We start from the raw sequence: 141826 nt of genomic DNA, 5'->3' as shown, positions 1-141826 counted from the left end.
TCCCGGGAGAAAATGTAATGAGGGAGCTCTGGAGCTGAACGTTTTTGTCACTGCAATGAAACATTCTGGTTGCATGAAAGGAGCCCTGCTCAAAAGTTGCACACTGTTTGTTCTACACATCTCACATACATGCAACTGACAACTCTGGGTGTGTGTTATCTTCAGGACCAGAGATTTTGAAATGAGCGCATAGCAACTGGCCCAGCTTTCATTTTTTCCTGCTCAATGGAAAAGTAGGCACCCAACAGGCTAACAATGCCAAATGTAGAGCGGTTTTTTGGGTAGTGGCTGTGTTTGCAAAACACTTTAGCCAGATTTGGTGATCTGTAACGACCCAAGATGGTGATCTTGGTTAGGATTCATTTGGGTTCGTGTTTTTTTGCAGGGAACCACGTTGTGCAAACCCACCACTTGGTTAGTTTTTGGCTCGGTGTCCTGGGCGAGCCCAGAAAGTGAGCTGATCCAGCAACCAGGCCCAGCATGTGTGAATGCAAGCAGCGTGGCACGTAGCTGGTTTCGACACCGATGCCAGCCCAGGGGAAAACCTCACAGAAATAAGAGTTGTCCGTGCTTTCATTTGCGCAATCCCAAAACAAGATGATTACACAGGTCACAGAGCCCCCCCCCCATCAACTTTTCAAGGAATCAGTAATAAAGAAATTAACTTTTTTATGTTTAGCCAGCTGGAAGGCCTGAAGGACCAGGTTATAGGATTAGATCTCATGGAGAAAATGAATCTTCATGTGATCGTTAGGAGTCGAAAACGACTTAATGGCACAGAATCAACGCGTCTCGTGGGATTTATAGACCAACACAAGGGGGGACTGCCATCAATATTTTTATTTTATTTAAATGATGGATATGGCCACCCCTTTCACAGTAGTAACTTTGGTGGTGCACAAAGTTAAAACCATCAATTATAGCAATCCCAATAAGAAACCCCTGAGGTCACAAACAGCAAATTTCACCTTAAAATGAAAACAACATCACCCAGAAGAGCTTACTTATAACCCCCATTTTTTTTCTTTTCTTTTTCGTTATTTCTTTAAAGGAAAAGAGGAAAGAGATTGCAACAAAGAATGATCAGAGGAGCATAAAAACCCACCTACTTTCTTCACCCTTCTCAGTCTTTTCCTTTCCTTTCCTTTCCTTTCCTTTCCTTTCCTTTCCTTTCCTTTCTTTTCTTTTCTTTTTTGCTCCAAGCCTCATTTTGATGTATTATTTCTTAAATGATTGGCTGATTTGCATCAGGTCAGAAAAATAGCTCCTAACTTCATTGTTCAGACGGGGAGGGGGGGAGACAAATTCCCCACTCTGGTACGGGGGGGGGGTCGTAAAGAGAGCAGCGAGATCCAGTTTGTCCCGTAACTTCATGGCTTTACATAATCAACCACCCCCTGCAAGTAGAAATCAATCACAGAAAGGAAAAAAATGTCTCTTAGCTTCCTCCTTGCATTGCCATTTTTTCCCCTCGACCTGGGAGTGCAGGTTGGATTAATTTTATTTGCAGCAGCATTCTGTCTTCTCAAAATTCGGCCCTTCCTTTCCCGCCTCCCTCTACAGCAGTGGAGCCTCCCTTCCTTCCTAAAATCATCCCTTTCAGAGGCTTAAAAGGGAGGGAGAAGCAGCTTCTTTCACTGATCCACAAAGTGCGAAGGCCATTGAGCCAAACCATCATGTGCTGTTTGGTTTAGGGATAAGGTAGGTGAATCCAGACGTTGTTTGCAAGGCGAGGTTTAGGGCTTACCTTTATGTGTGGATTCAGTAAGCATATAAGCTGAATGACCTTAGCTGGAGGCAGGAAAGAGCAGATCAAGTCTCGCATAGCCTTTTTTTCTAGAACTAAATGCAAATTAATCATCATCATAACAACAAAGTAGGCCTCTCTTAGCAAAGTCCAGGGCAGTGACTGCTCTCCAAGCAAATAAGCCCTTCTAGTTCTTTCTGGTCTATTAGGAAATAATGTTGAGTTGTTAAAAGATTCATCTTCCCTGTAAGGATGGTTTTCAGCTGATTTGTAGCCATTAGCAAATGATAAAGATCCCCCCCCAAAAGCATCCGCCAAGTGATAATGCTTTCTTTTCATGCTGTGAAAATCCTGCATACCAGCCCCTGTTTAAAGCGTGTTGCATAATAAGCTGCTAATGATGGTTGCATCCTTCTTTGCTGGCCCTTATGGTTGCTTGAATTACAGTTCGTTTCCGTAGGAATTTGCTGCCTGTCCTTGCAACCCAGATAGCTAGGAAATCTAGACACAGCTTGGATGGCGGTGTCTGTGGGAGAACGACCGACCACCCCAGGACATCTTTACAGGAATACAGACTTCAGAGGATAGAATCTAGCGCGTCTTTAAAAAGAATTTCAGTGTAACACTGCAGTAAATAAAGGTTTTCTTAGTGGAGCGGGTAAAACAAAAGCAAGTTTCACTTGGGGTTTGGGATGCAGCTGTGTTAGTCTGAAATTTTGCATAAAGAATATTTAAAATACAGAGGGAATTACTCCCCGTTGAAATGACCACAAAAGAATGTGTTTGTTGAGGGGAGGGGGAATTGTTTGTTTATTTGTGGGATTTATTTATTTATTTTTAATCCGTTCGATTGTGTCCAATTCTTGGAGACTGCCTGGATGAGTCCCTGAAGTTTTCTTGGCAAGGTTTTTCAGAAGTGGTTTGCCCTTGCCTCCTTCCTGGGGCTGAGAGAGAGTGACTGGACCAAGGTCATCCAGTTGGCTTTGTGCCTAGGTGGGACTAGAACTCATGGTCTCCTGGTTTCTAACCTGGTGCCTTCTCCACTAGACCAAACTCACTCTCTCTCTCTCTCTCTCTCTCTCTCTCTCTCTCTCAGATTTATAGGCTGCCCATATCTATAGGGCAGCCTATAAATCCTAGAAGCTGAGATTGCAAGAGATTTCAACAAAAGTGCTGGACCCCAGGTGCAGAAACCTGAGACAATCAGTAGATGGCACCAGAGAGATATGGCATGATATAACCCTTTGCTGCCATCTAGTGCTCCTCTGGAATTTGCAAGCCATGGACAATAGCCCTAGGTTCCAACCATAACTTCAAGTCCATCCTAAGAAACGTTCAGATCCACCAGGGTAAAGAAGGCTCAGGTGCCTAGTACTAAAAGTGACCATTAGCTGGCCATCACTATTCACTAAGAAGTAGAAAAGAGGCTGATGTAGAGAACCCACTGATAACATGCTGAATTTTCTGAGGAGGGAGGGACTTGGTTTCATCTACATCTTTTAGAATTATTATCTCTGGGATCCAGCTGTTTGCTCTTGAAATTTAAAAAATGACTGCGGGTCTGGATCTTTTAATAAATAAGGCAAAAGGACTCTAGGTTCATGAAATTTGATCTCCAATGTGTAGGTAGAAAATGCAATAGTAGACACTGTTCCAGCACATCCAGAATAAGCTATAGTGGGGAAGAGTGCAATAAGGCGGTGGGAGGCTGGGGTGCAAAAATAAAAGCAGTGGAAGCTCATGTATGTGATTCGGGGTTTCTTGATGGAAGGGTAGAATAAAAGTGTTCAATAAATAAAGGGCAAATGTTTTAGGAGAGTGCTATACAAAACATACACCTGTACATGCCTCAGAAAAGTGTTAAAGCCTTATATGAAGGTTGGATCCTCCATAAAGGAAAATGTCCCATCAACTGTATTTAGCCCTCTTTCTCATGAGCCGCTGCAGCTAATTTGCTTTCCGTAGTCTCCTTTATTCTGCAAAATTCATTGGGCTTCAACGTTTGTGCCAAGTTCCTCTTTTGTATGTTGGCCATTTTAATTCATGAAAACAGTATGATTGAAAAACAGTGTCGCATTTGCTTTGAAATAATATTGATGCTTCTGTTGGATTCAAATTGTCACTGATTTTAAAAATTCTGTTCTATGTACAATAACATCATTTGTGTATATGTGTGTTATAAAAATGTTTCATAAATACATAGTTCTTATAGACCCCTTCAATTCATAAAGAAGCATTATAAAACAATGAACCATGCCATGTTTTATAAATTGCACTACGCGTTGGCAGAGAATTTGCATTTTCCTTGCCCGTTAAAATTCAAGATTTTCCAAGTGTGAGTTCTTCCCACGTTAAGATTAAATATGAAGTTTGTGACTATAAGAAATTCATACAAATTTGAAACTTGTAACAATTTGCTTTTGTGTGTATATATTGAGAGGTGAATTGAATACAGTATGTTTGTAAACCAATTATAGTCCTTTTGAACACATCTTTCTTCCATATGTATTTGATATACAAATTTGTAAGTATTAACATTTAAAAATATATACATTAAGATGGTATACATTCAAATGGCAGTAACTTAGCTGTTCATGACCCAAGCTGTTCTTAAAAATGCAATTTATCCTTCTATCTGTAGATTAGAAGAAGACATATTGATCTGGTTCACACAACATGTTAAGTCACATGTTAAGTGCTTGGGGTGGGGAGGTTTTACATATTGTGGTTTGTAAACTATGATTTTTGATTTAGCATTATTATGATATTGTGCCTAATTCATTCAATCATAGTTAAAATAAGCCACGGCTTAACATAGCCTGTGGATATAACCAGTATCGCCTCATTTTTAACAACCCATTCTTTAGGGGTTACCCATTAAAACCAAATGTGGGAATCTTCTGGACAAATAAAAGGAAAACTTCCATATACAACACATAATTAAGATGGAATTCACTGCCATCAGATGAGATGACGGCCACTATGTTAGATGATTTTAAAGGGGAATTGAACCAATTCGTGGAAAATATCAGAGGCTGCTAAGCTTGACAGCTGTTTGATACCTCCAAAATACCAGCTGCAAGGGAGCAACATGGAAGAGAACTATTGTCCTTCGGTCCATATTTGTGTGATTCCCAAATGCATCTGCATTTCTTGGCCATCACGTAACACAGAAGGTTCAGCTAGCAGAGCCGTTGGCCAGATTTGGCAGGACTCTTCTTAAGTCTGTATATGTTGCAATCTCCTGAACAATACGGACCAAAAATGTTGAACAAGGTGAGCACAGAGGAAGCTAAGCTTGAAACTATTTATTTATTTGTGTTTCCTAAGGCTTTTATAATGCTACATTCCCATAGGACCTAACTGGTTTCCAGAATGCCACAACAAGGGTTAAAAATTAAGAATAAAAAATCCAATACGTAAACATCCCCCCCAGCATGACAAGAAACAGTCGAGTTTAATTAAACATGTGTTTGCCCAGATTAGAGTCTGCATAAGATTTATCCCAATTTCCTATACCATCTTTGCCACATTTAGAAGAAAAATCAGGTCAAAATGTATGTTAATAGAGCTGTGCATGTAAATGATGTACTTCCCCTATTTAACTGAGAATTCTGTAAATGTTCATTAACATTACACTGCAAGATAAAGTAATTTTTCAGTATATATGAAGTGAGCCATCAATTATTGGGGAAGTAAAAAATTGTGCTGTCGCTAATTGTTCAGTTGCTCTCCAGATCTTCCTTCTGCATTAGTGTTTCTCTGTTTCAAGCTAAATTGCTTCTAGTAGTCCTCTCAGCCAACTGCATCCTAAGATGTAATTCAAAATGCACATCGCGATTTACCCCCAAATGTGTTTGATTTAGGTCAGAGTCATGTGTTGGTGTTGGAACTCACAGCCAGACTTGATGTTTCAGAGGACTTACAAGCTAACATATGGGTATCTGTTTCCTCTGTAAGAGAAGGTGGTCCAGTCACTTCTAAAGCAGCACATGGAGGAGAAGGAGAAGAATCAAATGCAAAAATAAAGAGGGAATTTAGACAGTAGTTTCACCTGAGCAATTGACAATTGTAGCCGCCTCCAACTTGACGCGTTCTTCAGATGTTTTGGAACTGCAATTCTTAGAAATCCCAGATTTTCATATCTATGGTTTTTTTACCCTTTCCAAAAGAATCGAATGTAATTCCAAAATTACCAGATGCAGAGGGAAATTTGAAAAACCATATTTCTGCTTTTTAAGAAAATACACTCTAGCGTGCCATAAGCCTTACCTCCCAGCAGATGTCACCGTTCAAGAACTTCCTTCTGCAAGGACAGCCGCCTCATCTGGAAGACAGGCAGAGCTCATGGTCCTCCTTTAGAGAGGATAATGTAAACACTTTGCTTTACATCAGTGACCTTGTATGTTTCTGTGGCAGGTATTCATATCTCCTGGAGAGGTAGAAATCCAAATGGCCTTATGGTATTCTCCTATTGGGTGAAAAAGTTTTGTCTGTTGAATTTATGACTGTTAGGAGGCTCTCAAGGCCACAGAGCAAAGGCAAAACTTTGGATGTTAGCTCCCACAGTCTCTTACTTGTGGCTGTGCTGGGTAGAGATGATGTGCAACAAAAGAAAATTATTAGTTAAATTATTTTTTCAGGATATTTCTGAGGATTGAGATAGAGTCCAATGGGATTATTTTTTTATTAATGTGTATCATCACCTTAATATTTTCTTGTCATTTTTAAAGTGGACTTTGAAGTCAGGCACTATTCTATAATTTTCTCTACGGAGTCACAAAGATATTTACTTACTAGTATTACCATCATGGTGCATATTTGCTTTTGTAATGAAGACACTTGCAAAATCTTAAAGATTAAGGTTTCTGTTCACCTTATCAGATGTATAGGGTATGATCCTAAAAAAGGAATATTAGTGATATAAAGAGTTGTGTTTAATAAGAGAAACAGGAAAGAACAGGAAAATCACGAGACAGAACTCTCTATAGAACTGATCATTAGCAAAGCAGTAGTGGAATGTAAAACAGATATTCAGATATTAAACTTGGTCTGTTTAAGCTGTGAGAAATGTTGTTCAGTCTTTTGATCAGTTCTAACTCAATGGTTCCCAGTTTCTGGTTCATAGATCAGTGATGATCTGCTGGAGTACTGGAGATTCGCTTCTCAGATATACTTGTGTAAATATAGCATGTTCTGAATTTAAACAGTGAAGCATTTCTGTGACATCATATTAAAAGAGCAATATGTTCGCCTTTGAGCATAATGCATTATTAGAAATAAATGCATTTAATAACCCTTGGTATATGAAAACAATGTCCTAATTAGCTGACATCAGCATGAATCTGTTAAGCAGCTCTTGACAATGTAATGTGGCTTTGTTGTTGTTGTTCAATAACTTCTTTAGTAGATTCTGGGTATGCTGAGGTTGTAATATATCCTAATATCGGGAAAACTTTTAACAAAGTTTCCTATGACATGATTAGCAAGCAAGTTAAGTATGGTCTCATTAGAATGATAATAAAATGGATACATATCTGGCTTGAAAATCATGTTCAATGTTAATCAGCAGTTGCTCATCAAACTAAAGGGAGGTATTGAGTGGTGTGCCACAAGGTTACATCTTTGAGCCTGCACTTTCAATATATTTATTAATGACTTGGATGAAAAGCTAGAAGGGATGCTAATCAGAATTGCAGCTGACAAAAAACTGGGTGGGATAGCTAATACTCAAGAAGACAAACCACAATGTTCTTCACTTAGGAAAAAGAAATGAATGTAGAGATATAGGTTAAGAAATACAGTAGTACATATGAAAAGAATCTTGTAACTGATCAAAAATAGCAATGTGAGTTAGCACTGTGATATAGTTGCTAAAAATACAATGTTAGACTGGAATTTCTATGCATCAATAGAATTATCATTTCCAAACCTACAATAGTTTTATTTATTTATTTATTTATTTATTTATTTATTTATTTATTACATTTTTCAACCACCCATCTTCCCCCAATGGGGGAACTCTGGGTGATTCACAACAAACATTAAAAACATAAATATATATGCATACATAAAACATTAATTAAAAACATTACTAAAAAGGAGGAGAGTCCAAGAGGATGAAAAATCTGAGGCTGAAGGCAGAAGGCCTCTATGGGGCTAGCCATCCCCATGCTTGAAGTATTCCCACCCCACCCCAGGCCAGGTGGCAGAACTAGGTCTTCAAAGCCTTACGGAAGGCCAAGAGTGAGGGGGCCAATCGCACCTCTGGGGGCAGAATGTTCCAAAGAGCAGGGGCTACCACAGAGAAGGCCCACCTTCTGGGCCCCACCAGTTGAAGTTCTTTCACTGAGGGGGTCCGAAGCATGCCCCCTCTGTGTGACTGGGTGGGACGGGTTGAAGTCATAGGGGAGAGGTGGTCCCTTAGATAACCTGGTCCCATGCCATGTAGGGCTTTAAAGGGGATAACCAACACCTTGAATTGGACCCGGAAGCAAACTGGCACCCAATGCAGCTTGCAGAGCAGTGGCATTACATGGGCCCTCCTTGGGGCTCCAACAATAGCCCTATATTGTACATTGGTCAATTGTAGTTCATCCGGCTCGTGATGAAACTGATTGTCATAATTCCTTTTCTTAAAGTCTCTTAGAAGAGACCAAAGATGTTTGTTTCATTTCTTGTTCTGCTCTTCAGCCTTCAGGAAAGGGTGCCTCTGGTTGACAGTTGAATTAATAATAATTAACCTTTGCATCATCAAAGTATATTGCCCTTGATCAAGGAACAAGAAAGCAAACAAGCTCATGCTAGAGCTAGAGACCGTACAATCGCTTCATAAGGATGAAGGTAGGATGGTGAAGGCAGAGATAGGATAGCTTGTCCATTTTACATTCTGGGGCTAAGTATACTTAACTATGGCTTGCTTGAACAAAGGTGTTTCAGATGGGAGTGGGGAATATTTTTATTGTTATTTATTTATATTTCGAATTTAGACACCGCCCATCTCATGAGGAAGTGACTAATTTAAAACATAATGGGCAGACTCCTCCCGAGGCTTCCCCAGTGAAATATTATGATAGGCTACCACCAGTCAGGTTAAATCCTCTAATATATTTTAGTGTCCAGTTGGGCAATAATGGGTCATTATACCCAGAACTTCTCCTTTCAGTCCAGTCTTAAGAGAATTACAAAGGGAATAGCACTGGGTCTTCTTTCCAAAATCCAGAAAAGTAGTACTTAACAAAACGTGTACCAATCCTGAAATGCAAGAACATTGCATCTCGGCAATCTTGCCCATGGGGAATGTTGTAATGAGAAATTTCCTTACTAAACCAGTGAAGCCAAATTGCTAGATTTAAAAAGGAAGGTGTTGGAAAAGGTGAAATTCAAGTTAAATCTAGGGAAGACAACAATCCAGTATTCCAAATAAAATCAGTACAATTAATTTAGCTAAACAACTTACTTATTACTTTTGGATTCCAGCATATGTTTGGAATTCTCTGCAGGGAGAATGCTTGGAGAGAAATTATCTCAGTGTCCTGCTTGGATGTTGTTAGGCAGCTTTATCCTATCCATCCTTCTCTTCCTCCTCCTCCTGTGCTAACATTAGTTTTACAAATTGAGAAGAGTAATTGAAAGATGGCTTCTTTGGGAAGAATGACTATTGCTTTGCCCAATCAAGCAAAATGCTTCATCTCTGAAGTCATAGCTCTGTCCAGCAAATCAGCGTTAATGGTTATGTCAATCTTCCTAAATGGCAGCATGGTTGAATAAGGAAGATGCTCAGTAGTTTTCACCAGCTGTGCCACTGTATAGAAAAGATTACATGGGAGATCTTTGGTTGAAATAAAAGATAGATTATGTTTATTCAGCATGGGGACAATTTACCAGATCCTTTAAGAATCACTATTGTGCAATACCAAAACTAGGGTTTTTGTCATACCAATAGAAGAGAATATATGTAGCTCAGGGTTGAACTGTGGAGTCCTTGGGGTCCTCTGAGCTTGGTTGTTTTCTTGCAAACATTTCATTACCCGGCTAGGTAACATCTTCAGTGTACGAAGTAACGAAACGTTTGCAAGAAAACAACCAAGCTCAGAGAACCCCAAGGACTCCACGTTTTTTGTCATGCATGGTTTGTTGAAAAAGTGATGGTTGAGATCACAAATCAAGGTAAACCATAAACTAGAGTGTATTAAAGAAGTTGATGGATAGTTTGACTATATCTACTATCTACTTTATGACATAGCATGGTATGTGAAGAGAATTATCATCCTCAGTTTCATTTCAGAATTGTGCAAGGAATGGGAAAGCAATAGAAAAGTTGTCATCTTCATGCTCATCACTGCTGCAATAGTCCTCTCCTCCCCTTGATTTCTATCATTTTATTTCTTTTAATGTCACAACCGTGGAATCGGTCTGGATTGCCTATATTAGAACTTCTGGGCGGCAAAAACCAGGATGTTCTCTAGATGTTTTCCACATCTCTCTCCTGCCACCTGGTGATCCTCTTGATTTTTTTCAGCCTAGATCTGGTAGCCCTAGCCTATCTATTACCTTTAGAACCCCCTATTCCTTTACTCCTGCACCCTATTAAAGCATAATCCTTGATACTCCTATGTTCAATATTACTTACTCCCAGATAAGGGGGCTACAGATTTCAGCTTTAAGGGTGCTAGATGGAGCTGAGGTTCACATATGAAGCTCAGTTGTTAACGGGGGGCTTTGTGTATGTTCAGAAGCATCCTCCTCCTTCTGGGATTCAACTTTAATTCAGCTTTTCAGCAGGATTTTCTTTTTAATGGTAATGCTGCATATAACCCTCTATTTCCCCTCTACTTATGAGGAGACACTGCTTAGTTTATGATGCATTTTAGAATGTATCACTAAATTGAATCATAGTTTGAAAACTCAATTTTAGAGTTCTTTCCCTTCCGTGCTGAATGGGTGTTTTCAATAAAAGTCTTCTAACTTAATCACCATCAGATGGGAAGTATTTCTTCTTGCTTGCTTGCTTCTCCCCTTTATACTGACAATTGCATCCTGCAACTTTGTAATGTTATGTATTTTTCTTTTTCTAACAAAATTCCCTTTCTTAAGATCAGGGGACTATATTCATCTGTTATAAAGACAACAGTCATGGAAAACCTGAAGATTGATACATGTATTATAGCATAACTGAGATGTTCCCCATCTGATGACCCCCGGGTAGAAATCTTCAAGAAAAGATTGGATAGTTTATTGAGGACGAGCTTAATTTGGGGGTGCTTTAATCTGAAATGTTGCACTGGCTCGCCATTATGAAAAGCAAAGACTGTGACCTCATCTAATAGGGCTATTCATATTCTTGTACAGCCATATCCTATAGTGAAAAATGAAATGCGTGAGGTATAGGCAGGGATGTTCACCTTACTAATAGTAGTTATTAACAAAAAGATTGCTGAATGCATGTAGCATGATTTAAAAGCCATAGGACAGGTTTCCTCAACCTTGGCAACTTTAAAACGTGTGGACTTCAACTCCCAGAATTGCCCCAGCCAGCATCCATGCGTCTTAAAGTTGCCAAGGTTGAGAAACCCTGCCATAGGAAATTAAGCCAAACCTTTTGACAAATTGCAGCTGATCCGTTTCCTAATGAAATGTAATAGTTACATTATTCCAAAATAGTCATCTTAAGATCAGTGACAAGGTATTCTGGAATGATGAACTGATTTATGGTCATTTTCATTCCTTCCATACCAGTTTTTCATGAAATTTGCATATCTTTCTAGCAGAATAGCTGAACCCATAGGGTGAAAAGAAGGAGGTTTCAGATGTCTTCCCCCAGAAGCACACTGGGTCCATACACCTTGGCCTATTCTCCTGCTCTGCTGTCACAATTTGTCTTCCAGGGGGCACCTCCCTTGGTTTCCCCCCTAGCCCTAGTCTGTGAGAGAGATAGGCAGCACAATTTGTGCTGTTGTTCTGCTAAAATGATAAAAATTCAATAATTTCTATAATGCAGCCTCCTAGCGTGGAGCTATGTGCCTGGTGGTTTCATCCCTTTCTTCCCACTTTGGAATATAAATCAATCTTGTAAGAGATAAACAAAATCAAAATTTATTAGAAAAAAAACAACTCAAAAGATATGATATATCTATCTCAAATTGCAAAAACTACATGCAGTATTCTTGACAGGTCATAAGATGGTGCTAGTCCACTATAAGCAGTGAACTAGTTCATGTGAAGTGAATACAGCAAAGATAGATTTTCTGGAAACCAGCCTGAAACTACATAGAAGGCCCTATTTGTGTAGAGAAATGAGAACAAGAGGCAGTGAGACATAACTAACACAGAGATAAAAGGAGTTAAAACTTAATGCAGGTTCTGACTAAAACAATAGTTTATTACAGAGAGAGAACCATGGACTCTGAAGCAATGTCTTCTGCTTGTTTTCCCTGGACCTACCCTAACTTCTTGGGGTAATTACAGCCATTTATCAGAGATGTTGGGGAGATGATACACCACGCTAGTTTTCCTACTGCAGCTACAGCGGCTTCTTGCCCTATTTCCTTGAAGATCTGATTTTGCTTTTTAAAGGAACAAGCATCTTCCTCTCTCTCAAGAGAGGAGTGGAGGGAATTTCTTGGGAGGAGGTGCGGAACCTCATGAATAAGTATGTGCACTATTCAAATTCAGATGCAGCCTGGCGATGAGACTGGCAGGGAGACTGCAATATCTTTCATGCTGACCGGCTAATCACAGCATCCTTGTATGATCTAAACCAGTGTTTCTCAACCTTAGCAACTCTAAGATGGGTGGACTTCAACTCCCAGAATTCCCCAGCCAGCTGAAGTCCACGCATCTTGGAGTTGCCAAAGTTGAGAATCACTGATCTAAACAAATGAAGGAGAAAAATCTGCAGAGTTTTTATTATATTTATATCATATATATGTGGCAGATAAACAATTAGTGCAAAATGTTTGCACGGGCCATTTAAGATTCTGAACACATTGAAGCAATAGTGCTTCTCTACCCTTTGCACATACACGCACACACGCACACTGAATGTATTCAGACAGGTTTAACAGTTCAGATTAAAACATAGCAGTTGCATTTCTACAGTAGGCAAGGATTGGTTGAACTTTGGTTAGTTTTCCTGCAGCTTTTGTGTGTTGTGTGAACCCAGCTAGCTGTGTGTGTTTGTTTGTTGCATGGCAGATTGTGGGAATCCAGTCTCTTTGATTAGTGTGGGGCACAATGTACTATGCAGATTCAGATGAATTTCTGTACCAAACTATTTCTCTCTTTCTACCGTAAAGGCTGGTCAAAGATCGTAATAAAGGAATTGGCTCATGGGGTAATTGATTCTACCCCCCCATCACCTTGAATGTTTTTACTCGTTTTATGTACAGTGGAACCTCGGGTTACGAACTTAATTCATTCCGTGACTCTGGTCGCACCCCGAATTGGTCGCAACCCGAAGGAAATTTCTCCATAAGATTCAATATAATTACCGTTAATCCGTTCTGGCGTGGAGGACAGGGAGGCGGCTACTGCTTGGAGGGAGAGTCCCCCTCCCTACGACCACGTGTCGGGCGGAAAATGGCCGCGGACCACGTGTCAGGGGCGGAAAAATGGCCGCGGACCACGTGTCAGGGGCGGAAAAATGGCCGCGGACCACGTGTCAGGGGCGGAAAAATGGCCGCGGACCACGTGTCAGGGGCGGAAAAAGGCCGCGGACCACATGTCAGGGGCGGGAAAATGGCTGCGGACCACGTGTCAGGGGCGGAAAAATTGCCGCGGACCACGTGTCAGGGGCGGGAAAAGACCACGGACCACGTGTCAGGGGCTGAAAAATGGCCACGGACCACGTGTCAGGGGCAGAAAATGGCCGTGGACCACGTGTAAGGGGCGGAAAAATGGCCATGGACCACGTGTCAGGGGCAGAAAAATGGCCGCGGACCGTGTCACGGGAGGGAAAATGGCCAAGTATCCTGTTCGTACCCCGAGGCGGAGTTCGCAAACCGAGGTAAATTTTTGCAGCCGGAGCTGGTCGTAACCCGAAAAGTTCGTTAACAGAGGCGTTCGTAAGCCGAGGTACCACTGTATATGGTTTGTTGGTTTGTTTGTTTTTTGGTTTGACTTTTTAACTAAATTCTATGTATATGTTTTTTTTAATATCTATAGTTGGACTTTTTAACTAAATTAATGTGGATGTTTATATTTTTAACTGTTTTGGGGTTTTATTTTAATTGTGAGCCACCCAGAGTCACCCTCTGGGGGAGATGGGCAGCATATAAATTTAAATAAATAAATGAATAAATGAATAAATGAATGAATGAATTTGATTTGATGCAGATCCGGAACAAGCATAGGTGTCCATTGCAAGCCATGATTACATCAGAATGATGGCATGCACTTCATGACATCATTGCTGAAACAATGCAAGTTTGTAATTTGCATCAGTCTCACCATGACATCTAAGGCAAGTACATATGTCCTATCATTTGTGTGATAATGTCACGTTGCATGGTTTGGCATTTGTCCACTCCCTCCTCTCGTCTCTCCTGTACAGTAGATAATCACAAAAATGGATTAACCGAAGAATCAGATTGTGTTTGCCATTTTCTTCTCTCTGCAATTTATGCCAATGTATCTTCTCCTCCGTTCTTGTTTCCAGCCCTTGAACTCAATGGCACAGTAGGCAGGAGTCTCCTGGGAGACCCAAAGCACTAACATTAGCCAGTTAAAATATAATCCCAGAGGTTATTTCAGTAGTAATGAAGAGCGATCGGGGATCTATCCAATCCTTTCAATGGCCAAACTGAACCCTGGATGCTCCTCCCTTTCAGGTGTGAGGTCTGAGCAATTGCATCTCCCCAAACTTTGGGCAAAGAACGTTTGACAGCTGATGCTCAGCTTTTATTATCTGAGGATATGTCCCTTTTAGTCGATATGGAAAAATAAGCAAAATGATGCTATCTTACTTTCTTTAAAAAATTAGTATACTTTCTAAAATTATCTCAGCAATTTCTTTTGAAGTATAAAAACCAACAAGAAATTTGCCCCTCCTTTTGTCCTCCATCGACTAGGGAACCTTTGCTCCAGATGGGAACAATTCCTAGAAACAAATACAGCTAATTTATAGTTTCAGCAATGGGACGCTAATTACTCTTGGCTTTATGCTTCCTCCAAAAGTCTTGCAAGAATTGTTGTTCTGGGTGCCAGTTGGTTAAACCTTAATGAGGCAACTGAGACCATCTCTTGTGAGATTATTGGGGACGCGTTTGAGTTTGAAGTCCTGAGGAAGTTGGCAAGATTCTCTGAATCATCAGCTGTGCCACCTCTTGCCTGGATCCTTGCCCTTCCTGGCTGGTGAGGCCTCCAGGGAGATGACTAGGCCCTGGGTCAGTGCAATGTAACTGCATCCTTGAGAGAAAGGGTGATCCACCTGCCTTGAAGGAGGCAGTGGTAACTTCCGTCTTCAAGATACCATTGCTCAACCCAGAAATTATGGATAATTATCAACCAATCTCCAAGTTTCTCTTTCTGGAAAAGGTTCTTGAGAAGGAGGTAGGGCTGCAGTTTCAGAGAGCCCTGGCAGAAACAGACTATCTGGATCTGTTCCAGTCTGTATTCAGTCTGGGTATGGCACCAAAGCTATATTGACTGCATTTGTGAAATTAGAATAGGGAAGTGAGACACCCCCCTCACCCACCCATTGTTGCTTGATCTCTCAATAACATTTAGCACCATTCCACATGGTATTCTTTTGAACTGTCTCTAAAGATTGGGAGTGGGGGGCACCCTTTTGCAGTGGTCTCCTTCCTAAAGGGGTACTTCCAGTTAGTGGAGAATGGGGAAAACCCCAGGTCCCTCCAGTGTGGAATGGTGTGGGTGTAGAAGCTATATGATTCCATTGGGTGTGGATGGGGTCATGCTTCCCCATACAAAACTAACTCATAATTTGGGGATCCTTCTTGATTCCAGCTCCTGATTGATGAGCAAGGGGTACCTGTAGCTAGGACCTTCATACAGCTTTGTCTTCTTAGCCAGTTGTGATCCCTTCCTGCAGCAAGATGCTGTCCTCACAGTCATCCATGTCTTAGTTATCTTTTGCTTGAACTATTGGAATGCACTCTACATGGAGTTGCCCCTGAAGAACATTTGGAAGCTGTAGCTGGTCCAGAATGCAACGGCTCAAGTACTCACAGGCCCATCTTGATTTGCCCATACAAGACCACTACTTCAAGAGCTGCATTATTTGGCAGTTGGCTTCCAGATGCAAATCAAGGTGCTGGTAATCACTTTTAAAGCCTTACATACTTTAAACATGAGTATCTTCAGGGCTGCCTACTCCTAACTGTATCTACTTACCCTATAAGTTCTGGTAATATTGGTTCTTCTCTCAGGGGATCTCATCAACAGGCATCACAGAAACAACCCTTTCCAATTGCTACTCCCATCTCTGGAGTAACATCCTCCCAGAAATCTGAATGACCCCTGCCCTGTTGGATTTTAGGAAGGCCGTTAAAACTTGCCTGCTCCAACAGTCCTTGGAGGTTGGGACATTTGAATGTTGTTGCCTGGCTTTGAAATATTTGTCTAATGTCTTTGACGTTCCTGGTGTTTATAGATGTACTTTGATTTTTGTGTTGTAATTTTATTTTTTAAAATCTGGTTTATGAATGTTCGATATGGATGCCGCTCGGGGTCATCAGCAATTGGAGCCACATATAACTCCTGTAAATAAATAAGTAAAATGGATATATTCCAAAATCCTCGTAGTATCTGGTGGAACCTAGTACCCTCATGCTGAGGGGATGATGGAATCTTAATCCAACATATTTGGAGGCTACTGGAGTAAGGATTACTAAGTGCTACAAAGAAGATACCAACATCCAAGTGACTGTTAGGAGATGCATATTGCAATTTTAGTTTATTTTGCCAACCCCAAGTTATTTGGTATTATCAGCCACGTTGGCTATCTCACCTCCCCTGATTCAAATCAACCTCTATTCCGTTTTTGTCCTGCACCCAACACTTGACCTTGGGGCCTTTCTGAAGTTGAGTTTTCCCAACCTAAAACTCATGAGATGAGGCAAGAAGGAGGGGTCAGTGTTGGATTGCCTTTCTGCTTCCAACATCAGAGGGGAGAGTCACAGAATTCTCCTACATGCTTGTAATGTTCTTGTAGAAACCATAGAGTCACACATTAAACCAGTGTTGTGCAAACTTGGCCATCTTAAAGTGGCCAAGTTTGGACAACACTGCATTAAACCATCTAGAGCCAGTCTCAACTAGAAGCTGCACCAACCCAGGCCAATAAGGAAGAGAAATATGTCTTTCTATGTGGGTGATCCTTCCATTCTCAAATCCCCGTCTCTTTTTGACTGGGGCACATATAGTGAAGTTTCAAGCTGGGCTCATAGTATATGTATTGATGGCTTATTTGGGGATTAAAGTTGAAATTGGGGAGTCCTTGGTGCTCTCTGAGCTTGGTTGTTTGCTTGAGATACATATATTCTCTTCTACTGAAAGTTGAAACTGCCCAAGCCTTAAAAGCCACTCATAATGGGCTTAGTCACGCATATCTCTGGAGCATTTATCGCTCATTTACGTACTTCACTTTACTTACTTACTTCTGCTATTGTCTTCTTGCACAATGCCATCCGCTCTTCCAGTCATTTCCTGCCAGGCATGCAAATAATTTTCTTTTCTTCCATCTAAACCAGCTACTTCCCCCCCCCCTTATTCCACCAAACAGTTGTTTTACCTTTTCAAATACGTGAAAACATTATCCTAATAAACACAAGATACCTTGTTCGTCATGTCTGTTTACCTGGACCCCCTTGGACTGGATGGAATCATAGAAGATCTAAAGGAGAGGGGAAAGGAAGTGCAAATGGAAGGTAGCTTATCACGCTTGGTGTGTTCAGCAGATTTTCAGGACAAGAAGATTTTGAAAGGAGTGGCTCTGTTTTTTCAATTGTGGCATTGAAAAAAAAGTCTTGCGGCATCGGGAGATTGACACATCAGTTTTCGCTTAGGTTTTCTGGGATCAAGGGCATCAGGTTATGTAGGCTATGATCCAAGGAAGTTACTGTGAGAATTCCGGTATTGGTTTTTAAGATAGCCAAGAATGTTCTGGATTTTTTTTTAATGACAGTATGCTCTACTTTTGATTTACAACAGGGGAGGGAAAGGGAACAGACTGAACCTTGAGAAAAGTGCATCTTGAAATACCTGAAAGGATCTCAAAGCTCAGAAGATTAAGACCTTTTCTCTCTTGTTCTGGAATGCAGGAAATGGAAAAATGGAGTTAGGAAGGCAGATTCTGATTGATTTGAGGGAGGGAGGGGGAGAGAGATAACTGTTTTATAGTGGCACCAGTTATACAGAGAACTGGTGGGTTCCCTTCTACTTGATATGTTCAGACAGAAGCTGGACAACCTTCTGTGGGGAATGCTTCATTCCTGCAGGGAACCACACTTAGATTTAATGGCTTAAAGAACCTGTGGCAATGTCAGGATTCTTTGTGAACATGGAGCTGATCTACAAGTAAGTAGCATGATTGTTCTCTCAACATTGCACGATTTCTCCTTTTACTATCTTTGCTTCTTTCTTACTTCTCCAGCAAAGTACCTCAGCCATCTCTGAAAAATAGTTCACAGACGCTTATGCTGTCGTACCTTTGCTAGTTTTTAACAGTACCACACGAGACAGACTCCAGTATTCCAGCATTTCATATGCAGGATTCTGAGTGCACCTCCTCCCACGTGGTTACTTATTGAGTACCATTCGTCACTTTTAGGTCTATATAGCTCTGGAGTGTCCATTTCAAAAGGAACTTCTTGAATGTAGCTAGTGAATTGGCCCATTTTCTGGGTTTCCACAATGCACTGAGTCATAAGCTAGCCAAGCAGGCACCAAGCGTGATCTAACTAATGTTCTACGGAGGCTGCACATTCTGAACAGGACTGGTTAACAAGCACATTCCAGTGCAGCTGGTGGGAGTTACTTCTGAGTAAACATGCTCATAATTAGGTGTCACCAAGCTAGATGCAAAAGGCTGCTTGCAGGCATCAGTAAAACTACTGGAAACAAGCAGTTTGATTCCCTTCAATTACTACATCTAGGTTCAAATTGGCCCTAGATAATTTGAGATCTGGGCTCAAAAACTCAGATGACAGCAAAGAGACAGAGAAAAGGAGATCCTAACTGTGCTACCATCTAGTGATCATCCAAATTCTACCCCAGATCTGACAGCCCTAGACAAAGGTAAAGGCAATTTGCTAAGTCATAATGAATAGATTTGGCAATATGAATTTGGCAAATACTTTTTCTTTAGTGGAGTCCTTGGTGCTCTCTGAGCTTGGTTGTTTGCTTGCAGACTTTTCATTGCCCAACTAGGTAACATCATCAGTACTGGTGAGAATGGGGTTTGCTCCCTATTTATATACAGTAGCTTGCCCTGCCAGTGTTGGTGGGGGTAGGGGTGGGGGTTTTCTCCTTGCTTACAATATAAAGACTTAACAGCCACTATGTAGGATGGACAGGCAGAAGACTAGCAAAGCACATCCATGAACACCAACTAACAATCAGAAGACACAATGAAAACTCCCTAATCTCACAACACATGGATAGACTCAACCATAGTTCCAACTGGGAAACTCTGAGCACCCTAGACCAAGCTAAATCCAAAAACGCACAGGAATTCCTGGGAGCTTGGCATTCAGACAAATCAGCCATCAATAGACACATTGAGATAAACTGCATTTACACACCATCAAAAAGAGACAATAAAAAAGCTAAGAAGGAAACCAAAAGACCAGAACACATCCTTTCTGGCAACCAACACCCAGATAAGCAGGGATTAACACCAGACAAACAAGCAGAAAACAATACCCTAATCAAGGAACTACCAAGGAGAAAACCCCACCAACACTGGCAGGGTGAGCTGTAGTATATAAACAGGGGGCAAACCCCACTCTCACCAGCACTGATGATGTTATGTAGTTGGGTAATGAAATGTTTGCAAGCAAACAACCAAGCTCAGAGAGCATCAAGGACTCCACAGTTCAACCCTGAGCTACATATATTCTCTTCTGTTGGAACCACATTTTTTTTACTAAGCCACCCTTCTTTAAAGTCACATCAAAGGTACATTTAAGAAAGAAACATTGGTTCAGTCCAAACATCCTGATTTCTTTCTAGCTTCTATAATCAGCCTGGGAATTCTAGAAATCCACTTCTTCTGTGTTGATTTTACTGCCTGGCAGGGAAATTCTCTTGCATCTTTTAAAATGCATTTGCATTTAATCTGCTGAAAAGAATTCGCTTTAAACTTACTTCCCGAGAAGATACCAATTTTGGCAATGTTACCGTGGATGAAATTTAGTGTTTTTGCATGAGATGGCCATGAACTGAGTATGCAGATGTCCTATCTTTCATTTATGCCAGTGTTTTTCAAACTTGGCAACCTTAAGATGTGTGGACTTCAGCTCCCAGAATTCCCCAGCTTTTGCACAACTATTGGGAAGACTCTCCTTCCCCTGGAGAAATTCAGACAAAAATATCCACCCAATATTTCTGTCTACAAATTTGAGAATATTTCAAAAGGCTATTTGGACCCTACATTTGTATGCTGATTATTTGTTCAATCTCCCTGTTCTCTGCTTCCCTCTACAGGATACATCCATACCTAATATATTTATGGAAGCATATTCAGTACATTTCTGTTAGGAAATTTGGGATTAGCAATTCCTGGGAAGGGGAAAGGATTTTGGCAGATGGACAGAAGTGAATCTAAGTCAAGAGAATGGGTCAGACTATCAGCAATACCAATTCTGGGTAACCCATGATCCTCAGCACCCTATTTGTATTCTCAGAGCCCTCCAGGATGGGCAAAACCAAAGATTTGGACCAGTTTTGCAAAATCTCTTAAACCTTGCAGAGTCTTCAGGCATCCACTGAATTCCTTAAAAAATTGAACCCCCTCCCAGCAAAATTGGGCCAATATTCCTATTTTTAGAGGGGGAGTAAAGTGGGAAAATGGGTGCCCTAAGTGTCTGCAAAGTTTAAGGCATCTATTTTATCTCCTAACCCCCCAAACAAGGGCTGATATGAACCATGCTCTCGGCCTCCTCCCTCCCTTCAGGAAACCAAGTTGGCTCCCCAGGGCAAAAATATTGCCCTCTTCTGCATTAACCACTTCCAAAAATTGTGGTCAAATTGTAATTGTTCATATGCTGGAAGGGGGAAATTATTAAATATGTGACTGGAACATAGTCACATGAATGGTAATTAATCTCAATTAAGTTTACATTCAATGAAATCAATTACATTTTTTTTCTTGGCCTTGCTCACTATTTTTGGAATACCCGTCTTCATCTTGAAAAAGTTGCACATCCTAAGAGTTGCAAACATTGCCAAAAGCTTACACTCCCTTGCTTGGGAGAGGATCTCACTGAACTCCATAGGGTTGACTTCTGAGCAGACGTGTACAAGATTGGTCTGTTGGATCATTCTTCACGAATGACAAAATGGAAGCAAAGATTTCATTGAGAAATAAGCTAACATTACAGAGTGAGCTCAGCCTGTGACCAGATCTAAGCCCACGCTTTTAATGGTGAATGTTCCTGCTCTAATTCCTCCAATTTAAAAAAAACACTGAAGATGTTACCTAGCCGGGTAATGAAACATTTGCAAGAAAAGAACCAAGCTCAGAGAACCCCAAGGACTCCACAGTTAAAACACACACACACACACAAACTCAGTTAGCAAAGCTTTGAAAAGTCCTTCCCCAGCCTTAGACTTAGGAGAAGGACCCCATGATGACATCCAGCTAGGGATGGCCATAATCCAAGCATATAAAGCAGCCTCCTATGTTCAGGATAAACACTCAACAATTTGCCTATGATTTTAGCCTTCCAGTGCCACTCTTTGGCCATTAGGTCAGCAAAAGAGCAGTACAAGTGATTGTGGAAAAGATAAGGAAAGGCAGACAGTGCCACTTTCCCCAGCTAAGGTGGACTTCAGTTCCCGTCAACTCCATGGATCATGCAGGATGAAGATGAGAATGGATGGCCACCGCCCTCAGCAGGGAGTGGCAACTGAATGACTTGGTCCGGGCTCAGAAGTTAAGCAGGACTGCTTAGTATTTGGAAGTGTGGCCAATAGGGCTGGAAAATCAAAACACTTCCTGAAAGGAAGCACATCTCTTCCCTACTGTTTATTTTTTTATTTATTTATTAAATTTCTCAACCGCCCATCTCCCCCCAATGGGGGAACTCTGGGCGATTCACTACAAACATTAAAAACATAAAATATATAAATACATAAAACCTTAATTAAAAACATTACTAAAAAGAAGGAGAGACCAAGAGGATGAAAAATCTGAGGCTGAAGGCAGAAGGCCTCTATGGGGCTAGCCATCCCCATGCTTGAGGTATTCCCACCCCACCCCAGGCCAGGTGGCAGAACCAGGTCTTCAAAGCCCTCCGGAAGGCCAGGAGTGAGGGGGCCAATCGCACCTCTGGGGGCGTAATGTTCCAAAAAGCGGGGGCTACCCCGGAGAAGGCCTGCCTTCTGGACCCCGCCAGTCGAAGTTCTTTCACCGAGGGGGTCCGAAGCATGCCCCCTCTGTGTGATTGGGTGGGACGGGTTGAAGTCATAGGGAAGAGGCAGCCCCTTAGATAAGCTGGCCCCATGCCAAGTAGGGCTTTAAAGGGGATAACCAACACCTTGAATTGGACCTGGAAGCAAACTGGCACCCAATGCAGCTCGCGGAGCAGAGGCGTTACATGGGCCCTCCTTGGGGCTCCAACAATAGCCCGTGCGGCTGCATTCTGGACCAGCTGTAGCTTCCGGATACTCTTCAAGGGTAGCCCCATGTAGAGCGCATTGCAGTAGTCTATCTGGGAGATAACAAGGGCGTGAGTGACTGTTCGAAGGGCATCCCGATCCAGGAAAGAGCGTAACTGATGCACAACCCAAAGTTGTGCAAAGGCCCTCCTTGCCACGGCTGCCACCTGCTCTTCAAGCAGGAGCTGTGAGTCTAGGAGGACCCCCAGATTACGCACTGGGTCTGTCTGGGGCAGTGCCACCCCATCCAGCACCAAAGATGTCAAGTTTTCTGTTGCCAAGAAAACTGCAGAGTGATCCACATATTCACTAGGAACTGAGCTGAGCTCAACTCAAGGACGTCTTTACCTCTCTGCAGGCTACCCCCTGGAAAACTGTTGGAGGATGTGCTCCTAAAACAAGTTTACAGAACTGATGTGTCCCCAGAGGCCAAGTAACGTCTGTTTTCACCCATCAAATATTCCTGCCGGATCCACTCACGTTATCCTCTTCCTCCTAGAAAGGACTGGGGCCCATCAAATCCTTATTCACGTGCCACCAATTTCAATTAAAGACAGCTCTCCCCTGCAGGGGGATAATCAGGTCAGGAGCTACACTAATCCCTTTGTGTCTGGGGTACAATGGTGGCAGTGTCCCCAAATTCACATGCAAAATAACACAGCACCCATAACGCTTAGAACATGAACACATGACACCTGCCTTGGAAACGAGGGAGAAGGACAAGCTGCTAAAACCTCCATAACATGGTGATCAACAGTATTGCAAGCTCCAGATGTTGCTGTGGGTGTTTGAAGGTCGAGTTTTCTTTCTGCAAAAAGATATCATTCTTCCATGTCTGTGGAGATGTTTTTAGAGGAGGAGCCAGCTCTTTCCTGCCCACTAAGACTGAGAGTTCTGGTCCTGCCTTAGATGGGAAGCCAGCTGGGTGACCTTGGGCCAGTCGCATTCTCTCAGCCCCAGGTAGGAGAAGGCCAGGGCAAAGCACGTCTGCAAATGTGGTCAGGACCTGTCCAGGCTGTTGCCAGGAATCAAGACTGACTGAAGGGTGTGCGTGCACACACATACACGTTCACACAGATAGTCCTTCCAGGGAAGCAAAGATCAGGGTGTCTGCTCCATCACCTCCTCTTGTCTCATTGCTTGCTCTCTCGTGCCCATTTCAGAGAGTTGACAGCTCATCTCATCAATTTCAGAATCCCTTAATCCCACTCTCAAGCCAGGCAGAAAACTTAAACAGGCTGATTTTGGATGTTGCACACCCTTACCTAGAACAAGATTTGGTGTGTGTGGAGGGGTGAGGGCCTGCTTGGGCAAGCAAGGACACAAAGAAGTTGGGGTACATGATTCACACAGGCAGGGTTTGGATTCTGGGTAGGAATCCTCTGCGGGGAGTGGGGAAGGCTGTAGTTCATTCTTTGCCATTTGAAAAAAATAAACTGGTAAGCTTATTGTAAAACGTTTTTCCCACTTCGAAGTGGCTGGAAACCAAAATTCATCAGGTCTTGATTTGGAAGCCACTGGGCCTATACGCCTAGCCCTAAACTTGGGGGAGGTATGGTTGGGAACCATCTTTCCAGCTCCCCGTTATGTCCACCCCCTGAAAAAGGAGACAGCTGCTGAGCTTGTCTTTAACAAAGGACAATAATCTGTCCAGTCATTTTCATTGACTTTTGGCATTCATTGGCAGCAGTGTTTTTTGTTTGTAAGATTTATATCTTACCTTTCCTCCAGAAGTTCAAGGCAGCATATAAAGTACTCCCTCCTCCAATTTATCTTACAACAACCCTGTGAGGTAGATTGAGCTAAGGGAGAATGGCAGGCCCAAAGTCCCCCAGAGAGCTTCCATGGCTGAGGAGGGACTCGAACCTGGGTCTCCCCACTCCTAGTCCAGCATCTTCTCCCCTAAACCAGCACCCTGGGTCTTAGGCTGAGAGGGAAGGACTGGCCCAAAGTCCCCCAGGCAGCTTCTATAGCTGAGGGGTGGGATGGGGGCTCAAACCTGGGTCTCCCCTCTCCTAGTCCAGCACCTTCACCACTATATCATCTTGGCTCTGTTTTGTCTGGAACGAGAGTGGGAATTGGGGAAAAATGCGACTGAACAAAAGGATTACAGTTGCTACCACGTTAGCCTACTCAGGAGCCAGAATGGTCTGCAATCCAAAAAGCACTTGAGTGGATTAAGAGAGCTAAAGATGCATCAGATGTACATTGGAATCCCAAATGTACCTGCCACGTCCTCAAAGCTCTGAGGTCCTTTTGCACAGGTGAGGAAGGTAGCAAAATTCTGCAGAGGTTCTGTCTGTCTGTGTTGCAGAGCAGCTAAAGGAAACAGGGAAGTCTTTGGGATAAGCCTTCTCTGAAGGAGAGATGGCCCGAACTCTCACGCTTTGGCTAGGTTCTCACATGCGTTCCATCTTATTTCCACATCAGTTTGCCATGCACAAATATTTCTAATGAACACATTTTGGTGAATCTTCCTCCCTCCTATCTACATTTTTGAGTTGTGACTTGCATCTGCCAATTCAGAAATATTTCTGCATTCAGGCACAGAAGAACCACAGCCTGGTTTATGAATAGCAGAGGGTGGACAGCTTGTGGGCAAAGCTACATGTACTTCCCCCCCCACCCCCCAACAAGCCTAGGGCATAGCTCCCAAAAGCCTTTGAAAAGTTGCTGCTGAACTGTAATTTTAATGTCAGAGAAGGGGAAAAGTCTTCAACACATCAGGAGCAATAACTGCATGTTTACTATATTCAATTAAACTCATTCCCCTCCTCCTTGGATCTCACCCACCCCTTTGACCTGAGTATATCCACTTTTGAAACATGCTCCCCAGAACACCATTTAGTGATAAAGCGTGGCTTCTGGCCCAAGAAAAGTTACATACTCCAGATGCACAAGTTCAGAAACACAAGTTGGCTAAGTCTGTGTTAACAATGGGTTCCTCCAACCCATTGCTCACAATTCCAGCACCAACAGAGCACTGCTTCTGCAAGGTCAAAGTGAAAGGTTGGCCAGGCTGAAGGTTTCACATGTGTCTTCTTAACCAGAGGGCTCAGAAATGTGCATCGAAAATATGAAAGGAACCAGAGCAGAACTTTGCAGGAATCTTGATACTAGATGCCATGGAAAAACAGACAAAGACTTGGTCCCAGGAGAAACCAGCTACAGACAGGACAACCCAAAATGGTGAACGCCCCTCCCCTGCAATCAAACAGCTGTAACAATATGATCCCGGGGTCTGGCACCGTGGCCATGTATTAAATATCCAGAAACAGCGAGAGCATTAATAAAAGTCTGTAATGTTCTTTCCACCAGAAAAAAAGAAACCAAAACTAAAACATGAACCCATCCAGGAGCCAGTTAACAGGTGACCCAAAAGGAGATGATCCAGGGGCAATCAACCTTAACTCCTTAACTGCAGGGACACGATCAACCCCCCTTGTTTCCCTCTGACTGTGCAAAGGAGCAGGGGGCAAAGTCCAAAAGTAAAGGCCTTTGAAAAGGACCCTCACTCAAACAGAATGGCCCAGATCTGGTCAAGTGTGTGGGATTAAATTTGGAACATTGTTGGTACCCCTTCACACATCACATTCTGTAGGTGTCCATTTTAAGAGGTTTCTAAGTGTCTGCATGATGACAGAAAGCAGGAACGTGACAAGCATACTTACAACTTTGCTGCCCAAGAATGTATGAGCTTTATCTTCCCCATGCTTGACTAACAGGCATACAAAAGATCCTGCGTTCGGCCAATAATTTAATAAAATCAGTTAATAAATGCTTAATAAATACATAAAGTATATATACTTGTCTTTTAGAAACACAAATCTAGAACTTCAGCCAAAGTTAAGGATGATTGTCCCTTGATTATCTAAGGCAAATCTGTCTGATGTATTATTTTTTTCTTTACATAAAGCAATCACATAAAAATAGTTATAAATAGAAAAATTTCAAAGGATTCCCCGCCCTTTCTACCACATCCCCATTCCAACATTCAGGAAGTGTAACCAAATGGGTAAAGCAAAGGGGTCTTTTTTGCTTCAAGTTCTTGTGGATGATACAGTCAATAGAATCTTTGGATATTTTACAAGGACTCCAGATTGTACAGCCCCTCTGAAAAAAGAAAAAAAAAGAGTCAAAATCAAAGCAACCCCCGAAAATAAGATGTAAAACTCAGAAAGGTGTCAGTACAGTTGAAATAAACCAAGAGAAAAAGTCTGAAGATGCTGTTGGAAATTCTGTTTTCCTTCCCTGCATTTGTTGGAGCAAAGAAGAGATGTCTTTTGGGGCATTTTGAAAAACGCTAGGCAAGTTCTGAAGGGAGCTTCAGTTTCAAGACAGTCCTTTTATAAAGAAAAGAAAATGTCCTTGATTCTTGACTGGTTCTTTCGTAAGAGGGAACCAATGCAGTGCTGGAGAACATCTGTCGGTAGAAAAAAGAAAAACAAATACTCTCAATAATCAGTATTTCCCCCCCATGTTTGTTTATTTATGAGCTATATTTCTGTGTTTCTCATTCCCAAGGCTCTAACTTACAAAAATAGCACAAACAGAACCCCTCAATCAAAATAAATAAACACCCCCCCCAAAATTAAATTAAAATCTCAAGGGATTAAAAAAAAACAAAGCCATGAGTCTAGCAATACATCCCCACATTCAAAGCATGCCTACCCCCTGGTCTAGATGGGAAAGAAGTTGGGTCTTAACTGCTCTTCTGAACCCAGGAGGGAAGGGGTAGACTGGATCTCCCTAGGGAGAGGTCCCAAAACATGTGGGCAGCAGCTGGGTCCTCAGTGGACATGTTTGTACAACATGGTTAGTGTTGTTGCCTTGGTTAGAGGAAGTCTCTCCCTCTGTCTCCTTAGTGTGTGGTGTGAATCCAGCCCAACTAGTTAGCGTATAGTTGATTCCATTTGTCTGGTAAGCAGCCTTCTCAAGTTAGTTAGATGAGCAGGACAAGTTCTATCAGCAGAGAAATTCCAAAGAAATTAGAAAACCCTCAAACAGGCCTCTGGAGCTTATCTGGGGATAAGTGAAGGTGAATAAATTATAACTCTCATACCTTCTGGAAAGGGGTGAAGACCTGGTTCTGCCAACTTGTGTGGGACGCAAAGAGGGGCAACCAACCCTGGAGGTGGCTGGCACCTTGAAGATGCTCCCGCAACCTTTATTTACCATCAGGATCTTGGAAGCCATTATTTATTTATGAACATGGCTTTTTATTGTATTTTAATTGTATTTTAATTCATATTTATTCTTCTTTTATTGTAAACCACCCAGGGTCACTCTTGAGTGAGTTGGGCAGTGACTAAAGTCGAAGTATAAATAAATAAATATAAAATAAAATAACATAATCCAGATCAGGTGAAATAACGTGGGTGCTGAAGTTGACCAATCAGAGTGGAAGGGTAAATTTGGCCCTTGATGGCACTGAACTCCTGAAGAATCAAACCGGTACCTTACCTGGGGAGGTACAACGCTTTCAGGAGCCAAAGCTGTCTTTTAGCAGCTCTGGTGATTAAGGCATGGTCACTTCTACACTTGACCTTTATTCTGTGCTATACATGGGGCTGCCTTTGAACGTGATTGGAAAGGTTCAATTGGTACCAATGCATGTATTGTGTGAAGCCAGAAAACAGATTCATTCAGGAACCAGGCTGGGCGTGTTATGTGAATGCAGTGGTTCCAGGATGTTTGGTGGGGAAATCCAACAGGGATCAATCACTGTGTTAAAAAAAAATATGAAAAAATGAAATAACAGATGCATTAGCTGCTTTTGGGGGGAATGGACTAGATCAGTGTTTCTCAACCTTGGCAGCTTGAAGGTGTGTGGCCTTCAACTCCTAGAATTCCCCAGCCAGCTGGGGAATTCTAGGAGTTGAAGGCCACACACCTTCAAGTTGCTAAGGTTGAGAAACACCAGACTAGATGATCTCAGACTGCTTCTAACCCTGACATTCTGTGAGTCTACAGCAGACCCCTCCTGTCATCCGAAGGGGCCGCCTTTCCCAGTTTCCTAACAGAGTCAGCTTGAGTAAAGCTGGCACTGTACGTACCCAACCCATCCATGGAGAGAAGGCAACTCAGTTGCTAGCTTCAGAGAGGGAGGCCAGAGGGTTGAGCGCTGCCAGTCCACTGAACCCGGAGCTCCAGGGGTCCGGGAGGGAAAAATACGGCCGTGCCGAGAGGCCCTCGCCGTGACTCAGCGCGAAGGCAAACAGGCCGCTGTTCCGCTCCAGGTCCAGGTGCGTCCTCCCAAACAGCTTCATCTGGGTTTCCTCCAACTGGCTCTCCAGCTCTTGCAGATTCAACCCGTTCTTGGCCCCTTCCATGAAATGCTTGGGGCTTGGGCCCGGAAGGCACAGGGCAGGGCCGCCCAGGTGGCCACTCATCTCTTCGAGAGCCGGGGGCACAAGGAAGCTTTTGTCATCTGGCTGCCCGGCCGGGGCGAAGAGCAAGCTGGCCGTTCTCCAGGGGGTCGACTTGCGTCCCCTCCTGGGCCGGGAGATCCGGCAGCTCTGGCGCTTGATGTGGCGGTGCAGGTGGTCGGAACGGGTGAAGCTCTTGTAGCAGAACTTGCACTGGTAAGGGCGGATGCCCGTGTGGATCCGCATGTGGTTCTTCAGGTCGTAGTTGTGGACGAACCTGGCGCTGCAGTGGATGCAGAGGTACGGCCTCTCCCCCGTGTGCTTCCGCATGTGGATCTTCAACTTGTCTTGCCTGCCGAAAGGAGAAGCCACTGTTACTCAGGACTGGCTCACCGAGACACCGAGTTGAAAGAGCCCTGAAGTGTTAACCAGGAAAGAGCAAACTCCCTCCTGGCGGTACCATGGACACATCCAAATGTTTTTCCGGGCAAAACAGAAGACCTTGCCTTCTGCTAGAATGTTTTTCAATGGGTTGAATTCCCATCCAAGTATTCAATGGGTTGAATTCCCATCCAAGTATTAAGCAAGTCCAACCCTGCTTTGCTTGTCAAGAGCAGCCAAGGTCAACAAAGTGTTGTCACCTCGCTGGGGACTGGGGAAGGGCCTATGGCTGAAAAAGGGTGGCCCTCCTTATAGCTTTCCCTCTCTAGACCAGTGTTTCTCAACTTTGGCAATTTTAAGATGTGTGGACTTCAACTCCCAGAATTCCCCAGCCAGCATGGGGAATGGGGAATTCTGGGAGTTGAAGTCCACACATCTTAAAGTTGCCAAGATTGAGAAACTTTGCTCTAGACAGTGTGTCTAAAGGAAAAGTTGAAAATTTTAAGTTATAGGGAAGAGGAAAGAGGATTAGATGTATCTTCTTCATACGATCAAAAAAACCTCAGGTAATATCTCATAACCTGCAAAGAAATAGGTGTGAGAGTCCATTCCAGACCTGGCAGATATTATTTCTGTTCCAGAAGACCTTCTGGGGTCTTATGGTAGGCCCTGTGCTGTACCAATGACTTCTTTCATGCGCTCTAAAGCATGGCTGGCTGGGGAATTCTGGGAGTTGAAGTCCGCCCATCTTAAAGTTGCTGAAGTTGAGAAACTCTGCTCTAAAGCATCTTTGATGGACTCGGGGTGTCTGCAAGAGGAAGGTCAAAAAAGTCAAGATGGGGTCTACGACTGCGGAACTGAAGCCCTGCTATGCAGACACCCCTGGTATGATTGATACTTTGTGGGGGGGGGGGTGAGGGGAACCCTTCCTAGAAATCTCTCCCTCTCAAGAAAAGGAGATACTTTCTAATTTTCTTAATGAAATGAAGGAATAATAGGTGATGGAGGTCTTCACTGCTTTTCTCTAAGATGGAACCAGCTGTGCAAACAGCTGGATGTAGGCTATTTGTCCAACTGCATTGGGAACCAAGGTAGATCCCACTGCTAGATCCTGGAATCCAAGCTATTTCTCAGATACCCTGCAATTGCTCAGCTCTCCTGGAAATGCTGCCCTCCAGAGAGGCTGGACTTCAACTCCCATCATCCCCCAGCCAGCAAATAGGCCAAGAATCAAAGGAGCAAGGAGCAACTTGGCCAGCAGGTGGCAGCCCAATCCCATATTGCCAAAGGAGCTGGCCCCAAGGCTAGAACACCGAGGAGAAGCTGATGGCTTCACTTGATGTTACTACAACAGTGTTTCTCAACCTCGGCAACTTGAAGATCTGTGGACTTCAACTCCCAGAATTCCCCAGCCAGCATGGGTGGCTGGGGAATTCTGGGAGTTGAAGTCCACAGATCTTCAAGTTGCCGAGGTTGAGAAACACTGTACTACAACATCCCAGATGTCATTAGAAATATCATCAACAGATCAAGACCTTTGATCTCGACTTTCTTTGCAAATAAAGCCCTGTGGATTGGGTAGCTCACTGAAGCTCAGTTCTCCTCCAATCCAGATCCATGAGTTGCTTTAAGAATTTTAAAACTTTTAGCCAGTTTATGTACTGGTTTCCCATGGCACCCTTAACCACATCCACTAAATATCAAGGAGATACATTCACCAAGGATGCTGAACTGGCTCTCTGGGTGCTGGTTCTGCCCTTTGTATGAACCCAACCTATTTGACAGTTTATGATTCAGGAGATGCATTCATCCAACATACTATACCTGTCAGCCCTTTGAGGTAGTCCAGACAAGAGACCAAAACCATAAGTACTAACACTGCCTTTATTGTAAGGTTACAGTAACAGAATCTTGCAAGTCTGAAAACATTTCTCCCCTCCCTTGCCTTTACTTTCCAGAGGACTAGGGAGAGTCCCTTCTGAGATGCTTTGTCTACCTCCACTCCTTCTGTGGGCTGAGATATCTCTTATCTAATTGTTGCCTTGGCTGCGGCTCTTCCTCCTGTCTCCCAGGGTTATTCTCACTGCCCATTACAATACCTGGTTAATAAATTAATTCTTTTTCTAGGTTTGCACAATATATGGACTTGTAAACCAACCACCATTGAGTTTGCCCAACATTAAGCCACCAAAAAACCTAACCCAAGTGAAGTTTAACTGTGCCCGGAGGTTGGGGGCACCCAGTTGTTCTCTGTTGGGGGAAAAGTGAGCCAAAGTATTTGCTTGCCCCTGCCCACAAGACTCCCCCTCCACTGGGCCAAAGGTTTTGCTAGGAGGTGCCTTGAAATCTGCTGTCTCTTCCCTTGGGCGCTCCTCTGCAAGTGGCGTCGTTCTGTGGCATGGGGCAAGGTTCCTGCTTTGCACGTGGGACGCCCCAGATACTTCTCCAAAGAGGCTCGGGGAGGAAAAGAAATGCTGTCTGCTGGACAGACAAAATGGGTCAGAGGTCTGACTTGATCTGAGACAGCCATGTGCATTTTCATGTGCTCAGATATACTACTCTGGAATATGGTGGTTTCATATCAAACTGCTAATAAATTTTCTCTTCCTGAAAGCCATCTAAGCAGTGACCATCTTGCCACAGAGGATCTCTGGGCATGAGATGGGGCTGGCTGCACAGATCACACTGAAGCAGGGTACATTTTAACCCTGTTTTGCTGAGTGAATGAAACAGTGGAAAGAAAAATAGGTATGTTGTATATCAGCAAATCTGAGAGAAAGGCTAAAGATGGAATAGGCCTAAAAGAAGATGATGTGGTTTTGTGGAGTGGCTTTGATGAATGCATGCAGTGAAAGGAAGGGGTAGGATTAATCACGATTCCAGGCTAAACTGTATGGCAGGAAGTACGAACTGCTGTCATCTAGGTCATTGTGGATGGGTAAGAAAGTCAGAATCCACAGGCTTATGATAGCTGCATGTTAAATCTAGTGTACATATGGTGATGACAGGAGAACCAGAGCAGAATTTGGGGAAAAAATGGGCAAAATTCTGAATAAATGTAGTCCAGAGGAAAATATTACTCTCATCAGTGACATGAGCAGATGGTTGGGAAAATGGCAGGAAGAAAAACAATTTGGGCCATTTAGCAACCCAGGAGAGAATAAGGATGGTGAGTTTTTGGTGAACATCTGCTCAGAAGAAGTTCTGTTTGCTTTGAATATGTGGCTGAAGTCTATTCACCTGGCAAGGAATGAATATCCATCTAAAAGCATGATCAGCTGGGTTGTTTATGTTGAAAGACTGAAACAGTGAAAGATGCAAGCAGGAGGCTCCACAGGGCGTGGTCAAAAAGTCAAGATGGTGACCACGATGCTGCGATCGATGCTCTGTCTTGTTTTAATGTGCAAATTAAAAAAAAAATGTTTCGGAAGGGGGTAAAGAGGGCTAAGGGAGTCCCCGCCAGAGTGAAAGGACTTTTTAAAAAAGAGATGAAAAGGTAAATAAAAGTGCTGAAATGGCTGGGGATGAAAAGCAAAGGCCCGTTTTAGAGATGCGTTCAGGAACTGGCAGCCCTGACATAATACAATTTATAACTAGTTAAATGGATGTGATGATAGCCAGGATGGTCTGCAAGAACAGAAAGACAGGAAGAGCTATGGTGAATGATGCTGGGGTAAACTACATTTAACCAGGTTTTCTTTTGTTTTTACTACTTTATACCTTGGGGGGAGGTGACTGCTTTTTATTCCCTTCCTGTGGTCTGCATAGTATTGCTCAACCCAAAAGCAAACAGTATGAGAAGTATCTACAGCAGGGTTTCTGAACCTTGGGAACTTTAAGATGTGTGGACTTCAACTCCCGATGCTGGCTGGGGAATTCTGGGAGTTGAAGTCCACACATCTTAAAGTTCCCAAGGTTCAGAAACCCTGATTTACAGGGGCATTCATGGGGGGGGGGGGTGTTCTAAATCTGCTTGACAGCTGGCAGCGCACTGTGCCTCCATGTACAAAAGGGGGGTGGGTGGGTCCCAACACCTTGGAGATTTTGACACATATCCTCCCACGAATATCTGTGGGTATATTTCCATGAACAATATGGAACTGGTCTGCCTTCTTCTAGGATATTTTTCAACTTTCCAGCCTAACCCACAGTCCCAGAATCTCCTGGTGGTCTCCCATCCAAGTACTAATCAGAGCTGGCCAGGCCTTGCTTCCAATGCCACACACAGTTGGCCAGGCGCTGCCATCTGCCACTTTTTCATCTTTGTTGTTGTAGCTGTGGTTGTGCCATCGCAGGTGACAACTGGGCAAAAACTTTCAGATGATCCCTAAAGCATCCCCGAAAGTTTCTGATGTCACACCAAGCCCAGTCCTGGTTCCACCTTTCCCTTCCCATGGTTATTTTTTCTTAAGAAAATCTCTCTCCTCGTTACCCCATATGAAGATTTCCAAAAAGCTCCAGCAAAGAAAATAACATTGAGTTTGGCTCATTAAAGGCCAGCCGGGCAAGGAACAATGCATCTGTATGATGGAGCAGTCCAGAGGAACCACTATGGGCTGGACTGGCCAAAGGTCTCAGGGGCTAGTTCCCCCTGGCACCTCAACCCTGCATTTGGGCTAGCAAAACCCAACTGCTATGTTTGCAAAGCACACCCGCCACTCTGAAACAAGTAAGCCATAAACACGATGGACTGATTCATGCCGCAGGTGAAGGCCATGGCTGGGTTCCCCTCTGGGCTTGCACGGTTGGGGTGGCAAATTTGGCTACCCCACTCCAGCTCAGATTAGTGTGCAATGAGGTTTGCCCTGGACATAGCACCCCCATATGAAGCCAACAAAGCCACCTTAAGCTCTACTAATGAAAAGCACAGAAAAGGGAGGACGCACACACCGGCCGGATCTCCTTCACCTCTACCTCCTCCTCCTCATTTGGCTGAAGCCCTGCAACTCCCCTTCCAGCTCTTCCTCCCTTCCCTCTAGCTCCTCTCCAACACTGCCAACATCTAGACATCGATCCTAGGCTTACATCATATGCAATGATGTCATTTGTGCAAAGATGTCACGATGCACATGACATCATGTGCTCCCAACCCAGAAACACCCATGCCAGAGGATTCAGGCTCTGTGATAAAATAAAAGCCTGGCCCTGGGAATGGGGAAGGGATGAATGAACCCTTCAGGAAGGTGTTTCCGAAAAGATTTCTCAGTCCTGGGAAAGGAGAAAGCATGAGGAAGAAACTCAAAGTGGCCCTGCCTTGACTTTGCTTGGCATAAGACGGAGTAGAGAGAAACTGTGGCAGGTTTCAAGATCCTGTTATTCTATCCTATGACAAAAGGAGCATCTCTGGGATCTTTCTTGACCCGCCCTACCTCAAAGGGCTGATCGTGCCATTTTCTGTGACTGTGACTGTCTCTCATTATGGTTACAACCAAACCTTTATGCACAATATTCCTTTGGAGAGACACCTTTCCTCAACTAGGTGCCATCCAGGTGTGTTGCAAGAGCAGCTCTCGCTGTTCCCAACTTGTCTGGGGATCACCAGGTTGGAGCAGAGAGAGGGCACCCTGGAGGATCCCACAGTCTTTGGGAAGAGCAGAACCCTGATCCTGCTAGTTGTTGGAGACCGAGACAAAATTCAGCAGGTCTCTTTCCTCCTCTCTCCCCATCCAGCCAGTCGACAGAGGAAGGAAGAGATCCTCTTCCCAAAAGTCTGGAATGTTGATTTGTGGAAGACTTTTGCCATCTAGCCAGGGGCAGAGCCCCAACCCTGCTTCAGAAGTAAGTGTGATCCCCATTTTAGCCCCCAATCTATTGCAGTTAAAGAGAAAAGTTTGCCTTGATTTTGCACACAAAGAAAGGCAAAGGTGGATTATATGAAATACCCACATTCAGACATAACAAATCCCTCTGTATGCCTACTCCGTATCCTTCTTCCTTGCCTACAAAGTAGATCTTGTAATGGACCTACTTTCACCCAGTCGTTGCACAGCTGGGCCTAGACCTCTTTTTTCTTTTTGGCCAGAATCTAACTTGCCCTAAGTCTGTGAAGATTTGTACTCCCAATAGTAAAGAACAGACGTAGCTAGGGGTTGAACTGTTGGGTTCAACAGCAAACCAATTTGCCACCTTTGACTTCCCACTCTAGTCAGCAGCTCGGGGATTTCCATGTCATCTTTCCTCCAAATCCCAGCCAGAGCTAACCCTGTTTCATTTTTGAGACCAGTCAAGGAAGAAAACCAAACACTGATTGTATGGAAGCTCCACGTTCAGAGATCGTTCCTTCTCAATACCGCGTAGGCTGTAGACTCAGCTGGGAAGGTGAAAAAACATCCTTAGAAGGCAGATGGCAAACCACATCCGCATCATTGGCACAAAACCTCCATGGAGCTTCCATGAAGTCACCAGGAGCTCGACTCAAAAGAAACTTTATTTTCTTTTTTCTTTGCTGAAATACCAACAGTGGGATGTCATTTTAAGTTCTGTATATTACGCACGGCCAGAAGCTCTTTATAACGATGAAGCCGGGGTTCTGCTATGTAAGGGACATTTCCTGAAAGAACCTGACCAGCTATGGTGGTGGCACTAGAGAAGGGCAGAGATGGACAATTGTCTCCTCTGCCATGCAAAGAGTCTCTGAAAAAGGAGAATATGCATGGGGGTTCTTGGCGCTTGGCTGTTTTCCTACAGACGTTTCATTACCAGGCTAGTTAATACACACGGTTGATGCTACAACGGTTATTCACTGAGTTGAATTCTTAACTTCTCATATTCTCTACAAATCTTCACAGAGTTCCTGCAAGTTAGATTCTGGCAAAGAAAGGCTCTAAGCCAGTGTTTCTCAACCTTGGCAACTTTAAGATGGGTGGACTTCAACTCCCAGAATTCTGGGAATACTGGGAATTCTGGGAGTTGAAGTCCACCCATCTTAAAGTTGCCAAGGTTGAGAAACACTGAGCAATAACTGGGTGAAAGTCAATCAAGTAAAGCATCTATAATGCAGGCCAGGAACAAGGAGCAGTAAGCATTTGCATGCAAATATAATCTATGTCTGATACTTCATTTTTTAACCGCATGACTTGCCTCTGTTAAAACTACTGGGGCTCTAAAACATCGCTGAACTCTTGCAAACCCCTTGGACATCACCCAGTCAATCCCACTCTATCGTGACTACAAACCACACTGTATGTCCCTAGAGCAGATAAAGTTTTTAAAGGATCATATTAACTATCCACTGGAATTTCTTGGAAAGTAGATCCTCTTGGCTTTGACGCTGGACTGGTGCAGCTCCCTAAAGAGGAACACAGGATATTATCTTATGGTGAAACAGACCTTGGCCCATCTAACCAAAAGGCAGAATTTTTCTAGCCCTTCTGAACTAGAAAACAGGAACAAGGGGAGATATAATAGCAGTGTTCATATCTGGTAGGTTGTAATATAGCAGTCCCCCTAAGAGTCCCCTGGACTGCTAGGAGGTCAAACCAGTCAATCTTAAAGGAAATCAACCCTGATTGCTCATTGGAAGGACTGATAATGAAGCTCAAGCTCAGATACTTTGGCCACCTAATGTGAAGAGAGGACTCTTTGGAAAAGACCCTGATGCTGGGAAAGATGGAAGGCCAAAGGAGAAGAGGACGGCAGAGGATGAGATGGTTAGATAGCATCACAGAAGCAATGAGCGTGAAACTGAGCAAACTCAGGGAGGCAGTGAAGGACAGAAAGGCCTGGCATGATACAGTTCATGGGGCCATGAAGAGTCGGACACGGCTTAATGACTGAACAACAACAATATAGCAGTGGTATTCATGGTGGCCCCAGAGGGCAGAATCAGAATCAGGGAATCAAAAAGACCGAGAAGGAGGTTCAGGAGGTTCTAGAAGTCAGGAAGAACTTCCTAATTGTATCAGCCAGTGGGACAGACTGCCACGTGAAGGGGTGGGTTCTCCTTTGCTGCAAATCTTGCAATAGAGACTGCAGAGTCATCAGCCAGAGATGCGGCAGAGGATCCTGCACTGAATGGGAGTTGGCCTTGGCTGAGTTCTATGATCCCTTCTGATTCTATGATGCTTAGATCTTCTACTTGCAAGACAGGACTCACTGGGAGGGTGCAACAAGATCCAGATTCAAAGGGGGAAATGTCCTTTGGATGATGTGGAACCCTCACTTAGCCCTTCTCAGCAACTGCTTAAAGAAGCTGAGGCTTTTCCTGGGCTTACGTGGCAGGAGCCATAGGATCCCAAGAAAAGATCTGTTTGATTTAAGGAGATGCCAACAGCTGCTAAGTGCATGCCCACATGTGCTCTGGATCCCCTTTTCTCCTGCCAATCTGGATCTCACTGCACAGCCCTATTACCTACAAGGGCTTCCATGGGTGAAATTTGCTCCCCTTTTGGCTCTGGGCTCCTGGAGGCACCCCTTGATAATCCTTTGTATTTCAGAATTAAATTGGGCTGAAGAACCAAATCTCCAGATCTTTGCTTACAGACAAATATAACTGGCTAATGAGGAATGTCTACTCATTTAGTAATACTCTGACTGGCACATAATATTGAACAGAAAAGATGTCCTGGTTGGTCTCAACAGTGGGGAAAAGAAGGTGATATCCATCAGAACTAACATGCCATGGATACTCCTCTTGATGCCTAATAAATTATCTATCTTACTTGGCCTTTAAGGTCTTTTAAATTTTTTGGGTGGTGGTGGTAACTATTATTTTAATTTTTAGAAATGTGAAGCTGGCATGTTGAAAAGCTAAGTCTCCCAAATGGACGTGGTAGGTAATCCTAGAATATATGAGCATAGAATCATAGAACTGTGGAGGTAGAAGGAACACAAGAACCATCCAGTCCAGGGTTCCTCAACTGTGGCAACTTTAAGATGTGTGGACTTCAACTCCCAGAATTGCGCAGCCAGCATATGCTGGCTGGGCAATTCTGGGAGCTGAAGTCCACATGTCTAAAGTTGCCAAGGTTGAGAAACCCTGATCTAGTCCAACCTTCTGAAGTGTGCAGGAAAACCAAGTAAAACATCCTTGAAAGGTGGCTCTCCAACCTCTTCCTAAAAACCTGCCAAAACAGAGAATCCACCATCTCCATAGATAGATTATTCCACTGTTACACACATTTAACCTTTAAGAAGTCTTCCCTTACATTTAAAGGAAATGCAGATAGCTGCATGTTATACCTGTTATTTCTGGTCTTAGTTTCTGTGGTTATGGGAAATGGTTGTTGACCACCTTCTCCATAACTTCTATGAACCTGAACATGGCTGTCATGTCTCCCCCTGGTCTTCTTTTCTCTAGAATGAACTTCCCAAGTTCCTTCAGAGAGCAGGTCCTCAGGTCCCTGCATCATCTTTGCAGCTGTCCTCTGGACTTCTTCTAACCTTCAATATCCTTTTGGAAATGTGATGCTCAGAATCACACTGATAGCACATAACTGCACTGTGGGATATGGAGAGTAGTTTGGGCCCTACTCAGTACTTACTAATGTAAGTTCTGGCATTAGCACCAGAGAAGGTAGCAGGATGAATCCTCAATAGTTTCCTCTTCTGATAAAAGGCTGGGTTTTGGATGGAGCACACTCACGACAGCATTCATTCCATCAACTAACAATGGATGCAGGACACTTTCTCCTGCTATGGATGGCCATGACACTTTCTCAACGTAACAAATGTGACCACCTCTACCCTTGTACAATACAGAAAGAAACACCCCATAAATCTCTTAGCACATCTACCACAATTTTAAAATTATGCAGACCTGGTGAACCGGACTTCACAGATATTACACATATATGGCTTCTCTCCTGTGTGGGTCCTCATGTGCCGTGGTAGTTTCCCAGCCCCCATGATGATTTTGTTGCAAATTGGGCACTGCTGGGAAGCTTTGGGTTTGATCTTCCTTTCTTCTGGCCAGTGAGGGAAGACTCTGCCAAAGTGGGCGGTGCTCAGGAAGTTCAGGTAAGCACTGTAATCATTTTCAGCCTTAATGTGCCCAAAGGGGGCTGCTGAAGTGTTTGCAAACACATCCTTGAAGAGGCTGTTTGGAAAAGGGGTGGGCAAGGGTTCATCTTTCTCCTCTTCCTTGATTTTTTGCTTTTTGATCACCAGGTCCAAGGGTGTGTTGTCCACCTGCTGCTCTTCTACTTGGGCAAAGGGGCCAAAGTCTCCGTTCCATAGATGGGGGAAGAGGTCAGGCATGAAGGGAGACAGAACCGGCCTCCGTTCTGGAAGGGTCACTTTAGGGTACAGGTTCTCCCTCAAGAGGGATTCAATGGAGAAGTCTCGTATTACACCTAGTGAGCTGTTAGAGCTGCTGGGTGGGAAACGGGTGGGGAAAACATCAGTTGTCTCTTGGAAAGGTTCCTCAGGAAGGTCTGACTTGGAAGGACTTTGGTGACAACTGAGATCTTGAGCATCTGATGGATTCTGGTTCCCAAAGTCACCTGCTGCTTCTTCCTCCTCTTCCTCCTCTTCCTCCTCCTCCTCTTCTTCCTCTTCCTCTTCCTTCTCATCTTCTTCCTCTTCCCCAGGCTCCATTATTTCGAGGCAGACATTAATCACACACTGGATCTCCAGCATCTTTGCCGCGTTGAGGATGTGCTTGACATTCGCAGTGGTGATGGTAAGGGTCGAGGTGTAGGCAAACTCAAGAATTGCTGAAAGTGCTTCAGGTTTGACAAAGTCGATCTCATAAATGTAGGGCTGGTCTGCTAAAGTGCCGGTAGTGAAGAGTTTTTTAAAATACTGGCTACAAGCAGCCAGCACAGACTTGTGGGTTCGGTATTCTTGATCTTGGACAATGAGAATCACATCACAAAGAAGGCCATCATGCCGCTGTTCATTCAGCCCACAAAGGACTTCACTGCTGTGGTTTGGGAAGGGGATCCCAATGAGGTCTTCAATGCCATTGGCCATATTCTCTTGCGCAACCCTAGAAAGATACATAAACATAGATATAAGGCATGTTTACGTTTACCCACAAAAGCTGCCGCTTGGCTAATGGAGAAATCTTCCCAAAGACCTGAATGGAGGAGTCTCCATCCAGCTCTTTCCCCATAATTCAACCAGCCCATTTAGCGCAACGAGCACAGCCTGGCGCCCAGGGCCACTACCAAGACCCACGGCTGTGGTTCCTGGAGTCACTCCAGCCTTTGGTATTAAATCATAATATTTAAGGTTAGAGAAGGGGAACATTATGAAATACACAAATAATCATGGTAACTACAATTAATGCAATTTAAATCAAATCAACTGGAGCTGTTCTTTTGCCTTCACCTATTCTTTGGAATGAGGCCCCTGGTGTTTTGGAACCCAGAATGCTCATGATGCCAAAAGAGCTGTGGAGGAAAATTAATATTAATTTGCTTTCTTGACATTCAATGTCTCTACCCTGGTCTTTTCAAAGAAATACACGAGAATGGAATTGCAGGGAAAACTGCAAAAGGCAATTCTAAAAAGTTACGTTCTGTAATTCTTGCTTTTCAAACATACCCAACAATTCCTTTAGTCTGATTGTCAGACAGACCAGGGACTTTCCAACTCTGAGTGTTTATTCGGGAGCGTTTGCGGGAGTTTGCTACCCACTGCAGAACGCTCCTTGCTGTGTCCTTCAAAGCCCTCCACAATCTCATTGCACACCCTCCCTTGCACCATTCCCTCCCCTTCCTTGGCCTCCTCCATCTGCTCTCTGCCTGTATTTAGACGGTTTCTGACAAACAGAACCACCTCCCATTATTCTCCTGAGACTTGGGTCCCCACCTTCATTTAATTAACCCTCCCACTGGAGCTCTTACTCACAACATCTCCCACATTCTACCATTTGACATCTCCCATAGTACGTGCTTTCGGTTGCTTGCATTTCTAGTACAGGCATTTGGATTTCACAATGGAGAGTTAGGACCTGCACAGCTTGAGTTTCTAAAGTTCTCATGTTGACAATCCCAGACTCTACTTTGGAGGATCAGATAGGAGCTGTGAAACGTGGTAGCCCCCCAAGAAACATGCTTCAGCCAAAAAGGTTGCTCCTGCCACCCCCCACCTGGCAGCCCTGCCTCCAGATGTGTTGGGACTACGACTCCCAGAATCTGTCAGCCACAAGGTTCAGAGAGGGAACCATCTTCTTGAGAATTTGGGAGGGTTAAGTAACTGGATTCAACAGGCTCCTTGGATGTTCATAATGTAGAATTCTTCTGAAATGCAAAGAGGTGCAAATGGGGCAAAGTCTGGCTAGTGACTGAAATCCCTTTAAAAAACATTCTGGGTGCTGATAGGTTGGCTCCATACAGTATCTTATATAGAGAATGCATTTTTCTTTTCCTGATTATTGTTGGGAATGAGTCTCCTGGCAGCCACAAAATCCAACTTCAAGGAGCCAGACACAGTTGGCCCTGTTGCTCTGGCTGGATCTGGGACTTTTGTCAAGGGTTGTGTAGTTTGGAAGTCCCTCCCGCCCCGCAAATTCAATGCCACGCCTGTCTATTTTTCTTCTGAGGACTCCAGCAACCACTTTGGAACATGAAGATGCTGGGTATCGTCGAAAACTTTTTTGGTGGTGCAATGATTGCAGGGCGGGGTGGGTGGGGAGCAGAGAGAATTAAAGAATAGAAAGAATGAAAAATGCCCGTGACCCCCATGATGCTACCTGGCAAAATGAAGTGGGGGGAAAGAGGAAGATCATGGAAATGAGAGAATGGAAAGCAGAGTAGGAGTAAGAGAATGATGATGGGTCATGCGCTGGAAGCAGGCGTGAGAGGATCTGGGGGTTAAGTGATGGGAGGGGAGTGTTGCCCCTCTCCTCTCCCCAAAAGGCTGTCTTGCCTGTCAGCATCTTCATCTCCTGCCAAACAACACTGACTTTCCTAAAGGTTGGCAAGAACAACATAGCCTTTTAAGAACACCAGCTAAGGGGGAAAAAACACACACACACACACACACACACACACACAGAGTTGCCTATTGCTGCAGTTAGGGATGGAACTAAAAACACCCCACGAGCACAAGCCGCCCACTATTTCCGGTGGGCATGGAGGCCTAATGTGATCCTCCACCTACCCCAGCCGGCGACTATCACAACCGCCACCTGTGTCTTCTGGCTACACATGAAAGAGAGTACTTTCCATCCTCCACTGAATTCAAGTTTTCACTGTCTGGCTTCTGTGTTGCATTTTGATTCCTTCTTGATTTATTTACATCCTGCCTTTATTTAACGCCGGGTGGCGTACATAACACGTCCATCTCCTATTTCAGTGTTTTTCAACCTGGGCCCCTTTAAGATGTGTGGACTTCAACTCCCAGAATTCCCCAGCCAGCCATGAATTCTGGGAGTTGAAGTCCACACATCTTAAAGGGGCCCAGGTTGAGAAACACTCCTCTAGGCACATGGCACAGGATGCTCGTGGAAAAGCTGTAAGTTCACACAGCATGCTTAACCAAGTTAGTTAAAGATATAACTTGGTTATGTTATGCCTGGTTAGCTCTGATGCAGTGCACCTTGTTGTGGGAACTCCGCCATATCGATTACTGTTCAAGATATTGTTTGAAAGCAGAAGAAGGAACCCAACCAGTCAGGAACCAAACGTTTTGTGAACACAACCGTTCTGGGTGCATCTGGAACTTTTTGGCATTTATTTGTGAGCACAGCATTCAGGGAACCCATTTTTTAATGCAAATTATTCTCAAATCAATGAGGGGGGATTGATGTACTTGGAAGTTGATGGGTGAATGGGAGCCTAAGCCAGCCCCTGCCCAAAAAGGAACCATGGATAGAGGACAGTCCCAAGGCATTTATCTCCACAGTGTTTCATGTTCAAAAGATACCCCCTGCCCCTTTCAAAGCTCACACAATCCAGAAAAGCAAGGCCATTTTCTTCTGGAGGCCTGGAAGCAACACAGTAATTTCAGCCCCGGCTGATGTCAGAAGGAGGTCATTCTGAATTCTCCATGCGGAAGTCAAGATGTTGGTGAGCAGACACCTGAAATACACTGGACCATCCAACTAGCCACAGCCATCAAGAACAGCTGGATCTTTCTGAACCTCTCTTTCGATTTGTGAAACTTTGAGGGCACTTTTAGTTAAAGCCCCCTTGTTATAACATTATGTATTTACAAGAGAGCAGCCCCACCACCACCCAAATTGGTGATGGCTGCGTGGGTTGGACTACCAATCTGATCACTCTGAACAGGCTGGTTGGGGATGCTGGGGGGCATCCTCCAACACATCTTGGAGGTCAGTGGGCTGAGGGTGGCCTTCTCCACCTCTGGGCCCTTGAGATCTGGGGCAGGACACGAACTTCAAATGCAGCAGCAAATCTTTGGAAACCGTGCCGATCTGCCGAGGGGCAGGGCAACCAATGAAGGGCAATTGCAGGGTGCGTGCTGGTGGTGATACTTTCCTGGAAGAGGAATGCGTCTTAAACTAATCAGAGCTTATTCTGCAGGATGTTGTGCCTACCATTAGGGAGAAGACCGTCTTTGCGTCCTCTTCCATGACGGCTGGGTTCACGCAACATCCTAAACCCAAGTTAATAAAACCGAAGTGCTGCATTCACACTTCACGCTAGGCTCAGACTCATCAATTATATTATGGCTTTTCCTAACAGCCTGGTTGATACATTGTGCGAAAACAAGGGTGCCCCCAACTCATGGAATCAAACCTTTCTCACCTCCCGTTTAGCGTTGTGAAAAGCCAGCCATCATGCGGTTTTGCAACCTTATGTGGCGGGGTGGGGGCGGGCAGGGGGAGAGGGAGGGAATGCTTTTGGTGTTGCAAATGTTGGTATTCCCTCAAAGCTACACCCCTGTGATGGATGAATGGTGCCATTTGGGCAGGCACGCGGAGAAACAGGTTCCCTATTAGGACATAAGATGGGGATCAGATTGCTACAATTGAAACACTTGATATCATTAAGTCTATTGAAGGCTCGGGGGATAAAAGAAGCCCTTAGTACAGTGTTCCTCAACCTCGGCAACTTTAAGATGGGTGGACTTCAACTCCCAGAATTCCGGGTATTCCTGGAATTCTGGGAGTTGAAGTCCACCCATCTTAAAGTTGCTGAGGTTGAGAAACATTGCCTTAGTATATTAAAACCTCTTTGCAGGAGCCTGGCACAATCTTTACAACAATTGTTAAAACTATTCAAGCTGCATTTCGACTAACCCATTCTTTCCGTGGGGACTAGCCCCATGAAAGCAACCAGAACTGACTCCTGAGTAGGCAGATGTGAGAACCTCTGGCAGTCTATCAGAGGGAGGCAGGAAGATGGAGCTTTCCTTCCAAAGACAAGGATATTCCTAGGTGCACGAAAGGGCTAAAAAGTTTGCAAGGGGGCAGAGAAGGGAGGTCGAGGGGGGTGAGGAATGTGTTTGTCTCTCTCCCCCAAGCAATCAGAGGTTGCCTGTGTGGGAGGGGGCTCTTCTCACACGTACCACTTCCCTTCTCCTCTGGGGTCTTCCCCACCCCCCAAAGATCAAAAACAGCCAGAGCCTTGAGATTATCACTCCTCTCCATGTGGGAGCAAGATGGCCTTGTGAACTGGCCTAAAAATGCACCGAGAGCAGCTGTTTCTGCAGGCTTACCTTGTTTATCTGCTCTGGCCTACATTGCCGGCACCCGGTCTCCCCCCTCCCCACACCATACCCACTGCTATGATTGGGTTTGCCTTAGTCCATCTTATAAGGTGGGATGGGAGCTAGATTCCAACCAGCTGTGGGGCAGCTGTCTGGGCTCTACACACTTAACAAATTAATCCATTTCCTGGGCTCACACAATGAAGGCAAAGACTCCTCCAAGGCAGGGTGGACTCCTGGTGACTTCATGGTCACCTCCATATAGTTTTCTCGACAGCCACAGGGGGTTGCCTTGCCTTTTTCAACTTCCTAGTTTAGTCTACAGCTCTAGGATTCCCAGTGGTCTCCCATCCAAATACTGACCAAATCCAACTCTGCTTAGCTTTTTTGAGATCAGCCAAGGCCTGGGGGGTGCTGCAACCGGTTAAGATAAAAGGTAAAGACCCCCAATTTAAGCTAGATACTGAGAAATGATCCTGCTCTCCTGTAGCCCCTCATGGAGTTCTCTTCTTTTACTTTTTCCTTTTTTTTTTGCTAGCTTTCTAAGAATGCCTATGGGATCTGCAATGATTCTAAGAATGCCTGTGGGATCCCCAGTCTTCTCCCCACTTCTAAGCAAAGGATATGTCTAGTCTTGCCCAGGTGTTTAGACCAACCTGTATCCCCGTCCCAGGGTGATTATCCTGCGGTTTCAGCCTTAGGATAAACAGGAATCATGCAGGAAGATACCCGACTGGGTCATCGAAATAAATGATGGTTAGGTTTGCCTTTCCCTTCTTGGAAGTGACTTTCACACACACGTGCACACACCTAACTGGATGAACCCATCGGCCATGCCAAAATAACCACACGCACTGGTGATGTCATCCTGCAGAGGTCGTAATGACGTCTCTGCTTTCCAACGTCGGATGGAAGAACGGAAGTCAGGGCGTTGGCAGGGATGTGCTGTCACCCACATTTCATCCTGCGCTTCTGGCTGGCCCTGCTCCCGCAGATGCCCAGCTGACGGATCTTCCGAAGTCTGGAGGAGAATGAGAGCCAGACCCCTCTGTGGAGGCTCAGGGAACTATTTTGCATAGTAAGAAATGAAGGTTCCTGATATTGTTAGCTAGCCAAGCCTGACAGGTTATTTAATAAAGTCTATGGTTTGATTTCAAACTGCAACTATTTTTTTCTGGCTCTGGATTCTTCTAATAAATGCCCTGGATTCAGAACAAGAGCTCCTTTCAGGTTTTCATTTAGCCTGGAAAGTGGTCTCACTCCTGTTTTAGGCTGCAAGGCACGTATCCCTACTTAAGGAAAACTGGAGAGGGGACCAGTCTTTTTTGAGAAGCACAAACCTTAGGCTTCTTCAGGCTGTTGGAAATTCCAGGAGTGGTGAGAACGGAACTGTCAGAAATAAATAACCAAGCCAGTCTGACAATCTATCCATCTTTCTTTCTTACAATTCGTTTGTAATTTAGATTTCTCGAGCCACCCGGTGCCCCAGTGACTTCACAGGATTGCTGGTATAGACTGTTCAGCTGCCAAATCAGAGGCTGCAAAAATCCAAACTTGCTCTAGATAGCCGCAAAGAACTACATAAAACTCCCTTTCCTGCCTTTCAGGTGACTTGCCATCCATGCAGCTCAGGTCTGATAACCTTAGCAAATGCCCCCTGGGTTGTCCCAGAACAAAATGGGACGGAAACGATACTGTGAATACAGAGAATGCTAGAGACCTGCCTTTGGTTTGCAATACAATGGCATCCCGTTTATTAATATTAAATTATTTCCCTCTTAAGACCAGGTATAGTATGAAGCCTCCTGGCCATCCAGGGAGGTATCAATAAACATATTGGCCCTCATGGGCACCCCACAGCCTACTCCTGGATTTAAAAACAAATTACAAATGTTAGAAGCCAGAAACAAGTATAGATTAAGGCCCTGTGAAAATATTTCAAATGTAAAACTTATTGCTGATTCCCTACTGGCTGGTGTTAATTAGATCTTGAATGAAAGTTGTGCTAATTGATTCCCGGACTGAGAAAGATTTAGAAAACCATTCTGTAAATAGCCAGCTGCAAGCTTCTGCATTATCAATAGAAGACCTGTTAGAAACTCAAAAACCTCCACCCTAATGTATGGATTGTGAAAGGGAAATCATTTAATTGCTGGAATTCTTGTAACCTCATGCCTTCTCAAGAAATCTTCCTTCTAAGAAAACTTAGAAGTGGAACCAGAAAGCACTACATTTATTTAAATATGATAGCAACCAAGCAGGATCCATTAAGAAGTTAGGAAAGAACATCACTGCTTCTTTCTCACAAGAACCAACCATAGAGAGTTGATTCCCAATTCCAGACACTGCAAAATCTGCTGCCACCTAGTGACTCAACTCGATATGACAGTATCCACCCACCTCCCGAAACTGAGGCATACAGTAAAAGAGATAGTTAAGCCAGCAAAGGATGAGTTGGTTATATGAGAATTAGAAGGATTATGTTATTAAAAAAGACACTCCCATCCATATCTTCATCTATTCCTTTTAAAACAATAATCTGCTTTTTACCTTCTAGACATCAGCTATTAGGAATTCTCGGCATCAACAGAAAAGAAGAAGCTGGAGAAAGCCTTCTATGAACATGGGGTGTACCATCCAGAAGCTCTTTTATGTGGTTTCTTGCTCTAGGTGCACCACTCAATGTCGATTTCCAGCCAAGTAAGAAACAAGTGAAAACTGTTTTTTTTTTTAAACCACAACAAAAGCTAAAGACAATCAAAAACAAGAACAAGATAAAAACTCAACTCCTTTAAAAAAAAAAAAAGAATCAGGAACACTCGGCGCCACTCTCATTTATCGTTCCTCTTGTTCTAAAAAAAGGAAAATCTCCTTTGAGCTGGACTTAATTGCTAGCATTTCCTGGACATGTCTATGTAGTTATCTGGCAATAGTACAGACGTGGTTTACCATTGCTTTCTTGCTAAATTTTCTTTTTTAAGAATTTCTTGATCTAGCCAACATCCGTGAGATTTTCTGGTGGCCCCCCATCTGACAACTAAGCAGATCCAACCTTTTTTTCCCCAAAGGTTGCCTCATTATCACCATTTTTTCTGCCCTATAAAATGGGCACTGGTGAGCCTCAAGTGGTCTACTCCATCCCAAAGCTTATGTACCCACATAGACTCACTCACACCAATACCAGAGTAGCAAGCTGCAAATTGTTGTTCCATATCTTAGATAGGAAAGCTTTATAAAGAGTAAGCCTTATTCTTCTCTAATCTTAACAAGACACTAACCTTTAAGGTTGGGAAAGACAGTCAGACACATTCCTTGCCCCACCTTGAGCAATTCAGTGATCCCCTGCTACTGAAATCTCTCTGTCCTATTTGTTTGGCAGCTTCTTTCTGGAGAAACCTGAGCAATGCCATCTCCTTTCCTTCCTTGTTTATTACATTTTCAATCCATCTAATCACCAGCATCCAGAATCCAAACGTTTCTTCCACATTTCCTTTTCCAGAGAATGTCACACACCTCCAGTTCTACTTTCCCAACTAAATTTCTGTTGGAATCTAGGCAACTGAAATAATCAGAAGTGCCCACAAAGTATGGTAAAAACAAGTCAAGATGGTGCCGTGATGGGGTGATTGAAGTTCTGCCTGTTTTTTATGTATGTCGGACAAGGGGAGCTTTGATCGCAACATCGTGGGTGGCATCTTGACTTTTTTGACCACACCCTGCAGACACCCTTGGAAATAAGTCTATTTTTCTCTTGTTCAGAATGCATCTCCTCTCCATTTTCACTGACTGATGCATCATACACACACCTTGGGGGCAGAGGGAATTCAAAAGTGGATAACTTTCCTGTGTTTGGATCATTCTGAACTGATATAAGAAGTAACAGTAATAACAGTATTCATTATGTTAAGTCATAAGTGGGCAACCTATAGTTCAAGGGCTACAGAGCATCCTGGGCCTTTTCCTGGAGGATCTCCTCTGGCTGGAGATGCTGAAAGTTAATGTTATGATATCTTCCCCTTTGGAGGCAGGAAATCCTAAAAATTTAGGATTTAGGCCTTAGAATATACTTAACCTAGTTTTGAAAAGGACTTCACAGCTCCTCCTCGAAAGCTGGGGGGGATGCAAAAACCCCACCCTGCCCCATCTTTTCGCATCCTCAGCTGGTCCACTGTGGCCCTCGGCTGGCAAAATGTGGCCGGTTCCTGCTTGAAAGGATACCTCATTCCTTCCGCTACGATCAGAGAAGTTGACCTCAGAAAATTGCACACAGTTCCCACTGGATTTGTTCCAGTTTGCGCAGCCCCAGCCTCCCACCTGATAGCGTCGAAGATGCCTGAAAGGGAGCCAATATTTGTGCTGCTCCCACCACAGCCTTTGATGCAGAAGGAGAACATGTGGATGTGGTCTGAAGGAGCCTGCTGGAAAGTCCCACCTGGCGTGCTTATGAAACTGTAGCCCTCACGGGCGGGCAATAAACTAACTCACAGCCAGCCTGCACAGGGTTGGGGGTTAAAATTCAAGCTTGCAATGTAAAAAAAACCACACACACACAAAAAACACAGCAAACCAGAATCCATTAATCCACTCTGACGCCCACTCCCGAGTCACAAAGCATTCCAGGCGAGGCGGGCTCCAGCTCGTAAATCTCTGCATGTCCCTAAGACACCAGCAAGCAGCAACCCTCCCTTCGCTTTCTCTTTTTTCCTTCCTTTACCCCCCACACCCCCTCCCAAGAAACACACCCAACCACACCACAAGATTAGAGCCGGAGGGGAAACCCTGCTATTGTCTTTCCTTTCGACATGTGGCATTCAGACTCGGTTTGTTATTGCAACCCTCCCTTGGACACACCCCAGAGACTATATTTGTGAAACCACAACCAAACCCACCCAGCCTCTGCAACAGCTTAGCTTTGCAATCTACAGTCCTTTTCCAAGATTTATCTTAGGGGATCATTTGGATCCCACCCACTCCTCCTTTCTCCGTGGTGAAAACAGCGCTTCTCCCTGAAAAGAGAGGGGAAGGGAGGAGAAGAGTGAAAGGTGCATGTGGATCTGCCACGTTTTGTGGCACAGCATCCCACTTCAAGGGTCCCGTCTGCCAGACATGCCCCGTTTTGGGATACTCCATACATTCTTCTCGCCCTGCTCTTCCAGTTTTCCATCTCCCGCTTGAAAATCACCCTTCCGCTCATGAGCCACCAAGTAGGAATTAAGTTCAAAGTGTTTCTCAGATTAAGACAGGAAGCACTTTGTGGTTTGATAAAACTGAATAAACAGTAGGTTAAAGAGAGACTCACACACACATACACACACTGTGAAGAAACGGGCATATGAGGTTTCAATCGGCAATAGTTTAAAATTCTCAAATGTTAAAATATCAGAAGCTGCCCTAACACTTATCCATGTAAGCTATCCGTGTAGACTCCATGACTGCATTAACACAACACACATAAGTTGTTTACATTCTCTAGACACTGTACACTGGACAATAACCTTAGAAAATGGGATAAGTGCATATAAATGTGCTAAGCCGCACGGTTCAAGCTAATCAAATTGTGCACATTGTGCCATTAGATTTTTAATGGATCTCATGAAGCTTGTGTGAATTCTGCCATACTTTTGAACAGGATCTCCAGTACCTTTGGTATTCTGATACGTGATGCTCTGTGATGGAATGGAATTATGAGGGCCAAACTCAGGGAGGAAAACATGCTCTTTCATCTCCTGAGGGGTGAGGAAGAGATGAGAGGATGAGACTGGCACCTCCCTGAGGAATTCACACTGGCTCACTTTGGGAACTGAGGTTTCAGCCTGGGAAGATTCTTGCTAGAGGTTGTACCTAATAAACATTGCTGAACTGAATCTACATGGTCTCCAGGAGTTCCTTGGGCTAGGCCTGACATGCTCAGGAAAAGAAGCAGCTTCAATTCAGAGCTTAAATGTTCCAAAATGGGGTGCCAACAGAACAAAACACTCAAGCAGTTCCATAGCTGAGATGCTACCACCAAGAAGGTCCAGCTGCTGGAAGTCCTCGCCGGAACTGAGTCGGTAGATCGGAGTGAGTCTTTCAATGGCCAGGGTCCATACTCAACATGGTGGGGGAGGGCTATGGCAGGCAGGGCAATGAAGCTAAATGGTTGGGGCTATACCACGTAAAACAGCAGCCTTTGTTTGTTTCCCGGGCTTTAGAATGAGTTTTAAGAGGCTGGCTGGTTTTAAAACATATGCTACTGTATGTCTACTTCAGTGTAAGTCTAATTACACTGCAGTCCAGGCTCAGAATGGCGGGAAACCATAACCTGACTTTTCAGTAATAACGGGATCTTCAAAAAAAGAGGCTCAAGGTTGCCAGCCAATTATCAATTATTTCATTGATTCAAAAGGAAGTAGATGGGTTTTTAAATGCTGGATTCTAAACAATTCATGGCCTTAAAGATTAAATCTGTGCTTTGAATTATGCTCCAACCTCATATGAAATCCATATGTTCCTGGAAAATATGATCCATTCTGGATATCCCAGATGGCAGCACAGTGACTGTATTTTGAACCCACCGAAGCTTCCAAACTGCTTTCTTTTCAAAATGGATTATTGCAGATGTGTTCTTATAAGACATGGTGCTGGCCACTAACCTGGATGGCTTTAAAGAGGACAATGGACAAATTTATGGACAGATCTATTAAGCACTACAGTCTTAAAGACTCAGATGACTTCAGATGACTCCAGATTGGGATCAGCTTGTCTAGAAAAAGCAGTTGCAGGGGAACAAAGATAGGAAAAGGGTAGCTTTGATCTCCTGCTTGCAAGCATCCGAGACACATCTGGTTGGCCACTGAGAGAAACAAAATGCTGGTCTAAGAGGGGTCTTGGTCTGATCCAGCAGGGCTCTTCTTATGTTGCTGCTTATGATGGTTGCTTGCCTGATGGAGCCAACTGGGTTGAGAGCTTATACCTTTCCACAAACTCACCAGTTATGCTTCAACAACAGCTGGAAATTCCAAACCAATCTCCAGGGAAGGGACTAGATGGTATCTCCTCTGGCTTCCATCGGCCATCCCCATGATCAAGACTGCTGCAGGGTTCTTACTGCAACTTGATTGCGATCGGAACACAGACTCGCAATGAAATCTTGTTGAAGCAATATCACTGTGAAACCTTGAAAGGATTGATCTGTACCTTATGTGCAAAGACTATGAACCCTAGAATTCTGTGCAATATATATGGAGTTTTTTAGTTGGCAGATAAAGTCTTCCTAAAGGCAGAACATTTGCAAACCACTTCCTTCAAAAGGATTGACGAATGTGAAGTAGGTTTGGCATCAGCAACTGGTTACCAAGTTGTAAAATGAATGATGAGGTGGTGACAATATTGTTGTAGAGCATACTCTTCTGATATGCAAAGAGCAAAGAGGCTTTTTCTTGCAAAGTTTCTGAACTGCATAACCACTACTGATGCTCATTTAATAGCCTTTGATACTGGTGGCTACTTTTAGCTGTTTGAGTGACTCCCTGGTCTGCACCTAGGAGTAGCTGAATGAAATTCAGATCCCATTCAAATCAAAAAAACAAAAGCCAAACTTTTCTAGCTGAATGACAGGGAGCATCTGTGGGAATCTGCATGGGTGTACATCTCCCTTGGTTGGGGGCAAGGCTGTTATTGTTCATCTGCCAGATTGCCCATATACCTAGGGGACTACCGGCTTCCTTCATTTCTGCCCCGAACACTTTTGTATACTTTCACCATGGTAAATTTCGAATACTTATCTAAATGCATTACTTAGCTTTGACCTATTGTTCTATTTTGTGATTTGGACTTTGAAGAAGCAGGATAGTATTGACGCCTTTGACCTTTGGTGTTGGGGAAGACTTCTGAGAATACTGTGGGCAGCCAAGAAAACAAACCGATCGATCATCAAACAAACAGCCCAGAGTTCTCACTCAAGGCACAAATGACCAGGCTCAAATTATCCTACTTGGGACACATTATGCGAAGACCCAGCTCTCTGGAGAAGGCTCTGATGCTGGGAAAAGTGGAAGGAAAGAGAAGAAGAGGACAACCAGCAGCAAGGGGGATAGACTCAGTTACAGAGGCAATGAAGGCACATTTGGGACACTTGAGAGACCAGGTTAGGGATAGATCATCATGGACAACATCTATGTGGTTGCTAGGGGTCGAGAACAACTTGATGGCACCTAATTATCAATCATGACAACTTTGTGATTATTATTTTTACATAACTGCTTATTTTTTAATTACTGTACCATGGATATTTTATTATTAATTCTTGATTGTGACCCAATAGATTGAGAATCTGTTGCTTGCAGGAGGCCAAAATCGAATAAATAAAAAACAAATAAATGTTAAGGCATGGCAAAGTTAAAGCTAAAGTTTAATTTCGTAGTTTGGGCAATGAGAGTGGGGTCATATTATTGATAGAGAGGCAGCTGGGATTTTCTTGGTAGAGTTGAGTTCTTCTCTATTTCGCTGAATTATTTTATTATTTTAGACTGTAAGGACAACCAGGAATCTGAGATTTTTCTCCACTCTTCACACCAGAATCTCAGATGACCGAGATGAGCAAGCCAAACAATTGGAAAAGGGGGGGGGGTTGTGCTCCATTTTGTTCCCTGATGCAGGAAATGAATAAAACAGTAACCGCCTGACCCTCCAGCAGAAACATGCAATTTTTGGACTTAATTGCATGCTTCCATGTAATGGGATGATCATAACAAGCAGGTTCTATTTGCTAAAATTTCTATCCAAGTCGTTCCTCTTCCATATTTATACATCCTGGCCTCCTCTTTGCCCATAATTTTAACACTCCCATCGGGTGGGTGCTGACAGCTGTGGAGGTCCTGTAGGTTTCTTTTTGGAAAGGGACAGTGCAAATCAGTGGAGGTTACTTCCCCAGGAGTGACCCCACCACCACCACCACCACCACCACCACCATCACGAGAGGCACTGCAACAGAACTATGTCCTGGGGAAAGGCAATTATTTGAATCAGCTGATGCTCTTTTATCCTCCATGCTCTCCCCGCAGTCCCCAAAACATATTGTCAATCTGTACAGCTTCTAGAAGAAGCAAGCGCTCTCCTGGAGTCACATCAAGGGCAGGCTTCACCCTCACACCCCAAACTATTTCAAGAGAGCCAAATAAAAAGGTAAAGACTCCTTTGAAATGAGTTCAGCTTCTGATGACTCCATGGACATGCCCAAGTTCGAAGCCGTTTATCACTGCCTTCTTCTAGGATCCTAGTTTTTCAACATGTGGCCTACAGCTTTGGAATTTCTTGAAGATCTCCCATCCAAGCACTGACCAGTTCACACCCTGCTTAGCTTCAGCTCAGGCAAAGCCAGGTACTGCCACCTACTGATGCTAATTCAGTCATTTCTGAATGAAAGAGACCCCCAAAAGTTGTCCCCCACCTCCAGGAACTACAGATGAATATGGGAGGTTGCAAGAAGTTGGGAAGTGTGCATCTGCTAAACTCTGCCCCACAGAAGCTATGAAGTTTTGGTCAAATTCATAGCTTCAACACTCATGCACCATCTAATGATTTGAAGTTTGCTCATTAATCAGAAAGTTGATGGTTAATTGGCCTTTTCCCATCTCTGCTAAGATTCTAGATCAGTGTTTCTCAACCTTGGCCACTTTAAGATGGGTGGACTTCCACTCCCAGAATTCCCCAGCCAGCATGGCTGGCTGGGGAATTCTGGGAGTTGAAATCCGCCCATCTGAAAATTGCCAAGGCTGAGAAACACCAGATGAAAATGGAGCCAAATACTGCAGAACTGGTTCATTTGCTCTTCTCAGAGGCTGTAGCATTATTGAAATCAGAAGCTGCCTCACCTGTTAATGTATTTATTGGAGAGCTTCCTTGGGACAATCACTGTTTTAAGAAACGTGACTTGGTAAGAGGCATCACAACCTGTTTATGTCCTTCGGGCCATGACAGCCGGTCATCAAAGTTTTTAAAAGATGCTTACCCTTCCACAGCATACCATTTCATGCCACCTTACATTCACCCCCAGAGGACAGCGGATGGATGAAGGACAATTCACCCCTATTGAAAAATAACCTGTATTTCAAAAAATGAAGTTTTCCAAGTTTTTAAAACCATAGCAAATCTCAAGTCTGTGAGCTATGATCCTGCAAGAAGCGGGTTTGTACAAGCCACACTGAAACGAACAGATGTTCTCTGTCCCCATCTGGGGGAAACATACCGCCATGGGGGTTGCACAAATGAATTGCTCCCTGAAATTGGGACCAGGAGCGTGACAAGAACTTCTATCGTTTTGATGTCTTGCCTTAGATAACTAGCCATCTTGGGCTGCTCTGCAAACTGTGTGGGTCCAACTGAAGTGGCCATAGATGCAGCTACCTGACTAAGTAAAGGATGGTTAAGTAGGAGGGGGATGTCGCCAAACATCTGGAGGGCAGAGTAAGGGGAATCGAGGAAAGAAGGAACCAAGTTCCTGCAACTGATAACCTGAAGCTCAAGTCACCCCTCCCGCATCTTGTTCATTCTTGCTGAGTCAGGAAGACTTGCCTGAATCTTACTGAGTCACTCTCTGCTAAGGGCGCCCGGCTGATGGTATCTGGCAGCTCTTAGATCACAATGGGGGAATCCCGGCAGACGCCACAGCCACGAACGTATGAGCAAGGGAAACGTAGCAACGAAAGGAAATCCAACCCTTGCCATTTCTCTCAGTTTCTCATTTGACAAAAATGTAGTCCAACCTATTCCCCCACATTTTGCTTGAAAATCCATACACATTTTCCCTGCATTCTGCCGGGCTCAATTCACGGTGCTGATACTATCTATCAAGCCCAAAATAACACTGGACCCAAACTTTCCTCCCAAAGCTGGAGGAAGTATTTTATAGATTTTTACCTTCTTATAAGTATTTTTAAAGCCAGCAGAGTAATGAATTCATTACATTCATGTATATGATTACTGCATTCAGGTATACTATTTTTACCAATATCTGTCTTTGTTTTGGTGCACATTCCCTTACTAGACACAGACTAGCCAATTTCAGAAGGGAAAGCAGGGTTAGATATTGGATGGGAGACCACAAGGAGAAGCTAGAGCTGTAACTTAGATTGGAACTAGAACAAAACTCCAAACCTACAAAGCAACACTGGAAAGCCCATTCTATACTGGAGAGCCAGTCTGGTGCAGTGGTGAAGGTGCTGGACTAGAAACCCGGCGACTGTGAGTTCTAGACCTCCCACAGGCATGCAAGCCAGCTGGGTGACTCTCTCTCAGCCCAACCCACCTTACAGGGTTGTTGCGGTGGGGAAAACAAGAGACAGAAGTATTAGATATGTCTGCCATCTTGAGTTAACCAAATATATATTTAAAAAGATGGGATAAAAATATAATAATAATAATAGTTGTTGCCAACAAAACTTTATAGGTATGTCTGTGAAGCCACAAGGTCTTGAGGTCAACCTGGAGGACTTCCTCCCTCCCCCCAGTATATTCATTTTTAATTACAGATCTGCGCTGTAAAATGCAGAGAAGCGCAAATGTCAAAGGAGGGCTACCCTCCAAGTTTTGCTTTGCTTTGTTTTAAAAAGAGAAACGGAGAAATTCCCGCGAAAATGCCAGCAGACCCCGTTTCCTCCTGTGGGCCTACCTATATTTCAAGACGTGACACGTGTGTGGGAGGTCAGCCGGCCGGAGTCCACCCCGGCTGAGCGGACGGCGAGATAAAGGGCGTGGGGATATGAATTACCTCTGTGATTCAAGTGTGGTGGTCAGGAAGACGCAAATTGCACACTCCGTTTCCAAAATTACAGGGGTCTGCTTTGGGGGAAAGAGAAAAAAAGGAAACCCCAAAGGAACTTCAGTACATGTGAAATAGAGTTAATGGGATCCTTTTAAAAATAGTGTGTTTTTCATCTGGGAGGGGAAAGACGGTCTTTTGCAGGCTCATGAAAACAATAATTGGGTCTGGCAAGAGGCACCTATCAAAGCCATCAGTTGGCCTGCCCAGGCTGTGAGATTCCCTTCCTTCGCCTTCCTCCTTCAAAGGAGCGGAGGAAAGGCAGTTGCCGAAAGAGACAATGCGTCCTGTGTCTCCGCTGCTGATTCACCCGCCTCACCGCAAGCCACTTAGGGCGGAGAGCAGCTGCGATTAGAAATGCTGCGTCAGCAAAGGAGGGAGCTATTTCAGAAAACCACTGCGTGTGTGGTTGCCATCCTGCAGGAGAGCAGGCCGTCCAGCTTGCAGAAGAAGCTGTTCCTTGGCCACTAAGGGCAACGGACAGGACAAGCTTCCATTTTCTTGCTGTGAAATCCCAGCACCAACAAGAGTATGTTTTGGGGAGGGGGGTTGGGGCAACAGTAGGGGCAAAATCTAGACACTGGCAGTGATACTGGGCCAGAGTCAACCTTTTCTCTCATTGCAAAACAAGCTTTTGTTCCCAGGAAGCTTGTCTATTTCTTTCATATTTCTCCTGATGCTGCTTCTGAGCTGACTCGGTCATGGGAATTGGCAGATGGCGCTACTGCTGGGGTAGCTTTTCAGCACCCCATAACTTCCTTGGCTGCTCATACCTACATCCCAATCTGAAAAACAAAGGGGAGGGGAGGAAGTTCTTCTTCACAGTTTCTCTTGTGATTTAATCGAAATACAGGAAGCTGGGGAGGCTGCAGAGAACTGGAGAGCAATCCATAGAACGAAAGGCAGGACATTCACATCCATCCCCCGGCCACTTTGAAAGTGCAAGACCACCACATTACACCCATAAATTTTTTTTGCTGAAATTCTCTTCTTCTTGGAAATACATTTCAAAAGCAAATTCTCATTCATCTAATTAAATATCGGCCTCGCGGGGTAAACCAGATAGGAATCACAACCAGATGAGCTGATTCTACTTTACTGTAAAGCTACATTGACAGAACCTTGCAAGTCTGAAAGTACATCTCTCCCCCCATCTCCTTTACAGCCTGAGAAACTAGGGAGAGTCTCTTCTGAGCCTCTTGCCCCACCCACTATCCAGCTGTGGGCTATGCTGTCTCTTATCTGACCCTTCCCTTGGTAGCATCTCTTGTTCAGTCTCCCAAAGTCTTTCCCACATACCATTACAATGGGTCTCCTTTACATCCCAAGAAACTAGGGAGGGTCCCTTCTGAGCCTCTTGCCCCAACCACTATCCAGCTGCAGGCTATGCCCTCTCTTATCTGACTGTTCCCTAGGCAGCATCTCTTCACCCCATCTCCCAAGGTCTTTCCCACACACCATTAAATTAAATGAGAGGTGCTAGAAAATAAGGCTGGATTATATTATTATTATTTGCACTGATAGTACTAAAATAATTCCTGGTTTCTTTCAAACAGCCCCTCCCAGTTTGTGGCAGTTTTATCCAACAGTTTTTGTGAAAATATTTGTTTAGTCCTGTAACTGCCTTGCCTCTCGGCTGCATCCAGGGAGGAGAGGTGATGGAAGGGCCAGCTCTATTGTTAGGTAGAGGAAAAAAAACCATCTCAGGCAGCCGATGGTGGGTGGAAATGGGCAGGCGCCTCCTTAGCCCCCTCCTAAGACCCAAAGCCATTCTTCTGAAGGGCAGAAAGGTGTGTCCTGATCCTCTAAACTGGCCTGCTACCTCAGGTGTGTTTTAAGATGCCATTCTATGCCAAGTGCTGAAATATAATTCAGCCCACAATTCAGTTAGATGTAGTGCCCTTGTTCTTCACCTCAGGCGGAAAAATGTCTTGGATCAGCCCTACATCATAGCTAATGCGAACATGTCTGTTCTGGCCCCAGAGACTTAGCAATGCCACACTGCTGACCATCCAAGGTAAAAATAAGTAGAGTGAATCCATTCAGCAATGCCTGAATCACATTCCAGTCCAAGATTCCAGATGGACAAAATTCTTTGGGGGTCCAACAGGCAGAGAAGAACAGGCCCAAGCTTTTCCAGGAAGGCGGACACAACTTGAAGGCAAGGCAGGAAGTTATTCATAATCTTCCTGTCACAAAAGTAGTTCCAGTTCCTGAGTGTTCACAGGTAGATACTTTCACTCTGGAAACTTTAGCTTCCATCCAAGCACAGCCGGCATAAGTCAGCTGAAATGGGGCTACTTAGGAGTAACAATCTGTTCCCAAACAGACTATCCACTCAGTGTACCTGGAGCTCTCTTGTAACCTGGAGCTTATATTTTTAATGGATTTATTTGTTTAGTTGTTTATATCCCCTCTGAGAGCGCAAGTCGGTCTCCTCTGCCTTTTGGCTTTCAATGACATGGTGTGACTCTCTCATGGGCTAGGTGGTTGAGATACCAGATGGGAGTCTATAGCTACATATTCTAGAATTACTGAGTCAGGAGCAAAGGGCATAGGTCTGTCCCACCTGTCCTAGGCCCAGTTCTTCAGAGTCAGGTCTATCTGCTGCTTCAACTTAGCCCTGGTTTCAGTGATGCAATATGTTGCACCTACGTGTGAAGCTTCTGCTATTAGCTAGTCACTTAAGGAGGCGTTGGAGTTTCTGGAGAGCACAGAATTATTGCTAGGCCTATGTGAATTCTGATAATTTGTGGGGTTAGGGAGATGACAAGGAGGTTTGTTCCACCCAAGGATGAGGTTGCTCACAAATTCAGTAATCTGTAAAACCCAGCCAGTAACTGTAAATTGGTCTACAATGGTGGCAAAAGACAGTCCAGAAGCCAGTAGATAGGGAAGCCAGTATTGTGTGTACCAATCCAAAGGATAGGTCACTGGCAGGAGACCAGAAGTCCAAGGGGATCATGGACAAGAGAATTTAAGAGCAACAGGGTAGTTTATGATTTCAGAGATGAGATGAAGTTGGCCTGGCTGTTGTGTCATGTTGGTCTGCTTCCCAATGAAGACCTTTGTGCCTCTGCTTCAACTGTTGTTTGTTCGAGTTGACTGAATCCTTAGAGGTACTCAGAAGCAACAAAGACCTCTTAAGCCAATCCCTTGCTCCTGAGGAGTCTTTCCTTGTAGTTAAGGGGTTCCTTGCATTTAGTTCTATGATTTGCAAAGGCTGGATAGGATCTCGTGTCTGGATTTTGCTACTGGAACACAAAATGTTGCAGAAATGACCCTGACACATCATCCACACTACAACCTGACTCCGAAGACTCCACCTTACCATGTGGTCATGTCTTCCAGCCATTTTCAGAAAATTCCTACTTGAATGGAATCTATTTATTACTTCCATGGTGAAAGTGTACAAGACTCCCAGTGAGGTTTTGATTAAATCCAGACTAGCTCAGCCCAGAAAACTAACAGCATAAACCTTCAGATCCTGTTATGGGTTTCCTGGGTTTATCCATGGGACTATTTTAGAAAAAGGAAGTTGTTGCCAAGACAGGAAATGATGCCAAAGAAGCTGAATCCACCAGCAACAATGACGCCAGATTTATTTTTTCTTAAAAAAAAAAAAAAAAAAGGAGTGAACATTCACACAATTAAAGTATTTTTCAGAGAGAGGAAAATCTATTCTGCTAAAACAGCCAGTTTCAGGTTGAGTATTTGACATAGACCTGAATGTGGCTTCATAAATAAGAGGTTATGGTTTGCAGTTTTGGGATAATGAAGTTCCTGTGTTTTAAACAGGGAGAGATATATGCAGGCAATGATTCAGGGGACAATGCCCAATTCACACAATAAAGCTGAAATACTGGCTTTTTAAAAATAATCCAGAGTGGCCTTTTTTAACCTGGGGCTGGGGGATTCTGGGAGTTGAAGTCCACCCACCTTAAAGTGGCCGAGGTTGAGCAACACTGCCCTACACCACAGTTATTGTCCTAAGCAGTGAGATTCTACCAGTTCCGACAAGTTTCAAATATTGAAATACACACAAAAAAAGTCCGTGTTGCACATCCACTGTTCTCAGACATCAGGAAGAGCCCTGTGGGATAGGCGAAGCTACAACTCCCAACCTCTCCCTTTGTCTTGCTGTGTCAACAAGCACACGCAGACTTTGACAGACAAATCCGTTCTCTTTCCAAGTTGCTTGGTGCAAGGCAGCAATAAGGGAATTAAGATTCCTATGTGAGATTAGGCTAAGCTGTCAAGCTACAGAAAGTCATTTCGAAAAAGAGGATGTCTTTCCTGGGCTGGTGTCCCCACCTATATTACTTGGGACATCAGCTCGTGCCTTTGAGAAAACAACCTAATTGCTTGTTGGAAGAGTTGGTGGAACTAGACCTGAGGTAGAAGAATCCAACAAAGGCTTGAAGTGCTGGGTGGCTTCAGTGGTGCATCCATGATCCATGTTTAAGGCAGGAAGCACCAGTGTTTCCAGGATCATTCTTGTCCTTCAGCTTAGCAAGAGCATCTGCAGTTGGCGGGTGGTCAACAAAGTGAAGAAGGTGGCCACGACTGGTTGAGTGAAGCCCTGCCTCTTTTTTAGATGTGCCATGGGGACACCCTTAACAAAGTGATAGGGCTTTGATGGCATGGTTACACCTGCCATATTGACTTTCTGACACACACACACACACACACACACATATGCAGATACCCCCTATTTTAGCATTTCTTCTTAAAAGGAAGAAGATAGAAATAGGTGTGCAAAAGGAAAAAAAACCCCAAAAGACTAAAGTAAGTTGGTATTAACGAGATGGTTGTAGGTTGTCTGTATAAATGGCTTTGGGGCCCCTTTCAAAGATGAAAAGTGGTATAAAAGGATTTTGAACACCCTAATTCCATGTGTGCATTTTTTTTTCACTTGAGGTGAAAAACAGGACACAGCTAAAGACTTCAATCTTTTTTTTTAATTGTTTACAACGCACCCAACAAAAGGGATCAAATTATTATTTTAAAAGGCAGAAGCTCTTCTGCATTAAATGAAATTAAACCCAACAGCAACCTACGAGGCAAAGCCCCCATCTCTTGGTCTCTCAGAACGATGCAGTGAGCTTTTTAAAAGCAAAAGCCTCCTAAACGGAGCCCAAAAACACAATCACATCCTTGCCAACCTCAATCGACTTCTCCAGTGAAAAGCTTCTCCTTTTATTCCTTTCATTATACTTCACGCTTTTGCTGAGCATAAAATTTTGCTTGCCTTTTTTTTTTCTAGAGCAGCTCACTCCACTTGATGAAAGAATATTTGCTCTCAGTGTTTCACTTCAAAGGAGAAGATAATTTCAGGAAGATTCCCACGAACGGAATGTGGGATTCTTGCCCTTAGTGAGTGATACAGTCCCAAAAGCACATGTGCCAGTGTTGAGTTCTTATTTCTACAATCTTCTTCCCACTTATCTGGAGCCTCCCTAGCTTCCTACACTCCCTAGCTTTCCTACACAAATCTCAATGAAAGACATCAGGAGGGAGAAAACCTCTCTGGGGCTTTTTTCCAATTGGGAAATGCGGACAGCCAAAGAAGCTGCAGCGGGACAGAAAGAGGGGACGTGGAAAACAACCTCCCCGGTGGTTGTATACTCTGCCCCTTCCAATAACCAAGTGAGCTCAAACGTGCCAGTAAGAGAAATCCAGAAGAAATTCTCAAGCTGCCTAAGAATAAAGTAGAAAAACGGAAGCCTCTTTTGCAGATCAACATTTTCGAAGATAACTGCAAGACAGATTTTGGTCCAGCATTACCCTACAAACTATCTCTGGTTTTCAGTGTTCTGGTCTGAAACAGAAGTCCATGATAACGTGAGAAATTGGATTCTTACCAAAGATGGCTCATTTGCATCTAGCCTTCCTGTCCAGTTCCTTATGGGTGGATGGCTCTATATTTTGCATGCATATTTTATAGGTAACATATTTTTATGGTTTCCATTTCACCCAGGTAATTGAGAGCAGACATCCCACGATCTGCATCCTTTGGAAGCATGAGTACCCAAGTTTTACAGTATCTTTGTAAACCGTTCATTTACAAGAATACAAGATGAGCAGGTATTTTGAGGGGGCAGAAGTGAGAACATGGACCAATTAAGTATTTGTCTTCTATGCTTTTCTGCTATAGTGCAAAATGAAGCAACTCTGATCAGTTCTCTCCCCTTGCTGTTACGTAGTATTTCCATGCAGCAGAAAATAAAGCTGGATGGAGACTGCGGTCCTATTATCCCATGAATAAATTACTGCCTCATCACCAATAACCTAACATTCTAGATCCCTCATTGGCTTTCTATGGGTAATCATCATTGCTAGAGGGCAACAGGCCCCATAAGTGGATTCAAATGTAAACCAGAAGTCCCGTCTGCAAAGAACACTGCTCATCCTTAACTCTATGGATCTCTCTCCACTTGCACACGAGGGTGCCCCGGAAATCCCCCTTTTGGTTGCTTTCATCTCATGCGCAGCCTGCAAGTGAGACAGGCTTAAGCAGTCCTTAGCTGCTGCTGCTGGTATTAAAGTACCATTGGCCCCTTTCCTCTCGCTAGAGGTGTAAATCCAATGGCGCTGACTATTCAGCACTTACGATCATGAGGTACAAGGGGGCAGGAGGGTGTAGCTGGAGAGTTAAGAAGTTGTTCCACCTCCTTTTGGTCTATCACTCTACCAGCTCTTTGTCTCTGAGGTTACTAATCTGAGGTCACTTCCTCCTGCCTTTCTTGCCAGCCACAGACATGGAGCAGATGTTCTCAGAATATGCTCCTGATAGGATTTAGCTAGTTAGGTGCTGGGCTCTGCTTATCCCTATATAGGTAGTCCTCATTTAGTGACCACCATTGAGACCAGAAACTCGGTCATGAAGCAAAGTGGTCACTAGTCTTCTGACAGCTCAAGGATGGGTGGAAAGAACTTCAACTGACAGATGGGGAAAGGGTCTTTGACCAGCCCTGCTCCCAAAATGTGCAGTTGTGATTCCATTAATGAAATGTATCGAAAGGTGGCCATAGGCTTATTTCTCACCAAACAATTAATCAGCATAGTGACTGAGTATTTTCCCTACCTCTTGAGTTCTACCAAGACTTGAAACTGGGAGTCTGGGTGAGCTAATGGTCCCTGTGAGATGATCAGCTGAGGCTCATTAATGAATGAGTAAATCCAGACATGCACATGTTCCTTCCCAAATAAAGTTCAGTCCTGACCCTGGCAGGCAAATATGATGAGTTTAGAACAGAAGCAGAGGAAAATGGAATTTATATTTTCAGCCATGTTTTGCTTTATCATGGTTTGTCGAATGGCATGATTACTCAGGTTCACATAACATTCTAAGCCATAAACCACAATGGCATGATTCACAGCACAACACTGAGCCAAACCCAGACCCATAATGACTTGGTATAAACCTAGCTAAAGAGAGAAAGGGGCTACTAATCAAGCATTTTGCAACGTTTTGCACCAGGCTATACAAAATCTGGAGTTTACCATTTCTTCTCTCCAACTGGAGAGAGAAGAATTTTACAGGTCTCACTTGATATCATATTGCATCCAAGTCTTCGTGGGCCTTTCAGGCTAAACAGGGACTTGGCATTGCACTACACTGAAGGGAAAACACTACTCCTCACCTTAATACAGAAGCCCCTTGAAAATCACCTAAGTTACCCCAGTGTTTTAACTGCAGGGCTGGAATCTACCCAGAATAGGGCAGACATTCCCGGGCAATTCTGATTATTTTCAGATCTAAGAGTGATCTGAAAGCACCAGCTGGGGGAAAGGCCAGCAGAAGGAATGCATCAATTGTGTTTGCTCTGCCTGAATTCAGGACCCTTCCCAGTTGGGTGGAGTCTTCCCTCAAAAGCCCTCTTTTGTATAACCTTTCAGGATTCCGGAGTTGAGAATATCTGGGAATGAGCTTTGCAAACTCAATAAGATGCAACGTTTCCAGAGAAGTAGTAATCCAATTTTACTGTTGTGGCTTTTATATCACCAGCGCTCCAATTTATATAGTCCATTTCTAGGCTTACATCTAAGAATTTGGGGTGGAGAGCAGGACATATCAGAGATGCACAATGTAGAAGCAGAAGTTCCCGGGCCATATGCCACCTGTGATAGGTTTGGTTTCAGTCCCATGGTGGCTCTCCAAACATTGTCACCAAATTGCAAGAAGAGGAAAGCAATTTTATTTAGGACTGGGCAAGAATTCTATCAACCGTATTTAATTATAATTAAACCTATCTGCTCACTGAGATAAAATGTTACTCTTGTCCAGGTCACATCTAACAGTTGGGGGCATTTGGCCCCTGACACTTGCATCACTCAAAAATCAACTGCGGCCATTGGTCTAGTACAGAGTTTCTCAACCCAGGCAACTTTAAGATGTGTGGACTTCGACTCCTAGAATTCTGGGAGTCGAAGTCCACACATCTTAAAGTTGCCAAGGTTGAGAAACCTTGATCTAGTAGAATTAGTTTACATTTTGGCTTACATTACAGCTTTAAAACATGAATGGATCACCCAAGTATGCTCCCTACTCGCTGCGACAATCACAACAAACCTGGGCTCGCTGCCCCATACAGTGTGAAGCACCCTTTGCTCTTTCCAGCTTTGGAGACCAATGGCCTTAGCACCTCTTCCTGCATTTCCAAAGCAATCCACTCAGGAAGTACAGCCGAAAAGTCTATAGGCACAATAAGCCATCCCAGGAGTTCAAAATCCCAGTTATGCTGGGCATCTGTCCAATGAAGACACAGCAGGCTGTCTGCCGTGCTCTAGAGGTGAATCTTGATCTCTGGAAATTAGCATCCAGGGCAGCTTAACTTGGCAGCTGGCTGCCCTTGCATGGAGTTTCACTTAGAAAAGCTGGAAACTGTCCCAAATGCGTTCTTCCAGGTGAAACTTGAGAAAGGAAGAAAGAGGTAAGTGGAAAAACCACGTCCCAAGGTCTCCAAGAGCTTTTGGAGACCAGGATGAACCTTACAGAAGATCTGAGACAGGCATTCAAAAGCTCTCACGGCTTGATATGAAATAGTGCTACACAAATGAAGAAGCATGACAGCATTTGGTCTCAACACACATACATGCACATTTTAGGGGCCAGGTCTGTCTTGTCCAAGCTGGTACATGCGTGGAGACCGTAACCCCCGAAATTCTCAGCCAGGTTGCAGAAACCCAAGGGTTAGAATTGCAGGATTGAGAGCTCTATCCAACCCCTCTTTCATCAACAATTGGTGACACTGAGCAGGAGTGTATAATAAGAGAACTTGTTTATAAGATGCACAGCAGACCTGTCAGTATGAGAGATGCCACTGAATTTTGCTGGCAACTTTTCTGGTGGAGGGGGGGTGAGAATCTGGAAAACAGCAAACACTTGCACATCGTCAACAATGGGGTGGGGATATTTAGGAATAAGGATCAGCATCCTGATTAATCTTAGCAAATGAAGAATTTAGCAGGCATTCACTCATGAACCATGAAGGGGTTTCCAAGACGCTGCTCTGGCACATCCCCAGCACCCACCGAGGTCTCAGAGTAGCAATACATTTCACAACATTTTTACAAGCTTGCCTGGAAATCCTATGAGATCAAGATCAGTGAAGCTTGGGGAGATCTTGCATAAGGCTAAAGAAATCTCATTAGCTTTGGTGATTTTGCAAAATAACAGTTGTTTTTACAAAAATTACTTTTAATGGGCGGAGAGGCTTGCTAGAATGGTTGGAGGATTGTCTCTGGTTGATGCAAAATTGTCATCAGTTTGAGATGGGCTCAACAGATCCAACCCAACTTGGAGGCAAAAGTCCTTTTCCCAACATGGAAGGAGAAGGAGAAGGAGAAGGAGAAGGAGAAGGAGAAGGAGAAGGAGAAGGAGAAGGAGAAGGAGAAGATCCCATTTAACAGCAGAATCTATGGGTGAGTTTCCCTCCTGACCTGAAAACATAGCAGAATACAGTCTTGGCTTAACCACAGAAAACTGGTTAAACTTTAGCCTGCCAAAAGTAGATTTGGCCAGAGATTGTTCCGTTGGTGAAACTCTTGGGGTCTGTGTAAAACCACCTAAAATAAGGCACTCACTGTAGAAAAAACAGAGAGAAAGGACGAGAGGAGAGAAAATGGAGAAGAACATGTTAGCGTGTTTTTAAGAGAGAGAGTGCGTGTGTATACACACACACATACAGAGCCCTCAGGAGCAGCCCAGAGAAAGTCCAAGTTGGAGTGTTGGCACATTAAATCAGAAACAGATGTGCCCACACAGCTGCTGCTCCCAATCTGCCAGACTGAGTCACCAGGATGAGGGTGGGACATCTGTGTGTAAGTGCGTGCACCACAAACACACTCACTTGTAGTAGGAGTTATCTTTATATCAACATTGGGCGTGGGGCACAGGAAACAACACAAGCCGAAAAAACCACCGAGTGTCAAAGCAAGTTTACAGTAGATTCAAAGCAGGTATGGGCAGAACTTAGACTGACTCCCCAGGGATGTATGTGAAAGAGGTTCTGAATTATAGAGAAGGAAGGGAGGGAGGGAGGAAGGGAGGGAGGAAGGAAGGAAGGAAGGAAGGAAGGAAGGAAGGAAGGAAGGAAGGAAGGAAGGAAGGAAGGAAGGAAGGAAGGACGGGGGGAGGGAGGAAGGACGGGAGGGAGACCCTGTTGTCCATCCCTGCTGAGGCTAGATTGTTCCTCTGTAGGGTTTCTTCCTCAGTGTTTTTCCATCGATGGACCTGAACCCCTCCAGCTGTAGGGAATCCACCACTTCCCTTGGAAAGGAAGGTTTATTGACCTCAGCATGTAAGAAGTTTCCAGTGGTTCAGCCACATTGTCTCTTCTCTCGCTTCCCCCCACTGTCTTTGCAAATTTCTAAAGTACAGCTCTTCACTTTCTTTGCTACATGCCCAGAAACGTAGCGCTGCTTGCCTGGAAGACATCCAGTTCTTTACCCAACTCAAGTCTGAATGAGAACATCTGGCTCCAACTGGGAGGGGGGAGCCAAAGAGCATCCTAGTCATGGGCGGGGGGAATCTCAGGAGAATACTGATTTTTGAAAGGGCTCTCGTGGCCAGGCCTATTACTATTTTTATCTGAAAAATAAATGACTCTAAATTCAAAGTGACACCTCCCTCTAAAAAGAAGGCAGAGAAACTCATCTGCCTCTACAGCCAAGGCTGCCATGTCAGTCTCTTGGATTTTAAAGGGCAATTATCGAAGGGAGGGGGGACAAGTCTTTACTTGAGGTAAATAAATTAATTTTAATAGGGCATAAACAGGGCTGTTCCTTCTCTGTTTTTCCTTTTGTTTTCCTTTTAATATTTATATTGATGACGAGGCTCTACCGAGCCACCAAAATAGCTTTGATACAGCTGTTTCAAAATGGGACAGTATATTTGGAGGAAGGATTTCATCCCACTTTACTTCTTGTCAGCTGAACTCCAACTGTGATGTGAATACAGAAGCTGTCTTAGATGATTTCCAGTCATGTCAACAGATAGAATAGAGCAGTGTTTCTCAACCTTAGCAACTTGAAGATATGTGGACTTCAACTCCCAGAATTCCCCAGCCAGCCATGCTGGCTGGGGAATTCTGGGAGTTGAAGTCCACATATCTTCAAGTCGCTACGGTTGAGAAACCCTGGAATAGAGAGTACCAAGGAAGGTGATTTAGGCCTTCAAAAATGGGGGTGGGGGAGAGCATTTGCCAGAGGACTTTTTAAGAAAGACAAAGGAACTTTGATAAATTGACATTCTTTCTGTGACGTCTGCATTTCTTTACGGTAACGGAGAGCCTTGTCTATCATTCCGGGTGAAAAAATGCTCTCCCTGCAGGAGACAAAGTGCTCAGATTGAGATATAAACCTCCACTGAATTTTGCCGGAAGCAAAAGTTTGATGAGAATTTGAAAGTTCCCATTGGGCAGACACATTAAAAGTAAGTTGGACAGAACAGGCTTAATTTTCCTGAGCATGGTTTTGCTCATCTCTGTATAAAAAATAGCCTGTCACTGGCTGGCCCCAGGAATCACTTACTTTGCTGAAAAGCAAGGGCAGAGCAAAAGCTGTGCTTCAGAAGAAGGTTGCAGACCTGCAGCTGAGCATAGGCCTTCCTATCTCCCGCTTAAACTCTGAACAGCCAGCATCAAAGTTAGCCAATGTTTCAAAGATGACGCTCTGCAGGGTGGCCCTGATACTACCAGACTGCTTAATGAAAAAGGAGTCAAATGAGATTCAAAACTGACACACAACACAGAAGCTCAAGATGGAGGAACAAAGGACCACAAGCATCAAGGTGTACATTGCCATCAGACAAGGCAAGAGGCCTTCTTTGCAGAAGACTTAAGCCTGGGATCCCCGGTGGTGTAACTCATGGCAAATGGCTTCCCACTGGCTGGTCCCAGGATCAAAGCAGGGCCCTGCTGGATTGGAGCCCTGGCCCATCTGGTCCAATAGTCTGTTCTCACAAGGGCCAACCAATTGCCCAAGCAAGCCTTCTAGTCTCCCAGCAAATGGCCCTCGGAGGTGGTCGCCCTGCCATCAAGGCTGATAACCACTGATCCCCATGACTGCTGCAGAGAAGAAAAGGAGGCATATCTCTCACATATGCTAATCTATGCAAATACATATTTAGAAGTATAATGCAGTGTTTCTCAACTTTAGCAACTTTAAGATGTGTGGACTTCAACTCCCAGAATTCCCCAGCCAGCATGCTTAAAGTTGCTAAGGCTGAGAAACACTGATATAATGTATCTCCCCACTGTGGAGGGTGAATGGCTGGTGAACTCTTTGGCTGCTGAGTGTGATACTCAGGTGCTACTAACTGTTTAATGAGCAGCTACAAACCTGTCCAGCTCTATTCTTTGTGATGCCTGCTTTATGGAGTTTTATATTTTAACCATCCCTGGACCAAACAGCTCTTCATGTAGAGGACATCTTCAAACAGTTCACCAAATGCCTTCAAGGAAAAGGTTAGGCACTCCAGAACCAAAGATAATATTCTCACAGCATCCCAACATCCTTCTGGATTTCGGTAATCAAATGATCTCTAACAGCCAATTCTATGTCATCCCCTCCTTTAAAGATCACCATCTGCTTTTCTCCTTCAGCTTGTGGTTAAAAGAAGTCATCTCTGTCTGCTGCCAGTTTAATTTCTGTACCTGCCGCAGATATTCGTCCAAGAGTATTGTCTGAAGAGAGGTGGCACAATAAACATACTGAAGCTAAGTAGGGCTAGTTCTGGCCAATGTCTGGATGGGAGACAACCTGGGCACTCTGCCTTGGGTCACCTTCAGCTACATTATAAATGACAGGAGAGGTAAAGGAATCTTGGTTAGCCATAGGAATGTCTGTGTTTGAAGGAGGAGGCTGAATTTCCATTGTTTTCATGCCATAGGCTGATTTAAAAGTTATGGCTCAAAACTCTCCTGCTGTGACACCACACTGAACAATATATCCAGCCTGGATTTTGCTCTGAGACTTTTCTCAGAGTGATGTAGAGAGCGCCATGGCCATCGCGGCATTCCCATGGAAAAAGAAAAAATAGCATACAGTGGGGCAAAAAAGTATTTAGTCAGCCACCAATTGTGCAAGTTCTCCCACTTAAAAAGATGAGAGAGGCCTGTAATTTTCATCATAGGTATACCTCAACTATGAGAGACAAAATGGGGAAAAAAATCCAGAAAATCACATTGTCTGATTTTTAAAGAATTTATTTGCAAATCATGGTGGAAAATAAGTATTTGGTCAATATCAAAAGTTCATCTCAATACTTTGTTATATATCCTTTGTTGGCAATGACAGAGGTCAAACGTTTTCTGTAAGTCTTCACAAGGTTTTCACACACTGTTGCTGGTATTTTGGCCCATTCCTCCATGCAGATCTCCTCTAGAGCAGTGATGTTTTGGGGCTGTCGCTGGGCAACACGGACTTTCAACTCCCTCCAAAGGTTTTCCATGGGGTTGAGATCTGGAGACTGGCTAGGCCACTCCAGGACCTTGAAATGCTTCTTACGAAGCCACTCCTTCGTTGCCCGGGTGGTGTGTTTGGGATCATTGTCATGCTGAAAGACCCAGCCACGTTTCATCTTCAATGCCCTTGCTGATGGAAGGAGGTGTTCACTCAAAATCTCACGATACATGGCCCCATTCATTCTTTCCTTTACACGGATCAGTCGCCCTGGTCCCTTTGCAGAAAAACAGCCCCAAAGCATGATGTTTCCACCCCCATGCTTCACAGTAGGTATGGTGTTCTTTGGATGCAACTCAGCATTCTCTCTCCTCCAAACATGACGAGTTGAGTTTAGACCAAAACGTTCTACTTTGGTTTCATCTGACCATATGACATTCTCCCAATCCTCTTCTGGATCATCCAAATGCTCTCTAGCAAACTTCAGACAGGCCCGGACATGTACTGGCTTAAGCAGGGGGACACGTCTGGCACTGCAGGATTTGAGTCCCTGGCGGTGTAGTGTGTTACTGATGGTAGCCTTTGTTACTTTGGTCCCAGCTCTCTGCAGGTCATTCACTAGGTCCCCCGTGTGGTTCTGGGATTTTTGCTCACCGTTCTTGTGATCATTTTGACCCCACGGGGTGAGATCTTGCGTGGAGCCCCAGATCGAGGGAGATTATCAGTGGTCTTGTATGTCTTCCATTTTCTAATTATTGCTCCCACAGTTGATTTCTTCACACTAAGCTGCTTGCCTATTGCAGATTCAGTCTTCCCAGCCTGGTGCAGGTCTACAATTTCGTTTCTGGTGTCCTTCAACAGCTCTTTGGTCTTGGCCATAATGGAGTTTGGAGTGTGACTGTTTGAGGTTGTGGACAAGTGTCTTTTATACTGATAACAAGGTCAAACGGTGCCATTACTACAGGTAACAAGTGGAGGACAGAGGAGCCTCTTAAAGAAGTAGTTACAGGTCTGTGAGAGCCAGACATCTTGCTTGTTTGTAGGTGACCAAATACTTATTTTCCACCATGATTTGCAAATAAATTCTTTAAAAACCAGACAATGTGATTTTCTGGATTTTTCCCCCCATTTTGTCTCTCATAGTTGAGGTATACCTATGATGAAAATTACAGGCCTCTCTCATCTTTTTAAGTGGGAGAACTTGCACAATTGGTGGCTGACTAAATACTTTTTTGCCCCACTGTAGCAGCCATAGACTGTGGAAGAAAAGGTGGGTGGAATTGGGTCAGGGCTGGGAGGAGTAACTCCTTTCTGCATGCCAGCTTGCTAATTCTCCTGCTGAAAAGATGCAGCTTGCACCATGGAGGAAAATGAACAGGGAAAATGGGTGGAAGTAGATAAGGGCTCAATCAGACTGATAGCCCAAGACTGGGTTCAAATATCCTGCTAAGCCATAACATAGTTTGTAAAGCGTTGGCTTGGCATGGTCTATAAGACCTGCTCTTGGTATTTGTAAATTAGGATTTATAGGTCAGTATAGGCATCCTCAGTTGGAAGAGGGGCTCATTCGGAGAGTGAGTTGGGTTCTTGGTGTTCTCTGAGCTTGGTTGTTTTCTTGCAGACATTTCATTACCAGCTAGGCAAAACGTGACTCCCCCATGAACTGATGATGCTACCTAGCTTGGTAACCAAACATCTACAGTAAAACAACCAAGCTCAGAGAATATCAACAACCCAACAGTTCAACTCTGAGCTACACGTATTCTCCACTACTGGAAAGAGCAAGTCATGGGCCATGGAAGGGTTGATTATTCCCCAAATGGTGATCACAGCCAGTCATCAAGCACCCATTTACCAAAAGGCCAAACTGTGATACCACCCCATCTCCTCCTCCAAGATGGTGTTGTTTGGCCTGGACAAGAAGGCAGGATTCCAAACCAAGCACTCCAGTCTCCTGTTGGGTCCATTCATAAAAACAAAGATTAGGTTTTTGGGTGTTCTGCTCTGCAGCGTGCCAAATTTCCCCTCTTTTTCAAAGGCATCCATAAACAAATTAAAATCAGGAGATAAGGCACCTGGTGGGCAAAAGGAAAGATCCTGTGCCTGTGAATGCTAAATTAGCAATCCTAGGAAACTATGCAGCAAGAAACTGTATCTCATTCAGTAAACCACAATTACACAAACCATGGCTTAGCATGGCATACAATGGAGCTGTGCCAGAAAAGACATGGGAGTTTCTGCACTGCATAACTTGCCAAGTGTTTGGGGGCTAGGTGTCGCTATTTCCCTATCTGATGTGAAACGCTTAGCCAGGAAACAGAACATAGTTGTAGGCCAGACTTCCCCTACTGAACATTACACCCCAAAATGAAATCTAAAGGCAGAGGTTTGCTAACAGTTTAAGGTGTAATAATGTAATGCCTCCCTTGGATAGATTTGGTCAGGAGTTTAGAGTAAACCAAGCCAAAATATTTCTAAAAGCTGTAAGCCATCCCTACGCATCCAAACATTTTTAAAGAAAAAAGCTTACAAAGACTGTTTCAACACAGCAATTGTAGAATTTTCTCCTCTTGGGTCCTTAGCAAAATCTGTGCTCCAAGACACTGATTAAAGTCTCCTGCCCCATTCAGCAGCTGCTCCTGGTCTGGTCTTCTCATCCACTGCTTTGCAGCAACACAAACTGGCTTGATCTGAATGCACTGAAAGCAATTAATTTCTTTCTTTTTTCCCTTCTTAAATTCAATTTATCTGGTGCCGTGCACTTTGAGTGAACCCATGCCCTCTATTACTGACATTAAGCTAATAGTACTGCACTTATTCAACCTTGTTTTGGTCTAACACATGGTGGACCCACCCAGCAGTATCACTTTTCAGATGAGAATCTGTTCTGCACCAATTTCAGCCTGGTGATTGGGAAACTCTTGACCTAACTTTTCTCAAAATCTCTGAAGCAAAGAGCCTTTCTTCTCAACCAGCTTGATCTCTTATTTCCAATCCCATTCCAGAAACTTCAGAAAGACTACACGCCCATATCTTCTCTAGATTGTGGTATCCAATATAATACAAACAATGCTAAAGTTCTTAAAATAATGTTTTGAGATTCATAAAACTAGTGGAATACCATCACAAAAATATAAGAATATCCCTGTGGATCAGACCAAGGGCCATCTCAGTCTAAACTTTTATTTCTCATGGTGACCCATCAGATGCCTTTCAGATGCTCAAAAGCAGCTTCTTCACCCAGCGTGTCATTCCACAGGGTGAAGAAGTACTTCCAACTTACGTCAACTCAGAAGAGCTGGGGAAGTCTAAGAGTTTATTGTTTCTTTACTATGAAATCCACAATTGTTGGTTTTGCTCTATTTTTGCTTTATTCTACCTCCAAAACAGGCCTCTAAAGTGGATTAGAAGAGAGTTTTGCTTTACTTTAGCAAAATAAAGGGGTTTTGCTTCACAGCATTTGAACTGTGGCCTCCTGGATCTTCAGATGATTTGTAACCATACCACACTGGCTACTGTTTGTAGGACAGTTACTGAGAAGATATATAAAACTGGGACAACTCTTTTGCTTGTGCCTGCTAACAATTCAATCTGAGAAATGTCACAGGCAGATGTAGAACTGAACTATCGGTTTTAAAGAACATGGGGCTGCCAGCAAAATGGCAGCCTTGAATTAAATTCCCTTCCTCGTTTTCTATAATGCCTAGTATAACTTCTGGCTTTGATGTCATTTCATGTTTCTCCATCACTGCCTAAAGGAGCTGGGACAGTGAGGTGAAATCCAAGGATGTCAAGATATGGCAAGTTCTAGTAAGCTGTAGATATTATAGATGGACAAGAAGGTCTTAGAACAAGCCTGGCATTCTCAGTAATTTTGTAACATGCAAAGTTGTTGCAAGATGATTTCAGACTAACTCTCTAAAAGCTGAATGTATGGCCCCATACTAGGTCAGGAGATGATATCCAGTCCCATGGTTAAGGCCTGTGTTTATTTGTATAAACATCAAGAGATCAAGTGATAACAACAGAGATCACCATCAAAGGCTACAGATCAATCTTCCCCAAGCTGGTGTCGTCATGTTGGGTGTTACATCCCAGAATTCCTAGACGGCCTGTTGGAGGACTGTTATTCTCATTCTGACCACAGATTCTTCACCACAAGCATTCAGGCAAGCGATACATGGTTTCTGATGACAATTAAGTCTGACCTGGCTTCTACACACCTTGCAGATGTAGAACTTGCAATGAAACTGGGATGACTCAAGAGCCTTCCTAGAGGGGCAACTCATACCATGACCCATGCCTTGCTAATTGTGATGGAATGGACTTATGAAGGCCAGGCTCAGGGAGATAAGCGTGTTCTTACCCAACAGGAGCATGGGAAGTTCAAGAAGATGAGGCTGGCACCTCCCTAAGGAATTCACGATGTTGTGGCTGGATGGCTTGGGAACTAGGGTTGAGTCTGGGGAGATTGATGTCAGGTTCAGCCCAAAGAACTCCAAGAGACAATGCAAATACAGTTCTGTTGCGTTTATTAGCTACAACCTCCAGACAGAAAATCTCCCTAGACTGAACCCTAGTTCCCAAGCCAGCCAGCCAGCCACAACACCGTGAATTCCTTAGGGAGGTGCCAGCCTCATCTTCTTGAACTTCCCACGCTCCTGTTGGGGGCTAAGAACACGCTTATCTCCCTGAGCCTGGCCTTCATAAGTCCATTCCATCACACTAATGCAGTATAAAATGCAACAGGATTAGTAGTACAATGTTCACAACTTTGTCACATGGATATCACTATGTTTCATCTACTTCACTGGGCAAAATATACTTGGATGCTTGATGAATAAATTGATCAATCACTGATTGTTTTTGCTATCCATGCAGTGGTCTTTCCCTCACTTGAGTAAGGGTGGATCCTGGGTCAGATGAAATCATCAAAGAAAGACACCCAGCATCTCTAATGGTGTGCTATAAATACCGCACAAACCCTTTGAAACTAACTTGTCAGCCTTTCAAGATAGACCAGACTAGGAAACCAAAGTCATGTAGCCCAATACTACCTTTATTGTAAGGTTATAGTAACAGAATCTTGCAAGACTAAATGTGTCTGCCCCCTCCCTCCCTCCCTTTCTCTTCATGAGATCTAGGGAAGATCTCGTCTGAGATGCTTACTCAGGTTACATTCCTGCCCTGGACTCAGGTTTCTTTTACCTTACCACAACCTTGGCAGTGGCTCTTCCTCCTGTCCCTCAAGGCCATTCCCTCTAGCCTCTAGAGTGCTCAAGAAGGAGCACTCCTGACATGTGATTGTCTGTCTCTACAACCTAAACATGCTATCCAGGGGCAAGAAAAGAATCTGGACAGACTGGTCCCATTACTGATACTGGAGCCCATAAATCCAATAAAGTAGAGACACAGATGAGGATCAATTCCTTTTACCCCACTGCAGAGACAGTGCGAATCATGAGCAGCTTGGTGATCAAATGCATTCCAAACACAGGGAAGAAAAGAAGACATACCATCAAATGAGCATGTTGTGCACATGAAATCTTTGGATAGCAACATCCACAGAACTGATAGCCAAGAAGGAAGAACAATGCTGAAGCAACTGGACTTTATATGATGCCAGGAATGGGAGGGATCTGTGAGGACAAACAGAATTTTGCAGCACAGAAAAACAAGGGGACCCAACTATTGGGGTCCACACGGGGTCATATTGATATCATCTGGATAGCCAATACATTTTGCATAAATGATGTGATGTGTCAAAACAGTCATTCAAAACACCTCCAAATTTCTTAGGAATCCTTTCCATGTTGTTCATTGACCAGAGCAACTGAAGAAATCCAAGTATTTGCTGTAGGAAGAACCCCCGGTGTGACTCCCAAGCAGGTGGTGGAAATGCACCAGAGGGTTGCTTCCCATTCCAAACCTCTTTGTAAAATCTGTGGGAAGGATTTGTAGAATGTGTAAATACATCGTGGCCAACACTAGTGAAACACTGCTTTAGGACCAGCCAAGATAAATTGCAAACCAAGTATAAAATAACATAAAAAATAAAATCTGATGGGAAAGGCTTAAAGATCTGTATCTCTAAAGAGGAATGTAACACACAGCCCTTAGATATTTTTGGTTCAGGAGCTGAGCACAGATCAATTTGTCAAGTTAACACTATTTTATAGACCAACAGATAATTGTATGAATTCTGTACCTTCCTCAAGGCCTATAAAACCTGCTTGCTTATGAGTATATACAGCCTGTTTAAATACCAATAGATTTCAAACATAACCCCAAACAGGTTTTCTGCATACAACCCCACCTGCATTTATTTCAGGCCAAGGACCATGGATGCTATTTTTCTACTTTTATTTTTGTACAAGTTGTACTCAAAATATGAAACTAGAGCATACAGACATATACAAGCACCAGGTGGCTTGTTCTCATCCTCCCTGAAAAAGGATATTTCCATGCCAGTGAAACCTGAACTCCAGGCCCAGTTGAACACATACAGATTAACTTGGGCAGGGAAAGGAAAGGAAAACACACACATACAACACACAACTGAAAAGGCGGAAGCCCTGCAATACATCTAGTGGATCTCTTCTGACATGTCAAACGAGAATTCTCCTGAATACACAACAAGGGCAGTGTTATAAATTTTGATCTCGGAGGGCTGCAGAACTCCTTACGATACCACAGAGAACTTGCATTGATACCCAGGATGGTGCACCCACGCTCTGCTTCACAGAGCAGAGAAACCGCTTTGGATCATAGAGCAGAATTCAAAACATAGCTTCCTATGAATCTGTACTCTTTAAATATATATAATAAAGGTGCATAGAGCTTTTACAGATGAGAAAATAGGCTCAAACGTGAGTGGTAATGACCCATAAAATCTCAGAAGGCTGAGGGCCAGTTGAATAAAATGTCAAGTGGTGAGGGATGGCCGATGCATTCTAAGCACCCGCATGGACCCTCGTCCTTTTTCACGATCTGAAGAAAGAGGACAGTCAAACTGGCAGATTAAATAAGGCAAAAAAGAAAAAAGAAAGGAAAGCATACAAAGTAATTTAATTTGATTTCATTTAACTGAGGCATACAGAAGGATGGTTTAGCAAAAGGAAAGCCTCCACCTTAGGCAGAAAAGCAGGCCAATTAGGGGTGGCAAATTTTGGACAACACCAAACTCAACTCAGACAAAATTCAAGTCTTCATGAGTGGATCAAGAGTGAGAATTTCAACATGGCACAAGACATCTTCACTGCACGACCTTTTTCTGGAGGGCTCATTTGAAGCATCAGCCGTCTTGCCCATGGCTTCCCCAGCTTTTCAACAATGGAGTCCAAAACTTCAGCCCAGTGTTAGTTGCGTATTATTATATTATCATGCGGTTTCAACCATAGCGAGTTTGAGATGCTTTTTGTTTCACTGAGCAATATATTATACATTCAATTCAGAAAATTCACAGCAACTTAAAAGGATCACACGGAGTTATCACCCACTCACATTCAATTCAGCATAGGTGCCCAAAAGACTTTTACAAATCTAAGGTGGAGGGAGGGCAATACAATTCATATCTCAAAAGAGCTGAACAATTTAGCATCTTCCATTACTTTCTCAGCTTTGCAAATCAGGGTCCTTAATACTTCCACCATAACTTCAACAGCATAGGCTTGATTCTGCTACAATTAAAAGAACTTTTTCAAAAATAAAAGATACTTATATGACTTGGGGTACAATCAGGATATAATCAGAGGTATATTCTGGGCCACAGTGTCTCTCTGTTTTGTTATATCCTCTAGTTTCAGACTCGTGAAATCTAGAATATGGACACCCATGCAGATGGGAATACGTGGAGTCCTTGGGGGTCTCTGAGCTTGGTTCTTTCCTTGCAAACGTTTCATTACCCGGCTAGGTTTGCAAGAAAAGAACCAAGCTCAGAGAACCCCAAGGACTCCACAGTTCAACCCTGAGCTACACATATTCACCTCTATAGATGGGAATATATTTTAGGGCATTTCTACACGGCATCGTATCCATTCCCCAACCCCTTCAAAGTGTACTGAAGATGGCTGCTTTATCTTCTTCACTTGTGCCAACCTTAGAATGCTGAAAGCAGGAACTGAACAGCAACCAGCGCTTCCTCCAGCCTGCCAAAAGAGGAATGCAACGCTCCCTGAGCTACAGTAGCTCCCGGAGTAATGAAAACCCACTGCCCCCTCCTTCTACGCAGAGAAAGGATTAACACTGCTAGCCTCCCCATCCCCATTTTCAGTTTCTGCTGGGTGGATTCAACAATTCTGCAAAAAGTCTGAGCAGCTGGGTTAAGGGGAGAACTCTCTGGCAATCAAAATCTCATTCTTTACAGATATATACAGTATTCCCATTTTAGTCATGATGCAGACACGAAACTGTAGTTCTGCAGTGCTTTCTCTGAACACCTGCAACCCTGGTTGTAGGATGTGGCACAGAGCCCCTACGGATCTCTAGCAGAGCGGATTGTAATGGCCTGCCTGAGCCCAGGATGCAGGTAAGGCCATCGTTTAGTGCATGCTGGGTACATAAGCAGAGAAAAATCAAATTGGGCAGGTTTTTTTCATATCAAGATTCTAAAACTGACAAGGAATGAACTAGAAAGATGAAGATCTGGTTCGGTGAGAAGGTTTATTTGTGAAACCTACTAGAGAGCTCCCTGTTCAAACTGTAGAAAGTGGAGTGAAGTGAGAGTACACACAAATGGGAAAACAGCACCCACCCCAAGCCCCTGGACCTCCAGAGATGCTCATCCTTCCTGTGATTTGAGCTGTGCCAAATCAGTTCAAACACCACTTGTGATAGAATCCTTAGGCCTGTCTGGTTGCACCTTCCCAAATAAACTCTGGTAGACATGCTATGCCTTCTGGGGTTTTTCTGAACACTGCCATGTGAAAAAGGAAATGCTGAACAGAAAGCTCTCCCAGAGAACTTTAATCAATTGCACCAAATGGCTTTATGGTCCTGCAGGCAAAGATGCAGGCCTTGGCTCAAGGGTGGTGCACGTGTTTGGCGTTCCCTAAGGCCCTGCTTCAATCTTCAGTATCTCCTGGTGGGGCTCAGAAAATTCTTTCCACCACCTCTGGGCAGCAGCTGCTCCAGTCAACATAGACATTCTCGAGCCAAACAGACCAACTGCCTTGTCTGACTCCATATCAGGCAACTCCTTAGTAGAAGCAACTTCTGCTCGTTCAGCTGATTTCTGCTCTGCTGTGGAACCACCTTGGAAATGGCCAGAGGGTATACATTACAGCTTTTCAGATTAGCAAGATCAGGTGGCTTGGGAGGATTCCCTCCATCTCTCTGGACCAAACCTTCATCCAGAGCAACCTTCCCTGATCTGCTAAGCAGCTCCTATGATCTCCAGCTCAGGGTGTAGCCCATTCAGCCACATCAACTAGAACTGTTTCTTATGCCTGGTTCAGCACTTTATCTCCAGGTTGAGCTGCCCTGCCCAAAAGGACGGAGTGGTGGTGGGACTGGGCAGCCTTATAAAATGTAATTAATTTAATAATAAGATTTGGCTTTGTGAATCACCTACCGCAAGAGCAGAAATGTCAGTGCATGAGAGATGCTGAAAAGATTGCAGCAGATGAGAAAGAAAATCAGGACCAAAAGTCATGCAATGTGTTAAGATGGCTGGGGAACAGATTTAGATGACTCAAGCAAGTGAGTCATGCTGTAGAGTTATGTAGAAAGCAGTGGTTTTAGGCAAGGAGCTGGTTATTAACTGATTTATGCAGAGATAGCCCCTAATACCTTTGCATGTACTGGAAGCCTTTTTGATTTACAGCTGTAATGGTATGTGAGAAAGACCTTGAGAAAAGGGGCAAAGAGATGCTGCCTAGGGAACAGTCAGATAAGAGAAGGCATAGCCCACAGTTGCATAACAGGTGCAGAAAGAGGCTCAGAAGGGGCCCTCCCTAACTTCTCAGGCTGTAAAGGAGACAGCAGGAGATTTGTACTTTCAGACTTGCAAGATTCTGTTAATGTAGCCTTACAATAAAGTAGAATTAGCTCATCTGGTCATGTTTCCTGTCTGGTCCACCTGGGAAGGCTGACATCAATCTTGCAAGTCTGAAAGTACAAATCTCCTGATGCCTCCTTTACAGCCTGAGAAGTTAAGGAGGGTCCCTTCTGAACCTCTTTCTCCGACCATTACACAGCTGCAGGCTATGCCCTCTCTTATCTGACCATTCCCTAGGCCAGTGTTGTCCAACTTGGCCACTTTAAGACGAGTGGACTTCAACTCCCAGCATGGGTGGCTGGGGAATTCTGGGAGTTGAAGTCCACTTGTCTTAAAGTGGCCAAGTTTGGACAACACTGCCCTAGGCAGTATCTCTTTGCCCTGTTTCTCAAGGTCTTTCTCACATACCATTACATCAGCCTCACATGCTTCTTCATCTGTCTGCTTTCTAAGGGGCTCATGAATCTGAGCATATCATGCGTTTCTTTATTTTCTTTTCCAGCTGTACCTAATAAGATCAACGTTTAGCATCACCAGTTAAAACTGAGCTGGGCAGAGGGCTGGACTAGACCACCACCAAGCACCCAACAATTTTAACACCTAAAAGGGGCGGTCATATGTCATGATCCCCCCACACCAACTGCCAGACAGAACCTTTAAATGAAAAGTCTTTTTAATGAGCACAGCCCTTCAAAGTTCCTGGGCCTTTAATTTAAAATAAGAAAGATATAATTTCATTAGAGGGCTGTACCTCTCAACCATGCCACCCTGTGAAGATTTTTTTATTTGCCTGCCTCAAATGTGGAGATTTAAACCCCCCATCTCTCTATGCAGGGTGTGGTCAAAAAGTCAAGATGGTATCCACAATGGTGTGACTGAAGCTCCATTTTTTTATGTGTGTCACATGTGCAACGAGCTTTGACTGAATGGTTGTGGACACCATTTTGACTTTTCTGACCATACCCTGCAGACACCTCTGCCTCTGTGTCTGTATCTTTGCATTTTTAACATGCTGCACCCTTTGCCAAGCTGAATGAAGGACAAATAATGACACCAAAGTGAAGAAACAAACCTATGGTGTGGAAGAAACATAGAACCCCCCCCCCCAGATAATCAGAACTGCTTGTGCCGGAAAAAGGAGCAGCCAAAACAGTCAATTCAGAGTCAATACAAACATAGGGTCTTTTACCACATAACAGATTAACTGGTTGGTTTAATATATGGGGCACTGATAGAGAGTAATGCTAATGATTGATCATCTATTTTAAATTAATGTACACAGTTCCTTGCATTTTAGCACTCTATTGGCTCATAATGGACCTCATGTCATAAAATAATAACAAAACTCATTATTAAATGCACCTGTAAACTCAATCAACATCAGAACAAATTAAGAATAAAAGAATCAAATGATCAGCTTCTTAAACTGGCTCATCTCAAAAACCTGGGAAAGGAATTGGTTTCTTATTAATTCCCCCTGCCCCCAAACTCCAATGCAGCGCAACTGACATGCTTCTTTAAGGCCTAAATTTCATGAAAAAAGAGGATTGAAGTCAGCATGACTTACTTCTAAATCTTATACTTTTACTTCCAATTCCGTTGATTAGAAGTTGGCTCAAGTTGGAAAGACAAGAAGTATTTGGCACCAAGAGTGGCATATAACATTTTAAAATATTTTTCCTGCTTTTCCTTTTCAGAAAAGATCAAGGCAGTTTACATAATGTAAACAAGTTAAAACCATCAGAGAGAACTGATGCTAAAGGCAGCAAAAAAATCCACAAACAATTTAAAAAAACCCCAAAACTACTAGTCCATAAGCAAAACTAAGCTACAGTCAGTACTTGCTTAAAGAAAAAAAGCTCATCTATCAGCAAAACCCTAATAAAAAAGGAAGGTATCCGGTGTTGACATTAGTAGTGCTTCTGAAGGTAAGATGGGAACAGTAGGATCAGGGTGTTCAGCTAGGAGGAGATGATCCTTTCCATAAGCCAAGTCCTCCTCCTCCACCATCGTCATCATCATCATCCTCCACTTGAAAGATGAGAACCAGGACCTTGGATTGTACTTAAAAATAAACTTGCAGGCCCTGTTGGCAATCCAATAAATGAACCAAAAGATTTCCACACTTTGCTTCCAGAAAAAGCTGTCCCCAAATTCAGAGTTTCCTGTTCCTTCCTCATTTTCCTTTCCTACAACTCTTTTTTTTTTATGGTAAGCCTGATGGCAGGGACTGTTCTAATATTATCGAAACCTTCCTGGAAGCTTTCAAGCTGAAAGAAGGTACAAATAACAAAAGTTCAACCATCAGTTTTCTACATTGGTTGAACTTTCCAAGTTGGTTACCAGGGGAGCCTCCCCGACCATGTTTTACTGAGGTGTAGAAAATGAGAGCCAGGATAGAGTGGGGTTTAACGTATTGGACTGGTACTGAGGAGACCAGGTTCTAGTCTACCTTCAGCCAGAAAAGCTCACTCAGTGACGCTGGGCCAGTCACTTGCTTTCAGCTCAACCCACCTCATGGGGTTACTGTTATGGGGAGAACTTGAAGGAAGGACACTGCCTTGAGCTCCCAAAGGAAAGGCACAATATAACCCAAACAAATGCACCCATAAAATGCAAGCAGGATCACAGAGATTTACTAACTGCCACTCAGAAGGGACACAGCTTGAGCAGAAGTCAAGGGAAAGCCAACACCCTCAGGCTAAATTCAGGAAAATACCCATGTTTCAAAACTGATACTTAAAGGGGAGTAAACTCCACCCTGAATAATCCCATCCATAAAGCTTAGGCTTCCTAAGCAATAGGATTCTTCACCTGACCAGTTTTAATTTCAATTTGCTTATCCTCATCCCGCCCATTAAAGACAGCAAGCGCTGATTTGGAGCCTCCTCAGAATACAAGATAAAGATATATCAAGTTGAATATCATGACACCAATCCATCCCTGAGTATTATTTCCCAACCATTTGGAACTCCCAGATCAGAGGCTAAAGAGTAACACCCAAAACAACAAGAAACCCAGGTTAGGTTACTGCTAAAACCTATCCCCAAGGAAAGTTCAGAATCACTGCAAAATGTTGCTGTCTGCTGCCATTCAGCATTGTCAGTTGTATCAAAACTCATTGCAAGCTTCACCAGAACCAAGCTGGATGCCTTCGTTTTAACCAACTCCCAGCAAAGTTAATCTATCAGGAAAATCAAGGCCATTTCTTTTCTAACACTTGGCTGGAATCCAGACTGAAAAGAGTCCATATAATTGGGCTTCATTAATTCTTAAGGTTAGTTCCCAGTATGTGGTCAAGCCTTCTTACTCGAAAAAGAATGGAACGATCAATCACTGATTTTTAATTATTTTCAACAGTGACATCTAAAAATCTCCTTTGCCATGTTTAGATAGGATGGATAAAACTTCATGCAAAGAATAGTTGACATTTTTTATCATAAAATCAGCCGGTACAAATAGCTCAGTCTTTCTCAGGTAACTGCCTGTCCAATGTTCACCTTCATTAGAAGAAGAATCACCAACGTCTTCAATTCGGCTTTTCAGAGTACAGCATTAGCTACCAGTTTTGATGGCTTTAATAAAAAGCCTGGATATATTCATGGACAACCGATCTATCTTCTATCAGTTCATGACAGTTAATTCAGAAAAGTGAAAGTCAAGTCTCCTTTAAGTTGAAGTGAGCTCTTGAAGCTTTTATGGATGTATAAAGACTTTGCAGCTTTCTTGGTAGCAAGTGTGAAAATGGTCTGCCTCTCTTCTACCAGAAAGAATGTTCAACTGTTCAGATCAGAAGCAGAAAAGGTACTTGTCAGCCCTATAAGGTAGACCAGACTAAGAACCCAATGCCATATAGGTCAGGGCTACTTTTATTGGAACAGTTGTAGTAACAGAATCTTGCAAGTCTGAATGTGCTTCCCCTCCCTTCCTTTATCTTCATGTGAACTAGGGAAGGGCTTGTCTGAGGTGTTTTCTCAAATTAGTTTCTTGCCCTGGGCTCAAGACCCACTTGTCTGATCTTTGCCTTGGTAGCAGCTCTTCCTTCTATCCTTCAAGGCCATTCCTTATGTCCACTACATCACTTCAGAGGGTAGGTGGGCACAATCTCTGCATCTCTTCGCATCTCCTTAAAAAAGCTGTGTGAGGGAAGCAATGACACGGTGTGACCACCTTGTTGCATCCTATAAGTAGCTCCTTAACTCCAATGTGGATTGTGCAAGCCTAAGAAAAAGTATGGCTTCTTTAAGTTGGTACCAACAGATGCTGTGAGTGTGCCTGTGATCTCCAAAGTACCTGTTCTGCTTCAGATCTGAATAGTTGCACCTTTCTATCTTCCAGGATGTTTTTCAACTTCTGAGTCTAACCTCAAGCCCTGAGTCTCCCTGGTGGTCTCCCATCTAAGTTCTAATTATGACCCTGCTTAACTTCTCTAGATCAGCCAAGGTGGCTAGGTGCTGCTACCTAGCTAGACCTTAGGGGGAATCAGTCCTCAAATTAACAGGTGTTGGGAGCAACCAACATCCCTGTTGTGGCACGTTTGTGAATAGTCAGACACAGAAAATTGGAGGTGGATGTTGGATTCTGTGGTCCAAATCCAACATGAGGACATCATGTTGGGGATGACTGAACTAAATTGATATTTTTAATCTGATCCAACAAGACAGTATAGGATAGACTGAATATTCAACTTGAACTGTAGGCTTATTTCTCTCATTGTGGTTACCAAAACTGAAAAGACTGACCAAGATACTTTGGGGGAAGGGGGAGGGGAATATATTACTTTTCCCATTCTCCTATCCCTTTTACCTTGGGCGAAGGATGAGTCATGGGCACAGGGGATCTGTGTTTCGATTCCCTTGACCGCTCAAGTCCTGGCCCTTCCTTCAGTGGTCTGCCTTGGCCATTTGGCCATGAAGTTCACTGGGTGATTCTTTGCAAACAGATGGGAAAAAGCTTCTGTCCATGTATCCATTCCTGAGCTCTTTAGTGGAAAATTGAGCTGGGAAGAAGGTAGCTAGGGTGGCTTCTAATGGTCAATGGTCACACTGGATTAACCAGATTAAAAAGAAGGTTTAAAAGAAGAACACTACGTATAGCATTCTTTTATCAGCCCAAGCTCATCCAATTATCCAGGCCTTGCAGACTGCACTGTTTAGGAGTTCTAATTCTTGATCCAAGTCAGGAATTCAGCATGTTCTTTTCCAACAACATTCCTAGAAAGATAAGGGACAAACCAGATTCTGGAAGGAAAAAATGGAAACAGTCTGCCTATGGCTGTATATAAGGAATTATGAGAATAACTCGGCTTCAGTTAAACAGCCTGGACCCTGAATCTTATTGTAATTCCAATTATCCTTTGAACGTAACACGCCCTATCAGCAAAATCAGTGACTGATTCCTTGGGGGAATTTTATCATTTCAGACTTGCATTTCTGGATACTCATCCCCGATCAATCAATCAATGCTTGCTTAAGCAAAACTAGCCCATCAGGTAAAGAGTTAGACTAGTTATATGTATGAAGATGGCAATTGCTCAAACCCCACTTGGAGAATAGTCATCTTTTGAAAACCTGAAATTCCTTTCTGGAGGTGATGACTTACCTTTCAGTTTTAAACAGCATGAAAAGCAGCAGGCTGTAGCTCTACTCAAAATGAGGATGAAACTCTGAAGAACTCTGAGTTTACATGTCAATGCCATTCCCCTTTAGGGTGTGGGGAATCCACACCCCAAAACCTATGACTACTTTGACAATTCATGGAAGGTTGGGCCAAACTATTTTGATGCTCTGGGCAAGAGCAATAATATTGATGATGATGGTGATCATCATCATCAACATAATTCCTATGGGGGGGGGGGAGGGTCTTCAACTTGCAGACCTTTCCCAGCTCAAAAAGAAGGATTTTTCATTATATGAATGGAAAAGGACTTCAAGTGGAAAAGAGAGGTGGAAAGACACAACAGATGCCATAATTCAGATCATATTCATACAAGAAGTAGGGTTTCCTTGATAGGATTCACACAACACACTAAACCCTAAGCCTCCACAAACAAAATAATTACTGTATTCACACAGTATGCTATGTTCAAACAAATGAACCACATAATGGTGTAACATGATGGCCTGATGCACATCACATGCTCAGATTATATATGGGTTCCCAAAACATCCTGAATCATAAACTACAGGTAGTCCTTGCTTAACAACGGTAACTGAGACCAGCAACTGTGTCACTAAGCAACGCAATTGTAAAGCACAATGTCATGTGACCGTGCCGACTTACAACAGGGTTTAGTGTGTTGTGTGAATCCTATCAAGGAAACCCTACTTCTTGTATGAATATGATCTGAATCATACAGTCGCAGTGGTTCTGGTTGCCACTGTTAAGCGAATTCCATGTGGTCATTAGGTGTGATGTCACATGATCTCCATTTGCGACTTCATGCTGGCTTCCCCATGGACTTTGCTTGTTGGAAGCTGGCAGTGAAGGTCGCAAATGGTGAGCACGTGACTGTGGGACACTGCAACCATTGTAATTGACAGCACTTGAATTGGGATTATGTGACTGCGGGGATGCTGCAACAGCCACAGTTTCAAGGACAAGTTGTAAGTCTCCTTGTTCAGCACTGTTTTAACTTTGGTCACTGAACAAGTGGTCATTAAGCGAGGACTACCTGTACTTCCATTTTAGCCTGGTTCAGCGTGTTGTGCCAACCCAGTTCTTTCAACTCTCCCATTTTAGGCAGTAAATTCCTATTGAATCATAAAATCATGGAGCTGACCTTAATGGTTTCCTAGTCCAACCCCTTACTCAGGGTAGGATCCACTAAAGCATCTCTGACAGATGACCAGCCTCTGAAGACCCCCACTGAAGGTGAAATCACCACTTCATTCAACAGCCTGCTCCATGGGCTTACAGCTTGTATGGTCAAGAATTCCTCCTAATGTCTAGCCTGAACCTCTCCTCTTGTCACTTGCCTCAGTAAAGTAAGGGCAGCACATCTATGAATTATCAACATTCTTTGAAACATGGAGGTAGGTCTCCGTGACTGATGGTGGTGAAGGACTAAGTATCCAGGGCTACCAGAAGCAAACCTCCCCCAGGCTGTTCACTATCCAGCACATTTGCACCAGCATGGAGCCAGCATGCTGATGATCCGTAGCTCTTACCCACCAATCCATCAATCGCACAGACTCATGGTCAGCTGAAGGCCAGGAAATTTTTGATAGGTCTACGTCTCCATAAAAGTACTGTTCTTACAACCCACTAAGATGACTGCTTCCTAAATCTTTTTTCTTCTTACATTGAGGATAGTATGACCCTTGCTGGATCAGCTCTCAAAAGAACTACTTAATCCACCCTTGTGTGTCCTGCAGTGGCTTATAGGAAGCCCACCAGTACACCCCAAGAACAGTTACTACCTGTAAACATCAACTTCAGATTATTTGATAGAGGAGCTTCTTACATGGAAGTTGCTCCTCAATTACAAGGGTGGGCCATCTTTTTCTGTCCAATTGCACACCCCATTTTTGAGAAATCTGAGATCCACAGATCATGCAAGGGGCACATTGTTCAGGATGGGGTTGGGAACTCTTTGCTTTTTGACTATTTTAGGACTCATCTGTTTTTTGTTTTTTGTTTTAATCTGCTTCCCAACTCAGCTAGCAGAAAACTGTGCCATTGGTTTTCTCCACTCATGGTCAGGAGGGCTTCTGAAGGTCACAAAAACTGGAACACGGGCCTGCCCAACCCTGTTCTACAAGAACACCAACCCTGCTGCTGAGTAAACCACCATGGCCATACGCCTGGTAGCTACAAACATAGCATGTCACTGTTCCTTAAAAAGGAACAGTTTCAGAGTATGGGAAATGATTTTAAAAATCCACTTTTCTAGAACAGTGTTTCTCAACTTCAGCAACTTTAAGATGCACGGTCTTAAGATGCTGGCTGGGGAATTCTGAGAGTTGAAGTCCACACATCTTAAATTTGCTGAGGTTGAGAAAATTGCTCTAGAACCCGAGGAACTCCATACAAACAGAGGGTTTTTGTGCCAATAAACTGAAAACATAAACAGCCGAGAAAGAAGAGCAATAAAAATAATCAGCAGTGAATGGAGAGGCGAAAAAAGAATCCTTCAAAGCACTGCAAAGAGGACATTTCAGGAAAGTGTTCGCGAGCAATCAAAGCTTCTTCACCATCTCTATAAGGGGCAGAGAGAACAGAAGGGAAAACACACAGCCCTTTAATAAAATAATGTTGCACTGGAAATGAGGATATTCAGGGGTTCCTATTTGCACTATCACTGCACAGTGGTACCCTAGCAATATTTATTTTCTCCACTATCACCATGAACTTGTCTTCATCTTCTCCCCAGCACATGAAAAAGGCAGACTCAAGATATCCTTAACTGTACCAGTGTTAACATAGTATTTTCCTCTTTATTCCAACCCCATCCAAGTTAGCTTCAGGATGTGTTTTACCACCCACTACCTTGAAATGAAGCTGTGAGGGGACAGCAGTGAATGGGCCCAGGTGTAGAGCAGAGATTGGCATGGAGCTCAAGGATGAGTGGAGAACATTTCTACTCAGCAGTGCAGAATGGAGTAGAGATGAAACTGGTTTATAAAGGTGCTACTTTCCTGTTCTCCCCAAAGAAGAAACTGAAGTAGAGCTGCTTCAGAGAGACGTGGCATTTCCCCACCCTACAAAGGAACACCACCTGCCAACGGCAATGGAAAACATAGGGAAACACCAAGTCTGGAGAGATGTCAACTTCTTAAGAAAAGGACAAATGCTGGTGTGGGATAATTCACTGAAGCAAGGAGCCTACAGAAGAACCTGGCCTTGTGTTCTGTTAATAATAAGGAGCAATAGTGATTAGATAAAACTCTTGCATTACTAAGGGTAAAGTCCCCAATATATACCTTCCTGGGTTTTTGCAGATCTAATAGGGTAGCCCGAACATACTTCCTCCCACTTGAGAAGTTATAATCCTTTATATGTATTTTCAAGACCCTGAAAGTGGTTTGATCTCCCAGCCTCCTGCATGAATAAGGTCAAACAGGACACTAAATCCTCTAATCCATTCAGGAAACAGGAGTGATTATATTAGGCCAGACAATTTCTTAGTGGGAGGATCAGAACTGCTGACTCCTCTTGCCTGTGAAGAGAGTCAGGGCCACATGGCACACTGGAATAGAGCATTGCGCTGCTAGGGATCAAGTAAAGGGCAGCACATGGCAGCAGTGGCCTAGGAAGGGGAGAAGGAAATGCAAACCTAAGGCAAGGAGTATCTTGGATACCTGGGTCACAGTCCTCACGCTCAGCCACTATCTTGATGACTTTAAGGATGGGCATCTTCTTGAATCTCTTTTTGGAACCCTTCTGAGCACTAATGCTAAACACTGGGAGATTGGGTTTCTTGCTATTTGAGGCTGGAAGCACAGAAAACTGCAGTGGAAGCTGTAAAATAAGCTTCACATCATTTTTAACAAATACATTGCTCCACAAAAAGAGAGAGAGAGAGAGAGAGAAAAGAAGGAGAAGGAGGAGAAGGAGGAGGAGGAGGAGGAGGAGGAGGAGGAGGAGGAGGAGGAGGAGGAGGAGAAGGAGGAGTCATCCTTATGTCAGGATTGCCCAACTCCCAACACATTGATTTCCCAGAAGATGCATCATAGCACCCCAGGATTCTCTCTCCCATCCCAGTGAGAGCTTGGTGGGGTTCAAAGGCACTGCCAGAAATCAGTAAGATGCTAGAGATTGTTGCATTTTATCTTATTTTAGTAACGAAAAGAATCTTAAAGCAAAAGTCAGGTGGAGCAGACAATCCCAAAGGACAGCCAGAGAGGTTTCTGGGGGCACTTTGATGCCCACTGGCACTGCCCTGCCTTCCCCTGCCTTATGCCTTCAGCCCACCAATATGGTGTAGCCTTCAACCATCCAAACATTGTTTTATGAGCTGGACAATAGTACAAGATCATCCTCCAGTGGGACACCCCTACGGTTTCAGCAGACACAGGTCCACCCCGTTCCTCTCTCTTTCTCTAACCTTCCTTCCTTCCTTCCTTCCTTCCTTCCTTCCTTCCTTCCTTCCTTCCTTCCTTCCTTCCTTCCTTCCTTCCTTCCTTCCTTCCTTCCTCTCTCTCTCTCTCTCTTTCTTTCTTTTCTTTCTTTCTTTCTTTCTTTCTTTTATATTTCAAATTTAGATACCGCCCATCTCACAAAAAAGTGACATTAAGCAGTAATGCAGCCCTTTTGCATGCCCCCCACCCCACCCTCACTGCAGGTAGGAGACAAAAGGAAGGCCAGGCCTGCTTTTTTAAAAAACTGAGAGCCAGTTTGGGGTAGTGGTGAAGGCACCAGGCCAGAGACTGGGAGACTGGGAGTTCTAGTCCCGCCTTGGGCACGAAGCCAGCTGCGTGACCTTGGGCCAGTCCCACTCCCTCAGCCCTAGGAAGAAAAAGGCAAGGGCAAACCATTTCCAGAAATCCTTGCCAAGAAAACTGCAGGGACTTGTCCAGGGAGTTGCCAGGAGTCAACAATGACTCAAAGGCACCCCCACCCCCAAATTATCTCCAACCTGTTACCATGAAAGATAACAATTTGCAGCTCGCTCCTTCTTCTCTGGACAGCTGTGGCTGGAAAATCCTGGAAATACCCAAATCAGATCTCTCCTGGGAATCCTTCTGGTCAGATTCAGCAAACCATCTTTTGCTCTAGGAGTGGCTCATCTGCAACAGAGCGCTCCCAGTCCCAACCTATGCCACAGATAATAGGCCAGCAAATGCAAAGCAAGGCTGGCAGAACCTCTGCAAGTGAATGGGCCTTGCAATCTCTCTTCCCCACCTGAACTGGTCAGGACTGTTGGAAATGCAACCAAAATGTTCAGCATCATTATGTTCCAGAACAGCCATTTCTTTTTACAAACAGCGTCCCAGAAAAGACACTCTGCTTCCTAGGGGGACTTAGGGATCACAAAGGACAATACGGTGTTCAACCACAGATGCCTTGAGGTGGGGAGGCTTTGCAGATGACAAACTGTGCATTGCAACACCAACCACGTGACTTATGCACTTGCATCAGGGCATCCCAGTGCATGCTGAAGCTTGCACTGGGCTGTCAGAATGCACATTTCATCATTTTGGGGTCATCCTTGTTAGTAGCTGATTCCTAAGAGTGCAATTTTTTGGAAGGGAAGGGAAGGGAAGGAGGAGGAGGAGGAGAGGAGGAAGAGGAGGAGGAGAAGCAACAGCAACAGCAGTTATATCTGTTAACCCAAACTTACTGAATCCATGCTACCCAAATCTATATGTGAACTGAAATGCTGTTTATTTTTCAGCGGTCTGTTTTCCTCTGTTTTGCGCTATCATGGTCCAACTGAGAAACGGAGATTAATTGTGTTTAGTTAGAAATGATGTGTATATTCCTGAAAACAGTATAGAAAAGGTGCGTTACATTTGGGAAGTTTGTTAACAAAAATGCAGTTATTGTACAATAAGCAGAAAGAAATATAGATTCGTCATGCTGACTTGTTTTTCAAAAACTGCAAACTGATGAAAAATATAAGGATGAAAGGAGCCCATGAATGGAAAAATTAGGAGCAAAGATAAACAGAACCTGCGAGCTTGCTTTAATTGGCTTAATGTTACTGATGGTTTTAAGGAGAAAAATGACTGGCACCAACCACTTCATCTCATAGTAAGACTCCCCCACCCAAAGGGAACCAGAATGAAGTACTTTATGCTGCTTTTAATCAACTGAATTCGTTAATTGTATTATTTTGGCCATCAATGGGAGGAAAGGATATTCCAAGAACAAATGAATGCAGCTCATAGCTTGCTTTCTGTTAAATTTAAATTCTGGTATTTCTTAAATTACATATATATCTACAAAATCGCCTCTGCACAGTTCATGTAAACTTTTTTCCCTGACACCTATCTTTTTTTCCCTCTAGCAATGCATAAATTAGGGTTACCATATTAGAAATGCAAAACCCCCAATGACTGCTAGATGGCAAAAAGGGACACTAGAAATCTCTATTTGGTGCCATCTGGTGGCTGTCTGGAGCTTTGCAGTCAGGATACGGTAGCTGTAGCATCAATGGGATCTTACTCAACTTCAGGTATGAATTGCAAAAATGTGGATGATTCACTAGAAGGGAGTAGAGAGATGTAGCAAATTCAAAGTCTTTTGTTCCACCAATTGGTCATCCAGGTGTTTGAAGCACAGATGTGGTCGCTCAAGGCTGGGTTGGGAAACATCATTCCCGACTTGATGTCAGTTGTTAGGCAATATTGGATGAGCTGCCCCCACTTCTGGGAATATAAAGATTTCCATGTTTATTCAATGAAATTGAGACTCTGTGAATTTTAGTAGGGTCCCATGCCCACACTGGGAGTCAGGCAGCATATACATTTAAATAATAATAATAATAATAATAATAATAATAATAATAATTATTATTATTATTATTATTATTATTATTATTATTATCTCTTATCTGACCGTTCCTTAGGCAGCGTCTCTTTGCCCAGTCTCCCAAGGCTTTTCCCACACACCATTATACTCATTGGCAGAAAATAATAATAATAATAATAATAATAATTATTATTATTATTATTATTATTATTATTATTATTTTCTGCCAATGAGTATAATGGTGTGTGGGAAAAGCCTTGGGAGACTGGGCAAAGAGACGCTGCCTAAGGAACGGTCAGATAAGAGACAGCGTAGCCCGCAGCTGGATAGGGGGCAGGGCAAGAGGCTCAGAAGGGACCCTCCCTAGTTTCTCAGGCTGTAAAGGAGATGGGGGGAGAATTGTACTTTCAGACTTGCAAGATTCTGTCAATGTAGCTTTACAGTAAAGTAAAATCAGCTCATCTGGTTGTGATTCTTATCTGGTTTACCCCACAAGGCTGACATATATCTTGCAAGTCTGAAAGTACAAACCTCCCCATGTTTCCTTTACCGCCCAAGAAACTAGGGAAGGTCCCTTCTAAGCCTCTTGCCCCGCCCACTATCCAGTTGCAGACTATGCTGTCTCTTATTTGACCATTTCCTTGGCAGCATCTCTTTGCCCAGTCTCCCAAGGTCTTTCCCACATACCATTACAATGGGTGTCCTCATTCACTTCATTACACACACTTCAAGTCTGTACATCTGCTCCTTATTTCCTGAAAGTGGGTGGGAATCTCTATTTGACAGTACAAGTAGTCCTCATTCAGTGACTGTTCAAACTTACAATGGTGGTAAAAAATGAGACTTACAACCAGTCCTTGAACTTGTGGCCATCATAGCACCCCCAAGGTCACATGACTGTGATTCGGGCACTTGGCAACAGGCTCACAGTTAAGACATATCAGCATCCTGTGGTCACATGATCACCATTTGCAACCTTCACTGCTGGCTTCCCACAAGCAAAGTCAATGGGGAAGCCAGCAGGAGGTCGCAAATGGTGATCATGTGACTGCAGGATACAGCGACTGTGTGGGATTTGCCTAACAATGGCAACTAGGACTGCTGCAACTGCCATCGCAAGTCAGCACGGTCATGTGACATCTCACTTTATGACCACATTGCTTAGCGATAGAGTTGCCGGTCCCAATTACCATTGTTAGGTGAGGACTACCTGGAAGACTTTCTGCATCTTTAAGAGATCAGTAAATTAGTGCGATCACCTTTGAGTTAACAGCTATTCATGAGTTCTGTTTTCAGCTGGGAAAAGGATTTCACCAACCTTACCAGATTTTCAACAAATTGGACAATCCATGTATAACCCCATTTTGTGATGGGAAAATAAAAGTTAAGAATAATGATTTAGGGGAAACACAAGATGGGCTCAGAGAGGCTTTGAATCATTCACTCCTCTACACAGGTGGTTTTTCCCAGGGGCATCGGTTCAGGGTGGGTCAAAAAAGTCAATTACTGTTTAGGAGCACATTTGAGAGATCAAATTTTCCTCCATAAGCTTGTCTGAAGGATTTCTCTCTTTCCTATTATCATCAGGGGCAGGTCTGGCAAGAATGCAAGACAGGCCTTCCTTGATTGTCGCTATGAAATTTCTTGCAGATTCATTGCCTCGTCATCATCCTCCTGTTGGCCCATCAAGCCCATCTATTCCAAGAATGGTTTGGCTTCTAAGTCAACTGAAATAGTTTCTACTTGAAGGGAACCACGTATCTTTTTTCGGAAAGGTGTTTTTAATGAATTTGCCTAGCTTTTCTAATCTTAAATTGAGCAAGATTCCTCACTGAGTATCCAAGCAGTTGAATACAAATTCAAATAAATACATACAATTTGATTAAACATGACTATTTGTCAATAACACCCTACTCCGGAACTGGATATATGGAGGCGTGGATCTAAAAAGCAGGTGGAGTCAAATGAAATTGATAAGGTGGAACAGATATAAACCTGTTTCCACGGTAAGGGCTAGTTTCCTTCTGCATGATAATCTAAGGTGTATGAAGATGACATCATCGCAATAAAAAGAATCATCACACTTTGACATAAGAAAAACAGAGTAAACCGCCCAGAGTCATTTAAATGAGATGCGTGGTGACAAATTTGATATATAAACAAACAAACAAACAAACAAACAAACAGCATTTCCCAATATTGACTTAAGGAGAGTACTTTTCTGTGGAAAGAGTTTACCTACTCAGCTAAGATTTAGCTATCACTGCGATGGGAAATCCATACCTGGATTGTACTGTCTACCACTATGGATGGCAGGTGTAAACACACACTGTTGAATGTTTTTCTATTAAATCATCCTCATCCAGCACATAGAAAAGTGGGATATCAAGAAGACAGCTTAGTTGGAACCCTTCTGTCTGGGGCTAGCTTTCTATGCACAAAGGTTGTTACTTTATTTTTGTATCTACCGAGAATTTTTACTTATAGGATTCTGACCTGGAGTCTGAAGAGGTATAGTTTGGATAAAATGTTATCGAGGTAGGAGGGTCAACAAACTCAGAAACATTTTAGTGATTTCTGGTGCACAAAAATCCCCAGTAAGGAGTCCTCTGCATCATTCTGCATTCAGAAGCAAACAATGGTCCCATTCTAAGCTTTGTCCTTTGGGAATGGAGACCGTATAGCTCACAGACTATATATTCCTAAAAGGATCAACACTGTATTGCTATCTCAAGCAAGTATGGAAAACTGCCATGGGAAAGGACCACATGCATGCCTCACCTGGACTATAGGCAGAAGAATCCTTGGGAGGATGAAAACATAAGTGTCTACAGGAATAGGTCAAGAGCTGGAAAGGTGGAATATGTTCTCAAAAAAGCCAAGGTTGATCTTAAGATCAAAGCTGAAGAATAAAACTATTCTAAGATGGTGTTTCTCAACCTTGACAACATTAAGATGAGTGGACTTCAACTACCAAAATTCCCCAGGCAGCATGGCTGGCTGGGAAATTCTGAGAGTTGAAGTCCACTCATCTTAAAGTTGCTAAGGTTGAGAAACACTGATCTAGGAGACAGACAGAATCACAGATTTATTTATGGAAGGTATGAAGCAAACCATTGTAAGTAAAGCTTGATTCCACAACACTAAGCCAGATACAACGGTTGGCCACCTGGCTCTCTTCCTGCAACACGCTTACCCAGTCAAATCTCCTTAATGGTGGTTCGGCACTCCAAAGGTTGAACAATCTCCATTTGAGGAAAGCCCTCTTTCTCCAAGAAGGATCCGGCATCCCATAAGACCTTCCCATTGGCCGAGGTGTCTTCAGAGCAGGCCTGCTTGACGTGTCTCCAGCATCTCTGCATTAATATTTTTAGATTGGCAAGCTGCCAGGAAAAGAGGCGGGCAGGCTAATAGGAGCACAGTCTATTGGCACAGAAATGACCTTCAGTGATTAAGGAGAAATAATTGATTTCTTTGCCAACCCAAACAGGATTCAGCAGAACAAGAATCCTCCGCAGGCCTGGGGTGGCTGCTGGTTTAGAAAGGATGCAGGGAGCAGATCGAAGGTCAGGCGTTTCAAAGCTAAATTGGTTTAATGCAGCCGGAGATAGCCTTAGCAGAGAAGCTAATAAATATGCAGTGCGATGTAAGGAGAGAAGACCGCAGACGCGAAAAACAATTACTCTGAAACCAGGATAAGAGCCATCATCAGGCACAAATTAATCAGAGTAAAGAGTTTTTCTATCCCAACCATAGATTTAGTATTCATTCCAGGTGCAGGATCATCGGCTACAGCGCCGAGGGTTTTCCTCTGGCAAGCAAAAGGCAGAGGAGAGAGGAAGAAACATGACGGCTTGCAAACCACAACTTAAAACTCAGCTCAAACTGAGAAGCTAGCCTCATGCAGATTATTCAACCAACGACAGTTAAGCAAACCATGGTTTAAAGCAATGCCTGAACACAGGCATACTGTGGATTTGTCAGTTCCCATACCAATCTGTTCCTAGTATTACAATACAGCTTAGCTTTCATGCGGTGATCTATGGCCAATTATGCCCTTGATAAGCAGATTTCCAGCACTTATTATTTACAGGGTAAAGCTGCCACTCACCTACCTACATTCTTGGTTTTAGGAACAACAACAGCAGCAATGACAATAGGATTCTATTGCTGGCTCATATAAATCCTCTCCCCAACAGAAAAGTGATATAGAGAAGATTTGAGTGCTCACATGGAAATTTATTTCAGAAAAGCAAAAACGAAGTGGGACAAATGCACACCCCTAAACGCCTATCGATTTTTGCCGGCGGCAACAGTGGCTGAAACAGCTGCAGTTTTGAAGGGGATCATGCAGACTCTGCATGTCCTGAGTGCGCATGAACTCTGAAACAGTTTTGTTATAATTAATCATGGTGCAGTTACAACAGATGGAAGAAGGAGACTCAGGGCAGAATCTTGGGAAACTTTAGAGGTGGGTTGTTTCTGCAACTGCCACAGGGCTTCCACCAGACGGATCCAACACTGTTTCATTTGCTAGATCAGAGCAAGATCTCTTCACATTTGCCAAAGTAAAGGAACAGGATCCTTTGTGGATAAGCTGCAACAGTGAGCATTTAGCTAGTTGCAGCTCCCAGTGCTTCATAATACAGATGATCCTCAGTTAACGACCATCCGTTCAAACTTGCAATGGTGCTGAACGAGTAGTAATTAAACTGGTCCTTGAAGTTCCAGCTGTCACAGTGCCCCAACGGTCATGTGATCGTAGTTTGTGACATTCCCTGCCGGTTTCCCACAACCAAAGGTAATGGGGAAGCCGGCAGGAAGTCAGAAGTCACAATCACGAGGTCCTCACTTAATGACCTGCTTAATGACGATAACTGGGGACTGCTGAAACTGCCATCGCTAAGCAGCACAATCATGTGATGTCGCACTTCATGACTGCATTGCTTAGTGATGGAAATTCTGGGGGATTATAATATCATATTGGCAACTACCAGAAAAGCGGCATGTATGGAGGGCAGGTGAGCATGAAACTGAGCAAACTCAGGAAGGCAGTGAAGGACAGGAAGGCCTGGCGCAATATGGTTCATGGGGTCACGAAGAGTCGGACACGACTTAACGACTGAACAACAACAAATGGAGGGCAGGAGAGGATTGCTAGGGCAACCTGCAGAGAGAGGGATTACACCAGATTTGCTTCAGAAAAATGTTTGAGCAACTGGGCAGTAAGTTAGCTGAATCACTTGATACTAAATTGACAGCTTTTGAAGAAGGAATGTATGAAAGACTTGTAAAGATGAAAGGGGAGATGAAAGAAGTTCAGAAGATGGAAAGCTCTGTAAAATAAGTATCTGGAGATGTAAAACACATAAATGACAAAGTGGAAATTTTGGAGAGTAAGACAGAAGTTATAGACAGAGAGTTGGAAAGAGAATTAGATAATCTGGCTCTATTGGAATTTAGAGAGAAGAAATTTTGTTGCAGACTTAGAGCTATCCCAGAGGATTCTGGTGAAGATATTAGAGAAAAGATTATTAAGCAATTTTTTTGGACTGGGATGAGGAGGATACAGAGGCAGAAATTCATAAAATATATAGAATAGATACAAGATTTGGGAGAATAAGAAATGTTCCAAGGGATGTTTTGGTGCACTTTGTCAGGGAGACGACAAGGGATCGAGTTTTGCAGCAGTATTTTAACACAAGACTGAAGATTGATAATACAGATACAGATGTTCTTAAAGAAATTCCTATTAGAATTTTGCATAACAGAAAACTCCTTTTTGACTGAGAGATTAAAGCAGAAAAAGATCCCATTTAGATGGGACAAATTGGCAGGTGTGATTTTTATCTTTAAACAGCAGAGGTTTTGATTGAATTCTGCCCAGAAGGCGAGGGAATTTCTAGAAAAATTCAAAGAGGAATTGGAGGAGATTCAAATGGAGGTGTCAGAGGAGACTACACAAAAACTCCAACAGGCGCAACAGGAAACTGAAAGGGATGATACTGAATTAGCCACTACAGGTATCGATTTTTCTAAAGTTTTGGCTTGATTATGGATTACAAATGGAGCTCTAGGATCATCCTGAGCAAAGGCATGTTTGGTGTAAGGAGGTGCTGACACGTGCTATGTGCACATCCACACACACGCTTCAAAGGAACCCCTTTCTTCCAAATTCGAAGTGCCACAGAGCCCGCTTGAGTTTATACTATATGCAAACCCAGAAAATCGGTTTATTCAGTAACCAAGTTATACATGTGAACACAATTTTATTCTAAGTGCAGCCTTCCCTCCACCTCTGAGCAAGTCAATGAAATTTTCTCCAGCTTTGAAACTGTGGCATAGGCAATTTTTCCTCCAATATATAAGTAGCAAAGTATGTAGATCAGATTCCCACCACCATAATATCCCTATTCAGGAATGTCTGCAGGATACGGCCCAAAAAGTCAAGAGGGCACCTCCAATGGCATGATTGAAGCTCTGCCCATTTTTATGTGTGTTGTGTATGCGATGCCTATAAAAAACATGCAGTGTTTCAACTGCACTGTTGCAGCCACCATGTTGACTTTTCTGCAGACACACTGTTGCTGTTTGTGCTGAAATCTGGCAAACCGCTTGACATCCTGTTTGGATCTGTATGTATCAGTGACGTTTTACAGATACTCGGTGCAAATGCATAAACAACACCAACCTGGAATTAGAAACGCGGCCTCATTCCCCCAACGGGATGAGCCTCATTTCTCCTATGCATGATTTAGCTCCAGCTTCCACCTAGATGTTGCAAATTGCTCGCCCTGAAGGCAACATCCATTGCTTAGGTTTGTGGCTGATGGTCACAGTTCCTTCTTTTCTGGCAAAAAATCAGAAGGTCTGGTGGCACCTTTTCCAACTAACAAATTTTACTAAAAGACATAAGCTTTTATCAGTTGGAAAAGATGCTATCAGACTCCTGATTTTTTGCCGCCATAGAAAGAGAAGACTGTCCTCCCACACTGTATTCCAGCAGTGTGACTTACTTAAGATCAGGAACAATTTACATTTGTGTTCCAAGGATGCTGACTCAGTGCTGTTGTGAATCCACAACTCCCTGCCTATATGAACTATGAACTCCTTGCTTGCATCTGAAATGGGGCCGAAATCTCCTTCTGTTCTAGAGGCTTCGTCTTCTATATGGAACCTTGAAAAAGACCATTTGCAATCCAGGATTCTCACACACGGCAAGCAATTCTGAGATTTAAGTCTTGATCCGTGAAGTCGTATGAGACATGCTACTTTTCACCTTGCCTCTGAAATCAAGAATTTGGGGGGTGCACACTGACATATCTGGAGATCATCTGGTTGGACAAATGTTGCACTAATGCAGAGTAGGTGGTTTAGAAGTGTTTCCCTTCTGCAAGGGAGAAAGGGACTAGATATTTCTGGCATTTCTGTAATGCTTATTTGTAAATAAAGCCTGAGCAGGGAGAGCCAGCTGATCTGGAGTAACCTGCCAACTTTAAGGAATGACACCATGGGGAAGTCAAAGAAAACAAATCACAGGTGACATCAGAAAAAGCACCCACTATAGATAGGTTGGCCTCTTATGAATGAATGAATTTCTTTCAGCTGGGTTATTTATATGAATGTCTTCCTGGGCAGAAATACTGAATGAAACTTTGCATCTCTCCCTAAGATTGCAAAAGTAATTTATACAGGCTCCCTAATTTACTTTCTTTTTAAGCTATGATTTTTTTTTTAATCACCAGTGCCTGATTAATGCATTATACCAGTGTTTCTCAACTTTGGCAGCTTGAAGACGTGTGGATTTCAATTTCCAGAATTCCCCACCAGCAAGAATTCTGGGAGTTGAAGTCCACACATCTTCAAGCTGCCAAGGTTGAGAAACACTGCATTATACTAATAATTTGTTTGTTTTTAATGTTTTTAAAAAAATTAAACTTATCTTTAGTATCACTGCTTTTAGAATATGTTTGCTAATCTAGCAAAATACATCTACCCGCCCATGTGTTGGGCTGTGTGCGAGTGTGTCTATTAAAGACAGAGACTTTATTTTTTTATTCACGTATCTCATCAAAGAGGGTCTTCTCTGGAAAAGTGCATGGCACCGAATATCAATGCTTGCTAGACATTAGCCAAAATGGGAGTTTTCTCCTATAAAAAAAATCCAAGTTCACAGAGCCCCCCTTTTTAGGTTTCTAGATAGTCTGCGTAGGCAGCTTTGGCACTCTGTTCAAGAAAGCATGCAATCAAGGGGAAAGGAGAATGGAAGTGAAAGAGTGCCAAGAGTCTCCCAGTGGTTCTTGGCAAAAAAAAAAAGGGGAAAAGAATCCACCCCGGTCTCTGATCACCTCCCTCTATTCATCCTCCAGGGCTCTCAGCCAAAAGAAAATAAACCATGCGGTTATCGGACTGACCAAGCCTGTAGAGTCGTGTAGCTGAATAGGAACACGGCAAACAAAACAGTTCTAGACAATTATACACCTGTGTAATTACCGTAAACACAGAACAGACCTGCCACATGGGACTCAGCCTTATCCCCTGTGCTAATCTTTATATTTAGAAAGAGGAGAGCAAAACTCCTTGCTATTGCCCCTGGGTGAAAAGACATGTGCAGTCTGATCCAGTGGCCTCGGATGAGCCCGGTTTAAAAACAACTGGCAACAGGAGTTGACGTGCCTGTGCAAATGGCAAGTGTCTACAGATGTATTCAGCACAGGGTTGAAAAAGGACACCAGCGGTTTCTTTAATCGTCTTCATTCACTCCAGTCAAAGATGGCTGCATGGTTCTACAAGCCAAAGGATCCTGCAATTGTGGGAAAGACAATTCCAAACCTTCGGTGACCTGGAGGCCCTCCAGATGTGTTAGATTACAATTCCCAAAATCCACAGACACCATGACCAGAAAATAGGAGTGTTCTACTGCAGGGACACCAATGTGTCTGAAAGGACCCTAAATCAGAGACGTCGGAGTAGGTTGAACTGCACATTATCAGCCACATGGCCACCACTTGGTACAATCACCAATGTTTTCCTTTTCTCTCCAACATACATATATTACATACCACAATGTCATGCCATTTCATTAAATACTACTGATGAAGTTAGAGAAACTGATTTGCTATCTCCTTATGTTCATTTTTCTTGATTTAAGACAAGATGACATGACCAAATTGCTCCAAGACCAATTTCTCCCATCACATTTGATCAACCACCATTTACAGAAACAAGGAAATTTGAACAAGGTGACGCATTTTGCCTTATGGAGGACATTTCCTCCCATCAAAATCTATTTGACGCACCGCACCTTCAGTTAACACCCTACTCTGGATTCTAGCACAGACGTCAACTTAATTAGATTGGCCTCTGAAAAATAAAAGCAGGGTCTTTTCTGCTGCACCTCCAAATCTTGGGAAACTGTATTTCAAACAAGTTCTTCTGGATGCCTTAGTTTCAAATGAATTGGAGAGAGAGAAGGGGGGAAATGTGAAGTAACATAATGACCATAACCCCAGAAATAGGCAATGTGGTGTCCAGATACCAATATGTCTACAGATACCTTCCTTGCCAATTCCCATTTATCTGCTCTTTTAATTAAACAACAACAACAATGATTCAGGTTTCAGGTCTGGACACAATATGGAGATGGCACTGGTCATACTTGTTGATGACCTACAGAAGAGCTGATATGGGGGTTGTGCTTCCATCCTGGCCCTCCTTGATTTCTCAGCAGCTTTGGTATCCTTTGGCATCATGGTATCCTTCTGGATCAGCTGCAGGGAATGGAAGTGGGAGGCATAGTGTTATGGTAGTTCTCCTCCTGGTTTTAGTCAGTATTGCTTAGAGGGAGAGGTTAAGCCCAAAGCCTCTGATTCTTGGGGTGCCTTAGGGCTCAACACTCTCACTCTTCCTGTTTAACATCTACATGAGGCCACTGGGGGAGGTCATTTATTGGATTGGGGTCAGGTATTATCAGTATGATGATCACAGCTACATATATTGACCCCTGGCTGACAAAATGATGTTGTCAAGGTCTTGTCCTAATGCCTGGAGATGGTTGGAGTGTGGATGGAAATACTGAGGCTGAAACCTAGCAAGACTGACTGGCTGTGGGTGCTTAGTCCTCCCAGTGCAGAGAACCTTTAGTCCTAACTGGGGCTCCACTGCCCTGTTTGGGACCAGTGCCCAATCTGGGGTCTTTCTAGACTCTCAGTTCCTACTCAAGGATTAAGTGGTAGTTGTGGCCAGGAAGGCCTTTGCAGAGGTACAGCCTATGTACCAGCTGTACCCGTTCCTGTATTGAGAGGCCGTCTTCACACTCACGCCTTCATCACTTCATGATGGACTATAGCAATGCATTCTACATGGGGCTATCCTTGAAGACCACCCAGAAGCTATCGTGGGTCCAGAATGTGGCAGCATGAGCAGTGATGGGCAAGCTTCATAACACCTCTAGCACATGAGAGATACAGTAGTTACAAGTTGGCTTCCAGATGCAATTCAAGGTACTGGTTAATACCTATAAAACCTTACATGGCATAGGGCCTAGCTACTTGAGGGACTGCGTGTCTCCTGTAAGGTCTGCCTGTCCTGGGCACTCTAAAAGAGTCTTCTTACTTCTGGTCTCATCAGTTAAGCAATGTCATCTTGTGGGACCAAGGAAGTGGGCCTTCTCTGCTGCCGCATTTGCCCTCTGGAACAACGTCCCCCCGTAGATTTGTATGGCTCCCATTTTACCTACTTTTAAGTATTCTTAGAAACTGAGCTCTTTTTCCAGGCCTTGAATCAAGATGGTTGAATGGGCCCCTTTAACCTGGAAGTGGATGTGAAGATGGTTTTCTTCCCTTGGACAGTCACTCTTTTATGGATGTTGTTGGTTTTATGCGTTTGTTGTTCTTTAAACTTTGTGAAGCTGCCCAGAGTTGTTTGGAGTTGGGCAGCCTACTAATTCAATGAATCAATCAATTTTTCAAAAAACAGCTTTGCTCGGAGCTACCTGCACATTACAGCAATCTTTGGACAATTCTTCAGCCCAACTCACCTCCCAGGGTGGTTGCTGTGGGGAAAATAGGAGGAGGAAGGAGTATTAGGTATGTTTGCTGCTTTGAGTTATTGTGAAAATAATAAAGGTGGGATAAAAAATCTAAAAAAAAAAAACTATTATTACCACTGATGTTGATGATGACGATAATAAAAATGATGTGGGGGATGAGAAACTGGGATACAGCAGGGCAAAACACTGGTCACCAATTCCATCCTTATTACTAAAAATGCTTTAGGGCTGCAAAGAAGCCCATTAGGCATTCTTAGAAAGAAGATGTGGCTAATGACAGCACAGAGCTTTGTTTGGAAACGTGCCCTCCTAGGACAAAAGCTGGGTTATCGAGCATACAGAAGTGAGAATGTATTTAATTAATTTTTTTTAATCCCACCTTTTTAATATCTAACTCAAGGTGGCAAACATTTCTAATACTCCAGCCTCCTATTTTCTCTACAACAACAACCCTGTGAGGTGGGTTGGGCTGAGAGAGAGGGACTGGCCCAAAGTTTCCCAGCTGGCTTTCATGTCTAATGGAAGAATCCCCATCCTCATCTACGATCCCGTTAAAAATTCATCATTGAGCTCAAACTGTCAATTCAGTTCAATCCAAATTTGGAATTGGATTCAAAAGGTGAAGTCACTTTGATACCCTGATGCAATCGATTCAAAGCTTTGAGTCAATACAAGTGTGTACGTTGGTGCAGAAAGGCATCTGATTTGATGCCTCTAATCAATTCAGCTACTGGATCATTGGGTGTGAAAACGTGATGAAACAGAACCCAGCTGAAGTTTGTGGAATCAAATCAGTTTGAAGACTTGATCTGATGAATGTGCGTGTCTGCACATGGGCAGAAAGCCTATTAAATTGCCAAACTGTTTCAAAAGTCCCTGACTTAATTTGTAGATTTGACATGAAAAGGTAAATCAATCAAATCACTGTCAGACTGAAACTCTGCTGTATGTTTCACCCCAAACTTCCAATCAAAGCTAGTGGAATACATCAGGGGTGGAACAAAAGGGCACCCAGAGACATGCTTTGCAAACGCCAAATGTTCCCAGTGGACTAAAAGTGTTCCCTACCTCCGTCCAAACCTGTATTTATAGCCCTTTAAAAACCAAAGCAAAGCAAAAAAAAGGTACGTAGTGATGGTTGATGTCACAGTTTCCTTGCTTACTTACATTCCTTCTTTACTAAACATAGCTCTTCATACTTCTTCAGACCACACCTGAAGTCAACTAAGTTTCAGGACAGGCTTGATGAGAAGCACAGGCTGCTTCCGAGAAGGGCCTCCAAAGTCTTAGAAACTCTACACCTGTCTATGATTCCACACAGCAAACTGTTTTAAGAATAAACTAGGCTAATGCAAAAGTACAGGTAGTTCCTTGATTTTTCTAGGGAACCATAGCTGCAGAATGTAAGAGTAGCCACTCTATCTTCTTGGGGCTTGCAGTGCTGAGAGGCAGTATAGTGAAGTGGCTAAAGTGTTGGACCAGGACTGAGGAGATCAGGGTTCAAGTCCACCAGCAGCGTGGAAGCTCACTGGATCACTGTCTCTGAGCCCAACTTACTCCGCAGAGTGACTATGAGAAAAACTGTAGAAAGGGCTGCTGTGTAAGTATGTAATGAATTAAATTTAATTAATGACTGAATTCACATAAAATATAGCCTATTAATGTTCTTCTTCGTAAAGAGAAAAAGAGCTTTAAAAATCTGCACAAGAAAAATGTGGTTTATTTATTTATTTATTTAGTAAACTTGTCCCTGCCCATCTCCCCACAATGGGGGACTCTGGGCGGCTTACATCAAATTAAAATCATAAATACATGATTAAAAGTTATAAAAAGAACCACACTTACCGAGATAAAAAAAGATTAAAAGATCCAAGAGGCCAATAGAGGCCACACCAGGCCGCTAAGGGGCTAGCCAACCCCATTTCTGACATCCTCCCTCCCCACCCCAGGCCAGATGGCAGAGCCAAGGTTTCTGGAAAGGCAATGGATGAGGAAAGTCATCCTTTTATGTAGTCAATCCAGGTTGGATGACCTGAGCGCTATCAGTGTGTCTGCCAGGAGCCCTATTCTTCCAGCGTGCTTCATCACAGCAGATATGACCCTCCATTTTAATTTGCAACAGCGACCTTGAGAGGCATTATGGTGGGTGTTCTCTGAGAAGTTAAAATGGCATTTCTCAGCTGCTTTTGAGCTCAGACCAAGGGAATCCTTCACTGTAAGAGAGAGGACACCAAAGAATATATTGCACAAGCCTCTCCTGTGTTCCCCTGAGGAAATACAAATGTAATACATTGAATAAAGTCAAGGTAAAAATGCCTTTGAGTCAAGCTTGATTCTTGATGACCACATGATCCACCATGCAATTTTTTGGAAACAGCACAGAAGCGGATTGACATTGCCACCTTCTTCTCTGCAGAACTGGCATTTTCTGGAGGTTTCCCATCCAAATACTGACCAGGCCTGGTCCTGCTTTACTTCTGAGCCCAGACAAGGTTGGCTAAGTGTTGCCCCCTATAGATACATACCATGTTGGGGAGGAGAATAAGGAAGAAGGATATCCTGAAGAAAACAGTTCCACCCCGCCAAAGCTGTCCCACAGAAAAAGCCAAACATCCATAGAGGAAATGGATGGGTCTCAAAGGAGCAGGTGACACTTGAACAAACCGTTGGTAAAATTGCAAGAACAAGTTTATAAAACACGAGAGTCTCTACTCTATATGACTGTTCTTGAAGTCTGCTCAAGAGTAGATTCTGCCTGGAGCAAAAATGTGTGTCTTAAATTTACTTTGTCAAAGATTGTGACTGCATGACAGACAGACAGACAGACAGACAGATAGATTCAGCTAATATGGCAGCAGGTTTCCTAGAAGGGAAAGGATTCTCCAGATATGCCTCCCCAGTCTGGTGCTTTCAGTGCCCTGGACTACAAACCCTACTGTACACATCCAGCACAACTTGCAGGGGACCAGATTTGGGAGCACCATGTTATGGCAGTGCTCCAATGTCTGCAGCTGCACTTTTCTACTGCCTTTTAGGTACAAAATCATAGAAGTGGAAAGTGCCATTCAGGCCATGAAGCCCAACTGCCTGCTCTTTGCAGGAATCCTAATTAAAGCATCTCATACAGATGGCTGTCTAGCCTTCACTTGAACCCACCAATTCTCTTGGAAATTGGTTCCACTATCCAAGGGCTCTTATGCTGAAGGTTCCTCTAACTTTCCACTGGAATCCATGTTTCTCCACTTAAAACTACATTGTTTCTCCTGCACTTCTGGGACAAGAGAAGACAAGTCTTTGCCCTGTGGTGGGACCTGCTTTCAGGCACTTGAAGAATGTTGCGGTATCCCTCCACTTCTTCTTAGGTCTAAATAGATCCCATTCCATTTATTTCTTCTTCTAAGATTAATTATCCTGTCCTTTACTACCTCGTTGCCATTCTCTGCATCTGCTTCTAGCTTCCCTGAATCTTTCTTAAAAATCTGATGTCCAAAAGTGGACACAATAATAGTTCACTTTATTCTCAACTGACCCTATATGATCCACATAAAAGAGGGTGGAATTATTACTGCTTATGATTTGGAAATTATACTAATTTAAAAATTCAATAAAATTTAAATTTAATGTATCGTTTGGAGGAAGAAAGGTGGTCTGTAAATGTTTATGTTATTTGCGAGTGATGTAAATTGACATAAATGGCATAAAGTAATCAATTACATCATTACACCAATGAAGCAACTTATGTTAATTTGTCAATTGTTGAGAAAGATGTTAGAAACAATGGACTTCCCATTATTTCAGAGATGAAGTCCCAATGCAAATTTCATCCATTGTACCCCAAATCCAGTAAATCAAGGTTTTATACCTAAAATTGCAATTGTTTTTTTGGCAGCTGGGTATAGCTCACTCGTATTCAAGTGTGTGATCAACTACAATTTGGTATCCCCCATCCTATACATGAACATCTTATTTTTTTTCTTAAGTAAAGAACTTTGCATTAGTTTCTATTAATTACATTCTCTTATTTTCAGCTCTTTTCTCTATACTCTCCAGATCATTTTGGATTTGTTTTCTCCCTCCTAGAGCCTTTCACCTGGTTTTGTGTTACCTGCAAATGTGATGAGCATTTGTTCCATCACTTCATCCAAGTCAATAATGGAAATGTCCAAAAATACCCGGCCCAGGATCAAACTGAGTCAGGCTCAGCCAAATCCATCAATCAGCAACAGCTGAGACAAAGGTTCTGGAAACCACCTTGATGAGATCTGGCATGATGCTTAAGCTTGACAGATGAGGACCCCCAGCCCAGGAATTCCTACAGTGGGATGTATCTGAGACTGTACCTTCAGTATCTCCAGCCAATCAAAGACCTGTCAAGAATCTGGCAACAACTCACATTTATTGTGCTGGCAAAATTTGTTTGAAAGGAGGAGGACTGCAAGGCTTTTGATTTATTTATATTTATTGAGGATTTTACACAAAGTAAAAAGCAAATCTAAAGAAAAAGATATAAAGGAAAGAAAGAAAACTAAAGTTATGAAATATAATGACTTCCAACCTTCCCTTCAACAGATATTAACAAACCTATGGTCTGCCCTCCCTCTTAGGTCTTCCAGAAATCCCTTCAACCCCTTATTTAATTCTCATCTGTTTCAATCATTATGCAAGGCTTGAATTAGAAGACTGTATCTTTAAGACTTTCATTTCCTTAAAGAGCTGGAACCAGGGAGAAGGATCTGGCTTTGGAAGCAGACAGTTCTCCAAGACTTTGCTGAAGCAGGTCATTCTTTAAAAACTCTTCTGGATGCTGTATCCCCACCTCTGTTTTGCTCTGTGGGTGTTTCATCAAGATCAGAAACATGTATTTGTGTGGCAAATTTGTAAGCAGGAGAACATGCCACACTGCAGAACGCTCCCTACATATAATTTCAGTAAAAGCCTGGTACTAAAAATATTTTCATAGAGAGGTTTAGAGACCTTTTTTGTATTTAGGTCAAATGTTTCTGGGTTCACACAATTCCCTGGCTCATCAATTAACCAAATGGATTGGTTCATAATACATTATGCCACAAACACACACACACAAATCCTGAGCTTAAAACTAACCCAGTGTATTTGCTAGATCTTTCATTGACCTGGATAAGCCTTGGAAGTCTCTATAAAGACTCAGCATCTATTGCAGAGGAGTAGAATACTGGGACAGTATTGCATTGCTAAATCAACCTGTACCAGTGCTGTTCCATAATCAAGACAAAAGCACCCCAACGCCATTCAGTATCACCACAAAAGGACAGTAGCAATGCTCCTGAGCCAAATATTTTCCAGGAAAACCTTTCTGCACTACTGGTGCTATTGAGGAACCCCAACAAACTTTCAAGAAACCTTAGAATGCTTTTCTTCACCCTAAAGATATGTGGACTTCAACTCCCAGCATTCTGTAGGCATCATGGCCATGGCTGAGAATTCTGGGAGCTATCTAGTAGGTGTCCAGGTTCAGGAAAGCTACCCTAGAATTCCCTAGAACCAAATCTCCAAGGAGCTTGCTCCAAACGAAAGTATCCTACCACTGATTGCTATTCATTTGGAGCAAGTGTAGGGAAACACATGGCCTCTAAACCATTTTTCTTCTCCCCCCACCCCATGTTTCCTGAAATAGTGCTGCTAAAATTTGAGTTTCCCCATTCTTCTTTTGGAGGCAAACAACCTGAACCTCCCATCCCCAATTTTTAAGATGTGCATTTAAAAACAAACAGGAACCATATATCAAGCAGGGCTTCTGGAACTCTTAATAGCAGACCAGAAGAAGAAGGGACTGGACAGTCATCAGCATTCAAACTGCCACTGCCCACTTGGCTCTCCCGTAAGGCAGTATTGGGGATTTTTTCCCCTTGGGATTTTCTTTTCTGCAACCCCTAGCCAGATACAGCCCATTTTTTAACCTGTCTTTCATTTGCCATCTTCTCCCCAACATCAAGTTTGGTCCAAGTTTTCAGAAAGCTGTGTTGTTAAAACAGCCCCTTTACATAATTTCTTTCCAACATTAAGTTGGGCTGGAAAGCATAATGAGGTGCATGGCTTGGGGAATTCTTTCCATTCCAACCCCTTTTCCAATACAGGAGTTGTCTGTATTTTCTTCTGTGCAACAGAGTAAGGTGTTGCATCTGTTTGTGTTTCTGCTCTACTAGTGTTACATCTGGGTCTGCATGTTGGTGCCTATGTGTGTCCTGGGAAGCACGGGGTGGGGCGTGCGTCTGGTAGTGTAGGACAGAGGGGAATCAGAACGGAGCAGGCAGCAACATTCTGAGCTGCTGCTTGGTTGACTCTCCCACAGAGTTGCACTGGGGAAATTTTCCAGGATTATTTTTCTTCTGCAACCTGGTTTTGACCCATTTTCAAACTCATTGGCAGGGTTTTCCCACCACACCAAATTTGGACCCATTTTGTTCAGTCTAGGAGAGTTTTGCTGCTGACAAAGAGTTCCAATTCTATTTAGACCAGTGTTTCTCAACCTTGGCAACTTTAACATGAGTGGATTTCAACTCCCAGAATTCTAGGAGTTGAAGTCCACTCGTCTTAAAGTTGCCAAGGTTGAGAAACACTGCTTTAGACCATTTCCTTCAACATTCTGATAAGTTGGAAAGAAAAATGAAAAAAAAAAAAAGGTCCCCAGCACCCCCAATTCCAAAAAAACTCTACCCAGCTTGAGAGATACAATTTTGCCTGTCATATCCTGCTTTTGTGGCCTCCAAAAGAGTCAGAGAAAAGTGGAACCCCCTTGCAACCAACTATTGTCTGCCTCTAAGTGGAAGTGAAGGGAAAGTCTTCCTTTAATTGAGCCTGTCTCCCAAAAACCTCATGGATGTGTTCACGTCATTCTCATAGCAACAATACAAATGTTTTTTGTGCTCGCTTTCTTCCAAGATGTCATCAACTTTCCAGTCTAGCTGACTGCCCTAGGATTCCTGGAGATGTGCCATCCAGGGTTAGTCGTTGCTTATCTTTTTTGAGCCCAAGATTGGCCATCTGTGTGAGGCCCTGGAGTCCACCACTCTTACCAAGCACTGAAGAGCTTTATTGTGGAGCTCCAAAGATGTTTCCAAATTCTCCATCACAACTGTGGGCACAGAAATTGGGTGGAGAATCATGACAGAAAGTGGTATTATCCTAGGTAGAGTTTGCTCTTCTCACTCTTATGTAGGGATGAGCCAAAGGTTGTATGTGAACATGCTTGTACAATAAATGCCTCAAAATGGAAACAGAAGAAACTGGGGAAGCTGCGGATGGTTGGGGCCACCTTATTAGTACATAAAAGCAAGAACACCAAATTCCACCTGTGAGAATTTCATCAAACTGTCTTTTCCCCCCTCTCCCTTGGGAGACTCTCTTAAAGCAGATTCTCCAGCCAAACTGATAGAAAAAAAGATGCAAGAGAAGGTATCTGAGCAGCCATAATTCTAGACAATTATTGGCACAAAAAAGACATATTTATTGTTCTGCAACCACAGAAGATACACTTTTTTTTTTTAAGTCAGTGAATATAGAGGATTGGTGAACCTCTTTGCCTTTCTGGCCCTTTCACTTCTTTTCTAGACTTTAAAGCATTTTAAAGCATTTACAGGGATTGTGGGCTAAAAAGATGTGGGAGGGGGAGGAAACTAATTATACCCCCACACCCCCTCTGAAATCTGGGAGGGGAGACTTTCCCCCTATAATTACACCCACAGAACTGCACATTAATGGTTTCAGTCTGTTTGACATGTTTGGGCTACAGCTCCAAGGTCAGCTTGACCAGCCTACAATGGTTTAGTATCCTATGCTATTATCATGCCAAATTACCCAGTGACATTAAAAGATGTGAGACAGGAGCTTAATAGTTTCCTCAGCATATCTCAAAAGCAAGCATCAGGTTAGAATCTCCAAAAGCTTTCTCTGAAAGACGACAGTTCAGTGGATTCACGCTCTTTCTCCAGTGCAGAAATTTGTGTCTCTCCATGTTAATGGAAGATGAGACAATTTACCTTCATGGGTGATTAGCTAATTTGCATACACAGCTGGAACTGACCTCAAGAGTCAGTCCTTTGCCTCAAGAACTGAATCCACAGATTAACCCAATCAAGGCTCACTGACCAGTTCAACTTTCTTCAACCTGGGCATCCTCAATTTCCAGAATCCCCCAGCAAACATGGCCTTTCTTACAATTCTGAAAGTTGAGGATCTTGCCACCAAAAGACGCCCAGGTTCAAGAACACAGAACTAACCTAAGCTTAGTGGCCCATGAAGAAACAAATCTGGGTTTTGATTAGCACCGAGAAAGTGTTCTCCTTCCATGTCACTCCTGCTGGTCAAGGGAGAGGCACGATGACAATTGGAGAGTAGATGCAACTTGCTTCCTCTCATCCCATCTCCTCATTTTTGCTGTCAGCCAAATTTAGTCCGTCCAAATGCCTCCAGAATAAGGCTATGTCATGAATGCAGCAAGAGGCATTCTGGGGGGAAATGGCCCCAAAATGCCATTAAGTATAGGGCCTGCCAGTTTTTTCCCCCTATATCACAATATGCCTCATTCTAAAGGTATTTTGGTAAATTGAACCTCAAAGCTGAGAGGTGGCACCTTTCAGAGAAGAACACTAGCACTGAAGAACAAGATTAAAAAAAAAAAAATCACCCACTCACTTCTCTAAAACTCTCACACACACAATTCAGTGGCCTTGTTTTAAAATAATTGCTAGGTCTTCTTCCCAACACAGAGAGTTTATTTATGGATTTATTTATTGCCATGGATTTTCACCTGGGTCCACACCTACAGTGTCAGCCCTGAGTGTAGCACAGACACCGGTTTACCCCTTCAGGGAGAAAACAGAATGAATGCTGTGGTGTCATCTTCTACAATGATCCTACATTTATGGAATTATAGAGGGGGGCTTTATTCACTGGGGGGTGGGGTATATTTCTGATTTTAACATGTGTTTTATTCTGTTTACCTATTCTATCTAATCTTAGTTTTCTAAATTGGCTTGGGGTTGTTTCTACTCTTAAAGGTAGCCTAGACAGCATTTTAAATGAATAAATAAAATGGTTGAACGCCCTGCCTCTTTTAGAATGTATTGAAACATTAAAAGAAGGGCAGTTTTTGATGATGCCAATTTGATGCTGCAGCCTTTCTTTTAGTTTCACCAACCCTCCTAAAAGCCTACTTTAGGTTTTCTGATCATGTCATTTCGGAGCCTCTTTAGTTTTTCCTCATATGCAACTCATAGGTGTAAAAAAATGCAAACAATTTGCAATTGGGATTTTCATCTAAATATTGTGAATTCTGCACTGAAATTGTGGAGGCTCTTTTCTGCTTGGAAATCTGTATATGACTGCCAGTTGCACTTGTCAAAATCTATATACTACTAAAACTCTTGTGTCTGTAACCTTCAGCTAGGTGAAACAGTGCATCATAGGGCAACAATTTTTGAACCAAGGTACTTCAAATGGGCTGACTTACAGAATGAGTCCAAAATCTGGGACCCCTTACTTTGTGGGATTGAAATTTGGGAAATTTGAGGCTGCTTCAGCACTGCTGCACTGCCACACCACTGTAGTCAGCTCAGGTCACGTGATCATCATGGGCATATCCCTGACTTCTTTCCTGCCTCCCTCTGTCCCCTGTGCCCAATCGGCTGGTGGCAAGGCCCAAGGGGCAAGCAGCAATTGGCCACACTGGAAACAAGGCAGGAATTTTAAATCTTTTAACAGTGGTGGGAGTTGAGGGAAGGATGAGGGAGTGACTTGGATGCCTGCTGGAGAGGTAGGGCTGGCTGGGGGCTGCTGGTGGTCAACAGGTAAGCCCTCTTCCTCCCTCGAGGGAGGGGGCCCTTGGGGACATGCTGGAATGGGGAGTGGGGGTACAGTTTTCCTCATGGTCTGTGGCTTCCTTTGTTCTACTTCCCTCCAGCAAACTGATGGACAGTTCCATGGGTCAGCCGAGGAGGAGGAGACAGCTTCACTGGGGCTCCCCTGAGGGTTGTGAGGAGAGGGCAAATGGTGAAAGCCTATATTATATGTGGGGAGGGAGGGAGGGAGGAAGGGAGGAAGGAAGGAAGGAAGGAAAGTTTCTGACACTCCCTGCCATCTTCCCAAAAGTAAAGTCAACGGGAAAGCCGGCAGCAAGTCGTAAGTTGCTCACACTCCCACTGCTTTTTTGCCTTTGGTCATTCTGTTTCTCTGTTTAGGTAAGGAAATATCTCTGAAACAATGACCCAACGGGTCATGGGTTGAGTGTCATCTAAAACTCTTGATCTTTGTGAGTAGATAAATCCAACATTCCAATGTGAAGTCAAAAGAAAACAACCCAGCAAAACAAGTTCAAAATTCAGATGAAGTGGCATTTATTTAATTCCTTATATAAATGTTTAGTTCACTGGGTCTCAAAGTAGTAACTCAGTAACTAATAAATAGACTAAAATTGTAATACAGTGTTAAAGGATCAATTTATTTCCACTGATTTAATGGGATCCTAAGACTGTTAATCTAAAATCATATGCCATGCAGTCATTATAGGCTTATTATATTTTAATTGCTTTTTATATTCACATAAATTAGCTATCTATATCTATTAAATTGGATATTATGTACAGATTAAAATTCTAAAAGACTGGATTTGATGTGCAAACTGAAAGGAACTTAGAATTTTTAATAATAAATTAATAATAAATAGGATTCTAAAGCGAAAAAAGCATTACCACGATTATTTAGGGCTCATTCACAAATAAAGATTAGCTTCCAGCGTAATGTTGTTAAGGCATTACTTTTCCACAAGTGAAATTAAGATGGTGTTCCAAACAGTACTTAAGATATATATTATCTCCCGTACCATCAATACTCATTTCCAAAATCTTTTGGACACAGTAAAAAGTAGGTGCCACTCAACAATGCTCTCCTGCAATTTTAATTATTTCTTTTCCTTTTCTAATGTCTCCTGCTAACTGCTTTGTATTCAGCATGGCTCCAGCATTACTGAAAACTTGCTCCAGAATAGCTCAATTAATCACTTCAGTCCTTTGCAGGCGGGGAAAGGACATTAACTACTGTCTTCCTTTTAGTCATGTTCTTTTTATTGCCACCTCACAATTAAAAAGTAAAGAAAGACAGTTAATGTTAGATAAACAGTAATTAAAGTGGAAGACTAACTTAGTGACAATTGTCACAGACCAGACTAGACCCCATAACCAGGAAGAAACTACAACAGGAACTAGTACAATCCTAGGAGGAAGCTTCTAATTAAAGATGCAGCGTCTCTTTAAACCCACTATAGTATACTAGTTTACATAGGACATGCTGGGGTTGCAGCTGAATTCTGAAGTCTAAAAACGTTGGGGAAACAGCCAAAAAGGACTCTGCGGAAGCACAATATTCTCTGGCTCTTCTACAAAAAATTAAGAATAGGAATTCTAGGTGAAATAGTGTAAAAGCAACTACAAGAAACAAAGCTAGATAAATCTGGATTAATTAATCCCAGAAGGAAGCATAGTTTGAATGTGTGATTAAGACTGGTAGACATCGAGCTGTGGTTAATCATTCTTCCACTGCACCATTTTACTGCAAAGAATGTTCTTCAAAGTATCTGCTAAGCTTCAAGCAGTAATTGAGAGTGGTCCTTGTCTAAACCATAACAAAAATAAATGAGGAGATTGCATGTTTTTATTATATCAGCAATAATAAAACATTTTTGCAACCAAATAATACACTTTGTTGCAAGAAAGCATTATTGCAAAACACTAGAATCCCCCATAAACTATTCAAATCAAGCAACTTTGCATAACTGTTTCACTGTGTGAATTTAGATAAGTATGAAATTCAAGAAAGAAATTAAAAAAAGGTGGGGGGAAGCAAATTTCAAATGGAAGCATTTTGAAATGTGTCTATGGAACAGATTGTGTAACAAATTCAAGCGCAGAGCTAGGGGATTAGCCAAAACAGAAGATGAGGGTACGCCTGGCTGATGGAAGGCTGAACTGGAGCACACAATGCAGTATTTTTGCCAACTCCTCAAGGATCCTACTTGTTCAACAAGATGTGCTGCTGGAACCAAAGTACTCAAAAGCCTAACCGCTCAACTGTAGAATTTCCATCCTTGAGAAGGACAAACTTTCTTGGAAGGTTTTGCATTTCCTGGAATAAATTCTACCTCCAGCCCAGTGTAAGATCATCAGCTTTAACGTGGGAGACAATTTGGTGGTAAATTCATAGCTGAAATGAGGTTCTGGATTTCTGTGAAGAAAGAAAATGCTGATTTTTACTCGGGCATGAACACGAGGCGAAGGGATGAGATACTGGAAGAAGCCAGAATGGAAAGATCTGAACCAGCTCCAGGGGGTTAATGCCATAAGCAACTTCTCAGTGGGTTTCAGCCATCTTCATCGACTGCAGCAAGGCCAACAAAACTTATAACTTGGTGCAGTGGGGGAAGCCCTACAGATTTTTATTAAGTAAGAGTTTCATTTAGTGAGACTTAACTAAGACCTTAACAGAGCAAGAAACGGAATAAAGGCAATGTTCAGAAATCTAGACCACTGCTTGTACAAATGGAGCAATTTAAGATTAAGCCTTCTGTAGCACTTCTGAATATTTAAGGGCTGTTCCAGATTATCTTACTGACTTCTTATGGCAATACAGTAAGATAAACTGGCATTATTATTCCTATATTGTACTGGAGAACATGCGAATTAGCTAAGAAAACTGCCTTGGTTTGATCCCATATTGCAGAGCAAGGCAAAATGGGGTCCACAGACATTAATGTGCCTGAAGACATCTTCATTGGTGCTAGGCAGTTCCCCCCCCCCCTCAAGTTTAGTTTCTTTAAAAGGAGCTATTAATTAAACAAGAATAAATAGGAAGCTGGTATGCTGCAAAATAAAGCATATAACCAGTAGTAATTCCTTTGGGCCCCACATTGGCCACCAAGAGGCATTCCTGCAAAATCAAAATGGTGGATGGCTGCAGCCATGTACTTTATTTAAGGGGAGGGGGACACCTGCCCAGAAAACCACTATGATAAGCTGGAAGTTAATTACAGGAAGGTCGGTGGGAAGCACCCTCACCAGTTTGCCTTCTGGTGTTGGCGGTCACGTTGTGTGAGGTCCCACAACATGCTCTCCCAGATTCCAAGTGCCTTCACTGGGCCCTCCAAATTACCTGACTAATTTCAGAGTAGGAGATTTCAAGCCCAAAATTCATAGTAAATCTCTTCTAGCCATGATGTCACACCAATTATCAATTTGTTCTAGTTCCCAGCAACTCCTAATAGAAGGAAAAGTGTGTGTACATATATACATGCACCCACACATACATGTGCTATTCAGCTATTGAATGACCAGCTTTCATGTTTAAATATTTTAACTGACTCTGCTAACATACATAAAATTTCAAAATATTTACAAATGTTTTAAAGGTCAATGATATACTCTTAGCAACTTTTTTAAACATCCAAATATGGAAAATAGGTTTTGAAGGTATATGGTGATCTACATTTTGGACCATAAGGCTTTGCCAGAGAATATTCATAGACTTTGACTTTATACCACTAATCCATCAATAACGAAATACATATCACTGTTTATGCTTTATACAGTTGTTTCCCCCTTTTTTACACATTTAAATTGAACACACTTTCACCCAGATGAAAAGCTTTTGGGGATAAGTTATTTTCCTTGCTTCCATAACTCAAAAAAAAAAGGGGGGAGAATAATGATAGCCCTTAAAAATAATTAGTAACTATTTTATGGACTTCTGTCTTTCCACGATGGGAACTAGTCTGTCATGAAAGAGGAGATAACCTAGAATTGCTACTGAAGTTTTGCAAAACACAACATTCAAGAAAAAAATCTGGGATATTCTTCATATGAAAGATTGTAGGGAGTTTTAAGGAAAACTATAGGGAGATCTGATAAAAATAGCAAATATCCTCAATAGTCCTATTTTCTACAGACTGCTAAATAATTTTTGCATTTTCTTTAAAGAGAAATTTAGAGGCTCTTTCATACTCAAAACATGACTGAAATTTTAAGCAAAGTTTTAAAATAACTTGCAGTGTTTTCAGCTGAGTTTCATATGGCCTAAAAAAAAATCTTATGGACCTCAGTCTGAGGTCCTTGAACAAAAGAAGTGGGTGGCATGAAAAATAAATATGACAAATAAGGGAGAAATTAACATGCTAGCTAGCAGATCATCATAAGACAGACGCTCCTTGGGATTCCCAAGTGTCTACCAACAAAATAAGAGTAACAACAATCATTTCAGCTTTCTAAATTTGACATGATTGGGAAAAAAATTCCATAGCCCAGAATATATCTGATTTAACTAATCTGTGTTCCATTAAAACACAGTTCTCAACAGACTATTATTTTGGACATGTTCTTTACAAAAGCAAGAAAATTAAACAAATCAGGCTATCTCTTGAGTGGCCATTTGCCTGGCAAACCTTTCTTGAAACTGTAGAAAAGGGAGTGAGAATGATTCACTTAACCTCATAATCAAATCTCAGCAATGGGGGGAAAGATTTAATTCAGCCTCCACAAAATATGGGGCCCTCCAGATGCATTTAAAATACAGTTCTAAGGACTTCCAGTGATCATGGTGATAGCTAGAGTCGTCATACAACATTAGACAGCGATATCCTTCTTGCCAGAAATGCTCTACTGAATGTTGGCTGCACATTTTCAAAACAACAGACTGAAGGTGCCCCAGCCATCAACCTGGAAGCCATGGCCACTGAATTCCATGGGGACCCTGCATGAACAGGTAGAGGATTCCCTATGAAAAGAGAAAGTCAAGTCTCTCTCAGCTGTTTCTTTAGGACCTGATACACAAAGGAAGCCACAAAATCCTAGTTATCCTAGTTCTAACTAGCAACCCTGTGATAAGCTAGTTTCTGCAAATTATGACCCACATCTTAAGAACCAGGGAACCCCTCGCTTTCAGCAGCAGGGAAACTAAAGCTGGAACGGGCAGGAGCATTGCATTTGAAGGAAAACTTTTCCCTTTCTTTCCTCGCCATGATTGTTGATTCATAAATCTGCAATGAAGGCAAAGTCTTCCGCAGATCTATCCATTCCCCAATCTCAGGGAAAAAATCCAGCCGAAGAAACCCAGAAAACCTACATCTTGTTAAGCGCAGCTGGCACACACCACCATCAAATCTGCCCCAAACATCAGCTGATAGCAACACATGACATTTCAGTGCCATGCTTCCCCAGCCAAAGAAAAATAAAATCCCCCATCCAGCTGGGCAAAACCTGTGCAACAAGTGAGAGTGGAGAGGAGATTTTTCATTCCAAATGCCAACGTTCCAGGAAGACTCAGGGAGCAAATCGTTTGCTTTCTAAAAAAGGAGAGGAAAGCTTCTCCTTTACACAGCAATTAATAAAACACACTGAAGGTAATAAACTATAAAAGAAAACGACAAACTAAAACCGTGCAGGCTGGAAACATTATTTTTCCTTAATTAACCATATTAGCTCTGCCTGGAGAAGGCAGGATTCTTCCGCCTGATTGAATAAACTGGGAAGCTCTGAAATAATAACCCCCCGCCTCCCTTTCTGGAAAACAGCAGAGCCAGGACGACGAGCTCCTACCTCACTAATTCTTCTTTTCCTTTCCTCTGGCGCTGGCGACCATAAACTGTGCTGCTCGGTTTTAACAAGCCCGCTGCGAAAAAGCCATTCTCCCCGAGCGTTTGGAACCGAATGTAGTAGCTTGTCCTTCTCATTTGCTAGAGGAAAGTGAAACCCTTCCAGGAGGGAGATTCAGAAGATTCCCTCCCACTCCTTCCTTTAAACCAAAAGAATTTGGCACCCGGCCCTGCTGTCCACCTGTACTGACGGCTTGATGGTATGCGGAGGAAGGCAGAACCCTGTTTGGATGCTCGGCTCTCCCGACCAGCTCGCTGCGCGTCGTTTGGAAAGACTTCGCTTTCTTCTTCTTCTTCTTAAAGAATTCTGCCTTTGCTCGCGCGCCCACCCTGCAAACGGGGGCTTTCCTTTGGCTATCCACCGGCTGCCACCGAACCACGAAGAAATCTGGAGCCTGCCTGATAAACTGATGAGTGGGACTGCTGGAAATGTAATGACCTCATAAAGTAAACCAGGGGAGACTGAAGCCGATCCGTGGCAGCCGGCGGTAGCAGGGAAAGGTTTTGATATTCGAAGGAACTTGGCGTTCACTTTTGGGGAAGAAGGGAAAAATCTGAACTCAGGGCCTCGTTTCACAAACAAGCTCAGAAACAGGGGGCAAAGATTATTTTAATAAATGCCAGGGTTCATGCAATGGGCTTAGCTAAAATGGGTGAATCTTGGTTCAGAAAATACCAAAGTCAGCGGAACACATTTTGTCGTGTTGCACTAGGCACCTGTGTTGGGGAGGAGGGCATGAACATGACAACTATGGTTTGTTATTCAGATGTAGGGTTTAGTGAACCCATCCCATCAACTGTTCCCTACTATCGAGTTAAAGCACTATCAGACCAGCCCTATGGGGTCTAGGAGGGGTAACATCTTGGTGGCGGTCCCTGCTGTATGGGACAAACTCCCTGTCCCCCAGATGCAATCAGCCCTGATTCGGAAGACTTTTGGAAAGGCAGCAGAGACCTGGTTCTTTCCCCGAGTCCTTGGGTCAGCTTGAGTAGAATTCCCAGTCAGGTAGATATATTTTCAACCTGATCGCCATTAAATTATTTTAGTTTGCTTCCGTGGTATGTGCTATTTTTCTCTTTTGTATTTTTAATTATTTTTTACACTGCCCAGAACCATGGGGGGCAGCCATATCAATGTTCTAAATAAATAAGCAAACCCCCACATTGGCACAAATCAGTGCCACCATCAGAGCGGCTGTCCCCATTACCAACCTCTGTCCTGCGTTTCCTGGGTCTGCACCAAGTCATGGCCAGATGGGGTTCCCCCGATTCATGAGTTGCTAATCTTGTAGCAAGGTTTTCTCCTCTAGCTTTGTTGCTTTTCTCCTTTTAGTATGACACCATCCAAGGGGAGAAACATCTATCAGTGGGGCACTGCAGCAGGCAGGGGTGTCCACAGGGCATAGTAAATGTTAAGATGGCAACAGAGCACATAGAAACAGGAGGACCATCAACTGCACCATCTGGATCCTGTGGACACCCCTAGCATCAGGAATGGGGAGTGTTTAACTCAGTGTTTCTCAACCTTAGCAACTTAAAGATGAGTGGATTTCAACTCCCAGTATTCTGCTGGCTGGGGAATTCTGGGAATTGGAGTCCACTCATCTTAAAGTTGTCAAGGTTGAGAAACATTGGTCTAACTTGAGGACTCTGTCTGCCCTTCTCCAGGCCAGTTTGTTTGCCCCACCTTTTTACAGTTCATTTGGTCAACTCTCAAAATCATGTCCAATCAAGAAACATGAGAAGGCACCAGGCTATAGCAAGCCAGAGAGGAACACGATTCTACAAGCAGCTAGTTCTTGGAAAGCAGGATGACCGAAACCCCCTAGCTGCAAAACAGCTGGATTTCTTAATTCAGGTGGAGGGAAGTGATTGAGGCTAACAAATCTAATGCAACTGGCAAATCAACAACAAAAGCTCAGTTGGAGATCCCTGATTACCTTCAGGACACTGCAGGGCAGAAAGGCAGAGGTCCTGCATCAAAAATGGGGTTATCGTATCTGGACTGCAAAATCCGAGCCACCAGTAAAACTCTTTTTTCACCCTTACTGGTCCTTTGGATGTCTGCAACCCAGATCCAGGAGTCCTAATCCCAACACCATTTCCAAAAATTCTCCAAATAAAACAGGGGAGATCTTTTCTGTCTTGCTGGGTTCCTGCTGTCTAAAACAGGGAGGAGGTGACAGGTATGAAAGACCTTGAGGAACCGAAGTGCTAATGGAGAAAACCAACAGCTACAGCAGAGGTTGGCTAATGACTAGAGGGGAGGGAATGCATGCAATACTCCCCAAACTCTTCTCTGGTCATACCCACAACAGGTTTCCTCATCTTACCTCCCAGGTAATGGGTGGCAAACCTGGACAGGTATTGCATGTCTTGAAGCACTGATGGCATATTTGAGCTTAAGGAAGGGAGGAAAAATGTTTTTGTTCAAGTCCACTTAGGGATGGCTTCAGGCAGTTTCACTCAAGGGTGGGGAAGAGATGAAGGCAACGCCATGCAAGAGGAGGAAGACTAGGGTGGTAAGGCACGATGGTGCCAGGACAAGCTGCCAGTGGGTATAGGGCCTATCTTCATTCATGAACTCAAGCCACCATGGCAGAAACCCTAAAAAGATAGCTGTGGAATTCTGCCTTGCATTGCGATTGCAAATGGTGGAAAGCTTGAAAAAATATATATACATGTTTCTCACCGCTACCCACTATTGTTTTATCCACGTGCAAGGCAATGAGGTATGTTAAACGAAGAAGCTGATGCTGGATTAGGCAAAGCCATAACCTGCCACTGGCTTGTGGCAAAGGCAGGCAACCTTGCAGTGATCAGGGGTTACATCTACATTAATAGAAGGAACAAAGGCTGAAGTGGGTCAGAGAGTGATGCCACCTGGGCAAAACGATTGTTGCGTGTTTGTTAACATTGGCTTTGTTGACACAACACGCTTGATTGAGTCAGTTAAATGCTTAATCAAGTCCTACATTTGTACAATGTGCTAGGTTAGGTAGTTTTATCATGATTAGTTAGGGGGCAGCAATTTGTTTGAGTGTAAGATTTGCTTAACCTGTATGATTCAGTATGTTGTGCAAAGCCAGGAAATGGATTAACTCAATAATAAGGTTGAGCATGTTACACAAATGCAGTCATTGTTAAGTATATTTTAGGGCTTATCCTATCATTTTCTTCTGTTTCCTGCTTCAAAATAGTAGAAGATCTACCTGTTTGCAGCAATCACATATCTTTCTCACCAAAGTGTAGCTAGGGATACAAAAAAGGAATCTGCAGGTCATGATGGCCTTGTCAACATATCATGACTAAAACAAATTGTGACTTCATGGAGTGCATAAGCTCTGCATCAATCCAACATAATGCAGAGGTTACAGCTAAGTGAGGGTTTGAATGATTTTTTTCCCACTTCTCTAACCACTGTGAATAACTCATTTGCAAGGGAGTACAGGTGGTCCTCGACTTACAACCACAATTGGGACCGGAACTTCTATCGCTAAGCAATGCAGCCATTAAATGAATCACGCCCAATTGTACAAACTTTTTTCCCATGGTTATTAAGCAAATCGCCACAGTTGTTAAGCGAGTCCAGCTTCCTCCATTGACTTTGCTTGTGCAACTGTCATAAATACATGCCAGTTGCCAAGCACCCAAATTTTGGTCACATGACCACAGGGACACTGTGATGGTCATAAGTGAGAGGAACGGCTGTAAGTCACTTTTTTCAACACCATTGTAACTTCGAATGGTCATTAAATGAATGGTCATAGGTCAAGGACTACCTGTAAGAGTATTCACACAAAATATTTACTCATTGTTGACCAAATCACAGCATATTCAATTAATCAAATGTCTGGGTTCATATGACCACTTGAGGCATGCACTAAGCACATAGCTTCAATTTCTACAACACACCAGGCTAAAATGTGTTTGGCTACTTTGTGGTTTAAACCACCCAGTGAGATGTTAGACTTCTGGGGTGTTAACTGGGCTGTTGCATATCAGAGGGTGGATCACACCTCTAAATGATTTCCTTTGCAAGAACTCAGTGCAACAGGGAGAGGCTGAAGTACACAACTTTATCCACTTTGACCTAGTCGGTTTGGATTTTATTGTTTACTCATATCAACACTGAAGGACAAACTTAAAACCAAATGCCACCACCTCAGGAGTGGAATGCCATCTTAGTTAATTCAGGCTCTTAGACTTCAGCTGGGCTGGCTTGTGAAAAATTCAGGAGTATTGTACACCACTTTAGACTGAACTTTGGAGAGGCCATATCTTAGAATTCTTTTTCCGTGTAAACTTCCTGCTCTATGTCTTAAACCAACGTATTGGAGAGAAAGGTTCAGTGCAATCTTTGTCCTTATATGGAACCCATTTACAACTTCCAGATGGAGTTCTGTGTAGACATTCAAAAATATGACCTATCTGGGTTGCAAAAATCCAAATGATGACTAAGTGGCAGAACCCCCACCCTCCAAACTCTCTGCTACCATCTAGCAGTCATCCAGAATTGCAGCCCAGATATGGTAGTTCTAATTCTTAGGTCTAGACTTGAAATACAGGTCATTAGAAACTAAATGGTACGGCACTGCCCACGATAAAAATAGGAATTATAATTTCTGTAACAAATGCAGGAAATAAAGTTAAATGAAATAAAGTAATATAGAAATAGTGGCTTTCAGTCCTATCCTATAAACTGTCCACTAAGAACTGAGTCCAGTTCTTAGAAAAGAGTCTGCAGGATATCATCATATTTTAAATCAGCAATTCCAAAACCTAATTGATGTTCATCACTGCTGCTCTGAGAAGCCTTCTTAGCCCTCAAGCACCAATTTGGCAAACAGAAACACAGGTAAAATCAGATGAGATTTAGACACACAATTCTGCTTTAAAGACTGCTGTGGGGTGCTGGGCTGTGCCCGAAAGTCTTAAGCCTAGCGGTTGAGTGGTTGGGATAGAATGGTTAGAATCCATGTAGGATTGTTTTTGTTGTTGTTCAGTCGTTAAGTCGTGTCCGACTCTTCGTGACCCCATGAACCACATCGCGCCAGGCCTTCCTGCCCTTCACTGCCTCCCTGAGTTTGCTCAGTTTCATGCTCATCGCTTCAGTGATGCTCTCTCTAACCATCTCATCCTCTGCCATCCTCTTCTCCTTTTGCCTTCAATCTTTCCCAGCCTCAGGGTCTTTTCCAAAGAGTCCTCTCTTCGCATTAGGTGACCAAAGTATCTGAGCTTGAGCTTCATTATCAATCCTTCCAATGAGCAGTCAGGGTTGATTTCCTTTAAGATTGACTGGTTTGACCCCCTGGCAGTCCAGGGGACTCTTAAGAGTCTTCTCCAGCACCACAGTTCAAAGACATCAGTTCTTCGGTGCTCAGCCTTCCTTATGGTCCAGCTCTCACAGCCATACATTACTACTGGAAAAACCATAGCTTTGATTATGCGGATCTTTGTTGGCAAGGTGACGTCTCTGTTTTTTAATATGCTGTCTAGGTTTGCCATAGCTTTCCTCCCAAGGAGCAAGCATCTTTTAATTTCATGGCTGCAGTCTCCGTGTAGGATCCTGGCCCTTTTTTTTTCTTTTCCCATTTAAAAAAAATCTTTGCAAATAAAATGACACCAACACCAACAATCTGTTTCTAACAGAAAATTTTTAGTCCAGCTCCCTATTTTCTATTTGTAGGGATGTGGGGTTTTGATGTTTTGAACCCTAGCTGAGTACCCCGCACCGGATCCCCCACCTCTAGATTGAAGTACCATAGTACCTTTCTGTCCTGTGTCTGGGAGCAACTCTCTGTGAGATAAACTTTTCATGCGGTTTTGAGCAAGCTATTTTAATACACTACTCAGTTTTTCCTCCTGAAATACAGGAATCCCTACCTTGATCTTCGTTATTTTATAAAACTGATGAGGATGTTTTAGATCAAGAGCAAGTTCCCCTTGGCCCTTGGTCTGCATGTGGTCCTCAGCCCTTCATCTATGGCCCCCAGAACCCCATCAGATTGCACTGCAGAAATTCAGCTGTGATTTTCAGGGCTTCTGAGATGGAAATAAAAATCAAAATGGGTGCCCCTTAAATGACTGCTAGGCTTAATGCACATATTCTAAGAGACACTTCTAAAACAGATTGATCATTTTTACCCTGGCTATTGAAAGACTCTTCATCCTGTGCCAATGGTAGCTAAGGCTTTTTAAATACAGTCCCTGTATTCAAAAAAACTGCCTTGATTTAGATATTATGAATTACCCTCTTTAACTCAATACCACAAAGACTTCAATTCCCACCATCCCCAGCCATTAGGCTACACCAACTAGAAGTCACCAGACTGGAGAAGACTGGAATTATGCAGCTGATGTCCAATATATATGGAAGGCATCAGATTGGGGGTTCTATAGATTACATACATGATATATGAGGGATCAGAACAGAAGAGTGGAAAAGCTAAGTAGTCTTTCCACCTGAAGTTCTCTCCCTGTTTTGAATAAGTAGAAGGCAGATCTCTTGACATATCAGCAGCCCATTCAGTTATGACTAATGATGTTCCCCCATGCCAGCAAGTTGGGTGAGGTTTGACTTTAATTGCAGAGGTTGAACATGCTTGGATATACATACACAGGCATACAGAATGTTTTGAAATACTTTGGCTTCTGAATGTCCTCTCCCATCTTTCCCTGAAAATCCCACACCCATTTCACTATCAGCAGCTACTCCAACTCCTGGGCTTCTAAGGAGTGTCTGGGTACATTAATCAGCAAAAGCCAGAGCAACCCATATGCCTATCTCCAGATAAGGTAGAACCAAAACTTGGGCAGTGTCCAGGAAATGCCATACACCCAGGCTTGTAAATGCGCAGCAGAGAAATTCCCTCCCACCAATGTTCGAGGTACTCCCTTAGGGACCTGGCTGCACGCCTATACGACACCCCCCCCCCCAGATTTATGAGAACTGCGTGAGATGCAAAAAAATAATAAAGTCCCTACTCCTCTGTAAAGTGATTTATGGCTAGATAGAGCTGGTCCAGGCATTCTGTGGGAAGTTTGCAGGGTGGATGAGATATGAGTCTCCCCAAAGGTACACAGGGGTGAAGAACCTGGATCTCCTTTTCCCCCCCCATACAGTGTTGCTGGAACCACGTTTTGTCATCAGAGACCTCTGTTCCTCACACTATTTGTACTGCAGGATATTTTTAACTGAACAAGCCAGACAACCAAGGAAAAAAAAAAAGATGGAAACTTAAACAAGAAAGTGAAAAGAACAAAAGCCAGCAAAAAGAAATGTGGGGCTGTATTATACCTATTCATGTATGACCCATTAGGGCTATGGAGTGCATAGGATTTCAGTTCTGAAAAGCACCTCTTGAGAATATGAATCTTGCGACTGGAAGCCTAAACTGCACAAACCTGGAAACGTATACAGCTGTTGACAGGCTCTGTGCTCTGAACTCGGATGGGTTAAAATCTGCAAGTCGGGGCAGCGTACATTAATCAGCACACATGTACCAAAGAGGGAGAGCTTCAGCTGTGACATCGCACCTGCCATTTTGCAGATTTGGACCCACCCCTGTGGATCCCCCTGATTCTGAAGCACCTTTTTGGAATCACACTGGAAGCACTGCACAGCCCTATTGCATATTAAACATTTATTTTAACCTGTAGAAAACTTCTTGCTAAGTGCAATTGATTAAAAGCAGTGGCAATAATAATTAAAGAGGAAGATCAGTTGGCTACAATCTCAAAAAAGTCAGCCTCCTCAGAAAGGCTCAAGAAGAATCATTGTGGGCAGCACTGGCGGAAAAAACTATGACAATTCAGGGTTGGAAGAATTTTAGAAAGTCATTTCAAGATGGTTCTACTGGCTGAGGAATTCTGGGAGATGTAGTCCCAAGAATCTTCCAGAAGGAGATTAGATTGAGGGTGACTGGCTTCTAACCACGTAATTTAAGATGTAGAAACAGAGTTATGGATGTTTTTATCCAAGGCCCACACAAAGACTTGCTTTGCTCACTTCAGTATGACTGCATAAGAATATTTGAAAGTTGAATATTTGAAAGAGGTTTTCCACCATGTTTGAAACAAGTTGCTCTTCTGAAAGCAAAGCTGTAAGGTGACTCAGTTTTATTCTCCACTGTTCTGTGGATAAGGGAAACTGAGGCTTGCTTATATCGTCCTACTGAATCCATGTCTGGAGGTTGAGTCATGGCAACTGGACTTCTTTTCTTTTTGGTAGAGATGTTTCGCTACTTGTCCAAGCAGCTTCTTCAGTCTAAAAAAGTTGGTTAGGGGGACCCCATAAAAGTCTTCCAGGGTGGTTGTGTTCCTTACTAGCATGACAGGCTCCTTGAGGGACAATAGATGTGATTAGTAGAGTCTTTGGGATGTAGATGTCTACTCCTAATCTCTCACTCATCCCCAGGGGGATGTTAATTCCATCTGGACGTCTGAGAATCTTCATAAAGATATTGAATCCATGCAAGCAAGCCACTCACTCCAAGCCTCAGCCTCCGTTCTCCACAAAATAAGGAATAACAAAACTGAGTCACCTGCAACCTTGCTTTCAAGATAGTTCTGATTTCTTTTGGCAACTAAAATGAATTAAAAGGACAGTAAAATTTTCTTTTTATTACAATCAACGGGGATTGTTTTGTTACTTAATAATGGGGAAAATTTTAACAGCATGTAACGTCATTTCAGAGGAGGTGTTATCCTGAATAAATGGCTAAATTTAGATTGGTAAAGTTTCAGGCAGAATTTCCCCTTTAAAAAAAATCTGCAGAATGCATATCTTAAGTTACACAGTATATATCTAGAACATGTTTCTCAACATCAGCAACTTTAAGATGTGTGGACTTCAACCCCCCAGAATCCCCCAGCCTGCACACATCAGAAAGCTGCCAAGGTTGAGAAACACTGGCTTACAGAAACTAAGGCGATTTGACCTGGTTAGTTGCTGACCAGGTGGACTAGGTTGTGGAAATAGGGCCATTCAGTATAAACAAAGCTGGCTAGGGAATTCTGGGAGCTGAAGTCCACACACCTTAAAGTTGATAAAGTTGAGAAACACTGATTTAGAAACTATGCTTAGAGTGTTCATTAAAAAAAGAAAAGACCATCAAAAGAGTCCCACACAAACCCACCACCTGATTCAAGATGTTGATCGATCTGCTCCAAACTTGAACGATCTGATTTTCAAATGAACAACGCTATAAAAATTTTAAAAGAATCCCACTGGGGGATATGATGGTGAATCTGGCTGTTTCTGGCTATCGTCAGAGGTTTTGTCACCCAGGGCAGGAAGATGGTTTGCTGTTAATGTCAAGGTGTAGATCAAAATCCCCAACCACGGACCAAGAAGAGTGACTGGTGGCACTTTCCTGCTAGCCACCGATGCTTTGTGGGATGGGAAATGAAGTATATTCACCCTTCTTGTTCCTGTGGCAGAACAGGGATGGGCAACAGAAACAGCACCATTTATGTTGGCTTAGCTTTTTAGGACTGGGGGATAGCATTTTAGTGCAGACACCTAGGAGAGCTCGAAGTGCCCCAAATGAAACAAATGGAACACATGGGTTGTCCAATCTGTGCTCCTCTACACATCCCTGCTTTTTGTAGCCTCATCTGACTAAGATGGCTGAATACTAATTGCCTTTTCTCTCTCTTTTGGCAACCATTTCTTATTTTTTTATGGCATCTGTTTTTTTTCCCCCCTGTAACACTGAAACTCCCCTAAAATCTAAATCACTCTGGTGTAAGTTGTGTTGCAACTTACAATTGATTGCTTTCCGGATGAGACAGCTGTCACAATCGCATGGCTCAAAGGGCCAGGGATGCGCCCCAGTTTCCAAACGGTAAAAGTTGGCAGGGAAGTTTAATTAATTTGCTTAACTGGGCAGCCGATGGTAACCTTGAGGAAATTTTGCAAGCATTTAACGGATGCTGGCCCTGGAGAACTCTGGACTTTGAGGAACCTGTTTTGGAACTGGTTGGTTATTTGATGCTACCTCCGGAGGAGGACAGGGCATAGAAATAAAACCAGAGCTGTCTTGGCAAATTTAGGCCAGAGGATGAAGAAGTCATTGTTTTCCAGGTTTTTTATGCAGCTGTCTCACCCTACTGTCAATATCTTTGTTTATTTGGGGGCCAGATACACTGGCCTCTACTGCCAATTCAGTTGTTTATTTGGGGGCAGATTTCCAGCCTGGTGCTTCTTCTATGGATTTATTTTAAAGAATAAAATAACGGAATAATATTCCATTAGATGAAATAATTAGAAGAGTTCCCTGTATTCCCTGTGTAATGTGGTCTAGCATGGCAACACTGGACTGGGGCTCTCAGCAGAGCCAGTGACTCTCCAGCCCCCCTTCCTGGAATGACCAGGTGATTTTTTTACATACTTTTTTTTCTTTAATTGAATCTCTCACTTTTCTCAATGAAATCTCAAGGCTGCCTTCTTAATCCTGATGATTTTGAATACCAGCTATGATGATTTTCTTTTGCTTCCTAGTTTGCCACCCACTGGCAGGATACACAACAGGGTCAAATTTAAGGGCGGATTCCATGCTTTTTTCATACTTCCTTTCCCTGCCTGCGAGTACAGGGTAGACAGCAGCACACTGTGGCCCCGTGGGCTGAAAGACTCAATAGGATCTGGTATCTTGCCAAAGCCTGTTAATTGCTGGTCCGCCCAAGCATTTCAGCCGAAGCAGCTGTTCATGCAGGTGCAGGAACAAGAGGGAGAAAAGAGAGGCTATCTTGAATTTACTATACTCTCCACACAGTGTAGGTGTAGGTGTTTAAACTCTTTAAGCACAGGGTTCATCAGCAACTATTTAGGGTTAACAACAGAGTATTTGTGACGCAAAGAAAACAGCTTTACTGTACACTAGAGTCTGGGATGAATGCCATTAGAACAAATAATTCACACCCACCCAGCTAATCCCCTCTACCCTTGTTACTATCCCAACTGTTGGCTGACCAAATTCCCACGCACCCCTCAACTCTGTGGTCTTTTCATCCTTCCCAACTTACTTTAAATTTCCACACTCCAAGCAATATCCTTTTCCCTCCCTTCCAATTATAAACCCTGAACACAATTAATTCAGAACTGCATTTGCTGAAATGCTTGTTTCTTCTGATTTAATAATTCTACAGGTACCATATTAACTTTGACTTTTGCAACGCCTTTCTTCTCATGCCTTCATTTTGCTACTGCGCATGAGGTCAGAGGGATGTCTTTTAATGTTAGATATATTTTTAATACAATCATCACGTGGTGGACCTCCATCCCTTTCGTTTGTTTAGAAGCCCACTGTCTTCCTTGAGGGATAGAACCAGAAAGGAGCATTGGTCTTCTATTCGACAGCCTGCTCATGAAGAAAGTGCTGTTGAGGCTTGAGAAATTTTCAAATGCAAGTCCTGCCCACCAACGATCCAGAACAGGTTGGCACTTTCTCATATAGGACTCATTCTGGAGGTGACTATGCCTAGCAGGGCAGGAAAACAATTAAAGCTTGAGTAACCCTACTGGGTTTACTTTAGACTTGGCTTTTCCAGGACCCAAACGGATGGAAATGCTGCCAGAAACAGAAACTCACCATAAAGAAAACCAATCTTTTATTTTCCCGAAATAAAACAAGTAGAAAAAGACATGAAGTGTCCTAGAATTTTTTTTTTTAAACTATGTTCTATGGAATCTTAGGGTTCCACAAATCCTTGATGGGGTTCCTTGAGAAACAACGGGCCAAAAAAAAAAAAAAGTTCCCTCAAACACTGCCAATTTTCTGTCAGTAAAGTTTTCAAGGGTTCCAGGAATCTTTTTAACTAACAGGTTCCCATCCTGAAAAAAATGGAGACCCCGCCCCGTCCTAGAGTAATAACCAATTAACTAGTACTGTATAGCAGAGGACTAGAATAGAATAGAGGCTAAGGTGTTTGATCAGAACTTAGGAATACTGCATTAAAGATGATACACAGCCCCGGAAGTTCATTAGATACTTCAGTACAGTTGTTATTTCTCAGCTGAATCTACCTTCCAGGACTGTTGTTTGGGGGATAAAACTGAAGAAGGGAAATACAGTATTCTACCTTGAGCTTCTGGAAAGAAGACAGGATTAAAATCTAATGAATAAATAAGCATGAATATATAACCCAAAGGTGAAATGAGTCATTTTCCAGTTCCTTCTAAATCCCAGGCAAGATTAATTGTTTGTAGCTGTCCTCTGCTACAAGGGTCCAGTTTTAGTGCTATTGGAACAAAAGTTCTGCTTCAAGCTATTATTAGTCTTATTTATTCCAAGGGTGGAGCAGCAGAGGTTTCTGCTGAGCATCCTGAATTTACAGATATCTTAAGAAGGAGTTCTTCAGGTGTGCCACTCCACATATGTTTATACAGAGATTTTTTTAAAAAATAGGTATCTCTAAGCTTCTGTGGTTCCAGATTCGTTGCCAGGCCTATCTTCTAAAATAGCCCTCGCTTTTATCAGCTGAGAGTAGAGATATTGACCTACTCTGCATGCCACCCAAGAGAAAGAGAGATCCTCTTTACAATAGGTAAGATCTTGCTTACATACACAGAGCACTCATTTCTTTCAGCCTTAATAAAGTCATTTGAAAATGCCAGCAACCCTTCTCAGCTGGACAATGATCGGAAGGACGGAGATAATCTTCCAAGTTGTTGCAGCACCACTGTGCTAATAACACATATGAATTATTTATAGATCAAGCCCATCTCACTTTCCACACACGCGCACCCAGACGCACACGCTCCCCCTTGCTGGAGAGCATTCGGTCACACAATACAGTTTCCTAGGATGACCCCCTTGGGAATACTCTGCTCTATGCAATTGTTTCCCCCCATCAGAATGCTGACAATGGAGTTTTTATTTTGATGTTATAGTCTAAATAGTAGACGACTATTTAGGAGCATGTGAATTGATTCCCATCTCCGTTCTCCATCACCTTTCTAGAATGCACAGCTAGTGTCAAGGTGTCCTAACCCTCATCAATTCAAAAGAATTCAACATTACTTCTTTCCCCCCCCTTTTTTCTTTTTAAGGCTTTATTAAATGTTCATCAAAAGATGAAAAAAAAGCCTGCCTGGCCAAGAAATTAATGACATTGGCTTCAGGCTAGAAACCAGGAGAGGGTGAGTTCTAGTCCCGCCTTAGGTGTGAAAGCCAGCTGGGTGACTTTGGGCCAGTCTCTCTCAGCCCATGATGTCAGACTGAGGCAACAAGCTTGCGGGTCAGTTCCTGTCGCAACCAATGGACCAACATTCAGCTGATCCAAAAAAAAGGGGACTCTGCACCTGTGGGAAAACTGCAAGGAAGAAAACAAAAGTTCATAATTGAGACAAAAATAGTTTGAGGGGGGTCTATAAGCAATACACACTTTCTAAAATAAATACAAATCATTGTCAGGTTCCATTCCAAAATGTTTACCTTTTAATGTTTTGACATACGTATTTAGAATTCAGGAACAACATGTAGATAAGTTTAAATCTGATTCATGCCAGCACTACATATTTGCATATATGATTCAGTTCCAGCATTTTTTTTTCATGGTTTTTTTTTAAAGGCAGCTGTTGGAACACAGATTTTGGATATTTCTTCCTCCCCAAACATGGAGAAGATTCATCCACTCTATATGTAACTATCTGAAAATATATACTTTTTCTACATAATTTCCTTAATAAACTGCATTTTATTCCAGGAAAGATAATCCCAAAATTTGTGTGATACAGATTATAATGCAGTTTCTCAAAATTGGTGCTGCTTTCTAAGAACTTTTTTAGCCAAAAGCCATGGATCTCATTTGTTGCTTTTGATTCTGCTGCTTCAGCAGACCGTGCTTTGGCAAAACATGTTTCATGTTGAAACAAACCTGTAGTGCATTGATGATATCTCCCTAAAACAGTAGTTCTTAAACTGTTTTAAGACCCGATTGCCCCTTTTCCCAGTCTTGAATAATGTCATTACCCCCACAAAAAACCAGACTTGACTTACATAAGTGTCTTAGCAGCAGCAGTCACAAACTAGATCCATAACTCTCAAGCAAGCAATTACAAATTGCTCTATTACCTCAAGATATGCTCAAATTACCCCCATGGGGAAGATTATCCCCAGTTTAAGAACCACTGTCCTAGAAGATCTGATTCCTCTTATTTCATCCTAGGAGTTGCCTTCCTTCTAACAGGGCAGACCATCTGATCTTCTAGCCCAGGAATATCATCTTGGTTTAGGCATGGCCCTTCAAGATGTTACCCTCAATCAGTAGCATCTCCTGAGAATGAGGGCATTCAAAACATGGGCTCTACTAGTCAACTACAGTTCCTCTACGAACTCATTATAGATAATACTTTCAATACACACACACTACACATTCATTATACTCAGAACATTGTAGACCAGTCCTTCCTATCTGATGGTATACCAAGTTTACAGTACTAAGAGTCCTTATAAGAAGTCCTACAACTCCCATTTTAGTAGTTCCAGATGAAGAGAAAGGAGGAGATACAACTGCCTTTCCCATCCTGTGCCCTTCAGTTGGTGTTGGATTACAAGTCTCAGCTTCCCCAGCAGGTTAGAGAAAGCTGCCTTCTGTGGTCAATATAATGCCTGTGACCTCAAAGGCTGAACTCACACAGAAAAGGAGAACCTAAGACCTGGGTTTACACTGCTGAAGCAAAGTTCACAAATCAATAGTGTTATCGTTTCTCCAACTACTTAAGGCTATTCTCCTTGGAAGTTCTTGACACAGAAGAAAAAGACAGGATTTAGCTGATTATCAGACTGGGCTTATACAGCATGTTAAGCCATGAATAAATGGCAGTTGGCTAGGTTCATCCAATATATCAGAGTTTACAAACCACAATTTGGGACTGGGTTTGATAACACAGTTTGGTTTAGTGCAAGACCAATCACTACTTTGTGCTATTTTTCAGCTAACAGAAAGAGGCCTGGATCCTGGGCACATTTACAGTATCATCTCAGAAGCTAAGCAGGGTAAGGTCTGGTTAGTATTTAGATGGGGAAAGCTTGGAGAAATATCAGGGCTGTAAACAAGGCTGGGAAGGTAAAGCACATCCTGGAAGAAGAGAATGGCAAATTACGTCCATACAGTTGCCAAGAAAACTGCAGGGTACCTTCCATGTCATCACCAGGTGTTCAAGATGTCCTTACCCTTACCTTTCCACATAACAACTTAAGGGTCTCAGGACCCCTATCAAAACAGTCCTGGCTTTGATCAGGTGCTCTCCAAGGTGCTGCTAGATTACATTTCTCTTGTCATCTACCTGTACCATGCCAGAATGCCAAACCTGAGACTTGCTGCCAAGTTCCAAGGAAGCCAGGTCCTGCAGAGTCCCACTGAAACTGTGTGACAGGCCAGGCCAGGACGAAAAGTCTTTTGGGCAATATCCAAGGACAGTTACCCAACTGCCTGCTAGTCTTCCTTGTTGATACAGAAAATAAAGGTAAATAATACTTTTAAGATCAGGAAATAGGGAAGTAAGAGGCTCTTAAAAGATCAATCAATTGGGAACATAAATAATTTAAAAAATAGTGGGGAAAAAATACCGCAATCTAAAATAGGTAAACATAAAAAAAATTAAAAAAGAACTTGATCCACATCTGATATTCCTTCTAGGTTTTGTGATGCAATTCAACAGTGCACCCAAGGCTACATTTTGAACAACACCCAAAGTCATCCTGATTTGTTTCAGGATCTTCTTTAAGCCAGGACTGCCATAGGATCCACCACAGAGTCCATCTTTAAAGACAGAGCTTTGCAAATCACAATTTCTATGGAGAGGGAGGGTGCTTATCAGCGATTCAATTCACATACTACCTTTAGCCATTTCCTAAAATAGTTGAGATGATAGTAAATGTGACTTGCTGGACAACTTTCTCCTAGAAATGTACCTGTAAAGTTATTAAAAGACCTTTCTCGTGGGCTTGGGCCACATCACAATGCATAACATCTTCATGGAAAGTTGCCTTATTATAGCTGGCTATGCACGTTGTGCTAAGCTATGGCTTGCCTAACCACAGTTTACTGAATAAACCAACAGGTTGCTTGGTTCACACAACTCATTAATCATAAAACATAGCTGAAGAACCATGAGGGCTGAGTTCACACAACACACCAAGTGTCATGCCCATCCTAGATCTCTTCTCGGACAAAGAGGAGAAGGTGCTAGTGGATTTTGCCTGAGGATCTAAAATGTGAGAAAATCACATCATTTCCCCATATGCCACCCCTGCAGCTTCTAGTCTATCTCCTCTAAGGAGAGATCCAGGTGCTCATTGCAATAGGAAATGCCAAACATACCACATCTATGGTTGTGCTCAAAGTGTGAAGCAAATCAGTGTCTGTGTAGAAAGCATGGCAAGTTCTTCTCATATCTGCTCCTCATGGAAGATCAACACACTCATTTTAGAAGTGGCTACTTTTATTCTACTGAGTTATGCTCATTGATAGAATATTAACTTTGATAGAAGTTAGTTTTCAAGTAGCTATCATAATCCAGATTCTAATTAGCAGAGAAAACACGACATCTTACCCAGTCAGGTAGGAGTAAAGGAGTAGCGGGGTCTGTTCCTACAGGTTCACCAGGAGCAGCACTCTTGCAACTGATGCCATTTTCATATATGCATTTTCATACACATATGAAACTTATTTCAGACTTCATATTCCAGAACGGTTGACCAAGAGAAACCAGTTGCTTATGCCAAAAACCTTTGTGTTTACTAAAATTTCCGGCAAGAGAATCAAATGCAGTGCAGGCTCAAGAAATGCTTTAAACAGTAATCAGACATTTATACAAACTAAGATTAGTCTTGCTCATAACAACAGTAAGAAGTGAGCCAAACATGTTCCTTGTTTATGCTTATTTTGTGAGCATGCTAGAGTGTTTCAAAAACTGTTTGCTCTTTCTGTAAGTTCAGGATTAGTTATAACAATGCCTGCTATTTTGGTGGAATTGCTGTCACTGACTTGCTCCTTCTGTTGTCCTCACTTGTTCTCAGTGACCCAGTCACCTAATGAAATTATTTCCTGCTCTAGCTGCAGACAATGGTGATATCAGAATCCAGCGGTTGCTGGTAGCTTCTGTCAGCATGACAGAAATCATTCCAAATGAATAAAGATCTTAATTACAGAGTGCAAAGTATTATTCTCTGGATTTATTGTCAGGGCTGGATTCGCAGAAGACCCAGGCAACTGCTCAGGGATGACAGGTGTTGGATGTGGTGTCACTGACTATGAGGTAGACCAGACTACGAAGCCAAAGCCATGTAGGTCTACTTTTATTGTAACAACATCTCATAAGACTGAATGCGCTTCCCCCTCCCTCCCTTTATCTTTATGTGAACTAGGGTGGGGCTTCTCTGAGATGTTTTCTCAAGTTACTTTCTTGGCCCAGGCCAAACTCTGCTATCTGATCATTGCCTTGGCAGTGGCTCTTCCTCCTATCCTTCAAGGCCATTCCCTCTTCCCTCTACACTATCTGCTTAAGTAGAGAAACAAAAGACCCAGGTTCAAGTCTATCTTCTGCCATAGAAGTTCACTGAGTGACTTTGGTCACTCTATTTTAGCTCAGCCAACCTCACAGGATTATTGCTGTGGGCATTCAATGGAGGGAAACCCTCATGTAAGCCTCCTTGACTCCTTGGAGAAAAGGTGGGGTGTAAATCTAATGATTGAATGAAAAGTCATTTTTGTGAATAAATCTGGCAATAATGAACTAGGTAGCAACATTGCATAAAGTCATGATTAGGATCAAAGTTCTTTAAGGTTCAGACTTGAAAAGGCTGGATTATCTAGCCTAACTTTATGTGCTACATGGTGGTACAGTGACGTCCAGAGGCAACCCATTCCACCAAAACTTGCTAAGGCCTAGATGGGCTCTTCCCTCCATCTGCATCTGGATAGTCTCAGACATGGGCAGAAGCTCTCTTTGCCTGCCGCTGAACCTCAAGGCAGGCTGCCAGTGATTCTGTCAAGTTTAGTAGCCACTAACAGTCCACTCTGCCACAAATGTGTCCATTTCCCTTTGAAAACCATGTAATTTGCAGTCATCAAACATGCTGACAGTAGCAAATTTCAGTTTTATTGTGTTCTATAAATATGTTTGTTGGTTTCATTTTAATGGATGACCCCAGATTCCTGCCTGATGAGAAAGGGGGAACAACTTTTCTCTACTCACAGGGAGATGTAATATGCCTGTATCACATTTCTATAATTGTTTTGGATACTCTTTTGGGTTTATTTTCCAGCTCTACAATATCTTTTTTCAGATGTGATGACCAGAACTGTACGCAGGATTCGAAATCCAGTCTCATCATACATTTATATAATAGTGTGACTAAACTGACTATTTTATTTTCATCTCCCTTTCTAATGATCTCAAGCCATGGAATTTCCTCCTCCTCCTCCTCTTTTTTTTTTTAATGGCAGCTGAAAACTGGGTTGACATTTTCACCATGAGATGTTTCCTACTCAGTCACTCTTGAACTTCCCATATGAAGTTTGGATTGTTGTGCCAACATGCATCATTATGAACTTGTTTATCTTGCAAGCCTCTTTTTCCAGCTCTAAAACTGCCAACACCATCCCTCTTCCTTTTTTGCTTCCCTCTGCAGCCCGCTGTATAATTTCCACCAAAACTCTCCACCATTCCTCGTGCATGGACAAAGGCTTTTTGCTCTGTGAAAGAAGTCCTCCAGACTGGGGGGATTACATTAAATCAGTGGAGAAGGAAGCTCCTGATTGAATGCCCACCTGGATAGTTCAGCTGACATGAACAGACAAGCAGCTTAGCTTCAACTAAGTTTTCTAGACTCTTTTCAGTGTAAGCTCTCTTGTCCTAACCATGACTAAGTCAACCCCCCTTCTATCCCTGTTCTTTTTGGTCTTGCACACAAATATTCACACAAATTCATCTCTGGATTTAGACACTTTGGGAGATGCCAATACTCTCATTAAACCACATTAAAATGGTTTTTTTCCTTCCAATCAGCAGGACTTGCTTCCAAATAAAATGGACGGGTTAAGCTACATATCTCTGAACTCTTGTGAAAGGGCACCAGGTGTAAACCTCATAAATTCCAGCTAGGAGCCAAACCCAAGACAGTGCTTGCTTCTTAGCCACCTGATAAGAAGTTGGGAGAGCAAGGACAGGCCCTACAGAAAAGCTACCTGCACTTGCTATGCCACACAGGGACGTCCAGAGGCAATCCATTCTGCCAAAACATGCTAAGGAGTTACCCCATGCCTGGATGGGCTCTTCTCTCCACCTCACCTGCCCCCCCCCCACACATTTTCTTTCCCCTGCATCATATTTTTAACTGGCTGCTCTGTCTGCAGGCACTGCCCTGCCCTAATCTGTCCTTGAGCATTAATGAGCTCATCAAGAACAGAAGGCAACCATGGGGGAAAATGCATGGTAAGAGCTGCTGGTCCCCATTTGCATTTGACTTTGCCATCCCATCTGGTATGAGATAACACCCCCCCCCAAAAAAAATGAAGCTGAGAGCCTCAGCTGTTGCTTCAAGCAACTGTGGTAGGAGGAAGGTGGAGTGAGGATGGGGAGAAGCAGCAGGAAGACGGGGGAGGGTTAATAATTAAACCTTCCAGTGTTTAACCAAAGCAGCTTGCATTTATCAACCTCTGCTAGCATGGCACTGGAATGCCCTGGTGCTGCTGAAGGTGAACTGGGGAAGGTGAAGCATTAAATCAAATGTTATCTAAGGCAGGTCATTGTGAGCCTGGATTCTTACAGAGCATAAGTTCTCAAAAGGCCATTACTGTGCTGTTGCCCAAGCCAAACCAATCTGTTCAAGGGTCTCTGAGACACAAAGAACAGATGTGAACCATGAAGTATGGAGCTGAGAAACTGCAAAATATTTTTGCTGTTCCTCGTCACTAGCAAGGATGCACTTTCTTCCATGAGAAAACTCTCAAATTCAGCTGTTGCAAAAAAATGCAGCCTAGAAGTCTAAATAACCCAAATTACATTTATATGGAGTAGTCTTCTTCAGCCAGATGCTTTTGAGAGAGGTTGAAGTGTAATGGCCATGCTAGACAGGGATGGAGAGAACTATAGGATAACATTAACAGGACTGCAGGTCAGGGAAAAGCTGGCATTAGTAGACATATATACAGAAGTGCCTGAAAACAACCTTTAATGAAGACTTCGGTAACTTAGCATTAGAGTACAAAATAGCGGCTGGATTCACACAATATACTTAACTCTGCACAGTTGCTGGGTCCAAATAACATGGCTTGCACAAACAGGCTTAACTTGTTCACACAACATGCTAAATCAATGATTGAATTACCAAGTACTGAATGCAATTTTCTCATCCTTTGTTTGATGGATCAACACAAAGCCTTTTTTTGCCTATCATACAGTTATGGGTTTACAAGGGCCTCTGAAACCATCAAATCCAACCCCTGCTCAGTGCAGGAATCCATATAAAAGCATGCCGTACTTTTTGCTATCCAGCCCCTTCCTGAGGACATCAACCGAACGGGAGCCCACCTTCTCCTTCGCCTTCCATCATTGATTCCACTACTAAATTGCTCTTATTATTAGGAAGGACTAAGCTATAATGTAGTTTGTTAGTCCTGACTAGAGTATTTGTGAAATAGCCAAATCAGGTTACTCAACGAATCACAGTTAAACATGGTTGTGCTCAGTGTCTAACCCCAACCAGACTACTGAAGATATGATGATGCATCTGCAAGATCTATCCCCTGCTCAAAGTCCCCATTTCAATTCCAGATATCAACAGAGAGTAAGACTAGAAAATTGAGTAAGAAAATCAGAAGAGCTTTACGTAGTCCAGCATCCAATTTTTCACAGCAGCCAACCCTACCATGCCAACAACTGACCGTTTTCTCCCACTGATACTTCTCACCAGCTACATTTGGGCTTCAAACAGAACCATATCTTGATGACACCTTACTCTAGCAAGGACTGGATCAGTAAAAAACATTCATATATCAACTGCTGATGAGTCAACATTAAAGGAAAAATAAAAGGAACAACTCCAAACACAACTTTCAATAACCATAGACACCATGTTAGGTGTTATTCAGAACACTACCTGTTCCAACAGACTGTACAGGTCCTGACAGGCAATATGAGATCTTTATGACAGGAACAAGCTTTCAGTAGACCTTCTTCAGACATGATTTGAAAAGCGCTTGTCACCTTTCACTTGAAAAAAGGCAAACAAGAACAATGTTTGGACACTAGTCATTAACCAAGAACACTCAATTGATTATGATGTTTACATTACTGACTTTCCCCTGAGTTCAGTTCTTAAATCATACCAGTAAATGTCAACCGTGACCAACTTTCTGACATTTAGAGTGGCAACAAATCCTTACTTTGCAAAACTGAATTTAGCTTCCCAATTTATTGGAAAAGAGAAAGAATATGGGCAAACTCCAGCACAAAGGCATATTCTTTGACAATTCCCAGGGAACATTTTCCAATCTGACTTTTTTTATTTGATCTCTTAGCTGTCTAGACAGAAAGCGTCACCACACTGGACAATTACAGAAAAATGTATGGCTTTTTATTCTGGCTGGGTTCCAATATAACTAAGCCATGGTTTCTTTTAAAACTGGTTTGTTAAATAAACCACAGATGGCTGATCGACTCTTAACTCACTTACTTAAGTCATAAACTATGGTTCACAAACTACAGTGCTTAGATTCACAAACCATATTAAGCCAAACCCAAACAAATAATATCACAGCTTAATGCAATATGGAAACCCAATATTTGGTCGTGATTAGGAAATCAAATTAAGAATTTCAAGATCAAATCCCTTCTTAATTATGGCCTACTGGGTAAAATTAGGCCAGATTCTGTCTCTGCAAAACCTAATTTGCAGGACCATGATGAGGATGAAATGTGGGTTGTCTTAATGATGGCTGCGTTCACACTTTTAATATAGTTACTGAATTAACCAGTTTCTGGGTTCACACAATGCAATGAACCACAACCTAACCAATCCACCTGGCTTCACACAATACTAAACCATACCCATAAAACAAAATCCACCC

The 141826-nt window shown here is 43.1% G+C and overlaps 1 protein-coding gene across 1 annotated transcript; it reads right to left on the bottom strand.

Annotated features, from left to right (window-relative positions):
* Positions 1-25617: 25617 nt before the first annotated feature.
* ZBTB7C (zinc finger and BTB domain containing 7C) lies at positions 25618-120208 on the bottom strand. The gene is made up of 4 exons (XM_007425497.3): positions 119688-120208; positions 39098-40270; positions 28648-29311; positions 25618-27014 (listed from the first exon to the last, which is right to left on the bottom strand). The coding sequence occupies exons 1-3, from the start codon at positions 119819-119821 to the stop codon at positions 28675-28677; spliced, it is 1944 nt and encodes a 647-aa protein (XP_007425559.1). The 5' UTR covers positions 119822-120208; the 3' UTR covers positions 25618-27014; positions 28648-28674.
* Between the last annotated feature and the right edge of the window lie 21618 nt (positions 120209-141826).

Source organism: Python bivittatus, unplaced genomic scaffold (genome assembly GCF_059951505.1).
Source record: "Python bivittatus isolate LINGU-HERP-01145 unplaced genomic scaffold, Pbiv_v1 ctg000570_np1212, whole genome shotgun sequence".
NCBI lineage: Eukaryota > Metazoa > Chordata > Lepidosauria > Squamata > Pythonidae > Python > Python bivittatus.
The sequence above is the reverse complement of the archived record's forward strand: the minus strand, read 5'-3'. Positions and strand labels throughout refer to the sequence as shown.

Coding starts and splice junctions, on each gene's coding strand:
- ZBTB7C (XM_007425497.3), bottom strand. CDS start 119,821: ATGAGAAGGACAAGCTACTACATTCGGTTCCAAACGCTCGGGGAGAAT. Junction 40,271..119,687: donor GGAAAAGAAGAATTAGTGAG/GTAGGAGCTCGT, acceptor GTATCTTTCTAG/GGTTGCGCAAGAGAATATGG. Junction 29,312..39,097: donor TGTGAAGTCCGGTTCACCAG/GTCTGCATAATT, acceptor TCCTTTCGGCAG/GCAAGACAAGTTGAAGATCC.